The sequence below is a fragment of the Notolabrus celidotus genome, chromosome 21 (assembly GCF_009762535.1).
Source record: "Notolabrus celidotus isolate fNotCel1 chromosome 21, fNotCel1.pri, whole genome shotgun sequence".
NCBI classification, from domain to species: Eukaryota; Metazoa; Chordata; class Actinopteri; order Labriformes; family Labridae; genus Notolabrus; species Notolabrus celidotus.
The window spans coordinates 13,647,003-13,791,181 of NC_048292.1; the positions used below are offsets into that span (position 1 = coordinate 13,647,003).

Sequence of the window (144,179 nt, forward strand, 5' to 3'; positions counted from 1 at the left end):
AAACCCACCCCACAATCCTAAGGTTAAGAACACAATATGCAACAATAGTAATAAAACAATAAAAATAAAATATATAAATAAAACATAAAAAGAAGTTGCTGAAGAAACTGAGGAAACGCTCTCATGATATCTTAATGAGGAAACACTGGAGGTTAAATAAGATGTTAAAACTCAACATAGGAAATTAAAATCACCAAAGTAAAATACATTTCTAAGATAAGAAAAGACTAAAATATTAAACCATTAAAAGAACTTAAGATGCTAGACTTAAAAAAAAAAAATAAGTACATAAATAAATAAAGTAGAATAAAAGTGACTAAATTTGAAATAGATAATAAATAAATGAATAAATAAATAAATAGAACTATTAAGAATAAAAATAAAACTTAGTTAAAAGTGAGACTAAAAAGGTAGGTCTTGAGTTTGCCTTTAAAAATATTTATGCTCTGTGCAGCCCTCAGATCCTCAGGCAGGGTGTTCCACAGGCGTGGGCCATGATAATAAAAAGCTGCCTCTTATTTTTTTACGTTTGGTACAATTAAAAGTCCACTACCTGAAGACCTGAGGGCTCTCACTGGCTCATATGATAAAAGCAAATCTGATAAATAAGAAGGGCCAAGACCATTAAGAGATTTAAAAACCAATAAAATAATCTTAAAATCTATTCTAAAAGATACTGGAAGCCAATGCAGAGACTATTAAAGCTTTCAATGGCTCATTTGCATAATGCAGATGTACTTACAACATTTGTGTGGGGTTGGTTTGGTGGGGAGGCCCAGAAATCCTTGTGTGCCCCTTATAGCTGAAACCACAAGACATATGCTATAGTGCTACTCTCATTAAAGTGCTAACTCCTTTGCTAATTAACCATTAGCAAAGGAACTAAGACCAATTAATATTTGATGCAGCCTGGAAACTAGAAAAATCTGTTTGCTCATATCTTCATAGCTTTGGTAGCTGCTTCCGTTCGTCTTCCTATAGGCAGCCTGTTTCAGGCTAATCACAACCATTTATCTATATATGGGACGGGTTTAATTTAGTAAACAACCAAGATGGCCGCCGAGAATGTGAAACTTTCTGTCCTAAAGGTCAGTACATTACAAACGGGATGATTCCTGTCAAATTTTTATGTTGATAAGTGGAGATGAATTCAGCTGACTAAGACTTATGTTTAACCTCCCTCTCATGGAGAGAGTGTGGTTGGAAGAATATCATGAGGTACTTCATTACGCCATCACAACAAAAGTATAAAGACACGAGGTGCTGGAGGAAGTATGGAGAAGGGAGGGCCAATCACTTTCATATCTTTTGGGGATGTCCTTTAGTTAAATCTTACTGGCTGGAGCTTCAGAAAAGTATGGAGATCATTCTGAGAACTACACTTCCACTTACCTTTGAACTATTATATCTTGGAAAAATGACAGTAGAACTTACAGGCTTTGCAGACAAATATATGTTTAGGGTAATGTTAATTTTAAAGGTGACATATCATGCAAAATTGACTTTTTAATGGTTCTCTACCTGAAATATGTTTCCCTGGCATGTCTACAAACCCCCCGAGAATGAAAAAAATCCATTCTGCCCCTGTTTTGATTTCTACACCTTTCTGTAAATGTGTGTGAAACGAGCCGTTTCAGACTTCCGTGTTTTTGTTACGTAACAACAATATCCGGTCTGTCACGGAGTCAGAGCTCGGAGCTTGTTCAGCCCATAGACTGTATAAAATAATACTGAATCCCCCCTCCGTTTTTCATTACCTGCACAAATGTGTGCTAACAAGGAGCTTAGGAGGGAGGCATGCTAGTTGCAGGCTGTCTTAATAAACACAAAGGTCGGTTTTACTCCCCACGTCTGCAGATTTGAAGATCTAGTGGATGATTTTTATTTGTCATGGATAAGTGCTAGCGCTAATTAGCATAGCCACATAGCTACATGTTCATAGCTGTAGCTGTGTACCAAGACACACGTCGACATACTGACAAATAAAACAACAAGAAACACTAAATCTGTGACCAATCCTTCAGAAAGGTCCTGCTGCCTTTCTAGTAGAGGTCGGTTTTACTCCCCACGTCTGCAGATTTGAAGATCTAGTGGATGATTTTTATTTATCATGGATAAGTGTTAGCGCTAGTTAGCATAGCCACATAGCTACATGTTCGTAGCTGTGTACCAAGACACACGTCGACATACTGATAAATAAAACAACAAGAAACACTAAATCTATGACCAATCCTTCAGAAAGGTCCTGCTACAGGCGCCTCTCCGTCAGGATCAGATTCTGGATCAGATTCAGAGGGTTGAAGTGACGTGATCTCTGAGCAGCCGTGTATATTCAGCCAACATGTAAACATTAGATCAACGTGCTGGACAGCCGAGGCACATCCACTTCCGGAGGGGGCGTGGTCAGAGGGAAAACAGAGTGTTCTGAGGAGGACTGAAGAAGAGGGCTTTTCAGACATGCCAAAATCTGATTTCGAAGTGTTTTTTTGAGCATAAACTTCAAAGACATGTTTTGGGGACCTCTTAGACCAATATATATTGATGAAAAAAGCTTGATATGTCACCTTTAAGTAAAAAAGCCATAACACAGAAATGGCTTACGACAAAGATACCTAAGGTCAAGGATTGGGCTGAAGTGATGCAAAGAGTTTACACTATGGAAAAACTGACTTATTTGACCAGGTTAGAGATGGATAAATTCAAAGGACTTTGGCGAAAATGGATAGAGTACAGAACGCTAGATTAAAATTTACAAGATAAATGCAAACTACCATCCCCTTGGTTTATTGCTACAGATTTCTAAATGTTAATGTATGTTATATAGTCAGTATTGTGAATGTTATTATCACCGTCATTATTATCACAATTCTTATTTCATTATATTAATGTTGTTGTATTTTATTTTACTTTAGTTATTTTACTTATATTATTTATTTACTTTTCTTCTGGTCCTATCTCTTGGCTTATATGGCTGTTCCCGAAAGTGCAATTTTAAAGAAGGGCTAGTTGAGTTATACGACTGGAAAAAGAAAAGTGATTTTAGAATTGAGATATTTGGATATATTTTTTCCTAAAAGTAAATTCTCACTAGATGTGTCAACGACACCTTATTATCAGGTTGTTATTTTGTTTTTGTTTGTTTTTGTTATTACTTCATACGCATTTTGCTTTATTAAAAAAGAAAGAAAATGTCATATCTTTAAGATGTATTGAAACATGCTATAATGTCAATATATCTAAATAAAAAGAGAATTAAAAAAAAAAGACTTATGTTTAACATTAAATAGGTCAAGTTCATTAAGATAATATTTCAGATTTTTTATAAGTTTTTCCACTGTAGATAATTTGACTTGTCATGGCAGGAACAGCATAGGTGTTCATAATTAACATAATTAACGATGGCTTATTTTAAAAACAGCGTCCCTGTTCAATATGGAAGTGTTCCATTGAACTAGAAACACAATGTAGCTGCTAAATTAACTTCAGCATGCTCAATAATAATGGTAATACAAATGTATGATTTGGTTTTAACAATGTTATTGACTTTCTGTTAGTTAGTAATATTAGAAAGTGTTTTATTCTGTGACAAGTCCAAAAACACCAAACATCTGTCATGAAAAATACATGAAACTCAACTGTGGCCTAGCAAAGAATACTGTCTAACAAACACCCACCAGAGGTCACTGCTGTCAAACTGCCTTTGTACCCAGCTCCTCACATCCCCTCTGAGGCTGGTGCTGAGGTCTGATTAAAAGCTGTTACATCTTAACATGTTGTGACACTTGTACAGAAATGGCTTCCTTTTCACAGTCACACACAATCACCCTTGTTCAAAAACTTTGAGTGTGTGCGCGCGCAGCTGGTGTGTGTGTGTGTATGTGTGTATGTGCAGTTCAGCTGAAGTGATTAGAAGCCTGCAATCATGTTCACTGTCCTCAAGCTTCACACAAATGTTATGAATCCGCTGGTCCTGTTACCATGGCGACTGTCCTTGGATGTCCTGAGTGTCTGTGTGTGTGTGTGTGTGTGTGTATGTGTGTGTGTGTGTGTGTGTGTGTGTGTGTGTGTGTGTGTGTGTGTGTGTGTGTGTGTGTGTGTGTGTGTGTGTGAGTCTGAATCTTGAAATACACATCCTCTGCTGTAGGAAGGGCTTGTCTTGACCATTATGTTGGAGGGTTTTATTACTGTTTGCCTTGCTTCAGGGGAGCTTCTTCACTGTCTCTCATCCTTTTTTTTTCTCCTTTCATTGTTCCCTTTCATATCTGCTCCTCAGAGCTATTTTTCTGTTTGGTGCAACATTTAGTTTTTAGCAGCAGAGTGACTTCAGCATCAGCACATCCCCCTCCCCTTAACATTTTCTGCCTCAATATACAGTACATACAGCTATTTAAATGTGTTATCCCATAAAGCATTACATCGACTCAATAAAACATAACTGTGTTTTAGATTGATCTCTTTCACCCTTTATTTTCATTTGGATGTGTACTGTAATTTAGAATATGTTATATATGAATATTGTTAAAATGAGCATATACTGTAGTTTTCGTAAAACAATAACATGTTTCAGTTTCTTTTTTTAAACCAAATTTTATTCATTTTAACATTTAAAAACTGCAGTAAGACAAACAAAGACAACCAAATGAATACATTTCATGTTTCAGTTTCAACATTTAATGTGCTGTCTTTGGTCAGTTTTCAAGTAATATAGGCTTTAACCCCTTGAATGGGGTCAATTGGACCCCATTCAATGTTTAACGTCTCTAAATGAATGACTAACATCATTTTTTTGGCTTCATAGTTCATGACTTTTCCGAATTTTATGGGGACAACTGGGAAAACGTAAAATTAAAATGTTGATATTTTCCAATTTCCTGTGAAAAAATATTACGCATCAGTGTTCCTTGGGGTCAATTTGACCCCAGGCTGTTTTTGCTGTATAAAACGTGAAATTTCTACATTTTCATACATCTGTTTTAGTTGTTTTGGATGATATTGAGATCGCTATAACATACATTTCTATAACCTCAAATAAACATAAAGTACCTGAAACATAAACCTGGGTAACATCAGTTTCTGGATGTTTAAATTTCTGGGGTCAAATTGACCCCAAGTATAAAAGATGTTAGTAAATTTCAGGGTAACTGGAGGGTTAAATAAATTGCAAACCATCAAATTCTGTTTGTACCAACATTTTACACAGTGTCCCAATTCGTATGGAATTGGGGTTGTAGAAACGGAGATACAGTTGTATGTTGCCAAATCCACACGTGTGCTTATTTTTGAAAACTGAGTTTTTTCTCTCGCTTTTGCCTTATGTCAACATCTAAATGGCATTTTAGGTCACTGAAAACAGAAGTTTTCAAAAGGTTTGTATGCATTGAGCATGCGCCAGAATGGCAGGCTACTTGTTTGTTTACGTCTGCTTGGTACTGTTAATTTTAACTGAAGGAAACCTTGCTGTTCTTTATTATTATACCGTGGCATGAGGGTGAATAAATGAATCTTTCTTTATAGTTTTATATGTGCCACTTTGTACACAGTTTAAAGAACACTGTTTTCAATTAACACTCACTCAAGAAGACGCTCAACACTCATGCACACAATGTTCTTTTATGGCGTTAAACATGACAGAGTGAATATGCCGTGTCCACTGCTGCAATTTTTGTGCTCTCAGCACCCACGACCTCAATTTCAGAGCGCTTCTCACCAGCATTTAATGTTGCTTCTGGGTACCGAAAGTCGTCCCGTGACACTTCCACGTCCCTAAGTAATGACTGTTGGGTCCGTTTTAAAAACTGTTGATAGAAATTGTGTCAGAGCACAGCAGCAGTTCCAAACTCAAAAATTGTACCTTGAAAAAATGAGTTTGATAACTTTTCTCGGTACGGCCCTCCACCATTGTGATGACAAAGTTGATATCAAAAGTCGTGCCCCTACTTGATTCTGGTGGTCATAGTCTACAGGTAGCTGTTTACATCCCCCCTTTTATAATCCAACTACATTGTCCAACGTTCTCAAAGCTGCCATAGCCAGACTCCAGACAGACCACCAGAGTGCCCTCTTCCTGATCTCCGGGGACGTCAACCATTTATTTTCTACATAGCTTATTCTGTCTTCTGTGTATACTTTTGTTATCATTATTTTCATTGTATTTATATTTATACCTTATTAAGTACTTCTTCTATTAATATTATTTGATATTCTTAATTATTGTGTATAGGAGCAACTTTAATGACTGAATTTCCCCCCCGGGATAAGTAAAGTATTTCTGATTCTGATCAAGAAGAGACATTGATGAGTGTGGCAGTGTTCCAAAAGTTGAACTTTTTGAGGGCGATTTTTTGCGCTGAGGGTTCTGAGCGCTGACAACGCTGAATCACATAGAGTTTGAATAGAAAACAGACACTGCCAGCGAAAAAAACGTCAGCAGTGGACACGCCACCTAAACATTCTTACTACTTACTGGCTTGACATGCTTTATGCAGTCGTTTTCAACTGTTCTGCGTTGTTGTGTAGACAGAAATATTCAGACACACTTCTGGTGTGGATGGGATCTGTCTTGAAATGAGAAAAAAAATTGTCTTTAGAAATATCTGTACATATGTGGATGTAGCCACAATAGCCCCACATTGGCAATGGTAACCAGTACAGGAATGTGGATGTTAACTGGCTAAGAGGACCAAAGGATGGTGGTGCTAGCTCTGCTATTGGTAACAACACTCAGTAAATCTATTTACCTTCTTCCTGCAGACTCTGTGATCCTGTGTTTAGCCATGTTGCAATGAAGTGTGCTCAGTTTTGTCTGTTTTCTGAGCATTTTCAAACCTTCATATGGTTTGGCTAACTGGAAGCTTAAACAGTTGCTTTGGAACATCCCCAGTAATAACATGCTGATCAGAGGATTTGATGCTATGATTTATTTCTGTTTACAGTATGGCCATGTGTGTATAAATGTGTGAATGTGTGTGCTAGTGCAGCCTGCAGACATCAAACAGAAGCTGATATTTAATATTCAGCTGAACACACATGATTTGACCGTGTTTGTGTGTGAGTGAGTGAAATATATATGTGTGTTTACATATCCGGAGCTCCTCACGACTCTTGAAAGTCGGCTCTGTGCAGAAGCTCTGACTCACTGCTTCTTGCCCAGGAGCTAGCCCAAAGGATTGTGGGAAATAAAATCAGTGGGCAAGGAAGAAGAGGAGGAGATTTAGGTCACTGGCAGGACGACACACACCAGCACGCTGCTGCTGCTGAACTCGCTCACTCCCCCCGCCCTCTCACTACTGCACAGTTCAGTAAATGTGCAGGTTTTAATTTAGATTCTTGAAGGATTTCTGCCTAAATTTGACTGTTTTCCTCATTCACATTCAGCTGCAGGCTCTGTAAGTGTGCTTACTGTACTCCTCATCTGGTTACTCTGAACTCTGCAGGTGAGTGGCAGCTTCCTGGAAACCATGGCAACTGTGGGTGGGACCTGGTACAGAAGAGCACTCCTGGATGATGGATGACATTAAGACTGCTCTCTGAGTGAGCTTCAGATGTGTTCTCCAGGTGCTGCTTTCTTTGAATACCTCCTCACTGACCGTATCACTTAGTTACTGTAAACTATACGTATGCTTTGAAAATGTTAACATATTCTGGCACTGATCCCTAGTTAAATATCACCTGGGAGAAGATCCACATTTGTTTATATAGCCTACATGAGAGACATGTCTTCCTGGATGGCATTTAACAATCGCTGACATAGTTTCTTTATTATTTTCTTCTGAGCGCTCTGAGATGATAATCAGACTTATCAATCAATCAGACTTTATTTATAAAGCATACAATTATATTGTAACACAAAGTGCTGTACAAAAAAACCAAAAAGACCTAACCCAGCCCCGACCCCAAAACCCATCCACAATCCTAAGATGAAGAACACAATATATGCAACAATAATAATAAAAACAATAAAATAAATAAATACAAATAAAAAAGAAGTTGCTGAACGAACTGAGGAAACGCTCTCATGATATCTTAATGAGGAAACACTGGAGGTAAAATAAGATGTTAAAACTCAACACAAGAAATTAAAATCACCAAAATAAAATACATTTCTAAGATAATAAAACACTAAAATACTAAACCATTAAAAGAAAATAAGATGCTTTACTTAAAATTAATAAATACATATAATAAAATAAATTACTAAGATAATAAAACACTAAAATATTAAACCATAAAAGGAAAATAAGATACTATACTTAAAAAAAAATACAATAGAATACAAAGTGACTAAAATTTGAACTAGATGATAAATAAATAAATAAAACGGTTATAAGAATGAAACTCAGTTAAAAAATGTTTGATAATAACAATTCATCTTCCATTACATTCAACACTATCTCTTTTTTTGCCATATGTCCCTATTAAGCTCCTAATTAGAGCTATATTTTTTGATGATTAAACAGAGAGATACATATTCACTCAGAAAAGGAGGGCTATTAAAGTTTCTTTCTAGGACTATGGGAAGTTACTCAAAAATAATAGAAAAATTTGATGATTAGTTGATGAATTAAGTGTTCCCACAGTCCAAAAACATGCTCATCAGGTGGACTGGTGACCCTAAATTGCCTGTAAGTGTGATTGTGTGTGCAAAAGGTTGTTTGTCTCTACATGTTATCTCTGTGATCGACTGGCAACCTGTCCAATGGAACGGGATATGCGATTGAGATAATGGATTAATATATATACACTACCTAGTCTAGCCATATACGTTCAAACATGTACATTTACATTTGGACTAACAAGAATGACATCGTAGATATGTGAAATACTAATTTTGGGTAGGGAGAATGTCATGGTTGATATTTAATTTTGACTAGGAGAGATTAAACTACAGATATCTGTAATTGTTACCCAGCTCTCTTACTGATCTTCCGGCTGTGTAAGATGCTTGACTCTTATTGGTCACAACCCCTTGACAACCCCTTGACAACGGTTATTAACTTTCACTAACATGAGCAACACCAGAGGCAAGCTGATCACACTTTATGTCAAATCAATCCACTGAAAAGAGTTCCGGCACATCTTGCCTCTGCTTGTTAACACCATAGACTGTAAGGTGAAGTAAAACCAGTAAAATCAGTCTGCTATTCCTCAATAGCAGACTGATGCTATGGATTATCTACCAATTAGAATCCAGTATTTAACACATTTCAACACAAGCTCATTTGGAATTACATAAAAGCTACTCATCCATGGTTTCCCTCAGTTTTCTCATATTAATCACACAATCTAGTACTTACAGTGCCCTCTGGGGGTGCTGTTCCCCTGTCTGTCTTTATGAGGCTCTGCTGATTTATGTCTGTGATCCCACCTCCTAAACACTGAGCTACAAGGTTGGGAGTCATAAAAGCAGACGCCTCACACAGCAGCACAACCTGACACGCGTGTGCACGGAGACAGATTTAGAGTGCCTCCCAGCCGTTTGACCTCTTACTCTCTCCATTCACTGATTGCTGGGGATTGATGAGGTGATCAATGACCTATTCCTGTCTGTCTCTGGAGAGCATACTGATTCACTCCAAGCTGCAGGGTTACGTTCAAGGACTGCCAAAGCTTTCATGGCCCAAACGTTACTTTTAGCAACATAACGAGCCAAGAAAATAAAGATTTAATTAAAGCTGAAGCTGTATTTGGATTATTTCCCTGAGGCTTAAAGAGACAGTTGGCTTTGGAGTATTTATATAACCCCCTTGTTAGCTTCATATTGTGTATTTGTATGTAGGTGAAGACATATAAACTTACCTTCTGTATGACTCATCCGTGTAAAGTCGACAAACTCAGGGGACAAACCCCCTGGTTGCAAAGCAATGACGTCACCGCCAGTGACGCACTACCTTGACAACAGGTGTGTGATGTTGAATGATTCATGAAGTGAGGGGGTGTGCACCACTTGATTGGCATTTTAAACTCACATGCCTCTGTCATTATATCTTAACCCAGCTCTGAATAGAAATATTTCATTTCTTCTGAAGGACTCATCCCAGTCATGCTCGGCTATTGATGAATCAGTCCATCAGACCCTGGAGGAGTGTGAGTTAAGATCTTGGCTGTTGTCAATTCACAAAGAAAAATGAAAGTGGGATGTGGAGAGAGAGCGAGTGGGAGATGAAGAGGCAACACAATGCTGTTGAAGGATTTTCTTAAATGTCATATTTCTCCATAGATAATTACATGAATAAAGAAATGTCAGGCAGGAGTCAGTTATGAGTGCAGTGTTGCAACAAACCCTGTACAGTGTACACGCCAACGCACAGCAAAAATACATTCTGTTAGGATCTTTTAATTAAGTAACGATAAATCCAATCAAACTCATAATAGAAAAATGTATTTTGATGACACAGCATTATTTAATCGCTCTATTTAAAATGGTTAGCTTACCTTTGTAGTAGCCTAGCTTAACATCCATCTACTGTGCAAGCATTGAAATCTAACCTGTACAAACTCTGCCATGTTCAAACCCCAAAACGTGGCTGTACGTGGGAGATGTGTGTGGGACTTTTTTCTTGGCCTGTAGTTTGAAGTCTCTGCTGGTTGCCTGGCAGATTTACTTGTCTAGACTCCAAGTTGGAATAGAAAGATCTTGGCTTATGGTCTGACACTGCTGGGTTTTTGTTTCAGGCGGTATTTGCTTTCACGAGCTGCAATAAGGACTATAGCCTCAGTGCATGGGGCGCGCGCCTAAACCGTAACGCCAACCAGTGCCCCAGTCTGACACTGTTCTACTATTTTAATGCAAATCAGTCAACTACTTCAGTTAAAAACTGAACTGAAGAGTATAAAAACAGAAGGGAAGAGTTCATTTGCAAACAGATAACTCACTTTTATTTTATTTTTTAAATGTTTCAAAAAACATATTTTTTCTATTACTAGCTTTAGATATTATCAATGAACTGAAGTTGGGTGGCTTTGACTAATTCAAAGAGACATTACTAATTAGAGGTATCTTAAAAATGTAACTTTATTAAATATGTATATTGAAAAGAAATTTTAATTTATAAAATGTATAAATAGTCATTTGTAACATTTGTCTGTTTTTGCAAATAAACTCTTCAGTTGTATCTGCTCAAATATACTCAAAAACCTTACAAATCTACGACAGCTTAACTCAGATTGTTGTTACAAATAAACTCATTTGAAAATTACATACTTCTTTTATTTTAAGGATTAAAAAATAAAAGCCACCATTTTCAATATGGTGTCTGCCATTGTTTTGCTTTAAAACTAAGTGGCAACCTCCAGCCGTGAGAATTAAAGCCAACACGGAAGTGTTAAAAACTGCAGTTTCTACAGTGTACCCTTGAGGCTGGCTCAGGATGTACCGGAAACCACATACACACCAATTCAAAAATGGCGATATTTTCTCGATCGGCACACAATGTACGGGGGCGAATTTTTTCATCATGCAACAGTTTCCAAAATATTAAGTTTACGAGTTTCCCACTATGAGAGGCACAGCTGAATTGATTGACAGGCAGGAACACTGTAGCTGTTGGCTAGGAGGCTCAAAGCCCGCCTCTTTACCTCACACTAGCTTGACAGCATTTAGGTTGAGTTCAGCATTTCAAATATGGCTCCCGCAGACGATTGGCTTCAAAACAGCGCTTCAGAAACAGATGGGTGACGTCACAGATGCTACGTCCATTAATTATACAGTCTATGTCTAAAACGCCTCCTCACAAATCTGTGGTGAAGTTGCTGAGACAACGTCCATGTCTTATACAGTCTATGGTCATACCACTAAATCACTAAGTCACTCATCTACTGAAATCAGCTGCAAGTTTTATTCATCATTTCAGTCAAATCTTGGCCAGAAATCAGAGAAGACCAACTTCCAAATATGTTGATCATTCAAATGTAGATGCTAATTCACTCAGTAACTCATGATCATTCATCAAGACATTTTGCTGTTTTAAACTCAGTTCTATTTTCCACAGAGTCTTTCTCCACAAATATCCTCCAGCCATGTGTTTTCCTCTCTGGCAACAGCTTGTGCTGAGTACATTGTAGAAAACCTTTCTAATTAGCAGGAGCAGCCTCCATTGAACAAAGAATAGCAGTGGTATCCTCACAGGAATTCGAACTTCTGAGGAACAAGACATCAGAGAGCTGTCACACAGTCAGGGAAGTGCTGAGAGAAAAAGTACCAACTGAGAAAAGTGTGAAGAGCTCAAATCAGGTGGCTCCTTTCTGCATGAATAAGTCAAGTTGTGTCGTATTTGCTCATCAATAAATCTACCTTGTTGGGCCTTACTGTTACTATAATTAAGGGTATAAAGATTTACTGATACAATTGGATACAAATTTTAAAGGGATGGTTATTTCTGGACTGGGGTTGTATGAGGTACTTGTCAAAAGTAAGTGTATTACCCACAGGGAATCCTAATCAGATCAGCTTGTCTGTTGAGAAACTGGGCAGAGAATCAGCAAAGAAGCTAGGCTATCAACCGCTGACAATTTCTAACAAGCAATTTGGCTTATACATGTTACATCTGGAGAACAGTGCTACAACAAATGGGCTGTCCGATGGCAAAGTGCTGAAAATGCCCTACATTGGGCGTACGGTTACACCAACAGCCATTTTTGGGTCACACTGTTTTAAAATAAGATAAATGACAGTAACATTGACTCCATCTGTTGCAGTGAGTAGCTTAGCTTTCGGGTCAGTTCTCCAGCCGGTTTCTCAACAAGAGGCCAAGCTGACTGGGACTCCCAAGGGTTATTCAGCTATAGCTTTTAAATAAAATTAAAGACAAAACAGCAGTGGTCTGCAGCTCTTGATCGGTAAGAATGTAATATGAAAGGTATGAATATGAATCGGTATGAATGAACATGGTGATAGCCCAATTTCTACAGTTATGGTTCAGTTTACTGAGGTTTTGTAGCTTTCTTTACACGTCATAAATTGTGTCTTGAACATTACAAGACTCTAAAAATTGCCTTTTTATCGGAGTGACGTTAGCGTTAGCTTGCCAGGAGAAAAGAACGACAAAAGAAAAGCCCACAGAAGCAAGACGTTTTACAAAAAAATTAAAAGGTGAAGTTGTATGAATTTGTCAACTGTAAGTGTATTACCCACAGGGGACGCCAAACCGCTTATCGCCTTTATTGAGAAACCAGGGAGGGAACCGGCATGTATTTCAGGCCATCAACCCCCGGCAAAGACGGTCAGTTTGAACACGAAATTTAGCTTATTTTAAGAAAGTACATGCCAAACGTTACAATTCATGTAAATGTAAGCTCTATTTAGAAATGCTTTCAGCTTTTGACTTTGCCATCAGAAAGCCCATTTGTTTTAGTACTATTCACAGATCTGACACACCTGCACTCCTCCGTGTGCAGCTCAGTGATCAGATCCGACAGGTCTGAGTAACCCTGGATCAGCAAGAATGTAATCTGAACAGAATGAATATAGATCTATATGAATGAATATAGTCAATAGACCAATTTCTAAAGTTATGTCTCAATTAAATGTGTTTTTTGCTGCTTTTTCAGCTCTGATATTGACGAAAAGCTACTATAGAAGCTTAGTCCAGTACTAAAGCTGCCGATGTGCTTTTAACTCCCAGGAGTGACTTGGCTGACGTGCTGTACTGTCATAAGTCAATACGATACTGTTTGCTGTAGGTTTTCAATAACGTGCTGCAGATATGTCTTTGGTTTGCAGCACAATACAACCCATTTATTGCAGCACCATGCAAAGTGATAACAGCATCCATCAGTTTCCATTCATTAGACAAACAAACAATTCAGCCGTGGTTTCTCCTTGCCGCCTGCCGTCACAGCGGTCAAAAACCATGTGCCCTTCCAGGTCAAGACATACATCTGATACCTTGGCAGTGCCCTACGCAACAAGACAGCGACACCCAGTGGCACAACAATGAATGTGTTTCACAGCTTGACCTAAAAACATGAATATGGCTCTTACAGCTACGTTAGCATTATCTTGCAAGGAGAAAACAACCTGTCTGAAATCACAGAAGCTGTTTATAGTTCTCCACTTCAGAAATTATGTCACATGTACTCAAAATGAAAGGGAACAGGAAGGAAAGAAGACTCTCCTCAACTGTCAGTCTGTATCTGTCATTGGTTTGTTAGCGCAAAGGTCAAGATATGCTTTCGTGGAGAATTTTAGAGCAACTCTGCAATGTAAGCTTCATGAAAAAAAGCAGGTAAATACAGTGAAAGCAAGACAAAATCCCTGTTGAGACAGCCCTGTGAAACACTATCACTATATAAATTCAGTTTATCAATTTGCACCGGATAAGAGCAGATCCAGTGGAACTCAAAGTGCACTATATCGTCTTGTATTTGTATTCGGAGATTTGGGATCAGATCATCTTGTAAAGCAGAGATGCACACCCCTACTGTGAGGTCATGCTGCTTTTACATCAACCAGGTACCGGACTTGTGGCTTTGGAGATCTAGACATTGGCCAGTAAATCCTATTAACAGTCATGTTACCTGTTAAAGTCTCTTCCCACGCCCTTCGCCCACGCACCAAAACAACCTCCTACAGAGTAAATCCTGTGAACACTTATTTCAGAACTCTTTCACTTTCCAAAATTATTACTTTAACCTCGGAAAGATTGATTCTCAGGACTTCCTAGCCGTTACCACTGTGATTTCTTTGTGAACTCTACTAAATTTACGTCACACATGAAAAAGAGATACACATGAGGACAAGTGACGTACAAGCCTCTAGACAACCAAACCACGCAATTGACTTAGCTATTACCCCATGCCAGCCAGTTTTTACACCCTTCGTTTTGAGAATTTTATAAAATCCTGGCTTTTTGTCACTTCAGTGCATAAATAAGTGTCCTTGACTTTTCTTTCTCGTGGCTTTGTATTAGCTGCTGTGTATTAATACAAAATGAAAAGGGACTTGTATAACTGCGGCATTGTGTCAAGTCTCTGAATCAGACGCCTTTTGTGTGTCCCCAGGGAGCGAGGAGTATTACTCACAGTCAGAGGAGGGAGCTGTGAGAAAGAAATACAGCCTATTTCTCACACTGCAGAAAGATCATATATGTTTTCTGTGACATTTTAAGGCTTTTTATCCACTTGTGTTGTTCGTGTTTGCTGGTTTTAACAGATGGTGGTGTTACCAGGCTTCGCTGTTCAGCTTTAGGGATTTTTCTGAGGGTAGAATGTAGTTTGGCAAGGCATGAATAATTGATTTTGGCCGTTTTTTCTGCTTGTTTGTCATGTTTTTTCACTTGATTGCCAGAATTAACTGTCTAATATAGCAGATATTTACAACAGGACGTCATGCACTGTGTGTAAAGAAAACAGCTTACAGTGTGGAGCAGTGTGTGATTGGCCTATCTCTCAGAAGTAAAGAGGATTAGAGGGACCTCTTAGGTTAGTGTATTAGTTTGTGCCAGGGCTTCTCTGTGTGTGTGTGTGTGTTAGCAGCAGGTGCACTCAAACACGCCTACCAGCTTGCCCTTGCGCGTACGACTAGATACCCGATAGTAAGTTAGAGTAAGGAAAGGAAGCTGTGACTTTAAAGATATTATTAGTCCTCAGCGTCTCGCTGGTCAGGAGAAACTTGCGTTGAGGGGGGAATTAGACGCGTGCCAGGTTGCTAATAGGGATGAGAAAAGCTCAGTCCTGATGGAAATTAAACTTCACTTGCAAGAACAGCGTCACTTGGAAGCTACCACAACAGACTTCAAGGATACACAAGATACCCATTCTTGCACATTACCACCTGAAAATAAAGGTATGTAACTCTTTTTTTTGTTTGTCTTTTGGAGGAGTAAGCACCTCCATTCTACAAAGAAGAGGGACTTATAGGTTAATTATGTCTTAGGAAGGTTCTAGAAATGTTTTTGGATCAGTTCTGAGTGTGTTTTATACATGTCACAAGTTTCATAAGTCTATCTTATGGTGTAAACCCACGACTTTCATGTTCAGGATGATCATTTTAGTACTTTAAAGGTGACTTTCGGGTTTATCTGCTACCTTTGCCCTCAGCAAAATAAATGCCTTTGTTAAGTGCCTTTGCCCCTAACCCCAGCCTTGTATTCAAATTTAATGAACACAGAGCGGAGTGTGTTATCTGGTTACCTGACTCAGGTTACCTTGGCAGGGCTACACAGAGACATCTCACAGAAACAGTAAAAGTCCAGGAGAGAGGCTGAGCAACATGTGAATTGAATGGTGGATGGTAACAGAGTACTTCCTAGCTTCTACCTTACTCGTGTCCAGTTTTATAGTTATCTGCCAGAGTATTCCTATTAACACTTTGATACCTCCTTTTCTCTGTATCTTTTTCTCTATTACCTATAAAGGATAACATTTGTATTTGTATTTCATCTAAATTCATAGAGGTAAATGGCACACAAAACAGCTGTATGAATACCATTCATGACTGAAATTCAAACTGTAGACTGTATAAAACATGGACACCGTCTAGATTTTGTCACCCACTGGTTTCTGAAGCCCAATGATAGTGGTCACCATATTGGAAATGCTGACCCAACCTAACTTTACCTAACCGAATGGTCAGCCTAGAAAAGGCAAAGAGTTGGAGCTGAAGCATGTCTTTAGTTTTCTTGCAAACAACTTCAACATGCTAGCTTATCAAGCAAGCTGTTCATGCCCCCTAACTCCCCCAAGACCAAACCAAAACCAAAACCAAAACCAAGACCAAAACTGTACAAAGCTATAAACATGTGTTACAAAAAGGGATCTTTTAACATGGGCTCTTATGGGGATTCCTTCACTTTTGGAGCCAGCCTCAAGTGGACAATCAAGGAACTGCAGTTTTTTGCACTTAAGCGTTGGCGTCATTTTTCAACATAGACAGTCCCCATTTGGTTCAAAGTTGCAGTTCCTAACCATTTTGGATTTTTTTAAGGGTTCTTGCTACATTTCAGAAGCCTTTGTGGATTATATATTCCACAGTTGAGTTTTCTCCTTCCCTAAACGTCTCAGATGTTTCATTCAATTATAAACGCTCAAAACCCGGGGAGGTAAAACTCTCAAGTATTGAAAAAAACAACAAAAGGAGAACTAAAAATACATTTCTGGTGCATAGATTTACTCTTCTTCCTGTATACATCATTTCAGGACTCATCTATTTGGACCTGTCATAACTTTTGAATACTAACTACACACAAAGTAAAAACTGGTCAAAGTTTTGAATGCGTCCTTATTTAGGATCTGATCATTTTGTACAACATAACACATTTTAATAACAGAAACACGATATTTTTCTAAGTTTATAACATAAATATGCTTAAGGGGTCCTGACAGCATTTTGCGAGTGTATATTATGATACACTGTATATAGGTGTGTGTGGTTGTGTTTGTGTGTGTGTGCTAAACTGCGAGGTTGGCGCATGCCTCAGAGAAATCTTGTCCCCAGGCATGTATTTGAAGCATGTTTACACCTGTGTGTGTCTGTATGACAGTCTGTCGGTGTGTCTGTCTGTCTGTCTGTCTGGGTGAATGCGTTTGCTTTGCATGACTGGATGCTTCAGTCAGTGTGTTGATTTGACTGTGTGGGTGACATACAGAAAGGGAGAGAGAGAGAGAGAGAGAGAGAGAGAGAGAGAGAGCATGCATGTGCGGCTGCTTCCGGCTCACAGCGTAGAGACAATCAGGCCATGCTTCGGCGCTCAGTGTGAAGAAGAGGAGGAGCAGAGCAATGGCAACACTACCATCATTTATAACTGTAGACAGAGACCAAGAGTCACGTCATCTTACTTATACACGTACACTAAGGTGAAGAGGAGAAGGAGGAGGAGGGAGGGAGGCTGCAAGAAAAGAGCGAGACAGCTATAAGCAGATATTGAAATCTACACCGTACTAAACTGTAGAAAAAAAGGGTCTGAGGTAGGGATTAAGAAAATATGATTTAAAATGTTCAGATAAAGAAGCCAGCTGTAAAGCTAATGCTAAACTTAATTCAAGCTAAAGCCAGGATACAGTTAGCTTATCTGAACTTGACATAAGGAAAGGAAAAAGGGGGAATAGCTACTCTGACTCCATCCAAACGACAATAAAAAAAATAATTTACAACCACCCCTAGCTAGCAATATAAGCTGACCTGTCATACATTACTTATTTTGTTCATCTTTTTTTTAATATACGTTTGAGTGGGGTCCTGTTCATGGCCAGATAGTAACAGCATTTCATTTATAAATTATTTCAGCTGCTAGCAGCACTGACTCACATAATCCCCAATATTGATATAGACAGGTAATAGTTAGCTTAGCCTAGCATAAAGACAGAAAACAAGGGCTAATTTAATGGTGTAGGTACCAGGCTAATTTCTGGTACAATGACTTCCTGGGTTTTTTAGCAGGAAAAAGTCCAGCACATAACAACATATAAATCATAAATGGTTATTTTATAAGACTTTGGTTGATACAGTTTGAACAAACAAGATGTTAATTCACTGAGTTCTTATCTTTGGGTAAAGCTAAGCTAGCTTTCCCACCCAAATTGCCCTCTTGATATTAAGCTAAGCTAATTGAAGCTCCATATTTACCAAGTATACAGGAAATGGTTTCAAATCTACAAATTTGACGCTCTGCAAGAAACTGATAATTTTCTGATAATAATGTTGAAATCATTACTCTGATGAAATAACAGCATTTAGTTGCAACGCATGCCCTCTTTTAAATACAATCTGCTATTTTTGTTAGCCCTTTTGATGATTTTGGTGGATGATTTTATGATTTAATGGTAGCAACTAAAACACACAGCAGCAAAGGCACACAGATAACAGATGGGTATCTAACAGCCCGCAAGCAGGAACTGTCATCACATCAAATTTGGTTTAAATGATGACCTGTAGTGTGTTGCATGGTCCAAAAATGCTTTTATTCACAATATTTCCCATGGAGTAAGACAAAAAAAAGTAAGTTAGTAAAAGGGGATGGGATTGTCTTGGGTCAAAAATTATCCAGTTCTTCTCAACAGCCCTACCCAGGTACTGGGAGTTGTTAGCTAGATGCATACAGGACACATCTGCCCCAGAGCTCCGCAGACAACACGAGCACACACTGTCATATTGCAACACATCTGCTTGACGTACAGCTGAGCTGACGTATTTTAATATCCTACAAGCTGGGTCTGGTGACTGATTGTGCATATTCTGAGTACAGTGCAGATGAAGATACTGTAAGCTAGTTTTGCAATAGCAGCATGGGGGCTGATGTAATGCAGTAATGATATTTCATTTTGTTTCATTGGTGGGTGTGAGGTTGAATTGCATTGAAGATGCAACATACTGCAGCCTCTGTGCTGTCTATTCATTAGTTAGCATCTATATCACACTCATTTGATCCTGTGCAACGTTTCCGCCATTATTCAACAGCAATCTTTTCTTCACAAGAGGAGGGTAGACACAGAATTCATTGTGATTTTTAAGACTGCAAACGACCTGATTTTCCCAAATGCACGGCACATCAACATATTTGGAAATACTAAGGATGTATGAAATGGGACATCATCATCAACTGCCAAGTGAAAAAACAAAGCATATACCAGGAGGTATTATCTATGTCATGAGTCATATGAAGGCTCTGCAGATGCTTATCTGTGTTTCTGAATATTTTACACTTGCAGTTTCCATGTAAATAGAATCTATGTCATTCTGGAATAATTCTGCTATATTGTTTTTATGTTGCCATGTGAAGTGCTTGGCTGTTAGTAAACACACACATTTCTCTGATTCTAGAAATCAAACTCAGACTTTGTGTGTAAGCTAGACAGCTGTAGGGTGGGTTCATACATTATATATGAACATCCACAAGCCTTTACTGGAGCCCTAAAGACTTGACCCACAAGCAGTATTTTAGATTTTGCCCTTTTGAATTTTCTTTTAAAAATACAACAATAATAAAAATAAAATAAATAAATAAATAATAACACTAACAATAATAATAAAAACAATGATAAAGCATTCAGAAACTAATTACACTGCAAAAACTCAAAATCTTACCAAGTGAAATTGTCTCATTTTTAGTCAAAATGTCTTATCCCACTTGATTTAAGATACATTTACTCAACAAGTAACATTTGAGCAAGATAGAGGGACGTGTTTTAAGACAATGCATCTTGAATATCTGAAGTCAAACAATCTTAAAATTATCTTGTTTTGAGTTGTAATTTAGAAGAAACAAGGTTAATTTAAAATTTCATACATTTTTAAAGCTGAGATCTTATTTGCAGAAGATGGATAATCTTGAATTAAGACAAACACTTTACTTGATTTAAGTAAATGCAGTTAATTGGAGGATCTATCAGAAAACAGCTCCATTGATAAAAGAAAGAAAGAAAAAACAAAAGAAAGAAAGAAAGAAAGAAGGGTGGGTTACAGTTTTCAGGCACTGTTTCTTCTAAATCAGATAAAAATATACATCCTCAAACTACATGCACACAATGAAACGCCTACTTTTGAGCATAGCTGGCTTATCCTAAAAAACAACATGACTGAATATTAGTATATCCAGCTCACTATGAGAAGACATTATATCTTAAAATGCTCAAATTAAACTTTGTAATCTTATTTCAAGTACAAGATAGTCTTAAACCTAGAGAAGTGCTGCTATAATACAACTCAAATCAAGGTGAATATATCTCAAATTAAGAAAGTGACATGAAATGTATTAGTGCAAAAATCTTTTATTGAGTGAAAAAATACTAATTGTAGCATCTCTGTCTTATTCTGAGTCACTAAGCTTTGAAATACTGATAAAATATTGCTTAAAATAAGTTTTCCCTGCTAATTCTAAGATCACACTCTTCTAAATATTACATCTTATTTTAAGAAATCTTAACAAGCAAATTTTCACCTGTTCTATTTGCAGATTTGTTTGCTTTTTCAAGGTAAAAGTACATCAAGATACGTTTTTTTTTTTCCAGTGTAAAGACTTCAAAAAATTAGCAAAATCTTCTCCTGACATTTCATCATACTCTCGACCTTTAAAGAAAAATCTCACAGAAACATTCAGCTTAGTTAGTCCCCTTTAAAAACATGTATTCCTCTGCTGATGTCTTCTGATCACCTGTCAGGGGCGGAGCATGCGCAGTGAGGAGGAGGAGAAAACGGCAAGGATGCTGGATAACCTGCGTCAAGATAACCAAGTTTTATGAAGACAAAAACGGAAGTAATGGAAGTTAGGTTCGGATACACAAGCCGGAAAATAATATGAAGTCTTTATTTAATGTTACAGCGTCGAAGTTTTTAAAGTGAAGCCTTAAAAATAGCCTAATTCGTCCGTTGTGCGACCTACATGACGTATTTCCCTTTTTTTTTAGATGACGCTGATTTAAAGTGTAGTAGTGTCGACGGTTAGTACGTTGGTATGAAGCAGTCATACGCCATGGATGCTAATTAGAGTGTACTTGTGATTTAATGTCGGCTAATAGGGTGTTTTATTTTTGAAATACACCGGAAACCGTCTTCAGTGACTGTGAGTAATAGTAAGACAGAGACCCCCTCACGGAAAACTGTGGTAACTGTGGTGTACAGCTGCAGAGATGCGCGACACAGAAAAACAAGGAGGACGGAGGGAAATGGAGAGACAGCACCGGGAAGGGAAGTAACCTGTCAACAATCCGCCGTCTGAGATGCTTCGAGACACCCAGGAACACCGTGTTCGCTCCGCACTTTGGACATAAACCCCCTCGAAGACGTCTCGGATCGTGAATTGATCCGAACACAAGGGGGGAACGGGAGGGGTCGATCATGGGGAACGAAGCGAGCCTGGAAGGAGGCGAAGGGCCGCCGTCTGGGCTGCCGGAGGGGCTGGCACCGGATGGGAAGGGGGGCTTCGTGCGGGTCTCCGACGGGACTCCAGTCAACCTGGATGAGCTCAGCGAGGAGCAGAGGAAGCAGCTCGCAGCAGCGATGTCAAGGGCGCAAGGCAGGCAGCCTGGAGGCGCAGCAGCTGCACGAAGGCAGGGGCTATTTAACCAGCTTTTTTTTGTATTTACCAGTGCACTTGAAACACCCACATAAAAAAAGGCAGTGATACGTGAGTGGGGGACTAGATGGATGGTGTTGTGGTTGTGTTGGAGTAGCATTTGAAAGATGCTCTAAGGTAGATCGTTCACGCCCATTTTTTAATCCTGCCAACCGCATCAGGACGCGGGTCCATTCTTAGAGCTCTCTGTAATGGATTATCATTAATAGATGTGATGATCTGCACGACAGAAAGAGATTGTAATCGTTCTAATGCAGCTCTATTATTAGCTTTGTGCCTTGAATTGATAAGCAGCAGCCTTGATGGTTGTGGATCTGCTCTTTTCCATGGGTGCCTGCTTTGATTGTTGGTTTTCTAACATGAAATGCCTGAAATTGGACAGATTTGGGAGTCTTGGTGTGAGATCAGAGCGTAAGAGACACACCTCCAGTATTTGTGCGAAATTTTCGAAATGCCTGCTGGGTAAGAAAATCTGTCATGCCCAGTGTTTTTTTTCTCTCTTTGAACGACGCCTCAACACCCAGCTCAATAGATACCAGTCCTTACCCAATCTCTTGCTCTTATTATGCTAATTTTAACTTCTGAAGTCCCCAGATTTGGATGGGTTGTGTGGGAAATCCAAGGTGTTATGGAGGGTGCCAGTAAAAACAGTATCATCCGACCCTAGAAGCTCCAGATTTTAAAATTGTATTCGTATAATCGTGCAAGAATCCCTCAAGATGTGGTTTTAAAAAATGATGTGATGTGCCGACAATTGGCTCCATTTGGGGTAGAATTGTTATTTATATCTGAGCAGGAGGAGGGGGGAGGGGTGCATCAATATTAATACGACTAAAAATAGAACAGCAGCGTTAATGTCATCACACATAGACTTCCCCTTCTGCTGCTTTCTTTTTAAAAAAATGTAAAAGTCAGATTTCATCCTCTGCTGCTGTCGTCTTCTGTCTAGTCGCTGTCCGTGGTGCTGAAATCAAGCTGCAGTGAATTGGCACTCCACCGCTTCTACTTATTGGGCTCTTATTACCCAGAATTCACTGTAAAGACATAATCAGATGTAGTATTCTTTGCTGCATTAAACTTAATTGCTCAGGAATGTAATTTATATCAGACAAATAGATCTGCAAGAACTCAATATTATCCAATCAGCCCATTAGTCCCATGATGCATTTCCCCAAGGAGCCCCTTGACTTTTTTTTACTGTGTGCAGGTTGTTTGTCCGCTCTCAGCCTGAGCTAACAAAGATGTCTCAGCTTACCCCCACTGAGCTGAGCGTTTCCCTCTCAATCTCAATGATCTACACTCCATGTCATTCAGCGGTATTCACTCTCCTGTCAGCTTGACCCGAGGGCGGCTGGCCTCACATTTTGTGCTCACTGATGTGTTGAAAAGGGCCCCAGATTACAAAGCGCTAATGCCATGGTCTTTGCTTTTATTATTAGCTGGGTGAAACTAGGCAGAAGAGAGAGGAAATATTCTTAGTGATAGCTGCAAGATTGAAAAATGCAGGATTGATGCTCCACATTAAGTACATATACAAAGACAGCTGAATCATGTCCACACTTATGTAAACACAATTTGAATAGATTCCTCACTTGTATTTTCATTCTTGATGATCCCTATGCTTATCATAATCTTAATGGGTTTATACTAGATACTGTCAGTCAAATGTTAATGTTATTCCAGAAAACATGAGTGTTTGTGTTTGATTATAGGCTTCAGGTTTTGTACATCTACCGAGAGGTCTACCTTAGTTATATTTTTATGGTTTTAATCTCACTTTATTTCATAAAATTTATTTGACGAATGAAAGGATATAGGCTAAAGACAAAGAAGCTAACGTATTGTAAATAAATGTTACTGAACACTATTGAGAAACAACAGGGCTAACAAAAATATCTGTTTTCCTCTTTTTTCTTTTCCAGACCATCAGAATCTGATGCTCAGCGGAGTCCCAAGCAGGTAGGGGCCTCCAGGGGCCCAGCAGGTCTCAGTAAGAGTCGGACTGTAGACGCCTTCAACCAGGGTCCACCAGGCAGGCCCACACCGGGCCGCAGCCCCTCCTCCCTCAGCCTTTTTGAATCCAGATTCCGGCAAGAGCCTAAAGACCCAGAGACCAAGTCCGGTATGTTTGGCTCAAGCTTCCTCAGTGGGGCTAACCCCCTCAGCGCTGTGTCCTCCATGACCTCCTCTATGTCCTCCTCCATTTCCTCAATGGGGGACACTGTCAACATACCCAAGTTTGGACTCTTTGGGGACGAGGAGGAGGAAGGAGCACCAGCAGCACCTGATTCTAAACAGGGGGGTAAGCCACCGGGAAAGGGCCCTCAGCAAGGGCCAGGACCAAAAGGACCACAACAAGGGCCGCCTCAGAGACAGGGTCAGGGTCCTCCTGGACAAGGGCCAAAGCCAGGGCAGGGACCGCCTGGGCAGGGACCACCTGGGCAGGGACCCAGGCAAGGTCAGGGTCCTCCTGGCCAAGGGCCCCCAGGACAGGGTCCAAAACAAGGCCAGGGACCACCAGGCCAAGGTCCGCCTGGGCAAGGACCGCCTGGGCAGGGACCCAGGCAAGGTCAGGGTCCTCCTGGCCAGGGGCCCCCAGGACAGGGTCCAAGGCAAGGCCAGGGACCACCAGGCCAAGGTCCCCCTGGGCAAGGACCTCCTGGGCAAGGACCTCCTGGGCAGGGACCCAGGCAAGGTCAGGGTCCACCAGGCCAAGGACCCAAAGGGCAACAGGGTCCCAAACCAGGTCAAGGGCCCCCAGGCCAAGGACCCCCAGGTCAACAGGGCCCCAAACCAGGCCAAGGGCCTCCAGGCCAGGGACCCCCAGGGCAACAGGGTCCCAAACCAGGTCAAGGGCCACCAGGCCAAGGACCCCCAGGGCAACAGGGCCCAAAACCAGGTCAAGGACCACCAGTTCAAGGCCCAAAACAGGGTGGACCTCCCCAGCAAAAAGGTGGACCCCCCCAACAAGGGGGACCAAAACAACAGGGGCCACCAGGGGCTCATCCTGGAGAGCCAGCAAAGAGTGGAGGGCCTCCTGGTCAGCAGGGGCCTGGAAAGCCTGGAGGCTGTTTATGTCCGCTGTGTAAGACCACCCAGCTGAACATTGGGTCCAAGGATCCGCCTAATTACAACAACTGTACGGAGTGTAAGAACCAGGTCTGCAGCCTCTGCGGGTTCAGCCCCCCAGACTCAGCGGTAAGAGAGTATTGTTATTTCTTCAAGTCCTTAAGAGTTATTATTATTACTTCCAGAAGGTCGTTGAATGAATTAAATTGATGTTAGCATTTTGTATAGCCATCTGTTTCTGAGTGATTGATGTCCAGTAGTCAGATGAAATTCTACTCTCTTGTCAAGTATACTGACATTTACCTAACAATACTCGAGACCGTCAACATTTAAGGTCACATATTATTCAGATGTCAGTTTACTCAGTCCAAAAAAACAATTAGTTAATCAGCTTCTGGGATACAAAGTGTTAATATCAAAAATGTGTTTAAAAAAAGAGTGTACTCTAGATTGTAACATTTCTCCTGGAAACCCTGGAAGAAAAACATTCAACAGAATAGGATAAAATGGAAATGACTGAGGGTAAAACAGTGATATTTCAATAATCATACCCAATATATTTATTAAGAATGAATCCAGTATTTGTATTTGAATTCATAATACCCTGTTAGGAACATATTGCTGTGCTCCGAGGCTGACAGAGGGAGTAGATCTCACAGAAGTGGCACATGATTTGAGGAACAGGGGGACCATATGGACCTAGGGAATGTGGTGATCAAGGTGACTCATGTCATGGCCACAGGAAGATACTGTGCCAGCCAGTCAGGACACTCCGTCACACATGGAATATAAACGCCGGTGGGCCTCGCTAACAGCACAGCAGAGTGACTGGTTCCTTCTGCTTGCCATTTCTTTTGGGATTTGTTACTGTGCAGACGAAGGTCAATGGTCGTTTTTTTTTAGCAGATTGATATTTAATTCATGAATTAGATCTTCAAAATAAACACTGGTTTCTGATACAGTTACGTCTGCTTCAGTGTAGGTTTGTATGCCAGTCACTGGACCTTATCTTAGTCAGGGTCCCATTGAATACAAAAATAGTCATTGTTCTGATCTAGATAGAGATCAAATTGTCAACATTGGCCTTTTACACTGTCGTTTGAACACTTGAGAACCAAGGAGATGACCTATACAGTAAAAAAAGACCATTGTTGTGTAGCAAAGTTTGTGGGGAAAGCATGTCAAAGCATTGGAATCTGGCATAGCATAACGTCTTCTCTGCTAACTGCCATTAAGAAGTATGGGCCTTACCAGGAAATTGGTGCCTTTTGCATGACATAACTTTCAAAAATTAACTTTATTTTAACACTGAACCTATTAACACATACTGAAGTATGTTCTTTCTGAAGTAGGAATGACAAATGGGTATCTACAGTTATATAGTGATTGTGTATAAGCTATGAAGTAGTACTTTCTTACAGTAAAGACAATATGATTTCAGTCCTCAGATGTCTGAACTGACTTATACCTACTATCAGCTTAGCAAAAGGCGTATTTGTCTCAAAAACTCTAAATATTTTGCATAAATTACATCAAAATAGTGGTTTGTCACAACGACAAACTTGCCTGACCTTGTCCAAGACATTTTAGAAACTTTCTTTGAAACTGTAGAAAAAGGTAGAACTTTTTTTTGGGACCAAGATTCCCTTAATCCTGCTACTTTTACTCAGTCTTGTTAGTCTTAGTCCTGTTACTAAAACAGGCCTGAACAATAGGACTGAGTTTTTATCATAAAGTGGGAAATACTGAAAATTAGCCACATGGTGTCCAAGCTAATAGCATGTGGACGGTTAGCATATTCTAATAATTCAACCCCTAAAAAATACATAAACACTGAAATCTTAAAAAGATTGAGGTAGGACAGAGGGCTGAGAGTGACCTTCTCAATTTAAGTCACAATATTATGAACAGAAAATAAAATAAGATGCTCACTGGGGATCTTCTTGTGGCCTTCAAGGTGATGAACCTATTTTCTTGAAATGTGACTTCTGATAGGTTCCTAAATCTAAAAATAATTAGACTTACTTTCACAAATTTATTTCTTAGAAATATCCTAGAGGTGTATAAGGAATAGCCCATTTCCTTTTGTCCCACACTTTGCTTTACAGCTGAGATTAAACAATCATGTTTAGAGGAACAGTTTGTCTACTTTGAATTATTATTATTTTTTATAAATCTTTTTATTTGGGACACAATCAGAGCAAAATACAGTGATGTCAATTCAAAATATACAATGTCTGTCTTTTTTTTCCCCTAACAAAACAATGAACATTGTCTCTGCATTCAAAGAAAGTTAGAATAAATCCATTTCCCTCTGCAAAATTATCAGATACATTGTTTTAAATAGAGTAGTCATCAAATAGATAAATCGCAATGGAGCTGATGCAATTAACAAACAAAAATGTATTAAAGGTGACATATCACGCTTTTTTCATCAATATATATTGGTCTTTGAGGTCCCCAAAACATGTCTTTAAAGTTTATGCTCAAAAAAACACTTTGAAATCAGATTTTGGCATGCCTGAAAAGCCCTCTTCTTCAGTCCTCCTCAGAACACTCTGTTTTCCCTCTGACCACGCCCCCTCCGGAAGTGCCTCGGCTCTCCAGCACGTTGATCTAATGTTTACATGTTGGCTGAATATACACGGCTGCTCAGAGATCGCGTTACTTCAACCCTCTGAATCTGATCCAGAATCTGATCCTGACGGAGAGGGGCCTGCAGCAGGACCTTTCTGAACGATTGGTCATAGATTTAGTGTTTCTTGTTGTTTTATTTATCAGTATGTAGACGTGTGTCTTGGTACACAGCTACAAACATGTAGCTATGTGGCTATGCTAACTAGTGCTAGCACTTATCCATGATAAATAAAAATCATCCACTAGATCTTCAAATCTGCAGACGTGGGGGGTAAAACCGACCTCTGCCAGAAAGGCAGCAGGACCTTTCTGAAGGATTGGTCACAGATTTTGTGTTTCTTGTTGTTTTATTTGTCAGTATGTCGACGTGTGTCTTGGTACACAGCTACAGCTACAGCTACAGCTATGAACATGTAGCTATGTGGCTATGCTAACTAGCGCTAGCACTTATCCATGACAAATAAAAATCATCCACTAGATCTTCAGATCTGCAGACGTGGGGAGTAAAACCGACCTTTGTGTTTATTAAGACAGCCTACAACTAGCATGCCTCCCTCCTAAGCTCCTTGTTACCACACATTTGTGCAGGTAATGAAAAACGGAGGAGGGATTCAGTATTATTTTATACAGTCTATGGGCTGAACAAGCTCCGAGCTCTGACTCCGTGACAGACCGGATATTGTTGTTACGTAACAAAAACACGGAAGTCTGAAACGGCTTGTTTCACACACATTTACAGAAAGGTGGAGAAATCAGAACAGGGGCAGAATGGATTTTTTTCATTCTCGGGGGGTTTGTAGACATGCCAGGGACACATATTTCAGGTAAAGAACCATTAAAAAGTCAATTTTGCATGATATGTCACCTTTAAAGTAAAAAAAAAATAGTAATAAAAAGAAAGAAAGAGAGAAGATAAGTTGGGGGGGTCTAGGTTAGAGGAAAGACTGGCAATGAGTGAAAATAATCAAGACAACAATTCCATCCATCCATCCATCCATTATCTTGACCGCTTATCCCGTTGGGGGTCACGGGGGGCTGGAGCCTATCCCAGCTGACTGTGGGCGGAAGGCAGGGTACACCCTGGACAGGTCGCCAACCTATCACAGGGCGACAACAATTCAATTTTTTTTTAAATTTCTTGACTACCCTTCATTGTTAGACTTATCTTTTCCAATTTGAGAAATGACATAATGTCATTAAGTCACAATGATAAAGAAGGAGGTTTGGAGGATTTCCAGAGGAGTAGGATTCAACGCCTTGCTAAAAGAGAAGTCTACTTTAAATTTTGAGGAAATAGACATTTAATCATTAAAAAAACCCACAAAATGCCTTTATTATTGGTAAACAAATGCTGTATCCTTGCTCAACTGATCAACTAATTGCTGTGTTTGAATTTTCTAATGTAGTAAGGAGGCAATTTCTTTGGGAAGAACAGGATTCAGCTTATTTGAAACACTTATTCATGTACATGTCTCTGAATTTGTTTGTATTTACACCAAACAAAAAGAAAATGCTCATTGCAGAGGTTTAATTGGTTCTGCATGCCTGGCTGTGTTTAAACTGTAATTACACATGGTACTGATGTCTCTGCTCATAACAGTCTAGAAATTTGTTCCAGTCAAACCTAACCCATCTCTTGTTTCCTGCACAGGGTAAAGAGTGGCTGTGTCTGAACTGCCAGATGCAGCGAGCGATGGGAGGTATGGATCCCCCCGGCATGACTAAACCCAAACAAGGCTCAGCACCACCCTCCCCCCAGAGACAGGCGCCCGGGAAGCCTGGCAAGTTGCTGATAAAGCAGCAGAGCACCAGCGACCAAGGGTTGACACCGCCAACCACGCCAAGGCAGAAATCGCCAGGTTCTACCTCTCCTGGACCCTCATCCCCAGGTTCCTCGATGGGAGGATCCCCGAAAATTGACCCAAAGACCGGCCGACCAATACAGCAGAAGTCCACTCCCCAGCAGTCTCCGGCTAAAGCCAAACAGGAGTCCAGCTTCTTTGGGGGGTTAGGAGGTATCAGTCTTGGAGGTTTAACGGATGTGGCCAAACCTCCTGCGGCCGCAACCCAAGCTGCCGGAGGGTTCTTTGGTGGGTTTGGCGGTTTGATGGAATCATCGAAACCTCAAGCGCAGGCGGCGTCAAAACAGGAGGAGTCAGTTGCTGGGAAGCTGTTTGGAGGTTTTGGGGGGTTGACGGAAGCTGCGAAACCTCCTGCAGCTGCTTCTCAAATGTTCAGCTTTGGATCATCGCTCTTGTCTTCAGCCACTAACATCGTCACCGGAGAGGAGGATAAGGCAGCGGATTCTGGACCCGGCTCCCCTCCAGATTCTGACCCTGGATCACCACCTGACTCGCCCTTCTCTGCTCCTGGGTCTCCTCCTGATTCGGACTCTGCTCCTGACACCCCACCGGCTAAGTCGAAAAAACCTCCCAGAACGCTGTCAGTGGAGAAGGGGGACAAAGAGCCAGCAGCCAAATCTGAACCTGCACCTGCACCTGCACCTGCACCAGCTCCAACCACCAAGGAAAATTGCCCTCTCTGTAACGTGGCTCTGAACGTTGGTTCTGCAGACACGCCCAACTTCAGCCTTTGCACCGAGTGCAAGAAGACAGTCTGCAACCAGTGTGGATTTAACCCAACTCCCCATTTAGGAGAGGTAAGAAACCATATCATACCTACCACTGCCTTTACCCTCTCAGCTTCCTGTTCTTTAAACACACTGCACCTACCAGCAATTTATGCATTCTGTCGCATATAAATAGAACGCACACCTCCTAGATGTTTTCTTGAAATGGGTCACAGTAAAGACACCATCAGCAGTGCCAGTCTTTTAGCAGCAACATTTTGCACAGTCCCCCGAAGAGACGATATAATGCTCTACATTTAAGCATGTACATTAAATTCCCTTACATAGACATGTGCACATGTTGGACCACTGAATGAATGGATGTGGTCAGCTTCTGCTGCGTTGTAAAATGTCAGTCTCATTACGATCCGGCCCTCTTTAGTGGAGAGGGCAGCCAGGAATGTAAGGATAAATCAGGTTGTTTGAATGGATGTCTCATCATTGAAAAGCACTTCAAACAATTGACACTTGACTCTGAAACTTGATAGTCTGCGTGTGTTCGGTTGTGTGTGTGTATACTTGTTTCATGCACAGAAAGCCCAACTTTTTTATATTGAAAGTACTCCTTTATTGCACGATTTTATGGTTCATATTTTGATGTTCATTTTTTTGTTTGCGAGTGCTCTTGTTTATGAGAGTAAGTCCATTCATGGTCTCATAACGACGTGGTAAACAAACTCCTCTGGGTTGCTTTCCCCCCTGGGTTGTGGAGACTAGTTTCTGGCACTACTGTGGTGTCTTGTCTCATATTGAAGCATCACTACATAACTGCGTCCAGATCCCCAGAGCAGATGGTACACTATAGAGTAGAGAGAAAGGCCAACAAGTCCTTTCAGCTGAGTGGTTTCTCAGCATGTTGGCAAACCTACTCTTTTTGCTTTCCATACATAAAATTCCACGTGAAGTATCCAAGGTATTATCTGTATGGCATTTTTATCAACAGTCCTATTCAAGTCCTCTGTGTTGAAAATCAAAGCCATACCTGTTCAAATTGGCTGAAGTCATAAGTCACCTACATTGCAAAGTGTTTGGCTGCATCCTGTTTACATGGTCAGGCGATTCAGGGCACGTGTTTGTCACTCTACAGTCTATTTAGGCTTCACGTGTTAGCTACTTTGTTAGCAGGTGGTTTAAGTGAGTCTTAAGTAATTGCTGTGTATTTCTGGCTCACCGATGAGCCCTCTGTGACAGCGAGAGTAAAGCTGTTACAGGAAATGTAGAAATCTCATGTGAAAATCAACTTTGGAGACAGTTTTTTACTTTATACTAGGGATGGGAATTTACAGTAGTACTCGATTATTCAAATTACCTAATGAACGGCTACTCGAGTACTCACAATTATAATTTGTTGTACTCCGGCTCGACAAACGCGATCAGCTCTTTGAAGCCTTCTCCTTCCACAAAACTTAATGGGAGCATACCTCCAGTTACCATTTTGGTTATTATCGGGCTAATGTTCTCTGCTTTGGTTTTGTCACAATGACATGTGATAACAGGGCGAGCAAAAGACGTGATGCATGATGTAACGAAGCATTTGCAGTTAGAGAAAAATAAAATTCACCCTGAGAGGAAAGATAAATATGTTTTACTCAATTTGGCGGCCGTTTATAGACCACTATAACAAAAACAACCCCATGAAAAAATTATTACTTAGCAAAATCTAGCGCACCTGACATCCTCCAAGTTGTATTGTTGTAATATTATTACTATTTAAATCATATTTTGATGTCATTGTTTTGGTATTTACTTTATTTTACTTGTGTTTTGTATATCCTTTGGCTTTCATTTATACATTTTTGTGTTAGTTTGAGGCATAGATAATAATGTCTCAGACTTTTGCAATTTGTATTTGGAAAAAAGGAAAAACCCCAATAAAGAGATTACATTTTTTTTAAAAAGTAATGCAAAAAAATTAACTATATTTCATAATTAGTAAATGAATGATAGCTGTTAGCTGTCTCTGCTGCTTTCTCCTTGTGCTTTAAGCGCATGTGGTTAAGCATCAAACTAGTATTTCTATGGTATGTAAGTTTAACGCCACATATCTTGCACTGCACAGTAACTTCATCGTGTTTTTAGTACTTCCAGACATTACTTTTTTTAACTGACATGTCGCAGAGAGTTCTGCATTTGTTGTGCTTTTGCTTTCGGTGGAATAATATGTTCCTGGAGAGTTGCCGTAGCTGCCGTAAAACAACTACCGTTGTTTTTATGTACAGCACTTTGTGTTACAATGTCATTGTATGAAAAGCGCTCTATAAATAAAGTCTGATTGATTAATTGATAGTATTTGCGCTCTCCTATAATATACAGTACTACTGCAAATCAGACGTTATTAGTGTTATTGTCCCCTGCCACAGTAGCATTCAAGATGGCTGCCATTTGTTTACAACAGTGAGAGCACAGTTCAGGACTCATAGTCTTGTAAGATGTCCAACTTTGAATTAAAAATGTAATCATGTTGAAAGAGATGTACACTGAAGCCACAAATCTTCTAATTTAACATCTTTAAAATCACATTTTGTCTTAAAGCCAGAAGAGTCAGCTCAGTTTTGTTTTACAGCATGATTCAGCTAAAAATTGCTACTGAAAAGATTAATCATTTTTGACTCATGTGGTACTGAATACAACTAGAAGTCTTCATTTGCAGTGGAATATGAGTTCAATCTTAAACAGTGGTACCTTGTGGAATAGAAGACACGAACAACACCTGGGTTGAGTCATCTACCCCCCACGTACTGTGCCTCACTTCTGTGTCGTTGGCTGTTCTAACGTCCGCTGTCTGTAGGGGTTCACTTGCTGACGTACAAAAAGGGTCAGAGTATGTATACCTGGGGAATGTGTATGTGTGTGTGTGTGTGTGTGTGTGTGTGTGTGTGTGTGTGTGTGTGTTTGAGCTGAGCAGCATGTTTTATAAGCAATGAGTAAGGTATGATGCAGACAGTCTGGTGTAAGCTTTTATACTGAAAGGGTGTTGCTTATAAATGTCTTTTGAGCACTTTGTGTAGACTTTATTTTTTTTAGGATCAAGAAGTTCTGCATGTCGTTCCACTTAGATACAAGAGAGACACTGTTTCTCCACGTGTGTGAAAGTAGACCTAATCTCTTCTTCCTAAAAGGATTAAAAGGGCAACAGGAAGCCAGTCATTTCTATCTAGGCTTGATCCTAGACTCAGGTGTCTCAGGTGACTCGGATTCATGGTTTCCCCTTTCTCTCTCCATTCCCTTCCGTCACGGCCTTCCATCTTTTTTTGCCACTCTTTCCCAGTGTGTCTCTTTCATTTCCTTCATTTTTCTGTCTTCTTTTCCTCTATCCTTTAATCTTTTTCTGTATTTATCAGGCCCAGAGGGGACTCACTTAATGCCGGTGGTTTTTTGTTGCTTATCCTCCTTTTAAACACAGTCCTCTCTCCGTGCCAGACTCTCCCTCAGTGGTGCCATCCCTTTGCTTTTTTCAGTGTCGTTTCCCCTTTGATGTAGGGAAAGTCTGTAAATGTGTGTCTGTGTCTAGTGCTGCTCAGCAATGTTACTGTAGCTCAGGCTCCATGTCATGTTGGCCTTATCAGTAATGAGTGTGCTTGCCGGAGAAGTCTTACGTAAAATGGGAGAAGCACCACTTTCCTAACAAGTACAACTCAAAGAATTCAAGCTGAGAGAAGAGGTAGCGAGCTGCATTCTATAAAAATTCTCACAAAATAAAAACTAAACCTTATGTTGCTAACCAATATCCCTGGCATATTCTGCATCACTGCAGAATACTTCCCAATTTGAGTAACAATATGCTGTCCAATGAATAGCCTTTAGGCTAAGATCCTATCAGGTACAATGGTGTTGTATAAAAAGACCAAAAACAGAGGAAAACAAGTTGAGCTTATGGTAAATGTGCTCATTTGTTTTCCAGATGAGTTATATGAGATAATAAATACCAAGCTAGCTTACATTTAGCACAATGTCTGGATCCTTGCTGAGTAATGCTAGCTGTTATACCCTGAATTTAATATAACATCTATCTATCTATCTATCTATCTATCTATCTATCTATCTATCTATCTATCTATCTATCTATCTATCTATCTATCTATCTATCTATCTATCTATTGTCGCTAGCTGCTAGCTGTTTATATATCTATCTATTAAGCTATAAGTTTGTTTATTGGGCCTTCAGATGTAAGTAGAAAAAAAACTTTAAATACCAAGCTAACTCTGTTAGCTAACATTTAGCTTAATAGCTGGAACCTTTACATATATATATATATATATATATACTTTATTGTGTTAATATGAAACAGGATTTCTTACAGGTGCGAACCTTTTTGACACAACATGTTGTTTGAAATTTTGTGACCCTCCACCATACAAAATTAGAAAGTAAATAATATAGAAATATAAAATAGAAAGAAAAAGATAATATTAATAATACTTTAAACATAAATAGAAAAGAAGGGTATCTAAAAATAATCAAAACTCCAATTTAAAAATATATAAATTCATATATAACCAAAAAGAATAAAATAAATATACACATATTTATGTATACAGTATATATATACAGAATATATATACATACATATTTATACATATACATACATGCAAATACACACATATGCATATACAGTGGCTGGAACCTTGCTTCACAAGACGAGCTGCCGAATGTTATATAACATTCCATCAATGTAAAGTCTATCTATCTATCTATCTATCTATCTATCTATCTATCTATCTATCTATCTATCTATCTATCTATCTATCTATCTATCTATCTATCTATCTATCTATCTATGTTAGCTAGCTTTCTATATATCTAGCTAGCTAGCAAGCTATACGTTTTTTTGTACTGTTATCAGGTTGCTAATGCAGGACTGAGCGTGGATCAGTAAAGTCAATTTCTTAAACTAGCTTGTCCCATGTGTCTGAGGCTAAAATGTGTTAGCATTGCTGCATTGTGCGGACTTGAAGCTGAAATAAGTGAAGGAGAAGGGTTTGTAATGGTAATAGTTATTTTTTGAGTGTGAAGCAATTCATGCTCTTGCACCTGACAAAGACAGATGTGGCTACATGTATCTGTGCCGCCATGTTTTTGTCGGTAGGCCTGAGTCCTGCACATCCTCACGTCTGGGAGGCTCAATATGCTAACACATGCTCACTTCATGGTGTTTCCTGTGTCCGCCTGCCTCATTGTTATTCCTTGGTCGTGCCCACGGAATAACAATACCCACCCACTGTCTAAACCCTCCAGAGTCTGCACTGGCAGATAAAGCCTTGCTCTTTGGCCATTTGTACAAAACACACATGTACATGACAAGTACAAACACAGCAGTTGGTTTAATCTGGGAAAATATTAGCCTGTTTGCTTTCATCTTTGGAAAATCCTTCCCATCCTTCACCTAGTTCTGATGCCTGTTTGGTGCTACTCAGGTTAGTCTGTTACTGGCCCACTCAGTCCAGTTGCCTCACAGCTTTGACATCACTCGCCCAGGAGGCTGAAGTGTACAAAAATAGCCCCATGCACAAAGGGGAGAACACAAGAAACTGCAGGGCAGCTCTCTCTCCGTCACTCTCTCCCTTTCTCGTCTCTTTTGTGTTCTCCCTTTCATATTTTCTGCTTTTTAAAAAGGGTATTTCTGCTGCCGTACCAGGCAACCCACAGAGTCCCCCTCACGGCCACCTCAGAAGGCTTGAAATGGATGCTATTTTTAGACATTTAGGTGTTGTTGTTTGCAGAGCTTAGCCTGCCTGTTGGGAAGTATTCATTTGATTTGGCAGGGAAAATACCTGAGCATACATAGGAATAAACTGCACTTTTAAAAGTCATGTTTTGCCTGAGTGATTGCACACACGGCTGTAAGGGTTACAATCTTGTTTGCACGTCCTGGACCTTGCTAAAGTGCTTTGTCATTGTTTCAGAAATTGTCAGGATTGAAATGAGCTGTCCTCAGGTTCTGTAAACAGCCATGTCTCTTCCTTTTTTTTTACTCAGCTCACCCCTCCGGCCCCACTCCAGAATGATTTCCAATTATCCCCTTTCTAATTTACTGGTGCTCCAATGCTTAGCGAGGGCCACATTTTAGCCACAGAGCCAAGCTAGTGCCCAGAAGGTCCGAGGAAGAAAGCCAAGAGCGTTGTGTGTGCCAGCTTCAAGGCCTGGTGAGACGGAGAGGCAAGGACACACAGACACTCGTAAACACACACATTCTGGCACCGGCCTCATCTTGTTAGCACAGGCTGTTGTATTTACATCCTGACTGTGGCGGCTCTCTTTCCTGTTTGACACAGGCTTTACTGCGCTGACAGGAGAGTCAGTGATGTGAGTTGAAAAAGCAAGTTCACGTGACCTCCCTGAAGATCGATATTCAATAGGTAAGGCTATCTGTAGAGCCTGGATTAGGAAATGGGTTCACCTCAAGAAAAGAAAGCTCAGACTTGGAGACAATATCTGCCTCTTTTTATTTACACATACACTCTCTATCCTACAGGGATGTACGGAAAAAGCTATAAAGAACTATGAACAGAAGGAACCAAATCCTCTGATACAAAACAGAAGTCTCATAGTGGAGTCTCAAGGAGGAGGGGGGTGGAGGGAGGGTGTCACAAAGGATATGGGTGCCAGCCCTTGCTGCCCAAAGCAGTGCAGACGATGACAACCTGACTGTTGTGGTTTGTTTTAGCACTTGTGAGTCACGCCTCTGAGTCACATTAACAGCACCTATAGGCACAGTTTACTGTCAGGCGCACACGCCTGATGCAACTAAACACGTACAAGATTTTTGGAGAGGGTATAGAAAGCGGCCTACATTTGAACTCAGCATTGTCTGAGTTCTATCATGTGGCTGTGTTTATCTCTTTGAAGTCTGTGAGGCTGAAAATGATTTCTGTGACTGCTTTTCTCTCCAGAGTAGAGATCAAGTTTGTAACTTGAGTTGGACAACAAGGAATTGAAAAAGTGTCTTTATTTCACAACAGTTTGAAAACAGTAAACTTTAAAGTTTACTTGACGAATTCTCTGTATGAATGTTGCCTCAGTACAGCACACAAACACTGTATCATCAGTATAACAATACAGCATCAACAAAATATCATAATGAGATGTAAACATGGCATTACATTTACATAACCCTCCTGTTATGTTCCGGGTCAAATTGACCCTTTTAAAAGTCTATTTTAGGCATTATATGCCTTCCAAACCAGATAAATGCAGCATAAAAATCTGGGCAGCATGTGACAGAATGGGTGTCGTGTTAAATCATCAAAATTTAAAATATAGTAAAAAAAAATCTGTCCTGTTAAACTACTGTATTTATATTTAGGGCTTTCCAATGTACATTAAAAACAGTTTTAACATGGATTTGAATGAAAAGCGGTTGAGTTATCCTCATTGAGCCATGATCTGTGAGAATTAAAGAACACCAATGGACCAAATCTTGATTTAAATGGTTAGTTATATGGAGTAAAAAATTTGATTAAAACAAATGTGTATTGGGAACATTATTACTGTTCCAGAGAAACGAACATAAAAGGAGGGTTAAAGTGCTACATTTGTTCAACTCACCTTATATTCTGGATTGTGTTCAGAGAGGTGGTGAGGGGTACGCATGGGCCCCTCTTCAAATATGATCAGAAACCCCTGGTCCCCCTTAAAATTCCAAGGAACAAGAGTCCTAGCCAACAATGTCTTTTAATGGAAAAATGGTACAATCATCTCATTTTCAATCAGCAGACACTTTTGATACTTCATGACCATGCACAGATGATGGAAAGCATTTTTTAATCCTTAAAACTCTACTTACCCAAACATGAAAGACATAAAAACAGATTATGTAGAGGTCTGTAGACAAACATGGATACGGTCAGAAAATACCCTGAAACGAACGTCTCTCGCTCCTTAATCCCTTGGCGCAGAGCACATATAGCCGCTGTCTCACACCTGTTCCTCTGTGTCACATCCAATTTAAAAACACAGACTTGTACACGCACATAAATACACACCTTTTCTTTTCCCTCTGGCATTTTTCCACTAACGTGACCAGGGAATATCAATCCACAACGGAGCTACATTGCCTGACACTTGTCAAGGGACTACAGGAACATTTATCTACGGAATTGGAACATCCACATTTATTCAACCTTGTTTATCCAGTGTTTTTATACACCATTCACTCATTCTTGTCAATGATCTAACCAGTACAGTCCTCTGGTTACTAAGCAGCCAAGGGTTAAACTTACTCTTCTCAGTGGCTTTTTGAAAGCACAATTCGATTTATTCAACTCCTTTGCTCAAACGTTGCTGCCTATTTTGGGATCAAAGCCAACAATCTCCTGGTCTGAAGCCCAGTTTTCTAACCTTACGGCAATCAAGGCTCACGTAACATTTAGTTTCATGATTCAAATGAGAGTTACATCAACACATGAACATGGATCACTTGAAAAGAGTGCACGCAGCGCATTGAACCTTGAGATGGCAACATCTACAACAGCGGGACATTTATTAGGACAAAGATCTTTTTTGGCTTGCAGAGGAGCCGAGGCCGTTACGTTGTTCTTGCAGTCAAGTGCATTATAATTAAGTTGGCCACTCAGCAATGCTCATCAATGAGAAAAGGGCAATGACTGCCTCACTTTAGTTTTAGCAAGAGCTTTAGCACAGAAGGGTGACTTGAGCAGTGCTGCAGAAAGGACGCCAGTCGTCCAATAGCTCTGCTGTTAAAAGACTTTTAATAGGTCTTATAATGTATTATTATCGACTTACATGGACCTGGGTGCATAAAAAGAACTTCTTCACCACTGAATTGCACTGATTTTAAATATCATTAATTTATCTTTGCTTTGCAGGATAAACGTTAACTTCAATTTGCATGGGATTTATCATATAATGCCTCAGTTAAATGCATAGTTTTCTCACACATCAAAGGTGCTTTTCGACCGCAGGAACAATCCCCAGGAACAACGGACCTTTTGAGGAACTATGCACATTCTGACAGCAGGAACCAGTGTCTAAATTTAGTTCTGGGTAGTTAATCTCCCTCCTGAAAAGCCCCTGCTCGAGGGAAGGTACTTTCTAAAGGTCAAGGACCTTTGGCGGGCAGGTCTGTAATGCTGAACGTTTCTGTTCGGGAGAATAAATGCAGTGTTTTTATTTCACCCACTGTTCACAATGACATTACACATAACTGTGATTCACAAGGGTTTATTTAGTGTAACCGTCGTCTTCTGCGTCACTGTCACCTCCTGGTGTTACAGTATTAAGAGCGACCCTGCAAACTGCTAGTTGTCGAGATTATAACAGCTGTTGAAACACGGGAGGAGTCCTTAGGAATGCATCCTAGTTTAGTTACCTATTTAATGCTAATCTAAATATGTCTGTGAGGGATTGCATGTGGCTGAAAGTCGCCAATTAACAGGGTCGCACTTTAAACCCAAACACCAGTCGATCTCTGCCATGGCTTTTAAAACTGCTTTAAGTTGAGCGAAAATGGCTTTGCTTTATTTGTGAGGTCAATCTCTTGTGACAGCCTGACTGCTAATAAATACTTATTCACAGTCAACACAAATTCAAGGCTCCAAAATAAATGTTAAAAAAAACCAATGGTGACAATGGCTAGCATGGTTGTAGCCTCATCAAATATCAACAAGACTTCTGGGAAGGAATGGCTTGCAAAAAAAGTTACATTATTTGACTCTTCCTTTCATTCTTTATTGAATGTTTGAAGAAAACCTCTTTGGGAACCTCCTTGTGTAATAAAGGTAAGGTGTACTGAAGTTAAAGTGGACATAATGCGGCTCCACCACTCGATTCTAAATGTAACATCTTTAAGTCATTCTTGGCAGCCAACAGGAACTGCAGCTTTTCCTGAGTTCCTGGCACTTGGTTCTCAGGGTGATAATGTTAAGCTCGTTGGCAAGAGCAGGTGTTGAGTCACCTTCAATGACCATTAAGCTCTGCAACTTCTGCTGCTTCACCCATTCCCACGATACATCATTCCCCTTCTTTTTTACCTCCTGCCTTTTGTTTTGTCCCCCTTCCCCCATCTTCCTTTTTTCCTTTTGCCTCACACAACATAATCGCCCTCAAACCCCGTCCACCTGTCTCATCTCCATCCTTTCATGTGTTTCATCCATCTGTCCTATCCTCTAGATCATCTTCTCCTCCCACTCTCAGTGCCAGGCACTCCAACTAAATTTAGGCGAGTAAAAAAACCTCACAGGATCCCTTGTCTTAATTAAAGAATTGCAGCGACCTTCACAATGCTCTAACTCCCTGTAGGAAACAATAACCAACATGGTTACAATATCCGGTTGTCTATGGGTTTCAGTTTGTCTTCCTTACGTGTCCTTGGAGGTAGTTTGAAGAGGATGGAAAGTTGAGAGATGAAAGATGAATCGTAAAAACGCTCGATGTGTCTTTAATCATTCACGTTGGGTTTGTACTTGTCGGAGAAATATTATGTGGGAGGAGAGAGCAAGTTGACATTTCTTTCCTAGGTATTTCATGCTTTTCATCTAAGTGTGTGTATGTCATCAACATCGTCACAAACTCATCTCTGTGGGTGTTGATATGTGTCACCTGTTTGGTATCTGTGCACATGTGCTGGTAGAAAACGTCCTTGTAAGATGGTGATGTGAGCGAGCGACTCCCCCTTGCTTTTATGAATCATCCACACTCCTGTTCCCAGAACTCATCATAGCAGACAGAAATGCACACGGGCACGTTGCAGTGATTTGAAGGCTTGTAGCAGTAGTTTTGATATAAAAATATACCTGTCTTGTTAGTGTTCATTACAAGAAAATACAGCTAGGGAAGAGTTGGCCCTGATGAGTCACTTTATAAATGAGATTCCTATGATATCCCCTTCAAGGGATCAGTTCTCTCAAAGAACAGGGCGATGAATAATGCTTACCATTACCAATTTATTTGTTTATTCATTTTAGCAAAGCCATTAGTGCAGCTTTATATATGTTAATGTAACTCGGTTGGCAGTTTAATCCATCCCTTTTGTGCAGAAGGACATTCATCAACATATATTTGATGGATTGTCATTCAATGTAGTACAGAAACACTTGAACCAGAACACAGCGCCACATGAATTGCACACCATGAGATTAAAAGATATCCATCTTAGCTAGATATGGTGACAACTACCATTTGGTTTGTTGGGGGAATGAATTTGTCCTTTTGTGGAAACTAGTTGGATGCATCTGGAGCTGGTTTTTATGTCACATTGTTTGGTTGTAGAAGTGTTTCCTTCTTTTTTTCAGGAATTAATTGTCATGCCATTTGGCACAGATATCAATCCACTGCATTGAAGACCAATTCTTACCCCCTATTAAGCCCACTTACCTTACCGTCACCATGAGACTGACTTTTTCATGTCTGAACTGTTCACTTGCTCCCAAATACATCAAGGAATGTTTAAAAACAACTTTGGTGAGCCCCGAAGTTTTAATTTACAGCCATCAAAAAGTGAAAAGCAGAACATGCGTACTATTTGACAGCTTTTTTTTTAAGTTATATTTTTGCCTTTTTGCCTTTATTTTACAGGACAGCTGAAGAGAGACAGGAAATGTGGGGAGTAGCGAGTGGGGGAAGACATGCAGGAAATGGTTGACTGGCCGGGAATCGAACCAGCAACCCCTGCGACGAGGACTGTAGCCTCTGTATGTGGGGCGCTTAGACCGCTAGGCCACCAGTGCCCAACAATTTGACAGCTTTGACTGTCCTTTGTTTTTATAGTTTATGAAATTGTTAACCCTCCCTGTTTTGGCGTCCTGACTAAGCAACAACCTTCGATGTTGAATAAAGAAGCCAATGTGGAGGTGCAAAAATTGCAGTTCCTCAAGTGTCCACTTGAGGCTAGCTATAAAAGCCCAGGAAGCCCCATTAACATTTATATTAAAATGCCTATATTTACATCTATTTTAGAGGCTAAGCATGATGCACAATAAGGCATAATAAGGGGCACGGCTGATTCAACTGACTTGAGCGTGAAGTAGCTGTTTGACAGTGTCAAGGTTATGAGCTCAACTCTGCCTCGTGGTTGTTTTCTAGCTTAGCCAAAAGTTAATTGGAGAAGGTATTTATTTTTTATAAACATATGTTTTATTGATTTTCACATTTTTAAGGGTATTTACAGAATTTATCAAAATTTACAGAAAACACATAACATCAGCTTAAGGCTGGCTGCAGAAACACCGGAAACCACATACACACCAATTCAAAATAGACGATCTTTGCAGCATTAATAAACATGTTTACAGCCTGGTTCAAAAAACGTTTTGGCTCTACGTAGCTAATTACACTGTACGGGGGTGAATATTTTTCTCACGCGACGGTTCAGAAGATATGAAGATTACGAGTCTTTGCCCAAATAAGGACATGACTGACTTGACTCCCGGACGGGAACACATAGCTGTAAGCTAAGAGCCTCAAACTCCGCCCCTTTACGTCCCACTCTGCCTGGTTGAGTTCCGCATTTCCAATATGGCTGCCACCGCCGATTGGCTTCAAAACAGCTCTCAGGAACAGATCGGTGGCGTCACAGATACTCTGTCCATTATTTATACAGTCTATGTTTGCAACTCAATTCCCTTGACCTGTGGAAGTATGAAGTGACTGACTGGAAGTTTACAGAGAAATTCAGACACATTTTGATGCTGCAAGCGACAAACTTGTTGACAGTAATTGATTGATAGTCAACAGAATCACTCATCAAGGAGCCATGTAAAACAATGCTTAACAGCAATGACAGAGAGAACATGCTGTATCAACTGGCACAACATCTTTGGCTTCAGCTTTTTTGCTGAGGCATACAACACTCCAGGCTACCTGGGGAGATAAACACAAGCTCATTGTGTACAGACTTCTGATATTAGTTTCTGGCTGTTGATGTCAGAGCTGGCAAAGATGCCCTGTGCAGCTAAATTAACAGCTCAAATTAACATGTCTACCTAAACTCATCAGAATGACTTAAAAAGTGAGAATTTCTTCTCTCAGAAACACACTGCTCAAGTGCTTTAGATGGGGTGGTAAAAGCTTTAAATGAGTGTGTTTGATGTGTCGATAATGTTGGCGATGACTGGCCCTGAAGTGGCTGAGGCTGACTGACTGTCTGATTGAGTGTGTTTGCAGCTTTTGGTATCAGCGGCCATCTCCTCAGCACTCTCAGTGCCTGCTCTTTCTGGTTTAACTGATGAAGCCGTCATGCTGGTGGAACCCCTATCTCAAGTCCCTCCTAGCACGGATGAATGAATGGGAGGGGTCATGTAGATAGCGCGTGCCTGTCCTTGTGTGCACGTAAACACACACACAATTTTCTGGCATCTGTACTCTGTCCATCATCGTGTCTGAGGATTAACTGGATTTCTGTCAAGCTGGAAACGTAGCTCACTAACGTCAGCCAACCTGCACTACTGAAGGAAACCTGGCATCTCAGTGTGTTCCCTTCTCTCCCTTAAGTGTACTCAAATCTTCTGCTTCGTCATTTTTTCTTTTGTCTCGTGAGTCTTTAAATTTATAAACACAATAAAATATTCATCCTATCAAAACATTCCCCCTGTCTTTTTATGGTTGGGTACATGCCACGGAGATATGTGTGCAGGTCTGTCATTCTCTCTAAAAGTAGGCCCCCTCTGTTTTGGCCCAGTCTGAAACAGGCCAGCTCATGCCTTATTTACCCTGACTTTGCTGCTACTGCTGCGACATTCCCTCAGTCGCCATCTACCATCCTCCTCCTGTCTCCTTCTTTTTTTCTTTGTGCTTGAAGAGAAGTGGCTTGTCTGCTGCATGGCTTAATATGCAGGCTGCGATCTTCTCTGAAAAACCAGATTTTAGCATAAACCCTGCTACTAAGCCGGGCGGAGACACTCACAAAAAAGGGGTCACAGAGGAATGTTAGAGCACTCGGTGTGATCTGGAATAAGGCTTTTACATCAGAGTGGAGTTGGGTTCAAAACATGCTGACTCTCACCTCTTCTGACAGTCGCTGTATTTGTGTTCCTGCCAGGGGTGTGTGAACAAGATGAACGTTTGTGTTTGTTTGGCTAGTCGTCCATAAATTGGATGTGTGGGTGTATTAATAGAGATTATAGCTTCCTTTTTTCCCTTGAAATCCTAACTTATTGGTTTATTATCGCTCCTGTTTTGACCTTAAGCAATGAAGTGCTAGATACTTAACTCAAATAATAGCTGCAGCTCTTAAAATATCCCTCCAGCACCCCACAGGGCCTTCAGCCGGAGTATGTTCCACCATGGTCCCTGCTAAGAGAGTAACTGGAATACAAAACAAAGGCAGAATGGCTCCAACAAGACACATTTTGAGGCTTTTCTATGATAAATTGAAACAGCTAGGTCTGCAGCACATTTGTTGCTTAGACTAACATTTGGGTAAGGGCAGCCCCTTGTGGTTTTAAGGAAGAAGTAATGGTAAACGAATGGTACTCAAAGAAAAACGGCAACAAAACATTATTCAGATAGACCTTGATGGGTTTTAACTAAGGATGCACCAAAATGAAAATTCTAGTCCGAAATCCGAAAATGAGGAAACCAAGGCCGAAAACCGAAACACCAAAATAAATTATTATGCCAACTATTAATAGGAAGACCGGGGACAGTTGTAACATTTCACTCCTTGGATTTGAGATTAAGCCATGCATTTTCTGTTTGTGTTGCACAGACATTTTCTAGGCCATTTATTAGCAGACACTTGAAGCTAGTTTGAATAGCAGTTTGAACACACTGGGTTAAAAGAGCTCAAAGTTACAGACAGAAATGTCAAAAATGTTACAACTGTCCCCAGACTCCCCTACCATTGCATTTATGGCTATGATTGTGTACTAACCTCATTAAAATCAAGGGTCTCATTGAACATATCAGACAACAAGGGTGCATGCCCCTCATCTGGTTCAGAGAGACGAGTTCTTTTTTCTGCGCTGTGTTCTCCTTCTCCTGCGCCGTGCGCTTCTCCGTCTCCAAGCGGGTTCTCTGCATCCATCGCGGCCTGGATCATTTCTCTTGCGCGCCGCTTTATTCCCACATCCAAGTAATGATCTTTATAACGCGGATCAAGTACAGTCGGGATGAAGTGCAGAGGATCTGAATAGATCTCAGTGAAACGTGTGCTGACAGACTCTGAGAGTGTACTTTTCATTGTTTTCACTCCGTGGTCCGTCTCAACCTCTTTGCTTAGAAGACGCTTTAGTGCTGCAATTAAAGGAAGAACGGATGCAGACATGTTGGCCCTTATCCAGACAAGCGCGAACTGGCTGCATTTTTTGTTTGCGTCATCACAGCATTCTGTTTCAGCCGTGTTGTTTCGGTGATAAATGTCTTTCGGCTGTAAACCTAAAATGCACTTTCGGCCATCTTCGGCCAAACATTTTCAGTGGCCGAATTTTCGGTGCATCCCTAATTGTTTTATTGATGTTGGATTGTATGAGCCAATAGTAAGTGTATTAACCACAGGAGATACTGGTCAGCTCAGCCCAGTTATTTAGAAACCAGATGGTAAACCGACATGGGGGCTAAGCTAGTCATTTTTAAGCATTAAATAGCTGGAGAATTTGTTTGTTTTTTAGCACGGGCTTCTCCTTTAATGCCTAATACAGTATATTTTGATAAGGTAAACATAATGTGGACCATGGGTTGTCTCTACATTAAAAAAAGACAGTAAGATACAAAAGCTTACTTTGAAGACACCTCTTCATTCAGCTTTTCAGATTTTACGGTGGAACTTCTAAAAGTTGAAGAAAGTCTGAAAGGTTCTGGAAATACTGTTAAAACCAAGTTCCAACTTGTGACACCAGCAACTCTCTCTGTCAATGAGCTCACAGTTTACACACCTTTACCACCAGGTAACTTAGGATCCCTCCTGTTTTGCAGTTAGCACAGTAGTTTCTCCCGTTTCTCTTCTGATCCGCTCAAACTGATTCTTCTTCTCTGTGCTCTGGTCATAGAGGTGTTCTCTCGTGTCCATAGTAAATGGCATGCTGTCAGAATCACTCATTTATTACTTTGGTTGCAGAAGTGTTTCCTTCAGAGCCCAGGCTCCAACAGCTGATTGGTGCACTTCAGATAGAGGAACTTTCTGTCGGCAAAGCAATACTCTGTAAATCTAAGTAAAGCATATTAACATTGGTGTTAATGTTTGGGTTCGACTTACTTGAATTTGCTTAATTATGTTGTACACAAGGCCCTGTCTGCAGTGCTGCAGAGTCTAGCTTCCATGCTGGTTCTCTGGCTGCTTCCTTCATAAAGGGGCCTGGCTGACTAGAGTCTCCTGAGGGTAATACACTTACTGTTGAGAGGTGCCTCATACAACCCTGCGTATTAATAATAACAATCTATCCCTTTGGAGCGTAGTTAAACTGCAATAAGATGTTCAAATAGCCCAAATTCTTTAGAAAAACATACACTGTCACACTCTGACTTTTGAAATTGTCATGGATTAAGTATCATTCTTTGCTTCAAGGGGCATTAAAAATATGTAAGGCATGTGTACATTCTGCTGTCATGTTCAAAGCATGCACAAAACACATTCAGACACAGTCTCTCTATGAAATCTTCTTCATGAAAAGTCTGCCCCGGCCACCTAACCCTCTCTGACATGCATTTGAAAACCCCTGTCCCATTACCATACATTATTCATGGCGCCATGTCTTAAGTCCTGTAAATGCAAAAGCTTCCTTGAAATGGAAAAATCTACACCGATGCCTCGTCACAGTGACATTTTAACCATGGAAAATCATGTTGTATCACATGACTTTGTTTGAATTCAGACATATTTCATATTCTCATTATTTGTTTGGGTTTTCTGGCAGAGTGGTCATATAGTTTTGTGCAATTCAAACCATGCTTGCTACTGTATAACTGATCTGTGATGGAAATACTTAGGCAGCCAGTTGCTCTATATTGATAACTAACAATTCTTGTTGTCCTTGTCTTGCAGAAAGAATGGCTTTGCCTCAACTGCCAGACCAACAGAGCCATGTCGGATCAGCTGGGACAGATGCCACCACCAGCTATGGCATCCCCAAAGAAGCAGACACCTGCTCCCTCCCCAACCTCTGCCCCTGCTGCTGTAGATAGCAAACCTGTAGTAGAAGCAGCTGACCCAGCCCCACCTGCTCCTGAGACCAAGGTAGAGCCTGCAACCGCCCCCACACCTGATAGTGCGCTTTCACCAGATTATGCTGCCCCTCCTCCGGAAACACCCCCTCAGGAAACACCACAGTCAGACGAACAAACACAGCCAGCAGCAGCTGAAGCAGAGTCAGAGCCTGTTATTCATCCTGAACAAGCTCCGATTTCAGAAAGTGTAGCTGAGGGTGTCCCTGCAGTTGAGCAACAACAGAACAGCTCTGAGAAAATAGGAGAGGATGGTCCTCCACCTGAGACAGATCAATTTGATGCTGATCAACAAACACAAAGTGAAATCCCAGCAGACGAGCAACAGCAAAGTAACTCTGAGAAAGGGGCAGAGGATCATCCTCTCCCTGAGACAGAGCAATCTAATGTCAAGCAACAAGCACAGAATTCACCTGTCACTGAAATCCCAGCAGATCAAGAGCAGCAGAGCAGTTCTGAGAATGTGACACAGGACCTTTCTCTCCCTGTGAATACTGAGAAAGAAAATCTACCAACTAATACAGGTTTAGACGAGACAGCAGCCCCTGCTGAGGTAGGCTTGGAGCCAAATCTACAAATTTCCCAAAGTGAGGCTGCAGCTCCCCAAACAGATAATGAGAAAGTGGAGCCAGCTCCAGAAAAGCCTCCAGAAGTGACAACAAATTCAATTGAGCAAGAGCCTACTAAGAGCCCAGAATCATTATCACAGGAGGTCCCTGTTGCACCTGATCAAAAGACAGATGCAGATGTAAAGGAGGAAAAAATAACAGAGGTAGAACTTGGTGAGCAAAGTGAGCCACCCCAGATAGATGAACCTCAAGCTACACCAGCAGATCAGACTCAAATATCAAATACAGAGGATAAAGCTCTGAATGAGGAGCAAACAAATAGTACAAAACCAAATAGTGTAGAACCTGATGTCAAGGATGAAGTTACAGAAGAGGTAAAGGTAGAACAAGGACCAAAAACAGAGGAGCAAGGAGGCATTCCTCCTCCTCCTTCTTCAGAGGAGGTTGCAGAAAATGTTCCTCCTGTAGTTCCTGCTGACAACACAGAGGTCCCTAAACCTGACGATAAGAAACAAGAATTGAAACCAGACCAGGAAAAATGTGTTGAATCTGTAAATTTCTCAGAAGCATCAGAGAACAAACTTCCTGTCTTGGCCTCAGAGGAGAAAAGTCAGGTTAATAAAGTCGAGGAAAAAGAGGCGGAGTCTACTCCTCTAGAAGAGAAAAGTCAGGTTAATAAAGTCGAGGAAAAAGAGGCAGAGTCTACTCCTCTAGAAGAGAAAAGTCAGGGTAATAAAGTCGAGGAAAAAGAGGCAGCGTCTACTCCAGAGGAGAAAAGTCAGATGGATGCAGTTGAAGTAAAAGAGGCAGAACCTACTCCTTCAGAAGATAGAAGTCAGGTTAATAAGGTAGAGGAAAAAGAGGCGGAGTCTACTCCTCTTGAAGAGAAAAGTCAGGGTAATAAAGTCAAGGAAAAAGAGGTGGAGTCTACTCCTTCAGAGGAGAAAAGTCAGATGGATGCAGTTGAAGTAAAAGAGGCAGAACCTACTCCTTCAGATGATAGAAGTCAGGTTTATAAAGTTCAGGAAAAAGAGGCAGGGCCAACTCCTCATGACCAATCTGATAAGTCCCTTCCTCCTGCTCCTGTTGAAGAGGAAACTAAAGAGAAAAGTGTTGTTGTGAATAAAGTAACTGAAGAAGTTATTCTTGAAGGGCAAAAGGTTAAGCAGGAAGTACCTGAGAGAGTTGAAGGGGAAAAAACAGATGAGCTAAAAACAGATAAGGACACAACTGAAGACAAGCATGTAGAGGAGAAAGCTCTTGAAAAGGAAACGGTTGAGGAAAAGGCAGGAACTGAGAATATATCATTGAATGGTAAAGCTGCTGAAAAGGATGTAGTTCAGGGGACTACAGATGCAGAGAAGCCCATTGAGGTAAAAGCTGAAAAAGAAGGAGCTCTTGAAGAAGAGACAACTGAACAGAAAACAGCTGAGAAGGCAAACGACCAGAAACCTCTGGAGGAGGAGGTTAATCAAGCAGATTCAAGTGCAGCCCCTACCTCTACTGAGACCGAGACTGTTTGTCCTGTGATAGAGGAAAAAGAAATGCAAGCAGCCGGAGAGCCAGCTGTCGCTGATGAAATCCCAAAAGAAGTGATACAGATACAAAAAGAAAAAACAGAAACACCTACTCAGGAAAGCATTGTTGAGGCAGCATCATTGTCAAAAATGTCAGAGGAGACAGAAAAGCCTATTGTAGCACAGAGTGTAGCCCCAGAAGAGGAAAAGGAGACACCAGTCGATGCAAAACTAAAAGCAGATGATGATGAATCCGAGAAAACAGCTTCTCCTGATTCAGAGGAAAAAGGAAAGGTCAGTGCCAAGGAGTCAATGCAAAGTGCAGCCATGATTTCATCCTCAGAAATCATTAGTGAGACACAAGTCGGAGATAAAGCCTGTGAGGGAGAAATCATTAAGAACGAGGAGGAAGCTAGTTCACAAAAGACAAGCATTATAGCTGAAAATCAACCAGATATAAAGGAAGAGACGTCAGCTCTGACAGGCAGTAATGAGAAGCAACAGGAGAAAGTCACAGAGAGCAAAGAACAAGAAATACCTGAGAAAAAAGAGGCTGAGCCCCAACCTGTTACTGACAAAAACCAAGATCCTATCTCAGTATCAGAGACTAGCACATTCTGTGACAAAAATGACACCACACACATTGATGTAGAGAAGAACCCAGCACCAGGTACAGATGAAATGTCAGAAACAACTCCTGAAAATGAAGGTTTGTCTGTTTCTGTAGCTTCTGCTCCTATAGAAAAACCTGAAACCCTAGTCTCTGTAGTAGGCGAGCAGGATAATGGCAGAAAGCAAGAAACCCTTAATGTGGAGGGGGAAGAGGAGGCTAAAGCTCAGCCTTTGGAAAAGCCCAGTGATGATGATGCAGCTGCTGAGGTGACCGTAGAACATAGCTTAAGTAGTACTGGACCATGTTTTTTTGTTTTTTTTGCATTTCACAAAGCACTGAAATGTATGTGGAGATCAGTTTGATGCAAGTTCCTAAAAAAATAAAATGTTTGATTGCAGATAATGATTCCCTGAATTGTTGAACTTGCAAAAAAGCTGGTAAATCATTACAAAAGTAATGGTTAATTTGGTATATGTCAGGAATACAATATAGGGAATGTAAGACTGTCTTTGGGATCAGCTTTGTCTGGTACCATTTGTTATTGCCTTGCTGCCAGCCACCTGTATGGCAATTAATAGTTAAATTTGATTAATTGCTATTAACTGCAGAAATTCAGCTATTAATCATGTTGAGAAAATGAATTGTTTGACAGCCCTAGTAACCGCTTGAATCTTTTCAGCTTCAGCAGTAATCTATAAAGCATTTAAAAGTACCTGAAGTCTTTAATACAGCTCTGAGAAATTGGTGCTTGAACTAAATACAACAAAATGATACCCTCACTCATGGTTGAGAGACTTATTTCATTATCCTTGCTTAATCTCTGAATGTATTAGAATCTAGACTGCGTCCATGTTTTTTGTTGGAGTTCCAGAGCTTACTGTCTCATTTTAATCCCACAGGTGAAAGTGATGGAGACCTTGAAAGACACTGAAAAGGCCGCCATGGAGGGCAGTCCCACCAGCCCATCAGACCTAGCAAAGCTGGAAAGCACAGTCCTTCCGATCCTCGAGGCCCAAGCAAGCATGCGACCAAAGGAAGATGAGGAGAAACTAACAGACACTCTTAAAACCAGGCGCAAATTAGAGGTGCTACCTCTCTCACCTGACACACCTAGCTCTGAAGATGACAGGGAACTCTCTGAAAAGAATACCAAAGTTACCACAAAGAAAAAGCTCCTTGTGCCCATGGACGCCAGAGCAGATTCACTGGATGAAAGCAGTGAGAGCATTGGGAAAGACAGCCCTATGTCAGGGGATGATGAGGAATTTATCCGAAAACAAATAATGGAAATGAGTGAGAATGAGGATGCTTCCCCGTCTGATGAGGAAAATGTAATCCGGCGAAAGATTAGAGAGAATGAGAAGAAACATACGGAACAGAAAAAATCTGAGAGTATAGAGAGGAGCACATCAGGAAAAGCCAGGAGACTTACCAAGAAGAGCACTATAAGTCCAGATGATGAAGAACATAAGCAAATCTGTGGCTCATTGGATAAAACTGATGTAGAAAAAGAGGGGCCAGATACAAAAGTAGAAGAGCAACAGACTGGTAATGCAACACGGAAATTTCAAACTATGGAGCTGAATGCTGTAAGCAGCCCAATACAGATACCTAATGTTGATGGAGATCCAGAAATGGAATGCCTTACAGACTCTCCTGATGATCGGTCTAGAGGTGAGGGGTCATCAAGTCTTCATGCATCAAGCTTCACTCCAGGGACATCCCCAACATCCCTCTCATCGCTTGATGAAGACAGCGACAGTAGTAGTCCCAGCCATATCCGTTCTGGTGAGGGTAAACAACACAGGAAAGCCAAGCACAGACAACCTGGTCAGACGCTTCCAACTATTGAAGACTCTTCTGAGGAAGATGAGTTACGGGAAGAAGAGGAGCTCCTAAGGGAGCAAGAAAAACAGAGAGGCTCTGGTAAAAAATCTAAGAAAGACAAAGATGAGATCCGAGCCCAGAGAAGGCGAGAGCACCAAAAGACACCGCCAAGCAACCTGTCCCCCATTGAAGATGCTTCACCAACTGAAGAACTGAGGCAAGAAGCTGAAATGGAGGAGATCAGACGATCATCCTGCTCTGATTTCTCTCCGAGCATTGAATCAGATCCTGAAGGGTTTGAAATTCATGCTTCTAAGATAGCAGCAGTTCAGAAAACATATCAACTGCCTACATCAGTTTCTCTCCACTCCCCAACAGATGATCAAAACAATGATAATTCACAGAAAAAGACTCTAAAATCAGCTGATGAGGCTTATGAGGAAATCATGCTCAGAGCTACATCTCCAACAGTTGAAAAGGGGGAGATTCAACCTGGAAAAGAGTCCCTTTATGGAGGCATGCTAATTGAAGACTATGCCTATACATCTCTAATTGACAACTCAACAGCTGATCCGGGGGACCCAGAAAAGATTGTTGTTCCTGCTCAGCCAAAAAAGCTGAGATCCCCAGATGAAGTTTATGAAGACATGATAAAGAAAAGAAAAGAATTCATGAAGCTTGAGCAGGAATATCAAAATATGCAGCCCAAAACGGAAAACACCAACCCAGAAATAGTGTTGCTACCTGCTGAGAAAACCATCTCAGAGAGAATTACAATAACATTAGATACAGATGGGAAGCCACTGTTGGATGCCGAAACTGCATATGAAGAGCTAATGAAAAGGGTGCTGACTCCTGGAACAAGTCCAACTCAGCTCGAGCCAGAAGTGGATGCAGCTGCATCTAGGCGGGCACTCCACCCCATCCCAGATTTAAGGGTGACACAGTGCTCTTCAGGAGAGTTGTCTTCTGATGATGAGAGTGTTTTTAGAAAAGAAGAAGGGATAACTGAAGCATCAGACATGACAGTGGCCTCAGAAACTGAGCCTGTGGCCTTGATTTACGAGACTCCTCCATTGAACATATCAGATCAGCCACCCAAGATCACAACTGAAGCATCCCAGCCAGATGTTGTTGACTTATCTGGCGAACCTTCTAAGACATCAGCCCATGTGATATCCAGTGTTTCACCCTTACCCACAGTCCCCCAGTACACACCCAGCATTCCCAGCGTAGTGTCAACTGCCCCACCTGTACCCCCCAAGCCAAGCGTCCTACGAAGGGCTAATTCTCAGGAACAATCAGAAGTATCTAATGCACCACCACTGCCTCCTCCCACCCCACCAAAGCCAACTGTTTTTCCCAGGAAACCCCCAGTTCCTCTTCCACCTCAGGCTTCAGCAACTCCAGTAAGGCCAGAGACAGTGGCAGTGACCACAGCCCAAGGACCACCTACAAGACAAGTAGTCACACCAATGTATAAACCTCATGTTCCCCCTCCTGTTCCTCCAAAGCCTACCATCCCTGCTGGAGTAGGGGACAGCCACAGACAGGGACATGTCAAACCACCAATTGCTCCAAAGCCTGGCTCACAGCCTCCTTCACCTGCCCATGCCCCACATCTGACAAGACCCACTGCACTTCCCACTGGCCCTTCTGATGTAGCGCTAAATTTGAGCCCTTCTTCTGAGACCAAGCAATTTCAACCCTCGCCAAAGTCTCCGTCTTCTCCAAGATATGCCAGCAATCTTCGTGACACATATGTGGTGATCACACTGCCATCTCAGCCCAGCTCTCCAGTAGACAGCATCTCAACTCAAGCGCCATCAAGCCCTAGCCCAGCATCTCATGCACATCATGCTCAGCCACAAAGCTATCAACAACCACAGCCTCAGCCTCAGCCTCAATCATACCCACAGCAGCATCCACAAACAACCCCTCCTCAAACAACCCCTCCTCAAACAACCAGGGTGCCTCTGGCATACACACGTGTCACAGAATCCATTGAAAGTCAAGAGATTTGTGGTCCAGAGAAACATGTGTCCAGTTCTTGTCACATAATTGAAGCTGTATCTGCCTCAGCACAGCCTACTGGGGTTACGCCTAACCTCATCTCTCAGGTGGTCACCACAGAAGTTCAAAGAACCACTGTCTCTGTTGTTCACGAAAGGACACCACCACCAGTGCCCGCTCCAAGGGCAAATGGTGTCCCAATCTCACTGGAAAAACCCAAACCCCAGCCATCAGCACCGAATGGACAGACTATCCAACCATCTGAGGTGGTAGATCTTAGGACTATGAAGGCAAGCCCAGAGTCAGACATGAAAGGTGTTGACCTGACTGCTGGTCCAGACTCAAGACGTCAGTCCTTGGCTGCTGATGTCAGCCGTCAGAACAGTGCTGTGCAGTCATCTGTGGTCAATCTCAGTGCAGAATCATCCACTGTCTCTATAATGACCGATAGCATCACCATTGTGACCTGTTCTGCCACAATCCAGCAATGTGATAATGTAGACACCTCTCAGGTTTCTTCAGTGCCCCTGCAGCTAACTAAAAACAAAGCATTTGAGCCTGTCTCTCAAATTGTTTATCGGCCAATTGATTCCCAGCCTTTAACTAATGCTTCTACAGAGATCCCTATTAATCTCTCAGTTGGATCGAGCACAGGTGGAGGGACTTTCCAGCCAACTCCTGTGACCATCGCCCCTACTCCCATTGCAGCCTGTGCAGCCAATGGATTAAATGCAGGTACACCCACGGGGGCAGGAGCTGTTGACCTTAGCACCGCAAAACCATTCAACACTATGGTGTCCGTGGATGCTTCTTCTTCAGAAGTGGCAACAGCTGTTGTAACAGATGACGATGGCAAACCAGTGGATCTGACTGCAGGAAAACGAGCGGTGTGTTGTGATGTTGTGTATAAGCTGCCATTTGCAGGAAGCTGCACCACTCAACAACCAACCACACCTCTGCCGGAAGACCGTTTTGGATATCGTGATGATCATTACCAGTACGACAGATCCCCTTACGGCATGAGAGGGTTTGGTGGGATTAAGCCATCAATGTCAGACACTAACCTAGCAGAAGCTGGACTGTTCTTTTACAAGAGTAAGAACAGCTATAATTTCAGTGGCACTACAGACGGTGCAGTAGATCTTACATCTGCAAAGATTTCTGATGCAGGTCAGTGGAGTGACATCGCAGACCTGTCACTTAAATGTCACTTTGAAATGCCACCACTCATTCATGGCTAACTTTGTATATTTTTTTGGCGTTGGTTTTGCTTTTTTGTTTGCATGGACGGTTCATTTTTGTATCACTTTTTTTTTTGCATGTGTCTGCATGCTGTTACTGTACAACTTGTGTATGCTTGTTACATTTCTCAACATTGAAGATTTTTTTTCCCCTTTTCTACCTTTTTTCATGATTTGGATAAGGCATGGCTTACTTCAACTCTAATAAGTCTGAATTACTTGGACTCAAATTATATTTTTGACTTTTTACAGGTGAAGCTGTTGACTACTCCAAGAAAGGGAATTACGCTGGAATGACAATCCCACCCTATTCCCAAGCCAGAGTCACAAGTGCTGGTGGTACACTTTTTGGTACAAACAGTGTCTTGAGATCATCAAATGGGGTGGTCTATTCCTCTGTAGTGGCACCAATACCCTCTACGTATGCTATTACTACCCAACCTGGATCAATCTTTAGCACATCATACAACACACTGTCAGGTATGCACACCAGCGACACCATGCCATCTCTGTCAAATCTCCAGAACTTGCCACTTACACGGTCCCACAGTTTCTTGTCCACCAGCTCTATGACTGAAACAGAGGAGATGGGAGATGCCCCACTAAATCTGGAGATATCCAGAGGGGGTACTACTGCTGCTCCTGCTCCAACAACATCTTTATCCCTTGATAGCTACACTGATGCATCTCTAGAGGCTATAGCTGCTTCACTAGAGGCTCTGTCCTCTCCCATGGTTCCTGGGGACGGCCAGTATATGGCAGAGCGTGAAAGGCTAGAGATGGAGAAACTCAAACAGCAGCGTCTAGCTGAGGAATTAGAGTGGGAGCGTCATGAGATTCAACGGTTCCGTGAACAAGAACAGCTCCTAGTACAGAAGGAACTAGAAGAACTGCAGGCCATGAAGCAGCACATCCTGTCCCAACAGGAAGAGGAAAGACAGGCTCACCTGATGATGCAGAAAGAAACTTTTGCCCAGCAACAGCAGCAGCTCGAGCAGATTCAGAGACTCCAAGAACAGCTGCGCCTTCAATTGGAAGAGCAAAAGCTACGTCAAATGTACCCAGGCGGGGACATTCCAGGGCACGGTGTGCAGGAGGCAATTGTCTTAGGACCTGATGGCACAGTGCTTTCCAGAAAGATCACTGATAGCGGTTGCCAGACAGATGAAGAGGATGAAGCAGTCAGTAAAGCTTACACAGCAGGGAGAAAAAAGCGTAGTGCCAAAAAGAGCGTCGACAGTTGTGTGCAGACTGATGATGAGGATCAAGACGAATGGGAGGCTCAAACAAGAAGTCGACAAAGCCGGCCACGCACAGCCAGGGGTGACAGGGGTGGGCAGTCAGAGATGTCTCTTCAAGCCCACACTGAGATATCGATACAAACAGATTCAGAGGGGAACATACTAATGGACTCAAGGATGGAGTTGTCTGACTCTGAAAGGACTTCACCAAAGAAACGACCTAACCCTCTAGACATAGGCCAGTCTCCCAATCTTAAAGTTGATTCCTCCACACTCCAAGCCCCTCCAAAGTCTCCCAAAGTGCTTTATTCCCCCATATCCCCCTGTATATCCCCGAGCAAATCCATGGAGTTTGTGTCCTATGACAAATCACTTGGCGATACAAGCCCACAAAAGCTAAGAGGAAGTATGGATACATCTCATGCATCCCCATCAAGTCCCAGGGGACCAAAAGCAATGCAAAGATCCATGTCTGACCCCAAGCCCATGAGTCCAACAGGGGAAGAAAGAGCATCAGCTGGCACCCAGTTTGGTGATGGTTATACTGTGAGTAGTTCATATTATTACTTTAGCTCACATAATTCTAAGGAAGAACATAGGCAGTGACTACAAATGGCTAATAAGTATGTTAAAGAAAGAGTGAGTCCCTTTAAAGGAAATATATGTCATTAAAAAGAAAAAATGGAGGATATTAACGAACTGTAAAGCCTAAATATACATTTGGCCTATACATTTTGGGTTCAAGAAAACTGTTTGAATTCTTATTAAATTAATGATTTTTAACTTGCTTTTACCACAGGGGAAAGGGTCAGGAAGCACACCAACAGGAACTCAAAAGAAGGTGAAGAGGACTCTACCCAATCCACCATCAGAGGATGAGTCAACCACCAGTGGCCAAACAGCCTACCCCACTGGTTCTGCCCGCCGAAGAATGTGCCGCAATTCCAACATGGCACGTGCCAAGATCCTACAAGACATTGATCGTGAGCTAGATCTGGTGGAGCGGGAGTCTTCTAAGCTCCGCAAAAGACAAGCAGAGTTAGATGAGGAGGAGAAAGAGATTGATGCCAAGCTTAGGTACTTGGAGATGGGTATAAATCGTAGAAAAGATGCCCTCCTGAAGGAGCGAGAGAAGAGGGAAAGGGCCTACTTACAGAGTGTTGCAGAGGACAGAGACTACATGTCAGACAGTGAGGTTAGTAATATCCGAGAGACTAGAAGTGGGCTTGGAGATGGTGAAGATGAAGATATTGAAGAACATAGTCTTGAACGTCCTAGGACAGCACCTCAGTCTGAACTCGATGATTTTGTCCCACCTCAAACCAAGCATGAATACGGAAAATACTCCCAGTACCAATACTCTCAAACCCAATACCAGCAGTCTCTCTACCAGACTCCCCAGTCGTACCAATCTCATTCTCTCTATTCCTCTGTCCCTTCACTCACAAGCGCCCAGCAGCAGAGTTACCACCAGATGCTCCTGTTGCAGCAGAAGGCTGCTAGACAAGCAGCTCTCCTGTCAGAGCTGGATGCAACTAAGTATGAAGTCATTAGTCGCCAGCCTGATCCCACATCATCAGCCTATCTGGGAGTCAAGTATGACAAATATGGCAACCACCTTGATCTCAGAGCCTTGGATGTTGGAAGTATGGCTCGTAGCCCCATGTCGGCTGTTTCTGATTCCTACTACACGGATGTCGATCACCATACACCTCGGAGTTACATGTTGCTGGAAGATGCTGCAGAGCTGGCTAAGGGCTCTACAGGTCTTTCTTCATCGTATAGTCTGGCTGAGAGGGAACTAGCCAAGGCAGAGAAGCTGCTGCGCCGGAGTGCCGCAGATCTGGGGTCTACTGACTATCTGGGATCCACCTCAAGACTCCATACTTATGGAAAGACCCCCGATGAAGAGGATACAATGGAGGAGCCTTATGAATTGAAACTTCTGAAGCAGCAGCTAAAGCAGGAGTTTAGGAGAAGCACAGGTGGGACTGAAAACTTGGAACAACTGACAGGTCTGTCCCAGCACTACTATACCCCTAGCTCTGGCATCTCAAGTTACTCCCAAAGACACTATCCAAAGACAGACAAGTACAGCATCAGCCGTCTTACTTTAGAGAAGCAGGCAGCTAAACAACTTCCAGCTTCAATGTTGTACCAAAAACATAAAGCTCCATTGGTAGATCCGAAGATCTCTTCAAAGTATTCTTCTATGCCAGACAACAGAGGTTTGGATACAGACTATACAAGCTATCTTGGGTCTACAAGTGCATCCACAAGATCCAGCCGGCTCATGCAGGATGAGATTACCTTTGGCCTCCGTAAGAATATTGCAGAGCAACAAAAATATCTGGGGTCTACCTTGGGTGCCAATTTGGCTGGGTCACTAAATTTGGGTCAGAGTTTGGGGTTAGACTCCGCCTATCCTAGTGGTAGTCGCTCAAGACCTTCATCAAGACCCACATCTTGCTATGGTCTGGACCTATCCATCAAAAGAGACCCTTCCAGCTCTTCCCTTCGGCTTAAAGGGGATGGTGAAGCATCTGCAGATGGAACAAGCTATCAAACCCCATCTGGTCGCACCAAACCAACAAGCCTTCCCATTGTCCAAAGTGGGCGTGGCAGATTACCAATAGTGGCCCAGAACTCAGAAGAAGAGAGTCCATTGAGCCCTGTTGGGCAACCTATGGGCATGGCCCGTGCATCTGCAGGTCCTCTGCCGCCAATCTCAGCTGATTCAAGGGACCAGTTTGGTTCCTGCCTGTCCTTGCAGGATTCCCAGCAACAGCAACATATCATGGAAGAGCCAACCAGGGGTAGGGGTTATGTGCTTCTGGATGACCTTCAGGGCACCATGTCAGATAGTGAAGGTAAAAAACAGACTTGGCACATTTCCTCTCTTTTCCTACTTTCAGTTTCAACCTCAAGGGTGTCTGGTCATGGATTTTCTTGCTTGGATCCTGTGTGTTTTTTGAATGTCTGCATGTATCTGTTGTCACTTCATGGTCTTATTTTAACCTTCGTGAATGTATCTCATTTGTTTCTTGGTGACAGTAAATGTAATAAATTAGTTGAGATAGAGTGCATGCATACCTTTTATGCATTTTAATCTTCGCTCACAAGGTGTGCTTGAATATATATGTATGCATGCTTCCTATTTCTTTTTCTGTTTCTGTCTGCACTCCAAGTCTTGTATAACATTCGACTATATTAGTTCCCTGCATGATATCGTGCTGTCTAACTCCCCCATTACAGCCAGTATGTAGGAAGTTTCCCCACATAAATAGCAAATGCTTATTTGTGGCAGTCTGCTTTTTATTTAGGGCATGTTGTCTTTTGACTTCTCCTCCCTTCAAGATTTTTATAGTCCGTCAGATCCTGCCTCTTAAGCATTCAAGGCTTGGTCCCATGTAGTAGGATAATCCCTTTGAATTTAGCTCTGATTTAGAACATTGAATGACACACTGTAAAAGTGCCTCATCCACTTGCAAAATTCTTGTTCAATACTATTTCTATGTGTAGTATTGTCACATTATTTGAATTCTACAGTTGTAGATGTGTAATGTGGATAGTGGATAATCATATATTTAAGTGTATACATATTTTTGTGGTTATACTTATTACAGTACGATTTAAATCAAAATGAAACTAATAGAAAAAAGCATGTAGGCAGACCTTGATTGTACATTTCAAAATACATGATATTTGGTGAAGACAATCATTGTGTTAAATAAATATAAAACTTGAACTTGCATGTCTTGTCATGAATACTTGCTTGTATGTTTTGTGCTGCATGTGTGACTTTATGTTGCATGTCATATATTCATGTCTATTAATTCTTCTGCACAGTGTCTTTATACTGCTATACTAATGTCCTAGAGCTATACTGCCTTGATTTATTCGACATGAACACACTATCAGTAGAGCACACTTTTTGCTGAGCATTTATCAGGATTTCACTTATTATTTTTTGCACTCTTCTTTTACTGAAAGCATACTAAAGAGCTGTCATCAACGATGACAATGCTTTTGTAATTTGTTCTTAACAGTGTCTAATCGCTGCATGAAAAATAGATTTTTTTAAGCAAGTTTAAAAAATCTGACAGAATCTCGGTTGAGTGCAATTAACTCTATTGAAGCTTTTGGATGTGTTTTGATTGGTAACAGCCAGTTGCCATTAATTCAATTTGCAGCAATATATCTTGAGTTTATTCTTTTTAAGTCATAACCAAAGTTTAATATTGTTTAAATCCAGGTGTTTCAGTTGAATGCTTTCTTTAAGTAATCAGTTTAATCCAGGCAGGGAACAGTGTTTCATGAATAGAGACGGCAAAATGACACTTTTACTTAGCTCACGTTTCAATAGAGGTATCATTGTTGATCTTTGTGCTTTAAACCTGTGACGATCCCTGCATAAATACTCGATGAAAAATGTATATGGAACCGATCATTTTGAAATGTAAATCCATGTGCCTTGATTCTAGCTCTAAGTGATTCCCTGATGGCTCTGAACAGAGACGATGCAACCAATGGTAGAGTATTAGTTCAGTTCTCTAGCTATCCATAAGCTAACATATTAACCTGCACCACTAGTGAAATTGACATCACCATAAAACATGAAAGCAAAATGTTGGGGCAATTTGAGATTTGCATAAAAATTCCAACTATAATCCCATGAATTTCCAATCACCTCATACTTAAAAAATGGTTAATGATATTGCATTTTGTTGTGTAAGTTTAAAAAGAAACACATTCAATTTTCTCACAATTTCATTTAAAGACTAGTGTGAAATACACATACCCAACATTTACATTCATATAGATTAAAGCGCTACTGGTTTACCCCCTGCTTCTATGAATAGTGTACTATTTTTATTTTTATTAACCCTCAAACTGCATTTTTATGTTACGCAATACATGTGAAAACATGCTGCTTGGCATCCTCTCTGATTTCACTACAAATTGAAGCATTTAATAATTCTCTTGGCGCTTGCTTTTCTCATATTCTAGTCCCTATTACTTACAAGTATAGGCTTTTTCTTGAATATAGTTTTTATTTACGATAACCTGCATCATATGAACTGAAAGAACCCCACTCCTTTATGGTAAGAGGAAAGGGTCCAGGTTCCCGTACTGGTTCTGAAGTAGTACCTGTTTTTGTCCTTAAAGCCTACCACCTTCGACGAGAAGAGACAGATTGGTTTGACAAACCTAGAGACGGACGGTCAGAGAACGGACACGAGAAGAGACAGGTGAAACATGAAAGAAATCAACACACACATACACGGTACTGTAAATGCAGACACTAGCAAACTACTCACCATGCAGTAATGAAATGCATGCACCCACTGTCAATCACCTGGACATTTATGTGGTATGTATGCCCACATGTTAACGCAGTACACTTAAATCTCTCATATATGTCCTTGTTGCAAAGAATCCATGCTTAACCTTTTCCCATTTACCTTGAACATACATGACATCTCACCATTGTGTATGGGCCACAGGGAAAAGGCCCATATTACCCCTTCCCTCACCTCAGGGTCAAACTGCAGCGGGATCTCAAAGACCGCAGTGTCTCAGGTAAGTTCCACAGTTTAATGCAGCTTTTCCATTCAACAACATCAGCAGCATGCTGTAGGGGAGGAAATTATATGCTTTGAAAGAGGCATGTATTAAAAGCTAATGTGTTATTGACTGTGATGCATGCATTAGATTTATCGACCTCGTTGCTTACTGACTGCATCTAATATGCACTGTTTACAGCTTAGACATTGTTTTCCTTTAATGGACTGTAAAAAAAATCTTACAATAGATTCAAATTAATTTAAAAAGGAAGAAGGAAGTAAGTACAACTAAATTGTACACATAAATACTCATCAGAATGTCTCATTGGGTTAACAGAGCATGACTTTTCTGCTTCATGCATGTTATTTACTTTATATTCATGCCAGATCTCAAGAAACTCGCAAGTCACTTCCCGTGCCTTTACGTTCCATCACACCATTCCTCCAGGCTCAAAGCAGGCAGACATTTCATTTCCTGGCTCCCGCCTTTTGATTTGGCTCTTCTCCACGCTCATCAGTCATCGCCATGCTCAAAATGGCGTATCCCTCACACTCAGGATGATCTTATGTAATTAACAAACAGCCCACAAAGGAAGCCTTTTGTTGATTAGGACCTAGTTCTGAGCCTAATCTTTCTGCCTCAGTCATTTTGTTCTCTCATTTGTAACCATTGTCATGTATTAGAGTGGGGGTTGTGGTCAGGGTGAAGTCCTTTTATGTGTGACCAATAGATTTATATATGAAATGTGGATTATCAGTTAACAAGTTTGCATGTATGATGTTGTCTTATAATCTTGTAATAACAAAGGCAGAGCGCGGTAGCTGAAGAAACACTGAAATTCAGCTTTTAAGCTGGACAGTAAACTCAGGAACAGAAAATGATTACTCATGTCTGTTTAGACAAAGTACCTCCTTAAAGCTGGGGTTGGTAGTCAGATTTTGATACACTTTTTGTTATACTGGTTAAAATGATCTTTATGGCAATCAATACATAATGTGTTCTTAAAAAAAAAGAGTGAAAAAAAGCAGCTATCTACAGCCGGAGTAAACCTGGGACAACACCAACTAATCGCTGCCATCAGGAGACAAAATATGAAACCAATCAAATCCCGTCCTGCCGTTCTGCCCGCCTCCTGCGCGTACATTTCATGTTTGTTTGTGTTTTTAACTTTCACCACTTTTACACGGAGTCCTGAGGAAATGCTACATTCAAAATTCATGCTAGTTTTCCATGACTACCAACCCTGGCTTTAAATGCCATAAAACCATCAAACAATTACCTTTCAACAAACATGTTACTGTCCATAGACAAAGGAGTTTGACACAAGCTAGAATTGTCATGCTAATGCCTCTCTGTCTGCTGTTCATATGAATTTAAACCAATATGTATACAGTTGAAAAATTATGTTAGGAAGCTTTAAACTTAATAAGTTTCACCGGGGCTGAAACAAAGTCACAATATGGCTGCTCTATTAAGCTAGCTACCTTTAGCGGAGCATGATTCTTACATCAAAGATTTATCTATTTCTTCATTTGGATATGACAAATTACAAAATAACCAAGATACTGGTTCAACATAGTGTATATATTTTTTTTAATAAAGGTTGCGGGTAGAGAAGAATCTGCAATTTAATACCTTTGAAGCTTAGGTTTGCTAACTTTAACTTGATGAATCTCTCCTGCTTTAGCCTCAGTGGGACATATTTATTGGCTAAGTGTCGCACAGAAATAATTTAATTTTGGAATGATTATTATCCTATAAAAAATTCTAAATGTGGTTCCAAACATTTAAATAATCTTTGAGCCAATTTTTGTCAAGTATCAAGTAACTGCAGTTGTACTGCCATATTTTTTTCCTTTCTGTTCACCTTTTCCGTGTCTGTGAATTTACCTCAGGGTTAAATTTCCAAGAGTTGATTAATAATGAATGAGACAGTAAAGTTATACATAAAGCCACTCACTGGTCTTTGTTTGTGGTCCCAAACAGGAAATGGTCTGGGTATCCGCGTAGTTGGAGGGAAAGAGGTCCCTGGGAGTAATGGAGACATTGGAGCATATGTTGCTAAAGTCTTGCCTGGTGGAGCTGCAGAACAAACCGGAAAGATTCTTGAAGGTAAGGTCATTGAAATACTATTTTTTGAAAAACAATAACATCAACAACATGTTGAGAAGGAAAACATATTTGAAAAGACAACCTGAGGAATGTGTCATAAAAATGCTTTGCAAGGTTTTGGTGGAATTTCGCTGTACTTGCTAACAAAACCGTCTTTTACTCACAAAGCCTGCCGATAAGCATGTTTTATGTTTATGTGTTTATGTTTATTTATTTGCACAAGAGAGCAAAGGTAGGGGCACTGGTGGCCTAGCGGTCTAAGGGCCCCACATACAGAGGCTACAGTCGCCGGTTCGATTCTCGCCCGGTCGACCATTTCCTGCATGTCTTTCCCCCACTTTCTACTCCCCACATTTCCTGTTTCTCTTCAGCTGTCCTATCAAATAAAGGCAAAAAGGCTAAAAAATATAACTTAAAAAGAAAAAGAGCAAAGATAAATAATATACTGTGAGGAAGAGGCAGAAAACTCAGAAGCTTATTTGAAGCCTCCACCCAAATAATGTTCTAATATCCCAATAATAATTAAAAAATATTAAATTGACACACAAAGACAATGGTTGATACTAAAATTAAATAACATTAGAATATACAAAATTAACAATTAATATAAATACAGTTATTACATCAACAGAATTCAAAAGTACAAAATATGAATATGATGTGTATGGATACCTGTCTATGAGTATGTGGTTGAGCATGATGAGTATAATTAAGTAAGATAAACATAATTTCGCCACATTGGAATAAATATTCCAGAATTTGCTGCCCCCTTATCTGTTTCTTGTATTCTTCAATTCATTAGTTGTGTATTTACACAAGACATATTCACATTAACATGAAGCTGTCTGTAGATTAATTTAATTTCTCTGGACCAAACAGAGCTAGCTGTTTCAGTGCCAACGGTCAGGGCGCTGAGCTAACGGGCTGCTGATTGTAGCTTCCTTTTTCCTGCAGACATTAAAGTGTCATCATTTGTTTCATCTGATACATGGCAAAAAAATGAAAAGGAGCTTGTTGTCAAAAAATACATTCTATTTTATTATTTCTACATTTTTAAAATATTGTAATGGTTGTGTTAAAGCTGCTGTTGGTAGTCACATAGTAAACATCTGTTCAGAGAGAGGGACTTCGAATGTCAACACTATCCCTCCCAACCAGATTTCCTCTGAGCCCCCCAACACAGATCGGCTTGTGCAGTCATGATAGTGCCGGACTCATAAGCAATTGGAGGGGCCGCCCCTTAACCAATCAGGACAGAGGATTGGAGGTTAGCTATGATTGGTCCGTCATAACGGGAACAAGGGAAATAATAACATTGCTTGATACAAAGGCATTGGAAAACACAGAGATTTCACAATAGTCTCAAATTACTCCACTTACTGATGAGTACCGATGGGCATTATGACCTTTTCTCAAAACCCAGCAGAAAAGAAGTAACGTTTTTTACACCATTCCTACCAACAGCAGCTTTAAATGTTCTTGTCAAGCATTTACAGCCATGTTTCACCTACTGTAGCCTGTACCAGAATTAGCTAGTTCTTTCACCACAACACCAAGCTTACATTTTGCACTAACCTTAGGATATATGACCTCTGGTTTCACTCTTACACACCTCTCACTGACACAAGCTCAGGATAAATTGCTGCGTGGTGTATTAACAGGAACACATTTCATGAGGTGTTATTGATTTCACATGGGGGAGTCTGGGAACAGTTAACCCTCTCACCCCTCCCTGTCCATCTGTCTGCTCATGGTCCCTTTTAATCTCTGTGTTGAGCCACATTGAGGGTGTCCGGCATTTGGTACAGCCGTGGCCCTGAGACCCTTTTGAAGCTGATGATGGTGAAACAAGGAGAGAAATACTGATCAGTTTAGATCTGTGCAGTGTGTTATCCATCTGTCCGTGCTGAGAGATGTGTGTCGGGGGAGCGTTGGCGATTCTTTCAGTACTCTCTGTTCTCGCTGGTGTCTCCTTGTATTTTCTTTTTTCATCCTTTTACACTGCTGCCAGTTGTGTGATTTCCCTTTTCCTCTCCCAAGAAGCATTCAAGTGAAAATTAGCCCAACCATTTAAAATAAAAACAAATATGTGAAACAGTTTTGGGAAAATTGCAGGTTATATTTTGAGTACTTATTTACTACTACTTATTTGTCCAAAGCCATTAGAGCTAACAGAATGTTATTTTGATACCAGAATCATTATATTGTATCAAGAAGCAGGAGGATACTACAGAGGCCCTGAAGACCCCTAAAGCTGATCACTTTGATTTTCTGTGGACAAGTTCTGTGAGCACTTTTTCCAGACATTTAGGATCAGTGCAATTATTTTTTAACAAATGCTACTTTGCTTTTAGCTAATCCCTCTAGTATCCCCATGTCAGTTTCAGGCACTTTCAAGCCCCACTGAGATAAGTCTGTGTTCTAGGCTGGAGCTGCTGATGATTGCTAAAGTCATCGTGTCAAAATGCATCTCTGGTGTTGTTAGTCCGGAGGAAAACACACCCATGATAACACCCATAACTCCGTCATCAACACTTAACAGAACGGCAGAGTGGTGCTCCGGTCTTTGCACTGGGAACACAGTGTCTTAGCCTCTGTGGTGTGAATATGAACGGATGTTGTCAGATTCAACAGGCTTGGCGTCACAAATCGACAAGTCTGCTCAACGTTTTTTCTTTTGATTGTGCTCAAAATTCAACATTCTTATAAATCGTTCAGTGTGAAACATGGGATGAATAACACCAGCATGAAAATACAGTAGCTTCCCTTTCGCCCGCACATGCAGCACGAGAGCATCGTCGCAAACAGAGGACCCTCCTGATGAGCTGTTTCCATCGGTGTAAGTCTTGCCAGTGTGCAGGGTGTCTTCTGGAGATTGCAGTGTTGTTGTTTTTTTTGCAGTGCTGTGTCGGAGCTTTTAATGCATCATTCAACATCAACACAAGCTTTTCTTTTTGCTTTGAGATGTTCTATTCGATCTTTTATTCTTCCTGATTCTTGTTCAAAACGTCCTCCAAATAATAGACGTGTGGGAGAAACAACACGACACTATTTGTGAGTTAATATCAGCCCAGTTCTGTGCCGGATTTCTTAACAAGCAGCTTTGTCACACAGCTGTTGTTGAGGCTGTCACAAACGTTCATGTCGCTAGTTTTGGCTTTTGGTCTGATTCTCTTTGAGTGCGGGAATCAGAACGTGTTTTTCCAGAGTTTGGGTCAAAATGAATTCCCTTAAATCCCTTAAATCAGAGCAACTCACTTTCATTTGGTTTGTGGTTTGATGTGAGATGCCTGTGCTCTCTTTTTGGAAAAAAAAAAATTGCATTACAAGACACTTTGTACCTTAATTTTGATCATTTTCCTTGGTTGTGCTTGTTTACAAATCTGTCTCTGTGTAGGAATGCAAGTCCTGGAGTGGAACGGTGTTCTTCTGACGGGGAAAACCTACGAAGAAGTGCAAGGACTTGTCGGACAGCCGTGTAATGAAGCAGAAGTGTGTGTCAGACTGTGAGTATAACCTTTTCTCTTTCTCTCTCTCTTCTGTTCTACTATTAGAATGCTGTTATCATCCCTGCGATTTCTCTTATTTTATCCCTCAACACTCTCAAATGTATCCTCCTAATCACATCAATGCTATTCAACTTTTCTGTGCCTCATCATCACACGACTTTCCATCTATTTTCCTCCTTTGACACGTTGTCTTCCTCTCTTTCAGTGATCTCAACATGCTGGCTGAGTCTGACGGCACAGAGCACCTGGATTTCCAAGAGCACAGCAAAGGTAAGCGACATTATTCAATGACTCCAACGCCTGTCCTCACTTCCCCGCCACCGTCTCTTCTCTGCCGTCACATTTTCCAAATTAACTCTCCTCCTCATACTTTCTTGCAATTATTTTTTTTGCTATCTAATATCGCTTTCATCTACAATTCTCTTTTTTCTCTCGGCCCCGCCTGTGTATCACTGGTGGCCTATTTTCCCCTTTCTATCTGAAAAACACTGGGAACATTCGATTGTTCTCCAAAGAGGCACTGCTCTTTAAAGCCTTGGTATAAGTGCTCCATAGTACAAGGTTCTTTGTATGTGTGCATACATTTATTGAGTGGATGCTTTTGTTCAATGATGCTCTTCAGAATATGAATCGCAAAGTGTCTATACAAAGACAGATGGAGATTTGAATCACGTACATGATGAATTTATTTTGGTTGGTTGTTGGATTGTAGGGCTTACAACAAGGACAAAAGGCCAAACTTTGATAGCAACAGACAAAACCATAGCAAGTATATCCATACAAGTGGCTAACAGCTAAGTGATCAAACAATGTAAATGTATATAAGTAAGGGATAATGTATGGTGAGCAGGTAGTTATGGGTAATAGAATCCTGACAGGGTGAGACAAGAAAAGTGTGAGTCTTGTCCACCCTGAAGGGATTCTGTTTCTAATAATACCTGCTAACCATATATTATCTCACTCATTACCCGGCTGCTGACCTAAAATACAAACACCTTGGCAAAAACCTTGATTAAAAAATATTTTTATTGATCCAAAATGATTTATGTATACAGTCTTTAAAGAATAGTCCCAGCAATTCTGCGGCAGTTAGAGTTCCATGGTGATGGATTCTTATCTCCCTGTTGCAGTCGATTTAACATTAACCTGTGGCAAATGTCACAACTTTGAACCCTGCTGCAATCATCACCACTGCTCATGGTTTAAGTTTCTTTTTTAGTGATCAGTAACTTAAAGTTGCTTTCACCTGCTCCGCTGCCGTTACTAGTATTGCTGGACAGGGTCCAATACGAAAATGTCCATAGCCTGCCGATTAATGATGCTAGCTGAAACTAGCGTTTTAGCCACATTGTTTTGATGCTAACGGACTCTAGCAGTTTAACCTTGCTTTACCATCTATGGTGTCAACAAGCAGAAGCAAAATGTGCCAGAACTCCTTTCCGCGGTTTGATTTGACGTGATGTTTGATCAGTTTGCCTCTAGCATTGTGCACGTTAAGGCATTTTTCAACCAGAGGAACTTTACCCTGGAACTTAATGCGTTTTCGACCGGTGGACCCAGGGTCTAAATTTAGTTCAGGGGTAGATAATCTCCAACCTAAAAAGCCCCTGCTATAGGGCAGTACTTTTCAAAGGTCCCGGGGCTTTTGGGTGGCAGGGCCTGCAATGCTGAACTTGTCTGATTGGTAGATTACCTGCAGTGTTCTTATTCCGCCCGCCGTCCACGATAACATCACACACATCTGTGATTCACTGGATTTCTCTTTCTTTACTTTGTTCTATCAGTTATGTATCTGTGTGTACTTTTTAAAAATAAGAAGCTGTGATTCCCTTGATTTAGCAGCTTGTAACAGTACTCTTTTCTCAGCCCACCGTGAATACATCTCTCTCTGTGTTACGGTTTTCAATGTGACCCTGTAAACTGTAGACCTTCAGCTGAACGTAACAGTGTTTGTGGAGTTTACACAACTATTGAAAACAGCTATTTATTAAGATTCAAAATATCTTCATCAGATATTGATGATTGTCTAAAGACGTTTATGAGGGACGCATCCAACTGAAAGTCAGCAGCTAACAGGGTTGCGGTTTAAACCAAAACACCAGCCGATCTCTGCCACGGCTTGTTGAGTTAAAAGGATTTTAAAGTCGTGTTGAAACGTCTTTTCTACTCGCGCTTCTCACCTGTCAAGTGTTGATTCAGTGAATGCATCTGTTATGAAATATAGCACGACCTAAAACAGTGCAAGCTGAGTCTCTTCATGCTAACAGGCTAACTCTTGTGTTGCTCATAATGATACCTGCCTGTCCGCCTGCTTCTATGGTGTCATCTGTAATGAATACCATCCGTCTTTATTTTACTGCCCTCTAATGGTCAGGTGGTGTAGTGCATTTACCTTTTTTTCCCCTCCATTAGCCACTGGCCTGATTTGCACAATCTACCCGCGGGCGAAACACAGATAACCATGCGGGGCACAGAACCTTTTAGTTCAGGGTAAAGTAGTTCTAGGGGCTAAAAGACCCCGAAACTCTTGCTCAAAATGCACCTTTAGTGAAAGTTAATAACTGTTGTCAATGGGTATTGACCAATCAGAATCAAGCATCTCACACAACTGGAAGATTAGTAAGAAAGCTGGGTAATATAAAGGAAGTAATGACCGTGTTGTGACTCTTCTGCCGTAGGTGACAGACCTCCCAGGTCTCCAGGTGTTGACCCCAAGCAGCTGGCGGCTGAGCTGCAGAAAGTGTCTCAGCAGCAGGCCCCTCATCCACCTCCTCCGGCCTCCCCCCTTCCACCTCAGCCACCTCCAGCCCCGGACAGCCAGGATCGCCCTCTGTCAGCAAGAAACGCCACAGCAGCAAGGCAAGTTTAGAGGTTGTTACTTCTCAGCTTGTAGTCATTTGTAAAAACTGAGTAGAAGGCACATCCCTGAAGTGTATTATCAATATGAGCTGCATTGTAGAAATAGTCTCTGGAGACTTGTTGAAAGTTAAAGCCCATTTTTGCAGTTTGAACATCAAATAAGTGGAACATTTGTCTGAAGTTTTTGTAAGCCAACCACATTAAGGAGCTTTCCTAAGCTTATCAATTGTATATTTAAGCAAAGAATAGTGAAAATGTAACCCAGGCAGAATGTTTCCATAAGCACTGCTTTGAATTTTCTGAGCTTCATATTCAAACGGATGCACTGATGCATAAGTTCAGAGAGTTTGTATTTTTTTAGCCTCATCTATATAAAGCAGAGCTCCAAACAGTACATACTGTGCAGCATGAACACCCACCAGTTAACCCACCTACAGATTTCACCAGCATGAACATGTTGCTTTTATTTCTTTACAGACTGCAGAGGGAACCAAGACCCCGTCCCATCCCATCTCTGGAGAGATACAGGTCTGAGAACAGGCTCACTCTTGGTTTTTTACTGTTTTGTATAGCTTTACAGGATTATTAGATCGGGTAAATGGAAGACAATACGAGGTGAATTCTGGTTTGTGTTCTGAGAATCACTCGTAAGGGATGTAACAGTACCTCATTTGAGGGTAGTAAATCAGTAAAGGGAGATTAGACAGAAACACATTTATTATTGAAACAGGAAGGTTTTGAACAAATTGTGGAAAATTGTGTCATGAAGCCAGCAATGCAACTCATGTCGTATTGTTTGTATTTTAGATGGCATTGTATTGTATCTTTTTGAATTGTATCGGTTCATATCGTATCTTTTTCTATCTTGATGGTTTTTTTTTTTGTATTTTATTGCATTGTATTGTAACATGTGATATCATACCCCATCGTATTACAATGTATTATATTGTATTATATCATTTGGACCCTTAATTGCATCGTATCGTATCATACTGTATCGAATCGTAACGTATCGTAACTTAACATACCGTATTGTATTGTATTGTATAATATTGTATCATTTCATATCGTATTGTATCTTATCATACCTTATCGTTTTTTATCATACCGTAACATATCGTATCATAGTGTATTGTATCGTATCGTAGCACAATGTATCGTATTTTATCATATCGTAACGTATTGTATTATATCGTATCATATCGTACTCTATCATATCGTACCATATTGTATTGTGTCGTAGCATAACGTATCGTATTTTATCATATCGTAACATATTGTTTCATATCGTATCATATTATATTCCTTCGTATTGTATCGTATTGTGTCATATTGTATCATATCGTGTCAAGTCGTATCGTACTTTATCATATCGTATCATATCATAACATATCGTAAAAATATTTTATCATATCGTATCATATCGTATCATATCGTAACATATCGTATCATATCGTATGTTCTATCGTATTGTGTCGTAGCATATCGTATCATATCGTAACATATCGTATCATATCGTATCATATCGTAACATATCGTAACATATCTTAGCATATCTTATCATATCGTATGTTCTATCGTATTGTGTCGTATCATATCGTATCATATCGTATCATATCGTATCATATCGTATCATATCGTATCATATCGTATCATATCGTATCATATCGTATCATATCGTATGTTCTATCGTATTGTGTCGTAGCATATCGTAACATATCATATCATATCGTAAAAATATCGTATCATATCGTAAAAATACTGTATCATATCGTATCATGTTGTATGTTCTATCGTATTGTGTCGTAGCATATCGTAGCATATCGTATCATATCGTAACATATCGTATCATATCGTAACATATCGTATCATATCGTATCATATCGTATCATATCGTAACATATTGTATCATATCGTATCATATCGCAACATATCGTATCATATCGTAGCATATCGTATCATATCGTATCATATCGTATCATATCGTATCATATCGTATCATATCGTAACATATTGTATCATATCGTATCATATCGTAACATATCGTATCATATCGTATCATATCGTAACATATCGTAACATATCGTAACATATCGTAGCATATCGTATCATATCGTATCATATCGTATCATATCGTATCGTAACATATCGTATCATATCGTAAAAATATTGTATCATATCGTATCATATCGTATCATATCGTATCATGTCGTATGTTCTATCGTATTGTGTCGTAGCATATCGTATCATATCGTATCATATCGTAACATGTCGTATCATATCGTAAAAATAACGATCATATCGTATCATATTGTATCATATTGTATCATATCGTATCATATCGTTTCATATCGTATCATAGAGTAACATATCGTATCATATCGTAACATATCGTATCATATCGTAAAAATATCGTATCATATCGTAACATATTGTATCATATCATAACATATCGTATCATATCGTATCATATCGTATCATATCGTAACATATCGTATCATGTCGTATCATATCGTATCATGTCGTATCATATCGTATCATATCATATCGTATCATATCGTATCATATCGTAACATATCGTATCATGTCGTAACATATCGTATCATGTCGTATCATATCGTAACATATCGTATCATATCGTAACATATCGTAACATATTGTATCATATCATAACATATCGTATCATATCGTAACATATCGTATCATGTCGTAACATATCGTATCATATCATATCATATCGTAACATATCGTATCATATCGTAACATATCGTATCATGTCGTATCATATCGTAACATATCGTATCATGTCGTATCATATCGTAACATATCGTATCATATCGTATCATATCATATCGTATCATATCGTATCATATCGTAACATATCGTATCATGTCGTAACATATCGTATCATGTCGTATCATATCGTAACATATCGTATCATATCGTAACATATCGTAACATATCGTATCATGTCGTAACATATCGTATCATATCGTAACATATCGTATCATGTCGTAACATATCGTATCATATCATATCATATCGTAACATATCGTATCATATCGTAACATATCGTATCATGTCGTATCATATCGTAACATATCGTATCATGTCGTATCATATCGTAACATATCGTATCATATCGTAACATATCGTAACATATAGTATCATATCGTATCATATTGTCTTGAATTGTATCGTATTATCATCATTTTGTCTACATTGTATCTCATCCTATCATATCTTTTTTTATCTTGACGTTTTTTCCGCATTGTATTTTTGAATCACAGCATATTGGATCCTATTCCACTGTATTGTTAGTTAAGCGTACTGTTACATCCCTACCACTAATCTTTGCAACAATGTACGTTTTCTTACATTGTTTCTCCCAAACTGACTTTGAAAACATCATAATTAAATGTTTCTTTATTTTCTTTACAGCTTCAAATCCATTACGACAAGCAGCTTGGCAACCTGATTGTTCACGTGCTGCAGGCCAGAAACCTTGCCCCGCGTGACAACAACGGTTACTCTGACCCATTTGTTAAGGTGTATCTCCTGCCTGGGAGAGGGTGAGTCAAGGGTGTGCAAACTGGGGGCACATCTTAAATAGCTCAGGAACAAAATGAGTACAAAATGTGATTATTCAGGGAGGGATGTGTCAGACTTATAGTTTTCGTGAGGGTTTGTTTTTGCCACTTTTAGAGACAAATTTAAAGGGATGTACCTGCTCAGTTTTCCCATTGACATCCAAACAAAAAGGCAGCCACTCCTGTGAGCTCAAACCTTACTTTCCTACATTTTAAAATTGATTTATAATTGATTTTGGCTTACTGTAACATCTCTCAATGTGCAACACATGGCCTTTCTTTAGAATTAACTCCACGGCACTTGCATCAGATGTTATAAAATGTATCTCCAGGCTCTGTAGACGCCCATTATTGCTCCTGAACAGTGTAAACATTATGTAAATGATATGAAGTTGCTCATGTAATTGTTGTGTTGCTATTGCCCCTGCTGATGGGTGTTTTACCGTATGTGTGAGTGCAGTCAAAATCAATAGCTCTCACATTTACTTGCAATACAATCTACATTCCCTCGTAAGTCTAGGGCTCCCTTCTCACTGTGATTGTGCTGTAATGTAATTGACTCTCCCACCTTCACCGCTGTATGAGCTCCCTCGTGAGAGCGAGGGGTTTTTCTTTCCTGGGATCGTTGAAGATAAAAGCAATAAAATGCGGCTGTGGGCTTTTCCAGCAGCCACTCTCACAGGCCTTCAGTTTAACACATGAATCAAACTGCTCTGTGGGTTTTTACTCAGCGTTAAGAGGGAATTTATTTAACAAAGCAGGCACACAGGAACATGTGAGCAAATACTCGTGTATATGCTACATGTGTGTAAACCGACATGCTAACAGCTACCAGAGCACCGACTGCGCTCTATGCAGAGGCTTTTCAGATGCATCACAGATCTAATGGCAACCGCAACGTGGAGCTCCTGCTGTGAATGTTGATGTAGATTCAAGTTTAATGCACAGCAGCAGAAAAAGATAGACATCAAGCAATGAGCGTTTACATGCAGATATGTAAACTTTTGGAGGCATGCTTCTCCTGGCTCCATCAAACTGTTCTTACTAGCATGACAAAAGATGGTTAAGAAACATTATTGGATGGGTTGTTGATGTAAAAGGCATTTTTAAAGTAATATCAGGAAATAGCAGGGGGAAAAAGACCAGGAATTGGATCAACCAAAATGCTTGCTTGATTTAGATCATGAGGGACCATACCAGCTCTTCTGTACCCATAACACCCTTCTCTAAATAGGCATTTTCACCTGTCTCTCAAGTGGAATATTACCAGCTTCAGTTTGAAGTGCAAACTTTTATATATTTCCCCAATTTTTGTCCATATTTGGGTTTTTGTTCTGCCAACCAGAGCTCTTCAACTTGTAGTTTAGCTCAACCAATGCACTTTCTCCACTGATAACACTGATGCTAACGAAAGTAGTGATGATTTGCTAGCTAACAACCAATGCCAACACAACCAAGGTCAGGTTTTGGGGATGAGGTCCTAGCATTTATAAACCCATCTAAGGAATTTATACCAGTTTAACTCAGTTGTTCAAAAATAATCTGAGCGGATTTAACCAGATCTTTAAATCAGGTTGTTCAAAAGAGAAAATGTTTTAGAAAATCAAAAAGATTTGGTTATTCAATCATGTTTTCTTACAGGGAAAAACATCCGTTTTTCATTGTTAAAACTTTTGAGTAGAATTAGAATGACTTTAATCCCAAAAAGCAGTGTAATCCTAATCCAGGAAGAGAGCTGGATTTACAGGAATTATAGTAGTAAGACTCTTAAATTGGCCAAACAAAACAATTTTTAGAAAAGATGTTAATACCTAACCCTTCTTTTACTGTTTTATTTTAAATCAGTTATCTCTTGAATTGCTGAATCACTTCTGTGATAGAGGAGAGGAAGTTATGGAAAGAGGGTTAAGGCCACTAAAAAATAAATAATTTAGATCGCAGGCGAGCAAATAAATACATTTTCAGGTGGGACTTTTTTTTTTAATTCTGAGATTAAAGTCAGAATTTTGAGCTTTTTCTCAGGATTCTGAATTTTGAGATTTAAGTCAAAATTCAGATTTTTTGAAAAAGTCAGACTTTTGAGAAAATAATAAGAATTCTTACTTTATCTCAGAATTTTTTCCAAAAAAATTGCACCTTAAAAAAAACGTATTTTTCCCCCAAAAAAATGTATATGTAAACTTTAAGGCTCCATGTTATACAGGAACAGAACAGCCTCAATCTCAAACTTGACATATTTAAGTGAAAAGAACTGGTAATCTGGATTTGGTAATCTTTAAAAGTCTGTATCTTGGTTAGGTTGATCCATCCAGTTTTTCTCTGAAAACCAGGAAAAAGGTAAACTGGATTACCTAATCCTGGATAGCATAATAACTGGATCTCCAAATCTCAATCCCTCTTATCCAGAATAAGGCCTTGGTCACTCCCATCTCCACTATGGTTGCCAAAGGATGCATTACATCACCTGAAAGCCCTCTCAGCACATATACATGCTATTCATGAGACACTACAACACGGCTCAATTCACCGCTGCAGCACACCACAGTCCTGACTCCGGCCCCTTTACTGACCACACAACAGATAAACCCCATACCAAACCTTTATCAACAGTGAACCCCCCCTCCCCACACACACACTCACAGTCCACAGACTCTCTCTTTGACCCCCCCACCCCCCCTCTGACTATTGTTTCTGTATGTTGTTCTTTATATTTAATGCATGCTGGACCCCCTCAGTCAGGTCATGGTTGTCCAGAATGCCAGGTATGTGACTTGCCCACGTCGGCACTTTGTTTTGGTTTAAATTTGGTTGGTGAAGGTGTCAAAACGTCCAGGCTGTTTTTAAATCGGTGGTTTCTTGTAAAGTCAAATCCACTAACCCCCTTAAACTGTGCATTCCCCCTGGTTCCCATACTCTCATGATGTTCCACTCACCCTAAGGCGTAATCTCGTCGCATTGCATTTTAGCAAGTCGAATCCCTAAATATTAACATCTTCCATCTCTTCCCATATAAACATGTAGTCCCCTGTGCTGACAGTTAACATTTCCCCAGCTAACTGTTGTGTTTCTTTGGTAGATGGTCTGTTTTTGTTCTAAACCATTGTAATTTGAAATCTTAACATTAAGCCCGGCATCCTTTGGTTCGTCCCTGTTTTGTGATTAAAATCCCTCAGTGATGTGCGATATCGTGCCCTGACATCTCAATGTACTCCTGATTTCCCACCACTTTCAGTACACACTCATTATCCGCTCTGCAGGCCAAACCCATTCCATCATACAGTATTGTCTTTACAAAAATAACTCTTAAATACTAACTTTCAGCCTACAGTCTTAAATCTAATGAGGCAAAAAACATCCATTTTGTCTATTCCATTGGGTCCACCATAACTTTAAAAATTTTTCCTCTTGAAACAAGTGAAATACCAAGCCAGTAAAGTCGGATCATGCTAATTGTGCCAAGTGAAAGGTGGCTTAATTACGATTTTTTACACTGAAATTTTCTCCTTCTGCATTAAATGATCATAATTTGATCAGAAACCTCTCTTTTATTACTGGCTTACTTTTTCATCTGTTTTTTGGACCTCAAAATTGAATTAGCCGTAATGACACAATGGCAACAAAAATGGACTTTTCTGCAGCACACCCTGACATCGCACCCTGCCACCCATGCACGAAGGCCAGTACATTGTTACTACCAAACAATGTGCGTCACGTACATCCTCTTCCCTCGTTGTGCCTTATACTCCACCATATTGTGTTCGCCACATTATGGTGTTCCACCAAGGCTTTTGTATTCCAGTAACCAAATATGTTGTAATGATTTCCCCACAGTGCTGAAAACAAGAGGAGGTCCAAACACGCCGGCAAGAGCCTCAACCCAGAGTGGAACCAGACTGTCATCTATAAAAACATCCTCCTGGAGCAGGTATGTAGTGTTACCCACAGTTTTTACAGGCCTAGCGAATGAAGCTTACCTGTTTGATGGTTAAAAGTAGGGGTAGGAATTGCAGGATAGTTCACAATACGATACATGAGTACATTAAGAGACGATCAACATAATATGCTATGATTCAATACAATACGAATATGTCACAGTACGTTGGGATACGATACCTTACATTAAAATACGATATGTTACATTAGACATGATTCAATGCAAACAATGTGTTACGTTAAGTTATGTTACTTTATGTAACTGTTGTTATGATATGTAATGTTAAGATACGTTATGTTAAGATATGTTATATCACAATACGTTATGTTACGATACTTAACGTTGCAATATTTTACGATAGGTTGCGATACTTTAAGATATGCTAAAATACGTTATGAAATTTTAAAAAATATTATGTTACGTTATGCTACGCTACATTACACATGATTCAATGCAAACAATGTGTTACGTTAAGTTACATTACTTTGTTACGTTACTTTACGTAACTTTTGTATGATACGTTATGTAAAGATACGTTATATAACAATAAGTTATGTTACGATACTTAATGATGCAATATTTTACGATATGTTGCGATACTTTAAGAAATGCTAAAATACATTACAAAACTTTACAAAACATTATGATATGTTACATTATGCTATGTTACATTACACATGATACAATGTGAAACAATGTGTTACGTTAAGTTACATTACTTTATGTTATGTTCCATTACTTTATGTTACGTTACTTGATGTAACTGTTGTTATATGTTATGTTAAGATACGTTATATCACAATACGTTATGTTACGATACTTAACGTTGCAATATTTTACGATATGTTACGTTATGCTACATTACATTACACATGACACATTGTGAAACAATGCGTTCCGTTAAGTTACATTACTTTATGTTACATTACATTAAACACGATTCAATTCAAACAATGCGTTACTCTAACTTACATTACTTTATTTTTACGTTACTTTATGTAACTGTTGTTAAGATACGTTATGTTAAGATACGTTATATCACAATACGTTATGTTACGATACTTAACGTTGCAATATTTTACAATATGTTGCAATACTTTAAGATATGCTAAAATACGTTACGAAACTTTACAAAACATTACGATATGTTACGTTATGCTACATTACATTACACATGACACAATGTGAAACAATGCTCTCCGTTAAGTTACATTACTTTATGCTACGTTACCTATATGTAACTGTTGTTATGATATGTATTGTTAAGATACATTACGTTACGTTAAGGTATGTTATTTCACAATACGTTATGTTACGATACTTAATGTTACAATACTTTAAGATATGTTGCGATACTTTAAGATATGCTAAAATATGTTTCAAAACGCTACAATACATTACAATATGTTACATTGTGTTACGTTACATTATATGTGATACAATGTGAAACAATGCGTTATGTTAAGTTCCGTTCCCTTACTTTTTGTTACGTTACAATACATCACGTGGATATGGTAAAATATGATATAATGCATTACGTCAGGTCACGTCATGTTACAGTACATTAATTACGATACAAAGTGAAACTAATGAAATAGGACACAAAACAACTTAATACAATCTGAAATAAAACTTTTAACAAATTAAATTATACATAACAGTAAGATGTGGGGCCATATGACAAAAAACAAAGCAATTAATTTATGCAATAAGAGTGATATTATACAGAACAATGCAATGTGATAAGATAGGATACAAACAAAGCAATATGATACCTTATAAAACCATATATGATAAGACACAATACAATATGGTTAGATGCATTATGATAAGATAGCTGATACATTCCCTCCTGTAAGGATAATACAGAGATTCTGCCGTTATCGATACATTTCAAGAAAGTCATATAATAATGCATCATGATATTTGAAAAACTGAAGACTACAAGATCCCCCTATGGTAAAGTGCAGGGTTAATAGAGTAGTGCCACTCTGTCAACATTCTGTCTCACCCCTAGTTTACAGTATGCACTGAAGCAGCATTTGAACCAGTGCCATAAAACTAAATGAATCAGTCTATTGAAGACAGGAAGTAGAAAACTAACAGTGTACTATGTTCAAATGGTGCAATATTTCATGAAAGAAAATATTGCCTTTCTGTGCTGGCAGCTGACAAGCTTCCGTCCATTGGTTTGAACGGAGCAGATGGGATATGCCATTGGGATTTAATTATATCATTTTAGATCCTAATTTAGATTCATTGGCCCTGAATCATTCATAACCAATTTCTGGACTTCTGTTGTCTTCTCTTTAAGCTGTCTGTTTCCATTTGTTTCTTTCTTGGCCATTTTATTGCACACTTCAATGAAATAGGTCACTGTGAGGATGCATTGATTCTTTACCTGTGTTATTTTAGCTGAGGAAGAAGACGCTGGAAGTGAGTGTGTGGGACTACGATAAGTGCTCGTCCAATGATTTCTTAGGAGAGGTAAACCTATCAGAAACATAATTTTCAAGATGTGAATACCTGTGTTTTTAAATTCACTTGCATGTTAACCTGCTGTGTTATTCCCTCAGGTCCTCATAGACCTGTCCAACACAGCCCAGCTGGACAACATCCCACGCTGGCTCCCTCTGAAGGAGCAGAGCGAAGGCGACCACCACCGGCGCTCCCACACGAGCCAAGGTCGACACACCTCCTCCAAACCTTCCTCCCAGCACTCCTCCCCGAAAACGACAGCTGCCTCACACGACAATCAGGACTCCCCGAAATCTTCTGTCATCAAGAGCCGCAGCCACGGGATCTTTCCTGATCCCGCCAAGGGTAGGACACGATAAAAAACCCTCACCTGCTTGATTTTCACCCCCCTAACAAACGTCTGCCGCTTCGGCCATTTCTGTTTTTCTTCTTTTCTTCCTGTCTCTGCTTCTCTCGTCTCTTTCTTCTGTCCACCTGTTTTTCTTTCTGCAGTCTTTTCTCTAACCCAGCACCGACCTTTTCCCATTTTTTGCGCACCAGTCACAGCTTAAGCTTCATGCTTTTTTGCTTTCCCATGGTCTGTTTTCTTGGTTGCCATGTTGTCACCCAGCTCAGAGGCCTAGCCTTAGCTTCCCTCTACCTGTCCCCTAACACACAGGGCAACATGGCCGTGGAAGGCTTTGAATGCTCCCCTAACTTAGAGTAATAACTATCAAATTAATAAATATAATACTTTTATAAGGCAGTTACCATGCCAGCTAAAAAAAAAAGCCTAAAAGGTAACAGCTTGTTAGAGCACGTAAGCTAGCTTAATTAGCTTTTTTTTCTTGTAATTTGGTGAATTTGGTTGTTTTAGACACACAGGTCCCCACTCTCGAGAAATCTCACAGTAGTCCCGGCACATCGAAGCCTTCCCCGTCCGAGGGCCAGAGCCAAAGCCACAGCCACGGACACAGCCAACACTCTCGCTCGCACGGCGCTTCACGCACCAGCAAAAGCGCAGCACGCCAACAGCACCATCAGCAGGACGGCGGCACTGGAAGTGGCCGCGGCACTGCAGTAGCGGCGGGCGAAGCCCCGCAGCAGGCGCAGCAGCCGCAGGCGCAGCAGCCGCAGCCGCCGCAACGCCTCCAGCCAAGTAAACCAAGACGCAAATAAAGCCCACGCAGCATGGCCTCCTCACTCTCATCTGTTCTACCTTCTGTTCAGTTATTTTTTCTTTATGTTCCTTCAGTTTCCTTTTCTATTCCTGGTTCCCCCTCGCCTGCTGTAACCTCTCAGTCCTCTCCCTTTATGTTCTCACAGTGCGTCAACCTCTCACCGCTTCTCTTCTGTATGTAGTCAATAATGTGAGATCCAGCATCCCACCTGTACTGCAGCACATTGTCTTTGACCCTCCCTCACTTTGACCCTTTTTTCAATAAACCCAAAGAAGCTAATGGTTGCTTTTTAAAAGCCAATTCCGACAAACAAAAACCCTTAATCAGCTAGAAAAAAATTACTCACAGGACATAAAAAATCAGTCAAATAAAATAAAACAAATAACAGACTTTGACTTTGGTTACATTGAGGTGATGCTGTTTTATGTGGTAGTTTAATTTAAGTACAATTGCAGATGAATGACGGGGTACGAAAAAAGGACACTGAAACAAAATAACAGATTTTATTCTGAAGGAAGAACTGTTCTCAAACACACTAACATTTCCAACTCTCTTACATCTTAAAAAAAGGTTACAAAAATATCAACTGTCTCAATAAAATGAACCATGAAGAGGAGACTTTTCTGCCTCCTACTGGCAGTTATTATGGATTGATTGATCCAAGCAGTAACAGAAGAAAGTTGCAATCCCATCCCCTCCCTTCAAAATCATTAACCTCTTTTGGTATTTTCTTTTCTTTCTTTTTTCTTTCTTTATTATAACAAAACAACTACCAGCTAAACTGAAGCTCCTTCACTGAGCTGGCTGTGCATGCAGTCCACTAACCCTCCCCTCCCCTTTTTTTTTTTTGAAAAACTACCAGACCCACAATGCACCTCAGTAGATGCTGCACCCCAATGTGCACTGCACACTGTGGCTGCATGTGATTGACAGTCAAGCTGGTTGCCATCGTGAAGATAAACCGCTCTCTGAATCTCCATCTTGCTCCTCCCCTCCCTCCCTTCATCTTTTAAAACTCCCCCCCTGACATGCGACCTGCGCCTGCGACAAAACAAACAAACACATCCCCCACCCCCTTCAGGCCAAAGAGGCCGCCTCTCTCTGAGGCACCAGAGACACAGCGTAGTGGGCGTGCTCACCATTCAGAGAGCGCAGTCCGATTGGCTGCCGGCCCTGCCATCATCGTCGCTCGTGTCGGCCAAAGGGAGCAGAGCAGACGGCAGACACCTGACCCTCAGGAAAGCCGTGTCGGAAGAGAGGCCGCAGAGCATCGGAGGTGAGAGAGTCCCCTCTCTGTCGTGTGACTGAAGCACAGATGGAGCGAGGAGAGAAAGAGAGAGAGTGAGAGAAAGAGAGGATGCGCTCCTACTAACGCACACCTGCAAGAAAAAGAAAGAGAGGAGTCTTACAAGCTTTAAAAAAACAAAAACAAAGCAGGAGAGAAAGTTGCACCCACATCACCAGAGATCCATGCAGCAAAGACACGTTTTTCTCAAGGGCCAACCAACACAGCTCACTAATACCAGGAAGTGACTGCCTCAAGGTTTCATGTGATGCACTTCTGCTGTGTCATGACGCCCGTGTGGCTTCATCAGACTGGTACTAGTGAGCTTCGGCAAAACCTTGGACGTGTTGAGAGGCCTGAAAAGAAAAACGTGTTGACATGGATCCTGTTTCTGCACCACATCAACGCATCTCAACATCATTCATACTCTATCACACTTCCTGATCAGCTGTTTGGGAATTAAATGTTGATATGTAATTTTTTTAATTAGGAAAAATCTGAAAAGAAAGCTGCATTAAACCACCTTTAAAAACATTTCTCTAAATTACTACACTAAAAACATCCTCTAAACTCGTCCTGATTAGAGACTACATAAATTAACAATGTGTGACTAAACTGATGACTAAACTGAAATATGTTTAAACTTAACAGGTCATCTAGGTAACTAACTGTGTCTCCGTGCCTCTTGTTAAGTTTGCATCAACATATATATGTGATATATCTCTGGATTTGTCTGTCTCGTGTTAAAAGCTTTACATGTGTGTGTTATATATGTTGTGTCTTTGTCTGAGAGAAAGTCTATCACGTGCTCCTTGCTACTGTTTCTGTGCCGTTCATTGTAAACCAGTCTTGTGTGCTTTCAATAGTCTCTCCTTTTTATCTGTGACATGACTTATTCTAAGTTGATTATGATGGATTATAGTTGCCGCAGATATGAATGATGGCTTCTTGGCTCTAGTTGTTGTTGTTTTTGGACCGGGCAGTGGTGCAATTTCTCTTCCTGTCTCTTTGTCATGATGGGTGTGGTCGTGTCTCTGCGCAGCGCGGTCCAGCTATAGATCCGGAGACGCCCCGGTCACTGCCGCCTCTCTGGACAGCGGCCTGAGCGGCAGCGCCTACAGCCTGTTGGATGAAGAAGGAGAGATGAACGAGGTGGACAGTGCTATCTTCCAAGTGCCACGATTGTGAGTCAGCGTATTAAGTACCTTACCTCAATTTGATCTAAGTTAACGCACCCCTTCAAAAACCATAAAATACACATGAAATATATAAAGCTGTAGTTTAGTTCTGTGCTAAAGGGTTTTGTTTTCTGTTTTTGCAGTGGAAAGATCCCAAACGGCACAGACGTGAAATCATCAATGGGCCACGGTGACATGGAAGGTTAGAGAGACATTTGGAGTTGTTTCTTAAATCATCATTTTGTTTCTTTACAATTATTAGTAATACATTTTAAAAGTTCATAAGTCTTCTTTTTTACATTATGAGAGACTAAAAAAGTTAGCTTTTGTCAAAACTTTAAGGTTTAACTCTTCAAACAGCTCTTTCCAATTGTGTTGCTTACTACCAGTATTAAGTAGTTTGTCAACATGAATGCACCAGTATGTTAATACTAGGTATTAATACTAGGTATTAACCAAGCGGCAACCTCTGGTCTCAAAATATGAAGCCCATGCGGAAGTGTTATAAACTGCAGTTCATCGAGAAGCCGCTTGAGGCTGGCTGCAGAAACACCAGAAACCACATAGACACCAATTCAAAAAAGACGATCTTTGCAGCAGAAATAAACATGTTTACAGCCTGGTTCAAAAATCGTCTTGGCTCTAAGTAGCTAATTTCTCTATCGGCACACACTGTACGGGGGTGAATTTTTTTCTAACGCGACGGTTCAGAAGATATTAAGATTATGAGTTTTTGCCCAAATAAGGACATGACTGACTTGACCCCCGGATGGGAACATAGCTGTTGGCTAGAAGGCTGAAACTCCGCCTCTTTACGTCACACTCTGCCTGGTTGGGTTCCGCATTTCCAATATGGCTCCCGCCATCGATTGGCTTCAAAACAGCGTTCAGGAACAGATGGGTGACATCATACTACGTTGATTATTTATACAGTCTATGGTATTAACATACTAGAGTTAGCAATTCAGTTCGATTTTTTTTTTGTATCTATTTATTTTCTATATTTTTTTGCATTGGGAATTTCTTATTAATTCTAGCTTGTTTTTATCCTTTTAAGCTAGTTTCTTAATGTAGCTATTCAAATGTTTCAATGAGTCAATCACATGGTATGTAGAAAGACCTACACAGCAGCCATTTTCTGGTGACATAACAGGGTGGGATGTTTGAGCAGTGTCTGATGAAGAATGACTAAATGTAATATAATCCTCAAATGAGCTGATAAACTTTCTAGGATTCCTCAGTGGGATTAAAAACACAATGTATTGTTGGTTAGATGCAGTGCAGATAAGAGGACTGGATGTACTGTAAACGGTATTTTTGGCTAACTAGCTAGTGCAAAGTAAAAATTAATAAAATCAGTTAAAGTACTCAGCTGATAAAATAATCCACTTTATGTACAATGTTACTTTGTTGGTGTTAATATGACAAAGAATCTAGTGATGCTTGAAGAAAGGGCTACACAGCTGACATTACCATGTTAGCGTAATTACATCCTGTGAATTTTACCATGAGCTGATGTAAATAATATTCAAAATTAGTTTTAATAATAAGTAGAGTTTAAGTACCCCTTTTAATTTCCATACGTGATTCTGAACCATGAATGTTAGCTAGAAAGCAAATCAATACTTGCAGCTGATGTTCTTTCAGGCTTGAAATATGGCCCCGTGTCCCAGCAGACTTTCACTGTCCATGATCTCGATTGTTGCTTCTGAATCAGGAAAAGCTGAAATACTAACACTCTGACTTAGCAGAGTGAAATGATAAAATGTTAACTTCCCACCTTTAGCATGATGCTGCAGGAAAATAGTCCCTGTGTGAATATGTTCTATTGAGATTTTTTTTTCATGGTTATATTTATCAGTCTTCCCCTTCTTGTTTTCCTCATTTCTTCCTCCTGCTTGTGAAGTTATGAGTCATAAGTGACGATGACTAATGCAAGGTGCAAAAATTAGCATATAATGCTAAAAGGAACTGCAGTTTGGAATCACTTTCAAAGTGTGAGACTGAAGCTCAGTACACACACAGATGAACATTTTAACACATTTATTCTTACCCGTGTGTTATCTAACTCTCTTTATCATCTGCTCACTTTTAACTCAGTCTTCTTTGTTTCAACGTGCCTCTCTCTTTGAGTCATAGTCAGACACTCACATGAACCACCAAGGTGTCGTTGACCCAGCTTTCCAATACTGTCATTTACACTCAGTCGCTGAGGAAACCAGAAGCCAGGCAGAGCTCCTCAAATTCTCAATTTCCCCTTGTGATTGCGTGCAGGCCCCATTTAAAAAATAAATTACCATGGGGTTAAAAGGATCCTCAGAGGGGAGGAATGGTGTTACCTTTCTACCTTTAGCGTCCAGCAGAGGGCAGTGATATGCCAGAGATCCCTTATTACAAACCTGAAGTGACAGACAGAGATACTTGAATAAAATTAATAGAAGTCCAGTACTTCGGTGTTTTATTTGACTCTGATTTTAATTTTAAACCACATGTTCTTTTTATCACTTAAACAGCTTTTTATAGAACATTATTTAAAGAACATTTCTAGAGTGAGGCCGTTTCTCTCTCTGAGCAACACAGAGAGACTAACGCACGCTTTTATAACCAGCAGGCTAGACTACTGTAATGCTCTCCTTTCTGATCTTCCAAAGAGCACAATAAACAAACTACAATTAATACAAAATGCAGCAGCAAGAGTTTTAACGAAGACCAGAAGGAGAGCACACATTATGCCTGTTTTAAAATCTTTACATTGGCAGCCTGTTTCTATTCGTATTGATTTTAAAATGATTTTACTCGTTTATAAGGCACTGCATGGCCTCGCACCAGACTACATCTTGGAGATACTTTGTATAAACCAGGAAGGTCTCTCAGATCCCCTGGCTCCTTTCTTTTAGCTGTTCCTAAGAGGAGAACAAAAACATTTGGTGACGCTGCTTTCAGCCACTACACTCCTAAACTATGGAACAGCCTGCCGGAGGATCTGAGAGGAGCTGATAGAGATATTGAGACTTTTAAACGTAAACTAAAAGCGTATTTATTCAGTCTGGCTTTTATGTAGGATTTAACAATTTTATTACTTATTTTTTACTGTTACATTGATTTAAATGTTGCTTTATTATTTTACTAATTTTAAATTTTTATGTTTTTATTTATTTATTTATTCATTCATTTATTTACTTTATTTATCAACTCAGTTTTATTGATATTTTTAGCCTTGACTTTATTTTCAACTCTTATCCTTACCCTTTTTAAATGTATTTATTTTAACTATTCATATTCTTTGATATCAATGTTATCAATTTGATGCTTTAACTTATTTGAATTACACATATTTTATTGTTGTTGGTGTGCATCAGTCTCTATTTTAACATCCTTTTTTGTTTTCTAATATGTCTTGCCACAATTTTATTTCTGCTACTTTCTTGTTTTCAATCGCTACAAAGCACTTTGGGTTGCATTTGACTTGTATGAAAGGTGCTATGTAAATAAAGCTTGATTGATTGATTGATATTCCACCATTTAGCCTAAACATGGAACCCTCACAGGCTTAGACTGCATCAGATAGGCAGGGTGAGTATGTGAAGGCTTGAGATGAAGGACTGGGACACCTTATTAAGACATCACAATGTCTGAAAACTAAATGCACCTTCAACTAATAAAGAAAAGTGCCTACCTCCAGTATATTTATGTGTTTCTGACATTGTATAGTACATATTGTCACTCACAGATAAACTTGCTTTTGCTCCCCATACTTGTGTGATCAAGTCCCAATGAAAAGTCTGCAGATGCTAACCATAGACTGTATAAAATATGGACGTAGTATCCGTGACATCACCCATCTGTTTCTGAAGCGCTGTTTTGAGGCCAATCATCGGCGGCAGCTGTATTGCTGCTGTGGAGCCAGTGTGACGTAAAGAGGCGGGCTTTGAGCCTCCTAGCCAACAGCTACAGTGTTCCTGCCTGTCAGCTGTGCCTCTTATTGGAAAACTCGTAATCTCAATATCTTCGAAATTGCTGCGTTGGAAAAATAAATCACCCCCCTTACAGTGTGAGCCGATAGAGAAATGAGCTATCCAGACTACACTTGTCTTTTGTACCAGGCTGTAAACATGTTTATTTCTGCTGTAAAAATCGCCTTTTTTGGAATTGGAGTGTATGTGGTTTCTGGAGCCAGCCTCAAGCGGATCCTTGATGAACTGCAGTTTTTATCACTTCCGCATTGGACTCATATTTTTAGACCGGAGGTTGCCGCTTGATGCTAACCCATATAAAGTGTTCAGTTTTGAGTTGTTAGGTCCACATTAGGGCTCCCTCAGTGACAGAGCAGGCACACACTAACTCATAATGTACCTCAGTCCATGAGCTCATGAGTGTGAACATTAGGATTAATCCAGAGAAGCCTTTGTAGTTTTGTCGCTGTGAAACAACCCAAGCCCTGTATTCAATTAAATGTGCTTAAATTACTTAATGTGGCTTTTCAGGTAAGTCCCAGGTAATGGGGGAGATAAAGATCGCTCTGAAGAAGGAGATGAAGACAGAGGGCGAGCAGCTGGTCCTTGAGATTCTTCAGTGTCGCAACATCACCTACAAGTTCAAGTCTCCGGACCACCTGCCAGGTATTTATGACGGGTGTCGGGATTGTTTTTTTTTTTATCAGCCAATAGTCCCTCGGAGAGCAGCTTTATTACACTTGGTCTCCAAGTATGTTTTGTAATACAGACCTGTGTTAAAAATGAGTGCAAAGAGAGGAGAGAGAAGAAGAAATTAACATATATATTAAATGTATACAGCTAAAAGTAAGCAGATTACTTGTTCACTCTTCAGTCGTGTCACATATACACAGCAGAATTTCCTTCCCTTGGTGGAACACACATTGCCGCCCACCTCGCCTCACCTCTCGTAATATTTACACCCTCATACTCAAGCTGCCTGCCTCTTGTGGGATTTGCATTTCCTCTCCAGATGGGCTCTGCACACAAAGCTTTCTCTCCAAGGACAGTGTACAGCTGCTCTATAATGTAGCTGTGAATCATAGCTTTAGCTATTGGTTTTGTGCATCCGTGTCTGTTTCTCAACCTGTTTTTGGTGTCTGCGTGTATCTTTAGATCTTTCTCACATGTCCAGAGGCCTTGGTTTTCTAAAAAGTCCTTGGAGTTAAAGCTCAGTGATCGTGCCCTCTAGTGGCTGAGTAGAGAAAATAACCCAAAAATCCACCCATCTTCTTCAGCCTCACTCACAGACAAGAACAGCTGAAATGACATATTTATAGCAGCGTGATGTCAGCTTTACATAAATATGTGTGTTCTTACAGATCTCTATGTGAAGCTCTACGTGGTGAACATTGCCACTCAGAAGAGGATCATCAAGAAGAAGACCAGAGTGTGTCGCCATGACCGAGAGCCGTCTTTTAACGAAACCTTCCGCTTCTGTATGAACCCCACAGGACACGCTATCCAGGTTAATGACATATTTTAAGAACAAAGATATGACCATAGAAAGGCCTATTATTAAGCTGCGTTGAATAGTTGCTTCTGATTGGTCAATTCTCCATAGTAGTGGTCTGTTATTGTATGATAGCTCACTGTTGCTCTGAAGAATGTCAACAGGCAGGTGGAATGTAGCAGATTCCTTTCTAGGGATGAATTAGATAAGGTGTATGCCAGGGGTGTTCAAACTTCTTTCAAAGAGGGCCACATATGATGTTGTCAGAATACCTCAGGGCCAGTGGCCCCTACTGAGACATAGGAATCATACAAGTTATATATGAAATATCTAATAGTAATAATTATTTTTAAAAATTCTCAATGAAACAGTAACTAGGAAATCCTCAGTTCTCCACAAGCCACTTATATATTAGCAAACTTTATCTTCTTCTGGAGGAAAATGTTTTTCATTAGGGTCCGGCAATGTGGGAAAAATATTGTATCATTATTTTCCTATGGCAGAATCACGATCTGGATTTCATCACACTTCTTTTTCATGTTGTTTTTAAGACTTTTCAGACCAGCAGACAACATTTTAAGAACTAAATAATTATTTTCCTGAGTTCTGAACCATTTTAATGCACCAAATTTTGCCTTTTCTGCACAATTTCATAATTTTGATCTTGTCTTGTGTCCATCTTTGTGTCTTCTGAACTTTTAGTGTTCATCAAGAACATTTGAAGAGTTCATTTGCAAAAACAGATAACTCCGTTTTTATACATTTTCAAAAAACATATTTCTTTTTGATATAGATTCCTAATAAAGTTACATTTTCAAGATATCTCTTATTAGTGAAGTCATTTTGACTTAGTCAAAGCCACCCAACCATAGTTGATGTATCGTACCAAAAGCTAGTATTAAAAAAATATGTTTTTTGAAACATTTTTTTTATTTTTCAAAAGTGAGTTAACTGTTTTTGCAAATGAACTCTTCATTTTCACATCATGATAAAAACATTAATTTGAAAACCTGTCAGTTTTAAGAGTTCTTGTGTTTCTTCTTTAATGCTGTCTTGCAGAATTCCCAGAGCTTTGGCTTTACACAAGTAGTCCATATGAAACTTTTTGAGACGTTTCTGGATTGACTTAAGTTTTGTTTGTGCGCTTGAAAGAAACTGCACATGAACAGATGATTCAGAAGATGATTAATTTATTTGCTATAAATAACACAATTTAAGATGGAAGCTTGGGGCCTTAAATAAATGGACCTTCGGCCTCGATTGGCCCCTGGGCCGTACTTTGGACATGCCTATCGATGCAATCAGGTTGTCTCTGGCATTGCTTTGCCGTATTTAATAAATGCTGTTATGAGGTTTTGACCAATCAGAATCAAGTATTTAACACAGCAATCTCTATCACAGCATTTTTGATTTTCTTTAAAATCGTATTTCCTTCTGTTCTTTTTCTCGTCAGCTGTTCCTCGTGTCCAACGGTGGCAAGTTCATGAAGAAGACCCTGATCGGGGAGGCCTACGTGTGGCTGGACAAAGTCGACTTACGCAAGCGAGTGGTGAGCTGGCACAAGCTGCTTGCCAGCACTGCCCAGATCCACTCGTAGGATAAGAGACTTAATCAAAAACAAGAGAGGTTTCTGAAATCTGGGGGACGCTTTGGTTCAACATCTGTAACACCGATCCACTCTAACGGGCAAAAATATCCCTTTCTTCAATCTTTATTTCAGGGCTTGGATAGAGTGAGATTCTGGAGGGTGCTTTTATTTTGAAAGGGCAGGTCTGATAATGATTTCTGTCATGCAGAAAAGTTCCGGGAGAAGTAGGTCTGTGTTTACAGGAAACGAACACAAGTTTACAGGACGTACAGTGTACAGAGGCGCGGCCAGAGCTGAGGGGGGAAACACAGGTGCTGATTTCAGAGATGAAGCGCGGAATCAACCAGGTATTACACACTTTGTTCACACACAAACACACAAACACAAACACGGTTATCCACACAAAAGAAAACATTTAAACCCTACAGGGAAAGGACACACTTTGTAGATTCTTATTTATTTAGATGTTTATCCATGACAGATCTGAATCATCAGTTTAACAACCTCAGAGTTTTATCAGTTCGCAAAGCATTTTGGGAGAGAAATTTTGAAGACCTCTTATTTATTTTTATATTTAGAAAAAGAAAAGAACTCTATCATTTGAATCCTCCTTTATTATTTACATACATGAAATCAAACCTGAAGCAAACATAGTATATTTTATTAAAAAAAAAAAACACTACCTACCATTCACCTTCAAGGGAGAGACATCATTCACTCTGGACTCCACTTTTCTTTACATAACTTTAACCATAGTTCTATGAAATGATAAAGATTATATTACTATATGAATATAAAATCAGACACTATTTATGGTGCGCATGACTTTATCTATTTGGAATGCAGTGCCACATGTTCTGCACAGAAAAAAAAAGAATCACCTCTAAGGTTCACTTTGTGTATAGTGAAGTGTCATAGCTGGATATTAATGATTATATAGAGATTAATATATAGATATCTTTATCACTGACAATCGAGTCTTGATGATTGTGACATAGAGTTTTTATTTACCCACAATGCCCCTTTAGAATGTGACATGTTTACCATAAGAGATGTTTATTTCTTTAAGAGATTAGAGCACGTCATTTTGTACGTACGTCCTGTTTTTGTCCCAACAACGCAAGCTTTTGTGGTATTTTGCACCTTTTTTCTGCTTAGAATGTAAACCTGCCATTAAAATGAGAGATTCAGAGAGATAAAATAGAGGGGGGGGGGCGATATCTGGAGATAGCAGAGCAAGCAAAAATGACAAATACACTGGAAATTATCTAAATTTAAAGATGCAAGAGTGCTACTAAGCTAGCTGCTTTTCTTTCCTTCATATCTGTGTTGTCATAATTGTACCACCTTTTATTCAAGTTTGTTTCCTTTTAAAACCTGTTATGTCTTAAGTGAGGACATCCTGTGAGCTTGTATGGGGGTCAAAGGGCAGGAAGGCTGTTTAACTCAACTCATGAGTGAAACTACACTTAACATCTGAGGGACTTCTATGCAACATCTACCGAACAACATTGGTAACTGCATTATCGCTCGCCAGATATCAGACACTTCGGCACAGAAGAAATTTATATATCTGTTTCTTTGCACTGCTTTTTTTTTTTTTTTTTCGAGTCCCTCGTAAGACCTTATTTTGTACTGCTTTATTAATCTTAATTTATTGCCTGTGAGACTATTTCATATGTTGTATTATATTTGTTTACAGTACATATCAGTTGTACATAAAAAGAAAAAGCTAAAAGTTTTGTTTTTATACACAAAGTAGTGCTTGTTTACAACGTTTAGAGGGCCTGAAACTCAGAGAACCAACTTCTTCGCCCTTGCACGAACATACACGAAAATAAAAAATCAACACATCCCCGATGTCACGTAGTTTCGAATATATTAAAAAAATACACTTTCCTGTTCCATCCTTTTATGCACCCCATGTTTCTGTGATGAAAAGACCAAAATAGACAACATTGTACTCAATGGATGTTACCTGAAATGATCGTAGTTTAAACTCAGTGTGTGACTTTAAGTTGCTTCAGTTTTATTCCCATGTGCTCGTGCGTGAAGCATCCTCATACGAAGTCCATGCATGTCATTAGCTCCGATGCATATCTCTTCTTTTAAGTGTCGTCTGTCTAGAAATGTCGACTTTAAATTACACACACTATAACACACACACACACAGACACACACACACACACACTAAAAACACACACAGATGCCATCTCTCTATTTCCAACCTTGTAAATACATAGCTTTTTTATACTGGGGAGTGGGAGCAATAGGTCTTCTAGCAGACATAAAAAGAAGGTGTCATAGAAGTAACAGGACGTTTTTTTTTTCCTCTCGATCAATGTACAGTGGATAGACTGAGGAACAAGCTTACGTCTGTCTCTAGGGACCCACATTTACCTGACCCTTTACACCAAACACTAAAGGTTTACCAGAGTCTAACTACACTGAACGTCTATCTTAACAACTCGAGCAGTTACAGGAGAATTTAAATGTGCTCACACTGGATGTTGCATGTTTCGTTGGTGGTTCATACTATTTTTGTGTCCAGATATTATTAAAGAAAAAATACGAGTGAGGTAGAGAAAGATATAGAACAAAATGTTATAGAGGGAAAATAAAATTATTAAAGATGTATGCTGACTGTACAAAGATTATGCTTGTAAAACCTGTCTGGTTTTTCACTTGTAAGTAAACAGAAAAAATCTACTGTCATGGTTTCGTGATTGTATACAGGAGGTATTGATAAATTATGCAAATTGTGCTGTAAAAATGGCTGTTGCCCCATGTCTAAATATTAAATATAAGTACAAATGAGGTGTTGTGTGTTGAATTTTCTTAAAAATTCATACTTCATTAGAGCACTTGTTTGTTTCAAAAGAAGATGCGTCATTTTTGGGTTACCTTCATGATTTTTATTTAGCCGGGCCCAGTTGTTTTAAAATCAATAACACCAATCAGAATAAGGAAGCCCCCTCTGTTTCTTTGCAGTATCAACTTATCCATCTTACTCTTGTAACATCAATCAAAGCAACATTACATTAAAAACACATGATACAAAAATTTACCAAATCTGTAGGGCTGTGTCCAGACTTTTTTGGGACCAGGGTGGCCCAGCCCAACATACACAGGGGTGGTAGCGGTATAAATGAGCACACACCATTAAAACCATTGAACCTCTCTGTCTTAGTATCATACAATAGGTATATTCCTGTGATTAATATTTCAACTTTGAAGAGAAACAGAACAGAGTTGCAACACACAAATCTTCTCAGCTTCATTGTTAGGGGGCTCAAAAAGAAAGTGTTTATCCAAAGTCATAAATGAAGGCATTTAAAAAAGGGAATGTGACACACTGAAAGGGAAAGAAACATACTACCCCCCTGGTACAATAAAGTCTGAATAGGAATAGTTGGTTTAAGATAAGCCTGTGTCAAATATTTCGGGGTTGCCAATCAGATTTCAAAGGGGGCCCTGTGCCATCCCTCTGGACACACCCCTTCTGATGTAATGCAGTTCATAAGTTTTCTCAATTAGACTGTATTGCATTATAAGCAGACAGATATTTATGAATTCAAAAATAAAGTCATGTGACATTTATTTTTCATTTTTTTTAAATGCTTTATTTATAGTTTTTCATTTTACAAACAAGAACATTTATTCCCTACATCCACCCATATTACCCACCCACCCTAAACCTAGAGACAAGAGTGACAAGAATGAAAAAATAAATAAATAAACAACACAAAAATAAAAGAATAAGAATAATAAAAGTAAATGCAAACAATAATAGCTAGTAGAAAAGACTGTAGACTAACAAGCAAATACTTACATAATAAACATTGTAAATAAAAAAATAAAAGTGAAAACATAAAATAACAAATTCTCCTTTACATTCATAGAAATGACAATGAAACATGAAGAATGACATGGCAAAAATAAAAAGAGTTTCCTGATGGACCTGATGGACCTTTTTTCAATGAAAGGTGACCAAATGGCATTCTATTTTTCAGGGCAGTTGGCTCGATTGAATCTTAGTTTTTCTAGTTGCAGCATGGAGAGCGTTTCCCCAATCCAGGTGTTGAATGAGGGAGGTTTATCAGATTTCCACTGTAGAAGAATGAGTATTAGGGCTATTAATGAGGTAAAAGCTATAGCCTTTGCTTGTACCTTTGGGATAGGGATCTCTGGGGGAGGGACCCCAAAGATAGAAATGTTTGGGGAAGGTGTTATTGTCACACCACACATATATGAAAGGACCTCAAAAAATGTTTTTCCAGAAACTCTTCAAAGAACGACAATGCCAAAACCTATGCCCCGTAGTGGCTGGACTTTAATGACATCTTAAACATGCTGGACTGACATTAGGGTATATTTTTGCAAGTCTGTCATTTGAATAATGAAGGCGATGTAGTACTTTAAATTGAATCAGGCATTGTCTAATACAAACAGAAGAGGTATAAATGTATCCTAGGCAAAGACTTTTTTTTTTTAGCTGTTTATAATAACTTTATACATACTGTTACATGCCATGGTGTTTTTCTCCCTATTTCCTCTGTACTTTCTACAGATGCAGCTCTGAGTCTAACTGCACAGCAGGTGATTGGGCACACCTGTACCTGGTTAGCAATCAAGAGCACAGTCTATAACAAGAAAGAGGAACCAGCCAGTGCATCTCCCTGAGAATGATGCTTCGTCTTCAGTGGAAGGAGTGTGCTTTCTTCGTTTCCTCAGGTTTCATTTTAATGTTATGTCCCCAAAGTTAGTTAGTTATTGGATGAAGGGGAGTAGCAATATAATTAAATGTCAAAACCCACATGCAGCCAAAGGCCCACCGGCACTGACTGGATCCTCTCTCCTGCTTAATCACCCTGCTCCTGATTGCCAATCAGGTCCACGTGTGCCCAATCACCTGCTGCTGCAGGGAGGCTAAAATCAAACCTTCAAAATATATGCAATATATTAATGAGCACAGAAGACCTGCAGTTATTCAACATTGCCCCAGTTTTGGACCTCTGTCAAAGTCATTTCTACAGTCCTCAGGTTCAGGTAGACTCACGGAAAAGCACTTTGCCATAAGAGTTGGACTTGTTGGACATTTATTCTAACTGCATCATTATTATCCATAGAATATATTCATGGGAATAAAATCCTGTATTCCTTCTTTCTTCCTACATTATCATAATGTAAGGCTAACCATGGAGGAAAGCAAATAGTTTTTAATCTGACCAATTAAAAAACTAATTATAATCTTCATATCATCTAATCCTCTTTTTCCTTTAATTATAACTCTCTTTTAAAGATTTAATCTAGTTCAACAAATCTGATTGGTTACATTTTTAACAACTCGTCCCCAGGTACTCCCATAAAGTGCCAGCAAAGAGCTGAAGTAACAGCCTATAACCACAAGATAGAGCCAAGTGCTTTAATTTGAGCCACGCTTGTATTCTGTTTGCGCTTCCACAGCAGTGTTACACCCACAGGCATTGTAATCAGGGAAGGTACCAGGGCCCCATTGGAGAAAGGGAGTCCTTGCTGGGCCTCCAATATAAACATCGGGCTTTTTTTGCCCTATTTATACATATCACTCGCCAATGAAGTATGAAACCTCTTTGAAATGCCTGTCATGTTTGTTTTGGTCGTTCCCTGTTCTTTCTTCCTGTTTCTCTAGTCTCCCTCCTCTTTCTGCCTGAAGCCTTCCTGAGTACAATTAGTGCTAAGTGAGTGGCAAGGAGGAGGTATGGCTCACACAAACTGGACTTTACACTGGAGATGAGTTGAGTGATCAGTTTTGTTTCCTCTTAATGCTTTGTCATCCTATCCTGCAGCTCCCACCCCCCAAAATCAGTTTCTTGAATAGATTAGTTTCTGTTTTAGGTAATTCACAGGGAGGTTATAAGTCCTCAGGTCTTATATGTTTAACATTGCCGAATCCACTTTGAGCCTAATTTTCCCTTTTTGTTATGGAAGCCACAACACCATCTTGTGCCCATGTTGATGTGTGAAATTGTAGGTATTTTACAGAAATATGTTGATAAAGAAATGTCAAGCTTTCTCATGTTAACATTGATCCCAAATTTTCAGAGTGTAACTTTAAGCTTCAGCGAGTTAGTGTAGTTATTTAACATGTGACTTTTAAGGTGTGGTTCTTGCAATTGCTTGCTTGGGCTGTCCTGGAGCTCATAGTCTTCATTGTCACAATTTTTATTTGATTTACTCTAATAAGCAATATTTAAGTTAATAAGGATCCTATTAACCAACCAACCAACCTTGCCATTGAACAGGGCGACATAAATTTGGCATTACTTGAGGTTAAATGAGGAAACTACTTCCACAATTATCCAATTAAGTGTTATTAGTTTGTCAGTATCATAATTTTTATTTCCACATTGTGCAAGTTTAAAAACACTGACGATGTTGAACCAGGCATGAATTATTAACAGTTCTGCGTAACTTTGAAAAGCATGTGGACTTTATTATCAGTGCTCACTTTGATATAAGTAAGTGAAAGGCCCTCTCATGGTCAATTTGTATTTTCTACACACATTCACAGTCTTTGCACAGCCAGGTTATTCTGGGAGAATATGTAATCCTGTCTGCAGGGGGAGTCAGAGAGCCAAAATCCAAATTGTAGAGTTGCCCAATGATCTTTTGCCTTTTCAAGACTTCTTTCTATCTTTGAGTGAACATATTCACCCTCTGTCAAAAACATTAGAACCAAGTCCAAAAAAAGAGAGAGATTGGTTTGCTCAATGTAATTTATTAGTTGAAGGAATTTTACTTTCAGAAACAAATAAGAAAAGAAGTGTGTTTGTGTGTTTACGTAAAGCCTATGGATCGAGTATGTGTCCTTCAAGGCTGTGATCCTGCAGCTGCAACCACACCTGCTCCTGCTGAGTCACAATGATTCTGTAAGACACCAGCTTAACGCCTAACACCACCGAGATTGGTTGAATGTCATCTAAACTGAAATGAATTATATCTAAACTAATTAATTTAATCCTCTTTTGATGAGTGAAGCCTGATGATGACTATGATTGGGTCTCTTCATCATGGTTGGTGATCTGGTGTAATTATAATCTGCCTGGACACCTGTTGCAGATACCATAAACAGCTTCGATAACTGTATGACTTTGTAAGCTGTGATGACGCTCAGCTGCACTTTTAAATAGAGATTTTATTTTTAATATAGCAGAGTGCTGAGGTCTCACGTAGAGCTATATTCAGAAAGTCTGACTGCTAATTTGGTTATTCAGATATTCAACTCTCATAAGGTTGTGAAGATTTTTTTTCTGTACAATTCTTTAGTCTTGCCAAATCTTTCAGAAATTTTGGTTTGATATGTTTGATTTATGCAAAGATTAAAGGTAGTAACATTTACAATATACAATTCTGATTTCAGTATGCTGATTATGACACCACAGTTAGCAGATGCCCAGTATAGGGACTGTCCTTTTTGGGTATGTAATCTATTTGTGTCATGGTCTCTCTTTGAAAGACAAGAATAGTCTGAACAGCATTGTTAAAGTCTACTCCAGAATTATTGGTGTACAGCAGCAGGATCTGGGTTCCCTTTGGAGGAACCGCATCACTAAAAATGCAAGAGGGATAATTAGCCAACCTGGACACATCCTCGCCAAGGAGTTCTCTTTAATGCCCTCAGGGTGGCGCTATCTCGCTCCTCACAGGAAAACAAACATACGCAAATTATTTTATTCCTTCTGCCATCAGACTTCTGAATGCTGATAGCAGATTTTAACAGTTTGTTATAGATTGTCCTTGTGAAATTGTGAAGTTGTGTATTGATAAGGTGTTTTTTTAGTATTTATTCCTGGCTACTGTGCTTTAAAAAAAAGTCTATTTTAACATTATTTCACTCTTTATGACAAGCCCCATCCTGCACTGCTGTTGTCACTGACATGTTGAGTGTTGTTTGTCGGTTTGTTAGTGTTTGTGTTGTTTATCCACAAGCTGGTACACTGCAAACCAAATTGCCCTCTGGGATTATTAAAGTTCTCTGAATCTGAATCTAGAAAACAAGGCAAATTAGGTAGATTAGCATAAAGGGGAAGCTTGTACAAGGTTAGCTATCTCAGTGTTCCCTTTTAAGTTAAGCCAACCAAATGCTGAAGCTAGCTTCATAGTTAGGTTACATTTCTGCCAAGAAGAGCCAAAGTAAAATATCGCACCCACTCTGATGCCAGTTAGCTAAATCTAGAGCTACAACCAGCTAGCTCACCTTTGCATATGGGGACTAGAAAAGGAGGGAATTTACCACATTTACCAACTACTGATTTTAGCTTCAAATTCAACAGGTAGACGTGATTGTATTGGTTTCTGCTAGGAGTAAAAGTAAAACATTTAAACTACTCTGATGCCAGTTAGCTAAATCTAGAGCTATAACAAGCTACCAGCTTAGCTAAGCTTATCAGGACTTGAAATGGAGGCAAGCTACCATGTTATTTATTTATTTGACCTTATTTTATTTTATTTATTTATTTATTTGACCTTATTTTACAAGGTAAAAAATGTTCGAGAACCACTTCTCATTTACAAACATGACCTGGCCAAGAGGCGTCAACAGGAACACATACACACACACACACACACACACAGACATATAAACATGAAATAGAACAAGAGTGAACAAGTAAGGAGCAATGTGCGTGAGGTGTAAAAAAGAATGTGTGTATATAAGTATGCGTGTAAGTAAAGTCCGAAGTGATCAGCAGGAGCAACAGTCAACTAAAATCTGTTGAAGTTTTAGCTTGAAGGTTGTGAGTGGACTCAAAGTTGAAAGTTTGAGGGTGTTTTGTAAGTTATTCCAGTCGTTAGCTGCTGCAAAGCGAAAGGAATTACAGCCAAAAATAGTAGAAGTACTGGGGATGATGAGCTTGATGTATTCACTGGACCTAGTGCGATATGAAACATGGGCGACGTGAAGAAGAGAGGACAGGTAGGGAGGTGTCTTGCCCAGGATTTACTTATATACAAAATAAAGCCAGTGGTGAAGCCGCTGGGTATGAAGGGATGTTCCCCAAATGCTGATATTAGCTTTAAATGTAGCAGGTATAGGATAGTGTTGGTTTCCACAACAAAGAGCCAAGTAAATATTGAAACCACTCTGATATCCTCATGCTTACCAAAAGCTAACCAACAGCTATCTTTAGCTTTATGTTTAGCATCATACCTTTTAAAAAGTGTTTGTGAAAGAGGGAGGGAAAATGTTGAAAGACATGGTTTTGTTGACTTCACCTGTTCTTTTTGGGGTAAAGGGCCACAATTTGATGAAAGTATACCCTGCTCTTCTTGCCAGATTCGACTGTGTTATCTCCATTACACACGTTCTCTTCTCGTTTAATGTCTTTCATGTTCAACCTCTCGCAGCCCTCCTCTCAATAACTCCCGCCTGTTCTCTCCCTTTCTCTTTCTGATGCATCCCTCAGATCCTTCACTTCTAAAGATGTTTGTTCCCCTCTCTTGCCTTTCAAAGATGTGGCCTACGTCAGACAGGGGCCTGGAATATGCCCTGCGTCTGTGAACCACTGAGCAGTGAGGCTGATCAAACCGACAGAAATCTGGCGAGGCCACATCAGGCGACATTGCCGGGTGCATCAGCTTATCCACAGTCAAGTAGAGTTCACACGCCTATCAAACGTGGCGCTTCCTCCAAAGAGAAGTTGTCAACATGCGATTCTGTATTATGTTTTCATCTTTTTAGGCTTTTGTTCTTGTTGGAGGGATAAGTGCATTAAGTGAGAAATGTAGTGGACGCAGTGAAAATCAATTTGAGCATTCGTGAGCTTTAGGTCATAACCATGCTAGCAATATGGCTTAATAGATAGCAACATGTCTGTGTCTGATAGATATCTTAATGACTTTGAGAAGGCGTTTAATGAATCTTTGTACAGATGCTCATGTTTCCCTAGAAGATGAACCCTGTAGACTTTGGTGATCGCTTGACTTTTTCTCTGAAGCTGTAAGCAAGTTCAATCTGACCTATCCTGTGAAATATCCAAGCGGCAACCTCCGGTCTAAAAATATGAGTCCAATGCGGAAGTGCTAAAAACTGCAATTCATCGGGGGTCCGCCTGGGGCTGGCTCCGGAAGTACCGGAAACCACATACACACCAATTCAAAGAAGACGATCTTTACAGCAGAAATAAACATGTTTACAGCCTGGTTAAAAAAAATGGCTTGGCTCTATGTAGCTAATTTCTCTATCGGCACACACTGTACTGTTGGCTATACACTGTATATTTGTCTAACGCGATGGTTCAGAAGATATTAAGATTACAAGTTTTTGCCCAAATAAGGACTTGACTGTCTTGACTCACTGACAGGAACACATAGCTGTTGGCTAGGAGGCTCAAACTCCGCCTCTTTACGTCACTCTCTGCCTGGTTGAGTTCCGCATTTCCAATATGGCTGCCGCCGTCAATTGGCTTCAAAACAGCTCTCAGGAACAGATGGGTGACGTCACGGATACTACATCCATGTTTTATACAGTCTATGGTGGTAAACGCAATACCAAATAATGCTTTTAATGTTTGCATTGCTACCGGGAGTATGATAACATGCTAATATTATCATCTGGCTAAAAGCAGCCAAACAGAGCCAGTGATATGACAATAGACTCTTAAAGTTGACAATATTGAACTTGTTAGAATATAAAACTGGAACTGGTTAGTGGTCTTCAAAACTATTGTTATACTCCTGTATGCTGATGAACTACATACAAACCACCATAATACAATACAGACAGTCTTGTTCAATTATGGGAGAGTAGAAACCATCTGGACTTTGATTTAATGACCAGAGCCTTTTACCTGATGGGCTAAATTAGCTTTCCTTGCTCCGATGTGGACATCTGCAAAAGTACAGATGTCAAATGATACATGGACAGGGAAGTGCTGTCAGTATCGGTGAATAATGTTAGTGTCTTGATATTAGATGATGCCAGAATTTTTGAAACATTAATGTGAATTAAGCTTAGGCCTACAGGGCAGCCTGGTAAATGTCAAAGGATAAAGCTGTAGATCATGAAGCCTGGGCAGAGTTGATAAATGTGAGTCAGAAAGAACATTTTATAAGTTAGACAGCAGGATGAAACATTCATCAGGGACATCTGTTAGAGTGTAATGCTGCACATGTTGCAAAGCCGATATTTTCTGCCCTTTCTACACTGACCATGTTGGTGCAGCGGCTATTTCCCTCTGATGTCAGTCTCAGGGTTGGGAACTCAGATGCTGTTAATTTTGTTCTGCTGTGTGCCAGGTTGTAAAACACACAAGTGTTTGAAAATTCATAATTTCACCACTTCTCGACTGAAGATTCAGCTTTTACCAACTATTACCAGCATTTTAGCTTCCAACCTTAAATGTGATGTCAGGAAACACCTTTTCACATGTAACTAGGGTGAATTAATTCAACTGGGAATTAAAGTATCCATACAGTGACATGTAAAAACACCTTAATCTTGTAGATGGGAAACAAGATTTTACAAGTAAAACAAAATATTGAACAGCACAGCTAAAACCCTTCATGTCCAATCACCTTGGATACCCCCTGAAGCCTTCATCCTGTCATTGGATGCCTGTTTCACCCTGAGGTCTCCTTCGCTGGGCCATAACTTCTCCTCCTGACAGAATAGCTTTCACTAATAGTAATGTGATCAGTCAGTGCACAGAGAGGACTCAGGCTGCCCCTGTCCAGAGTGAGACATCATATCACACACATTCGACATCACTTCCCTCTCACTGAGTCAACAAGGCACAACCACGCCGACTGTCACCAAGGAGGAGACTGTGGCGCAAGGGGGCATATGGGGTTCTTTATGTGGTGACCTACAAAACTTTGTTTTATTAATGATGATTATTAGTTAAAGACAGAGGTATACAGAAGCAGCAGAGAGTACGCAGAACAGCACATCTAAAAAAGATGTTCTCATTCATATTGTAACAAGTTGAAAAGAAAAATTAACAGCTGTTACACCAGTAAGTAAAGCTAACAGGTGGTTAGCTTTACATTACAAAAGAACATTCTGCTTCTTTCGTGGACTATTAAATCTATAATTGGTTAACTTTTCAATGTTAAGTGGTACTTTTAGCCTAAAAATAGAGGATTTTGTTTCCTGAACTGAGCGGGGCTAGCTTCCCCTGCTCGTTACAACTTCACTAGCTTGCCAGTCAGTTAAGCTAATCAGCTGCGATAGCTCCTTGTTCCTTGCAGAAACATGAATAATAACTGAAAACTATATCTGTAAAGTATTACTTTAGTGTTTCTTTATTGCTACATGTTAAATGTCACGAAAAGCCAAACACCTAGCATAGCACAAGACTTCAAGGGGGACACATTTTGTGGGCGTGGCAGGTCATTTTGAATCTTCAATGTGTCTACTCTCTACTGAGCATCGTAGAACTCTATTCGGAAATGTTTTTTTAAGGCTCTTTTTAATAGGTACCCTGTGAATGGCAAAAATCAGCCAAAATCGGCCATCCAAAAAATATTTCTGCCCTTCCAGTTGGGATTTCACCACGACAACAAGAGGCTTTTTTGTAGGTCTTGGCCTGGTCGATATGGGAAAAAAATGTCGTCATATCATGTAAGTGAAAGTTGTGCGAGGGGCTTCACTTTAAAGTCACTAGAGGGCGCGATGGAGCAGGTATTGGCGCGAAACCAAAGAAATCTTAAAAATTTCACGAGCCTCTGAATTCAGACCTCCAAAATGGGGAAAGAAGTGTCAGGAGAAAGAAAAATAATCAGTACAGTTTCAGAAGGGCCTCAATGCCACTGCGTGTCAGTGCTCGAGCCCTAATCACAAACCTGAAGATGTTGAAGAAGAAGGTGGGGTGATGGATAAGAACCAAGCGGCAACCTCCAGTCTAAAAATATGAGTCTAATGCGGAAGTGCTTAAAAACTGCAGTTCATCGAGGATCCACTTGAGGCTGGCTCCGGAAGGTCCAGAAACCACATACACACCAATTCAAAGAAGACGATCTTTACAGCAGAAATAAACATGTTTACAGCCTGGGACAAAAGACGAGTGTAGTCTGGATAGCTCATTTTTTCGATCGGCACACACTGTACGCATTGCTGCATTTTTTTCTAACGCAGCAATTTGAGAGGCACAGCTGACTTGATTGACAGGCGGGAACACTGTAGCTGTTGGCTAGGAGGCTCAAAGCCCGCCTCTCTACGTCACAATCACTCGACAGCAGCAATATGGCTGCCGCCGCCGATTGGCCTCAAAACAGCGCTTCAGAAACAGATGGGTGACGTCACGGACACTACGTCCATATTTTATACAGTCTATGGTAAGAACGCTGCCTTGCAGTCTGATCGTTCGGGGTTCAAATCCCTCTAAGGGCTTCAAATGTAAGATGGAAATGAAACAGCAGTCGTTGACAGGCAGCTCGGTGGGGTGATGGATAAGAACGCTGCCTTGCAGTCTGATTGTTCGGGGTTTCCCTCCAGTTTGATAGCACTGATTAGTTCCACCTGTGTCACACCTGTGTTGATTATCCTGTGTAATTCGTTTCTCTGTTTCCCCTTTCCTGCTTCGGTGTCTTGTTGTTCGTCATGTTCTCCAGTGTTTCTTGTGTTTCTCATGGATTTTGATCTGAGTGCAGTTTTTAAATATCCAGTTTCTTCTATTAATTAAAACCTTTTATTTTAAATCTGCATTTCTGGGTCCTCTTCAACAATAACGACTCAATATAGGACCCTTACTCCAGCTGATTTCTGCTGCTCCACATCTCCAGAAAAGCTCTTTATTTCAACTTTTCATCCAACCGTTGGATTTGACATTGAAGAATGCAATGGTGTCAGCTTGTTCGGAAATAAAACACATTTCCTATTTCTGCCAAGAAGACTCTGAGCGGGAGAAGATGCTGATTAAACTTTAAACTTGGAAATAATTTGTTGCCAGGGCAACACACTCGCCTAGAAAGAATTGATAAATGAATTGTGCTTGGCAGCCTGTGAGAGGAGAGGAAGAGGGGGAAACACAGGATAATGGAGGATTTTTGCATAAATGCAGTTTTTTAAGAGTTTTAGGGCTCAGCATTAATTTGTTACTGAAAAATATGAGAGGATGTGACAGTGACATTTAAACTTCTCAGACACGAGACAGATTTGACAGATGCCGTATCGTATTGTATCATGTCACGTGGCTTCGGCTGCTCGCCAAATGCTTGCAACCTACATTTTTTACCACTGATGTCAGCATTAAGAACAGAGGGCACGAAAACCAAAGATGATGAAAAATGAAGGAGTTTGCTAAAAATGAGTAAACTCTGTGTTTTCTAGATTTTGAAGGAAATGAGATGCGAAGAAGAACCATGAAAAAAAATTGTATTAGCATTAAACGTAGGCGCCTTTGCCACACCAAATATGTTTCGGCAAGCTACAATGTTTTCAGAAATTATAAGTAGGGATGGGCAATATAATCGTCCCTCCGATATTATCGGCTGATATTGACTTAAAAATGTAATATCAGGAATTATCGGTATCAGGTTTTTATGACTGATGTTTGTTCGGTAGGCTTTAGCAATTCTGAGCCTGCATGAACACAGCATGGGACGTTTACAGGCGTGCTTGATGACATATAACAACAACAACAACAACAACAACAATACGCTAGACTCGTGGGTTGTGAACGGTGGCTAACCAGCTTGCTCGCCCGGTGCATGAGATATCCGTGGTTTGGAACTATTTCCAAGTGTCACCTACAAATCATAAATTTGCAATTTGCAATGACTGCAAAGCGTTGGTTATGCGAAGAGGAAACAAGGCGTCTTCCTTAAATACATCAAATTTGATCTCCTATCTCAAGAAGAATCTTTCTTGTTTTTATTTGCACTATTTTGAGAGAGCAGGGCGATGGAGCCCAGTTTATAATTTAATGATTGTATTATTTGCCAAGTTATGGCCGCATAGAGCACTATGTTTGTTCACTACTCTGGACTGAAGATATGCATCTTCCTTGTTTTGATATTGTCTGTAGTGTTGTTTGAGGCAAAATGTTTCTCTCTCTAAAATCTCTAAAAAAGTGCCAATATGGCAGTGCCATATTGGCACTTTTTTTCCATAGCTTAAGTTGAAGTTGTTCTCTTATTTTGCACAAACAGTGTGTACATTTGGAAAGCCATGTTGCATTTATGTATGCATTCAGAGGGGCATAACAAAACAATTAGGCATAATGTGTTAATTCCACAATAGGAGATATGTTATGTCATTACCAAACAGTTTTGGTGTAAAAAGCCTGAGTATATCGGTATCGGGTGATATCTGTATCAGAAATTAAGGGTTGGACAATATCGTATATTGGCAGAAAAGCCAATATCGAGCATCCTTAATTATAAGTTCTCAGTTCTCAGTTCTGTTCTGCATAAGAATAATGAGTTAGGAGCACTAATTAGGGATAAGGTAAGAACTTTAAAAGGATAATTTCACAGTGTTTTAAAGCATAATCACTATTAAAATCTGTGTTTTTGTCTGTTGACGAGAATCAAAAGTCATTAAATACACGTTTTAAATTTTAAATACTCACCTGTGAGCTCATCCAAACTTTCACAGAAGCTACTTTTCCCTCTGTCATCATACCAGGTATTCATCTCTCTTCTATGCCCTCTCCATGCTGCTCCCTTTGTGAACACACACTCAGAACATGTGCACTCACTGGTTGGCAAAACAACAGCCTCGCGGGCTCGGTCGTGAAGAGCCTGCGTGGAGACAGCGAAGGGGGTTGCTATGCGACGGCAGCCGGGCAATTCCCTGGACAGGTGGGTGGGGTCAGGAGCTAGAGTGATAGAGGCCACACCTGCTGCCTCTGCCAGGCATACACACACACACACACACACACACACACACACACACACACACACACACACACACACACATTCCTAATTCACTCAGAAACACAACCTTTACATCAGCCCCCTTGTCGCTCTCTGTTACACACACACTTGCACTCTTGATTTTGCCTCTTTTTGTTGCTGTTTTCTGGAAACATGACCTGAAGCTAACTCTACCTTCATGGTCATCAGGTTCAAATAAAAGAGCAGCCAACCACAAAACTTACAACCTTTACAAAAGTTGAATAGAATATGCCAAACAAAGCCAATATTTTGGAGTATGGAGCCAACTGTAGCCAGGTTTTTTAACCCAGTTTACTTGACTTATTGTGCTTTTTTTCACAGGTGCTACACATGATAACAAAGCTAAAAAAATAAGTTGCATTACACTAATAATTTTTGAGCATTCAATTATTGACGATGGATGTTGCATCATGGTTTTAAAAGTGAAGCCAAAGAATAAGAGCCTTTAAGCTGCATTCTGTCTAATGGCCAGAAGGGGGGGACTCTAAAAGAGACTGCAATAGTTTCATACCACAGCTGTTTCCAAATTCAGGGTTGCATCTCTCAAAGAACACATTTAAAAAGTAGTTGCGGGGGGCTGGTGGCCTAGCGGTCTAAGCGCCCCACATACAGAGGCTATAATCCTCGTCGCAGAGGTCGCTTGTTCGACTCCTGTCCGCGACCATGTCCTGCATGTCTTCCCCCGCTCTGTACTCCCCACATTTCCTGTATCTCTTCAGCTGTCCTATCATAAAGGCACAAAAGCCCCCAAAAATATAACTTTAAAAAACCTGTTGCATCACAGAAGTTGAAAAAACTGTCCAATTTCCAAGCTACTTTTGTGCCCCCCTTCTATCAGAAGCGCCCGACACTTCTTGTGAATAATTACCTTAAATTATAAGTTACGGTATTTTCAAGCGGGTTAGCCAGCTAGCTACCTTTTTCCAGGGCACAAGATTGGACCTGTGATTTAAGGGTAAGGGCAGGACAGCTGGTGGGAATCCTTCGTATATCAGTCCGAGTTACTGTTTGGCCTTAGCTGCAGGGGCGTCGTAGTGGGGGGGAAAGGTGGGACTGACTACCTAGGGCCCAAGTGGGGAGGGGGACCCTTAATGGGCCTGAAATAAAATGTGTTCTCGACTACGCTTTTCTTTTGTTTTGTCATAACTGCAATAAGATAACTAAAATTGTCTGAATAAATAAACAAACATTCAGAATTCCTTTCTGGAATTTATTTCCGGCTCTGTGAGATGTGCATCTCATGCCTAAAGTCTTGACTTGTGTGTTTTTATGATCTGTCTGTTTTATCTTGCTGCCCATGTAAAGCACTTTGTAACCTGGTTTTGAAAGGTGCTCTACAAATAAAATTATTATTATTATTATTAAAGTGGGGAATTGTCATATTTTCACAGCATCTAGTGTGGCTGAATCAGATTGAGAGTAAACTGTAGGTTTTTAGAGTTTTATTTGACTTCATGAGGTTAGATTATACCAAATAATGCCCCCTTGTTGTTATTCAACAAGTCACTTGGCTTCAAATAATCTTGTTTAAAGAAGCGGACAGTCTGAAGGTCAAAATTGTGCAGTTATATTTGGAGAAATTATAAAAAATAATAATATTGATATGTAGCTTAGATTTGAGTCAGTTAAAAGGATAGTTTTAAGCATATATTTATATATTTTTAATGCAAATAAACCAGTATTAGAGCAGCAATGTTATATTTTGTCGGGTTGGCTGTGGTGATGGGGACCAATGAGATATCTTTTCAGGGGGTCCAGAATTCCTGGAGACGCCTCTGCTTAGCTGTCTACGAAAGTCAAGTCCCTCTTCAATAATGTTATTTGAAGGTGTTTCACCTTTTGCTTCTTTTGCTATAACAATATATTGTATGAGAAAATTGTTATCCATTAACACATCGAGTTGATACAAAGTGATATCAGCCCTCACTTAAAGTCAAGCTTTCTGGATGGTCACTGTAAATCTGAATTGAATCTTCTTTTAGCTCTGTTTTGTTCTCCCCAACTTTTTTTTTTTAACTAATATAAGCTCTGTGTTCATCACTTTGTTGCTTACACAGCCTTCCTACTGTTTCTTCCAACGTGTTTGCTGAAGAGGAGAGTAACTGTGAACCAAAACATGAACATGGCAGATGTAAAACCAAAACAATGAGCCAAAAGATACAAAAATGCTCCACGAAGGGGAACTGCACAGCTAGGCTAAAATCTTCTTTATATTTCAAAGCATTGATAAGAACCCTACATGGGGTCTGTAATCCAATCATATTTAAGAAATGGATGTATTTAGTCAGACTAAATTTTCAGGATTTGAAGAGCTGTTGTAAAACACACTAATCCCTGTGAAAATCCCTGATAATCCTATTTAAGAGAGTGTTGTATTTGCTTGGCTGGTTGGAAAACAGAAGCAGCATGACAGATTTGTGTTGGATTAATTCATTTATATATTACTTTTTTTTTTTGCAAGGTATTTGTGGATCCTTTTTTTGTGCATATTAATGTCTTAAGAGGTTATAGTTTTTTAAAAGCAGGTTTATGTAACTGTTTCTTCCCATTTCTCCTTAAACGCACCCTTCTTTCTAACCTCCTAGCCCTGCCCGGTAAAAGGTCTCAGAGGAGCATCTTCGGTATGAGTGATAGTGAAACCTGAGTGATGGGAAGCACATTAAATCTATTTGTGTGATTCATTTAGTCGCAGGTCAGCAACACTCAGGCTTGTTTGCCTGCTGTGACCCTTGATGGAGACAAAGTGAACTCAGAACTCCCGCACACATCTTTAAGAAAAACTGCACACAAACAAGTAGACAAAAATTAAATTCAGGAATAATAACTTTAGGGTTCCATATTAAGTGAAGTGCTCAGAGGAAATTAGTCAGAGATTAGTTTTGTATCAGACAAGGCTCTCTGGAGATAAACTCATTAGAGAGTACAGTATATTCTTCTGGTATTTACCATGATGATTGTCCCAGCAAAGGGAAATGTCACTTCATATTGCGTTTGCCACAGCCCCTTGGAGCATGTGAAATTTTATTATCACATTTCTGCATAAGCGGATGCCCTTACTGCACTGTTGCAAATTAAATGAAGGCTTATAATGATATAAATAATAAATCAGAGGACCTTTATTGAATGGCAATTTTCTTTGAGTTTTCCGAGAGATGTTTGCTAAATCCGACATATAAAGCAGTCAGGTTGATGTCGGACAGTTGAGTATCTTAACAAGCACTGTAGTTTGTTGTGTATTCTTGTTATTTGGCATGGAGAAAGGAGATGTCAAAGGTTGAAATTCTTCTCTGAATGGTGTTCAGTCATTAACTGCTCTTAAAAAGTGGTGATTAGCTCCAGAGACTCAGAAGTGAAGCCAATGCAGAAGTGTTATAAACCTGGTTTTAGCTTGAGTAGCTAACACAGTAACCTAAACACTCAACTGAAAAGAGACAGTCTGAATCAGTGTAAGGAAGATTTCTTGTTCGTCTCCACCTGTTTCAGCTCTTACCGTTGCACTGCAAAAACTCAAAATCTTACCAAGTGAAATTGTCTAATTTTTAGTCAAAATGTCTTATCCCACTTTGATTTAAGATAAATTTACTTAACAAGTAACATTTGAGCAAGATAGAGGGACTTGTTTTAAGACAATGCATCTTAAATATCTTGTTGAGTCAAACAATCTTAAAATGATCTTGTTTTGAGTTGTAATTTAGAAAAAACAAGGCGAATAATCTTGATTTAAGACAAACCCTTAACTTGATTTAAGTAAATGCATTTTATTGAAGAATCTATCAGAAAACAGCTCCATTGATAAAAGAAAGAAAGAAAGAAAAGTTGTTGTTTTTAAGGGTGGGTTACAGTTTTCAGGCACTGTTTCTTCTAAATCAGATAAAAATATACATCCTCAAACTACATGCACTCAATGAAACACCTACTCTGAGCATAGCTGGCTTATCCTAAAAAACAACATGACTGAATATTAGTATATCCAGTTCACTATGAGAAGACATTATATCTCCAAATGCTCAAATTAAACTTTGTAATCTTATATCAAGTACAAGATGGTCTTAAACCTAGAGAAGTGTCACTATGATAAAACTCAAATTAAGGTGAATATATCTCAAATGAAGAAGTTGACATGAAATGTATTTGTACAAAACATTTTTTGAGTGAAAAAATACTAATTGTTAGCATTCCTGGCTTATCCTGAGACACTAAGCTTTAAAATACTGGTAACATATTGATTAAACTAAGTTTTCCCTGCTAATTTTAAGATCACAGTTTTCTAAATATTACGTCTTATTTTAAGAAATCTCACCAAGTTAATTTTCACTTGTTCTATTGGCAGATTTTTTTGAAAGGTAAAAAGAAAGGTAAAAGTACCTTGAAATAATTTTTTTTTCTTGTTTTTGGAAGGACATTTTTTCCAGTGTGTGCCATATATTGGTGCCTAGCTAACAAGCTAGCTAACAAGCTAGTATGACTAATGTCACGTGACTTATCCCATCATTTTAAATACATTTTCAGGTCCCATATGATTTTTCTTTTTTTTTTACAATTGTATTGCTACTAATTCTGTTAATGTTAAAACCAAAAAAAATGTAAAAGTATACCCAGCTGTTTCAGAGTCTGCAATCTCTCATGAACAGGCATGCAATTAATCTCAAGACAGGTTAGACCACGAATGAAGGATGCTTGTGGGTGAGCCTTTGTGGTTCCAGAACAGAAGGGCGCACTTGTTGGCTGCATTTGAAACAGCTTTCAAAGTGGGAAAATCTTCCATGGACGACACAATCAAATGAAAGATACGGCCCCTGAGACACAGCTAATGCCGCTTATGTCACATAAAAAATGGAAAAAGCCAAAATGCCTGACTCAATCTTTAAAACCTGAAGTTTCCTCTCTCATGGGTGAACTCACTGCGGCTGACACTTCAACAGTCCATTAGTTTGGAGGCAATTTTGTACCCTATGGTTAGAAAAATCCCTATGAGGATGGAGACTTTTGTTGAATACAGGCAAAAACAAACTACACTTCACCACAACAAATCAAAATGTCACTCTGTTTTTGTTGTTGCTTGTCCTGTGAAGATAATTGGTTGAGGTCATGTAAGCCTGTTCAAAGGAAGGCCTGTCCATTACTCTAATTGAAAAGTCCAGACAGCAGCCTCACAGAGATGGCTGCTGTATGGTGTTTAGCAGCAGAGAGGCCGTTCTGGTGCCAAGTGTCCAGTGCTTGATCAGACTTCAACAGGGACAGAGCCATGTGTAATTGTTGCAGCTTGTGGTTGTGGGTGCACTCAAAAAAGAAACATGGGTGTCTGTTTTATCAGCATAAGTATAACATGTAGCTTCTATTGTAACCTAATGGGTTTAGGAAGGAATCCCATCTGCAATACCTCTCCAGAGCAGAAGGTGGCAGTAATGTGCGACATCTACGGTCGAGAAATGTCTTAATCAGTAACACTTATTTTAAAGGCTACCAAGTCAAGATCCATATTTTTTGTTTGTCATTGTTTGCCTTCTCTATCTATCTATTCCATCAAATCCAGTCTGTTTTGTGGTCTTTCTCAAAACTTGACACCAGCTTGGGGTAAGCTAAGTTGGCACATTTAAACTGCTAAATGTAAACATTCTTGATATGTCATAAAATGTCTTATTTCCTCAATAATTACAATTTTTGAGTTTATTTTGAAATGATAAAAAGGTTTGTCTCAAAGTTCAAATCATTTCTGATGATTGAACATGAGTTCTATTTTTTTTTTAAACAAAATTTATTTCTGAATTTTTCAATACAACAGTAATAATTCACAGTGATGACATATACTGATTAATAGAAACCCCCACCACCCCCACCCATGGTAACATTAAGAGGGAATACAACTTAATATCAAAACATTACAATAGAATGAAATAAAAACAAATGAATACATAATAATAATAAAATAAATGATATGAAATACAATAAATAAATTGTAATAAATACAAAAATTAATAAAGTGAAATGTTATGGGTTAAAACAGTACACCATTTTCTAGGGCATACACAAGCCAAGAAACACACAAAAGAGGGGAGCAGCAGCATGAGCCAAAGGGGACGAGTTCTATTTCAAAGGTTTGTTTTCAAGTTTAGTTACTATTTTTGACGATATTTTTTTACTATAATGGGTCAAATTTACTATATATATTTTTTTTACATTTTTTCAGTATTTCATTGTTCACCACAAGTTAAAAAATATATATATAAGTAATACAAAACCAACAAAGAGAAGAAAAAATACATAAATACAAAAAACACAAACATGATAATGATAATAAAGGAATAATCAAATTAAAAGTATAAACAAAAAGGAAGATAAACATAAGAAAACAAGGTAAATAAACTAAAATAAATAATAATAATAAATATTTTTAGATAACTTAAACTTTTTTTTCCCCCGGGGGGGAAATTCAGTTGTTACAGCAACCCAGACGTAAGTACAATCAAGAAGAAGTTTCAATAAGCAAAATAAAATAAAATAACATAAAAAGATAAGTAAAAATAGATAAATAAAGCTAGAATACAATTTAGATATATACAATGTTACAATGACATTTTGATTAAATAGAAATAAGGAAGTACAAACAAAAAGGAAGATAAACATAAGAAAACAAGGTAAATAAACTAAAATAAATAATAATAATAAATATTTTTAGATTACTTAAACTTTTTTCAGTTGTTACAGCAACCCAGACATAAGTACAATCAAGAAGTTTCAATAAGTAAAATAAAATAAAATAAAATAAAATAAAATAAAATAAAATAAAAAGATAAGTAAAAATAGAAATAGATAAATAAAGCTAGAATACAATTTAGATATATACGATGTTACAATGGAATTTAGATTACATAGAAATAAGGAAGTACAAACAAAAAGGAAGATAAACATAAGAAAATAAGGTAAATAAACTAAAATAAATATAATAACACATATTTTTAGATAACTTAAAAAAAAAAAACATTCTGGAAGACATCTCACTACCCCCCCATTTGTGTCTTGCGACCCCCCAGGGGGTCCCGCCCGACCCACACTCTGGGAACCCCTGCTCTGCTTGATGGCCGTCAGGATATTTTTTACAGTGTGCGGAGTGGCACCGCTCTGCCGGCCAAGCTGAGGATCTAAACACGCCCTCCCCTTTCCTCCTTTTATTTTTTGACACACGCCGTAGACGTGCTCTAATAGCCCATTGCAGTTTGAGACACACACTTTACAGTCACACACACACACACACACACACACACATTAGCACGCACGATTGAACTAACAAAAAAAAAAAAGAAGCACTCACTCCTCAACTCCACCGGTGGGGGGACATAGACACCAGATGAGATTTGTTTCCAAACGCGCACCGATGGCGGTGTGAGGCGTTTGGCTGAGAAGTACGCGGCTCTGTGGATTTGTGAACCATTCTTTTTTTTTTTTGGCGTTTCCTCTCCAGCTCCGGATCTTGGTTAAGTGGACATAAACAAAGCTATGGATTACTCAGTTTTCCTACTTTTACTCCTGTCAACCATTTCGTCTGTGTCGACCGGACTATTCCCATCAGAGCAGATGTGAGTACAGCTTCAAAAACAGCCTGTTGGCTTCCCCTGCGCCTCGGATATTATGTGCTCTGTCGCTTTTATTTCTCACAGTCGGGAGGTGTTTTCTGATAGTGGAAAGTGCAACGATCGAGTCAAAGTGCTGTTTAGTTGTATGTGGTTGTATCAGTGGAACATTATCCTTGAAGCAGCAGAAACAGAAAGCCCTTCCTCCTTCTTTTCCTCAGTGATGATGACTGCACATTACTTCGGATACAACTTTACCTCGTGAAACTTGATATTTAAAGCTGCCATCTACTTGCAGCACTTTGACATGTGGCTGGCTGTCAGATAAATCATTCCAGGAGGTAGTCTGAGGTCTGAATGTGGGAACAGGGGCACTCAAACTTTTCTTGTAGCATCTCCAAACACTTGCAGTAGATTGCTATTTGGTGTGTAGTTCATGGATCCACATCTTGGATTTGTTTGGCCTACAAACATGGACAAATATTACAACAAATATCCTATAATAAGGAAGGTTTGTCAACGAATTAAACAAACACAAATATGGTAAATGATTGACAGAATAAAAATAAAACTCAACAATGTTGTTTTTAAGGCAGAATTCCAAATAAGTCACTTCCAGCTTCCTATTATTTTTTCTATCAGAAATAAAAGATCTTTGTATTTTGTATTGTTGTACGGAAGCCCAAAGCAGACATGCAACAGCACATTTTATTGCAATGTTAACAATAAATTTGTGGTTTTACTTTAATGAAAAGTTCATTTTAGTTATTTTTAATTATCTTTTTAATTATTTTGGGGTATAAAATCTGGTTTTCCCAATAATAGATTCATTTATCTCACTATATCATAGCAAAGGTTATTTTAATGCCATAGCTGGTTGATTTTAGTTAAATTTTGTTTATTGATTTTCACATACAAAAACAGTCACATCCAAAATCAGAGGTTGGTACATTTTCCTTTTTTTGGAACAAAGAAACACACAGATGACATACGAAATACAAAACAACAAATAACCCCCCCACCCCAACACATACTCCCTCCAGATTAACTATATAGAATTTTAAAAAATGGAAAACATAAGACAAAAAGCAAGTATAATACAGATAAACAGATGAAAGCAATTATCTAAACATAGTAAGATACACCATGGTGATGCTCAGTCTAAAGACACACAGCAAGCTGAGCTGTAATGCATTCACTTTTTTATTGAAAGGTAACAAAGTTTGTTTTCTTGTAATAACAGGATACATTTCTTTTGATCTAGAGCAGTGGTTCCCAAAGTAAGTGGGGGTTAGAACACTGAGGGGTCGCAAGATTTCTTCAAAAAACAATAAAAACAATTTGCATGGGGCGCTGTTGGCCTAGCGGTCTAAGCGTCCCACGTATAGAGGCTATAGTCCTCGTCCCAGAGGTCACTGGAATCGACTGCATGTCTTCCCCCACTCTCTACTCCCCACATTTCCTGTCTCTCTTCAGCTTTCCTATCCAATAAAGGTGAAAAAGCCCAAAAATATATCTTTAAAAAAAACAACAATTTGCATATTTCATTCAATTTTGTAAAACTATATACTAAAACTGTAGCTAAAATGTCAATAAAACCATGTAAATAAACGTCCATAATTTCCCTCTATACTTTGTTGCCACATGACCCTTGAGACAATTCTGTTGCCTTAAGCCTTTTTAAAATTGCCAAGAAATATGTCGCTTTTTGGATTAACCTACCAGCTCTTGCATGCGGTTTTGAGCAACATTTTTTTATAAGTTATATATTTTTTGGCCTTTTGGCCTTTATATGACAGGACAGCTGAAGAGAGACAGGAAATGTGGGGAGTAGTGAGCAGGGGAAGACATGCAGGAAATGGTCGACCGTCCGGGAGTTGAATTGACGACCCCTGCGACAAGGACTGTAGCCTCTGTATTTGGGGCGCTTTGACCATTAGGCCACCATTGCCCCTTGAGCAACATTTTAACCAGCTTACGACAGTTGGGGTCTCCAGTCTCTGGCAATGTTATTTTTGGGGTTGCGTACTAAAAGGTTTGGGAACCACTGATCTATAAAATCAAACAATAGGCACTCACTGGCCAAACCATGACATGTGATGAGGCCTCAAAAGTTTAGCATTTTCTGGGAAGAAATGAGATATGAGTTTGTTAAGATCTCAAAAAAACAACTGTGTTGAACTCATCATCATGGGAAACAGAGTGAATTAAATGTATGGACATATGGCTGCTTTAGGCTTCCGTACTTTTTGGTTGGTAGCTTTGATGGAGGTGTTTTGCTATTTTCAGACACCAAGTTGAGCTTTTAATGAATTGTTTAGTGGAGAAAGTTGTCAAAGAAGAAAAGAGGGAAGACTGTAATCTTAAGCTGTGACCCTGAAGTCAAACAAAAGGGGACATAAAGGAGTGTTTCCCTTTTTCTGTGAAACTGTCATGCTTGACTCACACTCAAACTTCACCTCCTGCTTCTAAAGGTAGTCATCCAATTTGCAGCACTCTGCCTGATGTATAGACTCAAACACTGAAAGCATCACCTCCTCATGGATGTATAGATGCACATATTTCATACATGTCGTCTACCACTCTAGCTTTAGGCCCTGTATGTCTGCTGAAAGCTGTCCTCACGCCCTACAGGATGGCATCATGATCTTGATATAAAGCTGCTCTATAACTCACACTGTCTGAACCTGACTCCCATCCTCTCCATCTATATCCAGCGCTGCATGAATAGAAGCAACAGATGATATATCACCGACCTCAGGACTATACAGCTCTCCAATTAAACAAACATGTAGGTGGGTGACGCTGCACCTTGTGCTCCGTCAACAGGTTGAAGACATTCACGGTGGTTCTTCGCTTCTCTGGTTTGTGAATGTGGTCGCCCTTCTGGAGAGATGGCGAGGTGTGATGGCACTCAGCCTAATGGCGGCGTGCGATGATGTCAGACTTGCAGAGTGGCCTGCCCACTCCCTATATTTCATGGGCACTAAGTGGATTGATCCGTGGGCTGTGTACATGATATTCACACAGGCTTGGCTGGCTGCAGACCCGGCTCTGCATTGACACGGTTGACTTAACTGAGTTGAATTTGCAAATTGGGCTGGAAGAAAAACAACATTAAAATTCAGAACAAGATTGGCAGGAGCTCTTGGTTTCAATTAGGGAAGTTAATTTATTAGAATGCCAGAATAAAAAACACAACAGCACTCCTTTGCGGTCTGGATTTAGACTTCTGCACAGACTTTTTCTTTTGCTGTGAAGGTTGCAAAAAAAACGTATCTCCTGATCTGCAGCAGATTTTAATTTCCTCTTGTGCTGAGGATGATCTTGAATGACAAGCTTTTCATTGACTCCTCAAGGAGGAAGTTCTAGAGAGAAGGAGACAAGAAGAGAAGGTCGGAGATTGAGGGTGTTTTTTTCTTCAGGTCTTCCTTCAGCAGCTCAGTGTTTGTGACTAACATCCAACATTTACTCACAGGATGTGTATACTGGCATCTCCATGTTCTTCCTGTCTGTCTCTCCATCCATCTGTGTATCTGTCTATCTATCTGTCGTTCTCACCTCGCTGTCTCATGCCTTGAAGTGTGACTGTATCTGCAGGCTTCATCTCTAACCTCACATGCCAGCATCTGTCTGCTTCAGATCTACACGTCCCCTCTCCTCCCTCCTTCCTTTCCACCTCTTTCACTCCCCTGTCCATCTTCTTCTTCTTCTTCTTCCTCTTCTTCTTTTCCTCAGTATTATGTTTCTGTTCCAGCTACTCTATGCATCTCTTTAACTCTCTCTCCTCTCCGCTTTCCTTCGTCGCCTGAGGGCAGATGATGAATATCATCGAATCTGAAATGTAAAAAAGTCCGATGTCATAGACGGCGCCCTAGAGATCCCGGCGCCGACTAGCACATTGTGAGATCAGGGGAGATAAAAAGAAGAGGTGAGGTTGGACGAAAAGAAGCAACAAGAAAATCAAGCCTGTTTGGCTTTACACGACTGAATCTCAAAGCCAGAAATAAACGTCCACCAAATTCATCCGTCCAAACCCTCATCATATGTTTCTCTCTCCGCCTTAGTCACCAACGAGGCATATTCAATCTCTGTCCTCCATTTTTGTCCAGTTCCTGTTACCCCTCTGTCTCATTTCTTCCAATCTCACTCGCTTCTTTTTTCTTTCGAAAGCTAACGAGATTTCACGCTCGACCAGCTAAAGAACCATGCTTCTCTTGTTTGCGGCCTCGTCTCCGCCGATCAGCTGGCTTAATGCAAGGAGGCACTTCATCCAAATAGAGAGCAACATGAGCAATTTAGAGCAGGATAAGTAAATAGATAGAAGAAAATATGCTGCTCTGTCAATTCTAAGCAGGGTCCAGAGTTTGAAGAAGGGCAATCATCTACAGGAGAGTAAAAATAAGTGTAGGGCTGGGACTATTACCTTCTGCGTAGTGATGTTTAGCCTGCCTAATTTTGCTCACTTTACAAAAGAGCAGTGGCCTTTTGCAACAGGTCTGCATAAGTTGTGTCCTAAGTCGGGGTGTTAAGTCCTCACTAAACCATACGTGGAGGATGATCTTCAGTGACAAGCTTTGCATTGACACCTCAAGGAGGAAGTTTTAGAGAGAAGGAGTTCGATTGTAACTTAAGTTATGTCGTTGTTTGGATACAGCACGGAGATGTAAGTTCATCTTAACAAGTAGACTGTAACTTCCAAACTAGCCAAGATATTAAAGCAGACATGAAGTTTTTCATTTGGCCAATCAACGCACAGCTCCAAACCATAACAATAACTCCTGTTGTTCGACAAGTAGCAATATAAAGGTGTGTAAAATATGACGGGGTATTTTGATATGGTGATAATTAAAGTGTGAAATAACAACAGTGACATTGAGTGGTGAATTAGTCAACTACAACATGTTGTTTGTTAATATAATGGTACTCTAATATTGTGCAGATGTACGGTAATATCTTCTAATATAATAATCCCATCTTTAACATCAGTGCGCCTTGACAACTGGTCTTTCAAGAAGGATTTCGCAACTACTCAGAGCTAGGTTTAAAATTCAAGATGTAACTTACGCCTATGATGGAACTATCTTAGCTTGTGCAATGCCCAAAATATTTGTTGAGTGTAAACCCTCCTAAATTAGAACAAGTGAGCAAGAACCTGCTAACATCCATTCATCAGTTATCCATCTATACTGCTTATCCTGTCTTTGGTCTCAAGGGGTGGAGCCCAGTCCAGCTGTCCAGCTGGGGGAGAGTCGGGGCATACCCTGAACAGGTCCCCAGTCAATTACATGATTGACACCAAAACAAATGATCAATCTAAATCTGACACACATCATGTGTCTTTGGACTGGTAGGTTGGGGCGCTGGTTTAGCCCGGTTGGTATATCAGGCACCCCATGTACAGAAGCTATAGTCCTTATAGGATTGATTCCCGGTCCAAAGCATTATTTGGTGTATGTCTTCCCTTGATGAAAGCCCCCCCTCTCAAAAAAAAAAAAGTGTTGGTAGGTTGATTTTATATCCTGAGGATATCCTTGTTTTCATTTTAATGCTAAGCTAGGCTAGCCACATTGTTGTACATGTGCCAAATTAACCAATGAGAGTCTGCACTGATCAAATCAGTCGATTGCCCCAAATGTCCCACAATGAGAAAAATGAGAAAAACTGACTTAACATCAATATTTGTACCTTTCAAAGCTACACTTGAGACAGTAAAGTTTTGGCAGTTAAGTTTTCTGACTTACTTTGTCTTTCATAATGTCTTTGTTGCAGTCAAGTTAGAACAGGTTTAAGTTGACACACAAGGCCAGCTTTATGCACCGTATTTCATATCCATACTCCTCGTGGACCCCAGAGGCTTGTTTTTCATGTTGGTCATAACATGTGATATAGTCTACTGCAAAAATACAAACCATAAGATAACTTTAATCTGCATTGCTGTGATCAGAGTCACAGTCTCAAAGTTGGCTTGCGGCAAGGAACACTTGTGCGTGCTTTAGCATCCACACTTTGCATCATCATCTCTGCGATGATAGAAGATTTGAACCGGAAAATGTGCCTGTATCCCTGGAAAATCATGCTGGCTATCGTCACAATGCCTAACACAATGGTCTTTATTGTAATTTCAAGAGTTTCTGTTTTATTTTTTTCAATGGAAAAGGCTCCAGGCTTTCATTTTGATTGATTCATAGAGCTTCTCTTCCTTCAGGAGAGTTAAGGAGATTCAAAATGTCTTATCTAATGCGATTGAGGGATAAAAAGAGGAAACAAAAGACTTGATATAATTAGATTTCCCTTCCATTTTTTAACGTAGTGTCAAATCTAACCTAGAGTATGACTCTGATAACACAGGGAGGTTTGAGGAGGATGAATCAGATGTGTTGAGCAGATGGAAAGAAGTTGCTCGGGCCCGGCTCGGGTTACCTTGCCTGTGATTTGCACCTCAGTCGCCATGAGGGAGTTGGTGCTAGCAGGTATATTTCAGGACATGCTCCCGCTTTGAGTCAAGCAGCTGGCGGGCTATATCTGTTACACACACATACAAGGGTGCAAAACCTGTGCCCAGGCATACTGTTTGTTCTTTTCACTCATTATACTTCCACAAACCTTCTCTTAACTTCTTTGCTTTGCACTGTGATCCCACATTTTTTTTTCTAGCTTGTTTTTTCTGCTTTCTTTCCTCCATTCTCTTCATCTCACTTTCATTTACCCTCATCTAACCCCGGACTAAATATAGAGAAAGCTAAGGGATGGTACATGGGAAGCCAGTTCCTGTTGCAAGGTCCAAGGGCTCCCCTGACCTCAGAGTACCACACTGTTTACAAGTCTTTTTACACTTTAACCCTCCTATTTGAACAATTTCAAGATGCTTTACAAACAGAGCAGGTCAAGACCATACTCTATGTTAAATGATCAACAATGACCCAACATCAACACAGGATAAGATCCAGTCCCATTTTACTGATAGGACTCAATCTGATCTCATCTTAATCCACAATGAACCACCACTCTGCAATATTTAGCTAGTTACATTGGCCAGGAAAAACTCATTTTAACAGGCAGAAACCTCGAGCAGAACAAGACTTATGTTAGACAGCTATCTGCCAACTTCTTTTTAATAGGCAGAATCCTAGAACAGAACCAGACTCATGTTAGACGGCCGTCTGCCAACGTCCTTTTAACAGGCAGAAACCTTGAGCAGAACCAGATTCATGTTAGACAGCCATCTGCCTTGACCGATTTGGGATTGGAAAAGAGGGATAGAGGGAGATGAAGAGAGAACGTTTGCGGCAACGATTACAGACATGAGATCTTACAGAAGCTCATCAGACTTTACTAAAGTCAAATTCCTTGTGTGTTCAAGCATACCTGGCAAATAAAGCTGATTCTGATTCTGATTCTGATTCTGACTTCAGGAGGAGATAAACAAACACGGAGGGCGATTGATAGTTTGATTTTTCTCCAAGATTTGATGACTTACTGACATCTGCTGGGAAAGTTAGACTGTTCTTTGATGTTGTGAACTGCTCAGATGTGAAACAAATAAATTGATGCAGGTCTGAGGGGAGCACAGTAAAGCGGCTTCCCGTTAATCTCTGCCTGTTCCTGGATGTGGATTTCTAGAGAGTTATTTTAGGGTCCAGTCCAAGCTTCTCAACCTGAGTTCTCCCCAAAAACTTGTTCTCCCTGCCCTGTTTCTGAACAGAAAATTAGGAACCCAGTGCTCTGTAACTTCCCCACAATCCTTTGCCACATGGAGGTTCTCAAAAATTTTCCATTGCAGTGTTTCCTGGGCAACGCTGCGAATCGCTAACAGCTGTTTGGTTTGGAGGCCTGTCCGGCACAGGAAGCACATGTGTGTAAAACAAGAGGAGTGTGGTTTAAAAGCTGTGTTGTAAATCAGGCATGTGTCGCTACTTCCTTGTATGGTTTATTTATTTATAAGCCTTTTATGTGTCTCCAGAGCCGACCAAGCTAATCAATAGTCAGTGAAGAAAAACAGTAGAACACTGTAATGTACGAAGAGGTGAAGCAGAGCATAGATACAGGACAGCAAGTCCCTGGAGGTGTGTGAGGAGAGAAAGCAGTAAGAAAAGGTTGTGTGTGACTCAGGGTTTAAAAGCTAACATTGAGGGTTAGCTTACTCCAAACTTCTTTTTGCTTCTGCATCTTATTTGCCTTTATATGGATAAGTTCTACTGCTGGGGCTTTAAAAATAAATCATAGGACCTGTTGAATACACCAGAATGCATTGTAGGGCCTAATTAAAGGCTCACAAAAACAACCATCAACGAAGCGGCAACCTCCGGTCTCAAACTATGAAGCTCATGCGGAAGTGTTATAAACTGCAGTACATCGAGAATCCGCTTGAGGCTGGCTGCAGAAACACCGGAAACCACATAGACATGAATGGGAAAAAGACGATCTTTGCAGCATTAATAAACATGTTTACAGCCTGGTTCAAAAAACGGCTTGGCTCTACGTAGCTAATTTCTCTATCGGCACACACTGTACGGGGGTGTGACATTTTTTTTTTCTAACACAACAGTTCAGAAGATATAAAGATTATGAGTTTTTGCCCAAATAAGGACATGACTGACTTGACTCCCAGGCGGGAACACATAGCTGTTGGCTAGGAGGTTCAAACCCCGCCTCTTTACGTCACACTCTGCCTGCTTGAGTTCCGCATTTCCAATATGGCTGCCACCGTTGACTGGCTTCAAAACAGCGTTCAGGAACAGATGGGTGACGTCACGGATACTACGTCCATATTTTATACAGTCTATGCCATCAACATGTAAAAAACATGCTAGTTATGCTATTAGAAGCTATTCATGCCAACAAACTTAAGTGCTTCCCATCTTAATACCGTCTAAATAAATGTCTAAAGTAGGAATTATTTTATTAATGTTTAGGTTGAGAGTTGGATACAAATAAGATTAATGTCACTCTTTTATCTACTAGCCAAAAATCAGGAAACGGCTAGCACTGGTGAGCTTGTAGCTAAGCTTTGCTGAACTTTAAGGTTAGTAACAGGGTCAAAGCTAGCAGGTGGTCTTTCTAACTTAGAAAATAACATGTCATAGATATATTTTTAATTAAGAATAATGTTTTATTTTAGTGAAAGTAACAGTGTGTGGGCTAACTCTTCCTTCAGCCTTTAAGCTAACCTAGCTAAATATGTCCTGTTTTTAGCTTCATGTTTAGTGTTGGGATATGAGAGTGCTATATAGCTTGTCTTTTCTAATTGCTGACAGGAGAGCTAATATAATACATTCCTCAAATATTTTCCCAGAAATGTTGTTTCAATTGTTCTGTTCTGTGTTAAAAGATAACGTTAAAACAAAGAGTTTCAGCTAGCTAACTATGGTGTAGATGTTTCTCATTGATCTCCAGATATGTGGCAAAGTTCCTAATAAGCCCCTTCATCCTGATCACACAATGGAGGCTTGAAGTGCTTGAAATATCTCTTGTGAATCACCATGAGCCCATCTGATGTAATATTTTGAGAGAGACGCAGAGAAAAGTGGACCCATGATGGCCCATGATGGCTTCTCTCGAGCCCCTTAATGGAGCAGTATTGCCACATAAGAGCTGTTATTGCCTGACTAGACTACACTGCAGTACTACACTGCTGGACAGTGTGTGTGTGTGTGTAGCCATCAAGGAGACCCAGCGCAGCACTAAGAGTAGTCTGCTTGTGTAGGCGTGTAGATTGACGCTAATTGGGCATTTTTGGCCAAAGGGGGTTCTCTAATCTCTCTATTTATACACATTGTCTGATATTGTATGTGTGTGTGAAGTGGTGCAGTAGTTGAGGGTTGATGTTTGGGTGGTTGGGTAGAGAGTTTGCTTAAAAAGTGTGAAGGTGACAGAGATTTGGAGGTTTAGTCATTTCAGCAGAGTTCAAAATGACATGGAGTAGAGAGGAAGACAGCTGGAGGGATGAAGATGAGCAAGAGGAAGGAAAACGGTCAGACTTAATAACACAAAAACATTTTGTTATGAGTTCTAGAGCACAGAATAGTGCAAGAGTGCCATTGAAATAGCTGTTGTTATTGTGTTTACATAGATAAATAGCATTTTTTGAGGGCCTAAAGGCTAAAAACAAGGCATGGAAATTTGCACTTACATCAGAGAGGCTATTTTTAGAATTTCAGACATGTTCAATAGTGCCCCCTATTTAAGTTAAAAAATTGCTGTCCCCACCAAATTTTTGACATTGAATTTAACATTACAGTTTTTCTATATAAGCCAATTTCCAGGATGTTGATGGCAGCAATAAAACACAAAGACTTATCTTAGTCCTTTTAATTTAAAATTACAACAATCACATTTTCAAAAATGTCTTCCTCAAATTGCATTTTGTTCACAATTTGACACACATTTCCTAAACCAAACCCTTTGAATAAGAATTGTATGCATGCATAATGAAAATGCATCACTAATTAAGCTGTCGTGTTTGAGTCTACTATCCTGCTGGACTCTCACCAGCAGGTGTGAATGCTGCAAACACTTCCAGTTGTCACAACAACTCTGTTCCCTGCAATTTAACATGACTGGACACCTGCTGCTAGAGGTGATATAATGGGAGCTGTTAGTTCTGTCAGGACGTATATACCTCCTGACATAGAGGGTGTGGATGAGACAGACTGGGCGGAGAGGGGACTGCAAGTCAGTCGCGGCTAGCTGTGGTCCAGGGTGTGAGGTCAAACGTGGTCAAGGGGAGGAGGAGAGTCAGAACACCCCCTCACCCCCTTTTGTGACAGTCTCATGTTGCCTGTGGGCAGACTGTAGAGAACAGGGCTGGGATCACTAAATGGCTTAGTCTGACTTATGAGACATTTCTTGACAAAGAAATGAGTGAATGAATGAAATTTTTTTCAGTCAATGGTCATGGATGAAAAATAATTGCGGTAATCTGAAATCAACAGACTTTACTGGAAATAATTTCCTGAATAAAACAAAACAAAAAGAACATTTTATAAATTCCCTAGAGCCTCTGTACTCCATATTAGGCATGGTCTGATCTCAATAAGTGGTTGTTCTCTTCTCTAATTGGAAATATAGTAGAAGGCTGTTCTACAGTTAGTTATACTGGTTGTAAAAGAAATAGCTAATTCAGTTCAAATTTATGTGTGCATTAATAATTTTCCAATTCTGCTGCATTACCTTCTATAATCAAGCTTATTCAATGTGCTTTCATGCCTTAGGTGACTTGTTTTTTAAGGTCCAACCACCTGTCCAAATCTAAGCCATTAATATATGATTGTTAAGTATAAAAAAACTCAGAAAACCAGTTTTAAGAGACTTGAAGTACCAAATGTTTGGCATTTTCAATTTACCAGTTAAAGCTCCTGTATGCATTTTTTTATTGGTTATGAAACATCCTATAATTGATACTGGTGCCTCTTTAAGACTGACAGACTCAAACAAGACCTTAGTCAACAACATTTATAATTTCTAAAATTGAGTTTTTAATGCCCGAAACCTCTGCTGCAGGGTAGGTGTCAAAGACGGTGACCAACTGCATGCTGCTGAATTAGCATAGTTAAAATTTCCACAGTAAACATACTACTTAACACACTGTAAGGCAGGGGTTCCCAAAGTGTGGGTCGCGAGACACCAATAGGGGGTCGTGAGTTGTCTTCCAATTTTTCTTTAAAAAAAAAAAAAAAATGTAATCGTCCTTATTTTACCCATTATTGTGAAAATGTAGACAAAAATAGTAGTTACCTTTGAAATAAAACCCTGCAAATAAGTACGTCTCATTGGTTTTCTGCCTTTCTTTGTTGCCAGATGACTCCTAATGTTAGGGTCAGCGTTAGCTAACAGTTGATTAACAAAAGGATCAGTAGCAGCAGGTGAATTCACAGCAGCACAGGAAACACAGCCACACATGCATGTAGGTCTTTGGCACCTATATTTTGGGGGTCGTGGGCTGAAAAGTTTGGGAACCCCTGCTGTAAGGGACAAAACTGAAAAGAGATAAGAGGTACTAGGGTTCGCCAAAATTGACACAAACTAAAAGTTACCTACTGGAGCTTTATTCAACTAATGATTACAGAGCTGATTAATGTTATTTATTTTATGTATTTATTTGCAAACATTAGATTGCATAATATCTGATGATAAAATAAATAAGAAGGGTGTGTTAGAAGAGGTTAGAAGCCACAAGGCTTATATAAAAAGGACCTCACCCCAACTGCAATCACAACACACACACACACACACGCAACAATAAACATACACAGGAATATAACATCCAAATGACACTTCAATTTTGGTAAATGTAGGTATGATTAGTGGAGACAGAAATATTGAATATATGATGAACATCTAGGTGTGTGTGCATACTTAATGCCGCCCCAGCATGAGTTATTGCCAGGGTTGGGGCACCCCTGTCAAAAAATGTGTGACACGCCCCTGCAGGACGGACCTAAACAAAGGCTTACTGATTTTTCTCAAAGATGTGAATTCAAAGGTTGAAAAATTGTTTTAATATTTGTTTGTAATGTAAAGGGATGAGAGGAAAATAAGTGGATTTAGTCTATAGTTCCTCGACACACTTGGTGTAAAATGTAGGCTACCAGCATCTTTAGCTAACTATGTCAGACAAATAGAAACAGAACATCTCGCCTCACTGTACTTCACTGAAATATTTCTGTCACTTTGTCTGATGCTTGTCAGAGAAAGAAAATATGGATAGACTTTTAAATAATAAATGTAGTATGGCTTGAAAGTGAAAACAAATCAATACAAAGCTGTTTGTTTTGCCATAAGTCCACATGTTAAATCAGTCCCACTGGAACCAGCTTCCATTAACCCACACCTGCTCCACCAGCATGTGATCACCCACCATCACCACCCTATCATTAGGTAATGATATCAAAGTCCTGTCAGCACTTCACCAGCTGTAACACACCCTAAGTGGCTGATAGAGCACACAAAATACTGTTGTCAAGGCTTCACTTAAACACGGCTTTTCAGATCGAGGCCGGGGTTGGGATGGTAGCAGAGAGGCAGAAACATCGATTACATCTTTCAATACAAGATAATGAGGCCGTGAGGTATTTACAAAGCCTGCAATTAGGGTGTTATTGACCTCAATAAAGAGGGTGATATCATCACTTGTCACGCTTTGTGCTCCGTAGTGAGGATGACTTATGGACGTTTTGAGGGAAAATAGGAAACAAAATAGGAAGCAAGTGGAAGCTTTAAGAGGGGAAGAGAACATACACAAGAAATGAAGTGGGGAAAAAACAGTCAGAAATAGAAAGAGGGTCCAAAGCAGTGAAAGGAAAGATGCATAGATGAAGAGATAGGTAACAGATTGACACATGAATGTAACGGAAAGAAAGGCTTGTCTCTTTTTACACGCCTTTGCTTCATAGTCAGAGCTCTTATTAGCGATCCCCCTGTGGCTCAATTACATCCAAACCATCCTCTAACATCCCTTTGCTGTTTTTTCCTCCTCTACTTCCTGTAATGATGTCAGACTTGTCTCTCTAAGAACACATTAGAAGTCCAAATTACTACTATCAGAGGAGGATTTAAGGTTTCAAGCTGCATGACTACCAGTAGACATGAGTGCTTCCTCCTTGATGGTTTCCATGAAACTCTGAGATTGAATGTAGTACACAGACAGACCTGGTTTTGTGTTTAAAACATGCAGATGTTTACAAGGCAAGGAGGCGCCCGAGTGGAAACTCCCAAGATTGGATATTGAGCCTTGGATTTTTGTGGTTGCAGAGGGGCTAAAGGAAGATTTTTCTGTGATAGAGTCGGGATGATGTGGAGTCCAAATTTTAGGGATCAATTTTCAGATTTAGCCTGAAAATGAATTTGTAAAGCTCAGGGCCACACATGCAAACTTCTTCCGCTGAATGACAAATAAAGACGTTAGGGTCGTATAATAGACATGCCTCTCCTTGGTTGCTATCCTGTTGATCAAAGATATGCCTGAAGAACGATCACACCATGAGTTTCACTGGAGAGAAGACAAAGTGTTCCATGACAAGCTGCTCCAGTACTCTGACAGCCCAAAGCATACAGTCTACCGGGTATTTTTTGTTAAAGCTCCCTTGCTGCTTTCTTCCAACTCAGACATAAGTTTGGTATGAAAGGAAAGACGGGACTTCACATAAGGTACAATCTTCCTAATCTTCCCTCCACAAACTCCATCAGGGAACCTTCTTTTAAAGTTGGATTGCAAACTCTGGCAAACCTCTTATGGCAGCCGAAATGTGAGCTTTTTTATTTAAATCTTGAATGGAGTAGAAAGTGTAAGTCAAGGAAAGATTGAGGCCAGTTTGAATCTTTAATACAAAAAAGTCATCGCAGTTTCAAAACTTTGGTAGTTTTATTAGTTTTGGAAGCAGTTTGAAGGGACTGATCCAAGTTATTAATTACACAAACATGATGACATTTAGTCTGGCAGGAACAAGCTCCTGAGACTCAGATAGGTTGTGAAGAAGCCAACAGTTTGGCTAGATTATCTAAACCACCTCCTTTTAGGAGAGCAATTGACCCTCCAACTGTAAACAGATCCTGAATTAAATACCTTAATAAAAAGTTAAAAAGACTTTCCTTTTATTTAATCAAATTATTAACTTGACTCAATATACTCTTCCTGTTAAAGTTGTTTTGATGCCAATACATGTATCTGTAATGATATCGGTATTGATACAATTGTCTGTATGGGTATCAGTAATGATACAAGTATCTGTATCAATGTTGGTACTGGAATCAGTGCATGTAATGATATTGGTGCTGAGACCAGTATCTGTATCAACATTAGTACTGATACCAGTATCTGTGTCGATATCGATACTGATACCAGTATCTGTATTAATATCGGTACCCAGCAGACTGAGGCACAGTTTTATCCACCAGGCAGTCAGGATGCTGAACTCTCTCCCTGTTTTGCCCCCTCTTCCCATAGTGCCCCCTTCACAGACTGAACCCAGTCACTGACCCCCCCGCAAATCCACGCTGAGGTCTGTCATCCTCAGGACTGAAATGCACACACTTACTTTGATTTTAAATTGCACTATAGCAAAGTTTTTGCACTGTTTTAAACTTTAATTTATTATTTTTATTAGCTTATCTTTTTCTAGCTTTGCTATGTTTATCTGTTGTTGTCGTTGCTAGGCTCTGAGAGAGAAACCCAATTTCAAATCCTCAGTATGTGTAGTGCATACTCCAGTTTATTTGACAATAAAGAAGACTTTGACTTTGACTTTGATACCAGTATCTGTATCACGACGGTGCCAATACCAGTGTCTGTATTGACATTGGTACTAATACCATCATCTGTATTGGCGTCGGTACTTATTCAAGTACCTGTATCAATGTTGGTACTGAAACCAATGCCTGTATTCGTATTGATAATGATATTGGTACCAATACCAGTGTCAATATTGATATCACTACTGTTACCACTACCAGTATCTGTATTAACATCAGTTCCCATACCAGTATCTGTATTGATATCGGTACAGTTACCATTATCTTTAATAACATCAGTTCCAATACCAGTATCTGTATTGACATTGGTCCTGATACCATTATCTGTTCTGGTATCAGAACTGAAACAAACACCTAGATCAATGTTGGTACTGAAACCAGTGTTTGTATTGATATTGATACTGATACCAGTATCTCTATTGATATCATTAGTAGGAATGTTCACAACTAATCAAGTATCGGCAGTATTCAGGCGAGTGATACACAACAGCTACCGCCAATCATGGCCTGTACATGGCCTGTACATGGGCACAAAGTTTGGCATATCTTACAGGTCATTACCTCACCTTTTGTTTCAAAGCTGACAGACAGGAAGTCAATGCAGAGAGATTTTCTTAACTTGCAAAGCTGGCACGCCGGTTAATCTGCAGACCAGTAACTGAAGTGCCATCTGAGCAAATGTTGCTGACCCGCTTACTCTTCTGGTTGACGCCTAACAATGTGCACATGCTTATTTTTCTCATTCAGAACAAGCAGGCAGAAAACTAGACGCTGTGGGTCTGGGATATTTTTCTTTTCAGTTCTCTTGTTGCAGCAAATCCACATTTAATAGTTTCAGCCTGGCTCTTTATGACTGTCTGTAGAGGTTACTTTTATAAGCCTTGTTAATATTCAGCATTTTAAATACTGAATAATTTGTTTGCCTCTTTATGTAACTGGAAAAAATGTAGAATTGTTTTTGTCGTAGGAAGAATCTAAGGTTGTTTAAACAAGTATTGGATAATTGAGATCAGTAAACCAATTTTGGTTCTCATACCTGTGCTTTTATTGATCTTAGAAGTATTACCAGTATCTGTATTATCCAAGGAAGGAAAAAAATGTATCAGAATGCCTCTTCTTACTTAGATAAACTTGAATTACCTTTGACCCTGAAAAGTTTCACCAGAATTTGTCGCCGAAAGACGTACTTATTTTTAGTCTTGAAGAGATGGCGAGTGTAACTTATGGACTTTACTGTCCTTCATGTGTGTTGTTGCTAAAAGTACATTAAACAGCTGCACTACAGCCCAAGGCCACAGGCTTTGGTTCTGAAAAGAGAAGAGACAAAGCTGAAGGGGTTAATGTGGTGAGGAGTAAGACAGTAGTTCTTCAATGCTGAGTCATGCTCTCTATTTTGGGATTGTGACCATTTGTTTTTGCACCCCTGCTGCTAAAAGCTCTGTTCAGTTTACGAGGTTGTCACCTACCATATCTGTTTACAGTGTGTTGCCTGGCAGGTTTAACATAATAGTAAGTCATTGCCCTTGAAACCAAAATAACAAGCTAAAGATGCTTAAATAAAAAAATGAATAGCTAAGCTGAGTCATGCTCTCTATTCTGCCCCACAACTGCCGAAAGCTTTGCTACCTTTAAAAGCGAACTGCTAACCATGTATGTATTCTACGTTATCATGCCTCTGTATTCTTGCCCACTGAATAATGTATAGTTAGTTTCTAGCCAACTATTTATGCCGATTGTGTGTGTGAATGGACAGATATTATCAATCAGTCAATCAATCAATCAATCAATCAATCAATCAATCAATCAATCAATCAATCAATAAAGCGCTTATCATACAATGGTATTGTAACACAAAGTGCTGTACATAAAAACAACTTAAAATAGAATAAATTAAGAAAAAGATCCCACCCTCAGCCCCGACCCCAAACCCACCCCACAATCCTAAGGTTAAGAACACAATATATGCAACAATAGGAATAAAAACAATAAAAAATAAAATAAATAAATAAATAAATAAAAAAAGAAGTTGCTGAACGAACTGAGGAAACGCTCTTATGATATCTTAATGAGGAAATTGAGAATTGCTGAGTCATGCTCTCTGTTCTTCGGTTGCTGTACCATCTCTTTGTGCTCAACGCTTGTAGCTAACCTTATTTATCTGCTGTGTGTTGATGGGGAGATATTGTTAGTTGCGAGTTGTAGGAAGAAAAAACAAAGAACAACACCCAAAAACGGTTAAAAAAATGTTAAAATGAAAAGAACTGCTGAGTCATTCTTTCTGTTTAAGACTTGTCACCACTTCTCTGTATAACTTTCTGCTCCTGATTTTTAGCCATGCTTACAAGCTAGCTGCTTGCCTTATTTGTCTGCTGTATGATGCTAGGCAGATCAGGCCATGACGCCAAAACAACAAGCTAAAAGATGCCAAAATGTATCCCAGAACTGCTGGGTCATGCTCTCTAAAGGTGCATTTCGACCAAGAGTTCCAGGGTCTTTTAGCCCCCAGAACTACTTTCCCCGGAACTAAAAGGCCCCCATTGTTTTCTGCGTTTCAACCGCGAGCTGAAGTCCCGGGTAGATTGTGCAAATCAGGCCGGTGACATATGGGGAAAAAAAATTAATTAAATAATATTTGGAAATCTTAATATGAAAAGCTAAACTAGTATACATCCCCAGGAACTCCCTCTGTGTTTCAACAACTGTGTAAACTCCACAAACACCGTTACGATCAACCAAAAGTCCAAGGACCTTTGAAAAGTACTACCCCCAAAGCAGGGGCTTTTCAGGGGGGAGATTAGCTACCCCTGAGCTAAATTTAGACCCTGGTTCCTCATGTTGAAATGCATGTAGTTCAGGGTTAAAGTCCTTAGTTCTGGGGTAAAGTTCCTGCGGTCGAAAAACGCCTTATTCTTTTTTTGAGACCATTTCATTTAATGCATCTCTGCTGCTAAAAGCACTGCAATGCTAGCCAGCTAGTCACTAACCCTTTCTGTTAGCTTTGGTTGCTAGGCAGACATTGTAAAGTTGTAAATGTGGACCTTCAATCCAAAACAACAAGCTAAAAGATGCTAAAATTACAACAACAGCTGAGTCATTTGTAATTTCCTGATGGGTTTTGTTTCAGTTGCTCATCTTAATTGATGGGTTATACAACACACTTGCACAAATGGGTCACACCCACTTCATTACATTAAAAGCTTTAACAGTAGACCTGCACCTGTCCTGGTGACCCTTGACCCCAGCAACCCTTTTACTGCCCTCTGAAAGACCTGCGGCTCTGGTTACATTCAGGCATAGACACACATGTAAACCCACACACACGTACATGTGACAGCTGTTATAACACAGACCGCTTCTCCTCTAGTCATTAGAGGGATGGAGGCCAACAGAGAGGAGGGGCGGAGGGTCTTTTGCCCACCCAACCCATAGTTCGCCACACATGGGTAATGCAGAAATTCAGACACATGCTCACTGGTCTAGTCCAGGAACTTATTTAGCCGTGAGAAGAGCTCACATGCCCTTGGACTTACAGTGTTTTGCATAGTGTGTTTAATTTCTTAAATAAGTCTACAAATGTGGTGTGGTAGCCCACATACACATACTGGATGTGCTCATAACTTAAGATAGAGATAACTAAGTGTAATTATAATGCAATTTTTCAGCAATAGAGTCCTCATTTTAGATTATGCTTGTCTAAATGAGATCAAGTGTGTCTCTCTGATCTAAAAAACATGTATTCATACTGCTGCAACAAGCAATAGTAGTTTGTTGTTTCTTGGGGCATCAGACCTGGAGAGAAAGTAAACTGAGAACCAAAGGTCCTCATGTAAGAAGGGCCTCCAAAGATGCAAGGATTAGGCACAGAATTTTGTGCGACGCCCCCTTTGAATCCTGTGGAAGGGATAATTTACTGTATCTAAAATCAGGACAGTAGCTCAGAGTTGCACAGCAGTCTAAACAGTTGTGTGCTAACAAAGAACAATACTCGGAAAATTTAGGGAACATGTATGGTTTGTTTGGTTTGTTAGCAGGAGGGCATTACCAAAGCACCAAAGTGCATGGTGTATTTGTGTAATGTCAGAAATTCATCTTGATTTATACTGAAAATATCATCCAACTTCACAAAACCTGAGTCATATGGTAGACCCAGTGTGCCATTGTATATACAAAAAGAAGTAGTAATAGCCTTTGTAGTAGGAGTCATTTTAATGATTATTATAAGAAGTACCATAACTTAGTAAAAAATGTGCAATAGCCTTATTGGCCATGGCTGGTTTCAATATTTTGGAGGACATAGAAAATTTGAAAAAGTTATTTTAATTGAAGCATCCCTAAAACACTTGATCCAAACTTTCCCACACTGCAACTCAGTAAGGACCAAGTGGCAACCCCCATTGTGTTAAATACAAGTGGCAACCTCCGGTCTCAAACTATGAAGCCCAAGTGGAAGTGCTATAAACTGCAATTCATCGAGAATCCACTTGAGGCTGGCTGCAGAAACACCTGAAACCACATACACCAATTTTAAAAAGACGATCTTTGCAGCATTAATAAACATGTTTACAGCCTGGTTCAAAAAACAGCTTGGCTCTACGTAGCTAATCTCTCTATCTGCACACACTGTACGGGGAATTTTTTTCTAACACAACAGTTCAGAAGATATTAAGATTACGAGTTTTTGCCCAAATAAGGACATGACTGACTTGACTCCCGGACGGGAACACATAGCTGTTGGTTAGGAGGCTCAAACTCCACCCCTTTACGTCACACTATGCCTGGTTGAGTTCTGCATTTCCAATATGGCTGCTGCCGTCGATTGGCTTCAAACCAGCGCTCAGGAACAGATGGGTGACGTCACGGATACTACGTCCATATTTTATACAGTCTATGGTTAAAAATGAAGCCAATGAAGAGTTGCAAAAAACTGCAGTTCCTTGAGTGTCCACCAGAGGGTGGTTGCAAAAGCCAGGGAATCCCTATTAAAGCTCATGTTACAATGCTTACTTTTACAGCAAAATTAAACATGTCTACATCCTGGTTTAATGGGCGGTTTAGGAATTTAGGTCACTTGCACCATGTATGTGATGAGATACAAATGGTAAGATTTATACATACATTTACATAATTACAAGCAAGGCAAGGTTGTGACAGGAGGGGGCGCTGTAGTTGAAATATTTTATTAGGAATAACCCCTTGAGATATATCATCTCGTAGTTATTTGCAAGGACGCTAGAAGCCAACCCTAGCCCACACTTCCTCTTTGCCTTGGTTAATCAAAGGCCACCATTTCCAATATGGCGACCACCATAGTTGAGCTACCAAACATCTCTCTAGGGACCAGTGAATGATGCCATGGAGAGTATGTCCATGTTTTATACAGTCTACGGTAGCAACTCCACAGACCTCTCTCATTTGGTTATTGCTCATAAAGTGCTTGGTCCCTGCAGAGCCAAAGAAAACACTACAGTTGTTTTAGTGGACAGTTTAAGTAACATCAGTTGAGCCCATTACATTCTGACTTTACAGTGGGACAAGAATAGATTCTTGGATACAACACAGTGGTTGGGCAGTCTTATCTTATGATCTACTGTACATTGCTTACTCATCTGGGGTTTTTAGTGCGCTGAATTTTGGCCCTTTTGAAGCCTTTAAATAGGTTTTTGTCCAACAACACACCCAGACGTGTGTTAAACTGCATTCTCACTTTGGTGTATCTGTGACTGAAATACTGAACAAGTGAATGAGAGATTGACTGAACACAGCTGGCAAAAGAACAATAAAAAAGAAGAGAATAAAAAAGGAGGGCTTCAACAATTGCCCGAATGAAAAAATTAAACAGTCTGCTTTATAAGTGTGTGATATTAATGACTCACTGAGACAAGTGTGAAAGAACAAAAAAAAGGCTTGTTGTGCCAGCAGGTCTCACACTTGGCTGAGTTTCACATTATCTCATTTACGGCCCCGCAGTCGAACTGCTGTATAGCCGAGTGGCTCTGCATGGCTCACCAGCCATTTTGAAGGCTTCCTTCCTCTCCAAAAAACCTCCCTCCTCGATTCCCTGGAGGAGAGGTGGAGAGAGAGAGAGTGAGAGGGGGACGAATAGGAGCCAAGCGTGGGATGGGATAATTATGCTATCTAATTTTTCCTTGTCCTGCTCCAAGATATATTTGAATGTTTTACTTCAAGAAACTCTTCCTTACTTTGCTTCAGTACTTAAAGAAACAAACAGTAAACTCTTGAATCACTTAAGGAGCAGCACTTCCTGTTGTTTTGTTGGGAATGTATGCCCTTTTAAGGGGGGTTATTTCGTGAAAGCTGCTAATCAGAGCACAGCTTAACCTTTCTTTTTTTTTAAACCAAGATCAAGAACATAGTTTGGGACTTTCCCTGGATCATGTTTTGATTGTAGCTGTCCTCTCCTCTTTAAGGAACTTCTACAAACATGAGATAAGACTAAGAGTCAAGGCTGTCTATATCTAGACATGCAATACCAATCTTGGATCAGCATCTTGGGATGGGGGTTCTTGTGACTGAGGGAACGCCTCACACTCATAGTGGAAGGGGTTAGAAAATGCTGTAGCCTATGGAAGGCCGTTCTTGCCAATAAAAGAAAAACTACTAAAAATCTTCAACGATAAAAAAACAACTGATATTGAGACAAATTTATGGGTAAATTCATCAAAATTGTAAGATAAGTCAAAATTCTGAAATTATGAGTCATGGTTATGAGATCTGAAGTCAATTTCTGTCATATAAAAGTTGAAAATTATGAAGAAAAATGTTAAAGTTAAAGTTGCTGTTGGTAGGAATGGTGTAAAAAATGTTACTTTTTTTCTGCTGGGTTTGGAGAAACGGTCATAATGCCCATCGGTGCTCATCGATAAGTGAAGTAATTTGAGACTATTGCGAAATCTCTGCGTTTTCCAACGCCTTTGTATCAAGCAATGTTATTATTCCCATTGTTCCCGTTATGTCAGACCAATCATAGCTAATCGCTAGCATTGGTTATGAGTCCGGCACTATCATGACTGCACACGCTGATCTGTGTTGGGGGGCTAAGAGGAAATCTGGTTTTGAGGGATAGTGTTAACATTCGAAATCCCTCTCTCTGAACAGATGTTTACTCTGTGACGACCGACAGCAGCTTTAATAACTTTAAAAAAACGACTTCTATTTTTAAATACTGACCTATTCTCTCAATATTTTGACATCTCATAAATTCAACCATTTTTTATCTCACAATCATTACTTTCTATCTTATAATTTTGATTGTTTTATCTCTGGATTGTTACTCTATATCTCATAATTATGACTTATCTTTTAATAAGAAGTTTGTTGTATGTCAAAATCATGTATTCTTAATGATAATAATCCCTACCCTCTCATTATTCAATCTTTTTCTGTATTATCTCTTGTATATTTAGCCCAGAACTTCAACTTTTTAATCCTAAAATTTGAACTTTTTCACATTTCACACTTATTTTTCATACCATAATAATCCCTTTTTAGTTTATAATTTGATTTCAAATTAACAAGTAAGACTTTAATTTTACACTCATAACTTATTTTCTCATTATTTGACTTGAATCTCTTTAAAATGACTTATAATCAGGATGTACTTGTTGTATGCTTGATATTCTTGTTGATGTTTTTAACCTACATTTAATGGAAGTAATGGGCTTCCATAGTTGGAATGATCAGGGCATATAGTAAATGAAAAAAAAGGTTTGAGTTTATGAAAAATTGATCAACTCTTCTTTGATGTGGTGTAAAAACTCAATCCTACACACTTACAGTTTCCTGCATTAGACAACTGTTGTACTGCCCCACCATTATTGCTTGAGGCCATCTGGGGTTACTTAGAAAAGTCACATGCATATCAGCCCCAATTCACACCTGTTACCATGACTAGTAGACCTCATCTTGACCCTGGAGTTGGCTCCATGTATCCTCCAGTAGTCAGCATGAACTCTTGCTCTAGAACATGAATTCACTTTGCAGTCATTTATAAGAGATTATTCAATGTGAATAATAACTGTACGGGCGGTAGAAAGAGCTATGTGCTGACAGTCGAGCCATTCTATATCTGCCCTCAGCAGTCTCTCAGAGGGCTAAATATACAACAAGGCTGCTATGTTAAACATTTCCAGCCTGAGCCAACCCTGCTCACATTACACTGTATTTTTTAAATAAGATAACACAGACAGGGTTCATGTGTCAAAGGCCCCACGGCAGCGTGGGAGGTGAGGAGGTTAACTCACACTGTGGGGGAGAAACGGTAATTTTCTTTATGGATTATGTCATGTATTTTTTATTGGCTGTGGTAAAGGAGCCGGGGAGATGGGTTGGGTGTGCTCACAGAGTGCTGTTTCCAAAGAGAGTGGAATATGTAATGTGCAGTTGAGCAACACGAGGTTGACAAATGTAATGTTGTTGGGTTGGATTAACCCTTTAACCCAGAACATGTTATCAGCTGAAAGACCTCTACATCAGCAGGTTATGAAATTCTTGCTCTGAAGAAATAACTTTAATATAGATAGATAAGTCAGTAAAAGCTGGGGTAGGTAGTCAGATTTAGATACACTTTTAGTTATACTGGTTAAAATGATCTTTATGTCCCGATGGCAATCAATACATAATGTGTTCTTAAAAAAAAGAAGCTATCTACAGCTGGAGTAAACCTGGGAAAACACCAACCAATCCCTGTCATTAGGGTCCAATTTATGGAACCAATCAAATCCTGCTGTCCTGCTGTTCTGCCCGCCTCCTGCACGTACATTTCCCCGGCGTTCACTCACTGTCCCCTGCCTCTGCTTCCCCTGACTTTACTGACTGCCCCTCTTGCTCGACCTCGGGCCTGTCCCCTCTGACCTGATGAGGTGCTTTGCTCAGGACTGTAGTCCGGATCAGAGTCTAAAAAGCTCTCACCACAGGGGCTCTGACAAGCAAAAGAATTAATGACATTTAGTAAGTCCTACAGAAATGTAGATGTATTATTATTATAACTTTTCTCCTGATATTGTGTCAACAGTACATCTGGATAATGCTAGCATGACAGTTGTGAGTACTAACAGCAGCCATGTTTGTTTGATGTTTTTAACTTTCATTATGATAATGTTTTGGTGTTTTCTTACCGCTGAGTGAGACATGAGTTGACGTAGTGCATAACACAAACGATGTGGGGAGGACCGGTTTTGAAGCAGTCACGATCATATGGTTGCGAATCAGTTGCGCTCGTTCATGTGAGCGAGGGCGTCGTTTTGGAGGAGCTCCAAGGGGAGGGGGGGGAGGGGTTAGATGGAGTCCTGAGGAAATGCTACATTCAAATTCATGCTAGCTTTCCGTGACTAACAACCCTAGTTTTAATATAAAAATATAACTCAGTTAATTTGCTTAGTTTCGTTGACAGGTTTGTGGAGTAGACAGATTTTTTGCATAGGGAGAGAGGAAAAGATTAATACCACTCTCATGTCTGTCAGGTACACAGACGCGAGGATACTTGCCTGCTAGCTTAACGTAGCTAATTCAACAGAAAAAACTAGCTTAAATCAAGGTGCAACAAACTAGGCACAGACCATTATATACACCCACATTCTGATGCTTTTACACTTTGGTTTGTGCTTGAGTTTATTATTATATTCGGTGAGCTTTTGACACCAAGCTAGCTTGTTTGATACTATCTGTACACAGAGTGTTATCAATCCTATCATTTGAGTTTAGGTTAAAGAAACAAGCATATATTTTAACATGATGTCTTAATATTTCTTAATAGAAAATCAATATGCTTTGAGGGGTTCTGTCGAAGTTCAGTCGGTGACATGCTAAATTTATTAGAACTACTTTGTACATTTACATTTAAACGTTTAAAATTTTTGCAGTGCATGTGGGTCATGAAGCCATGTCAGGTCGTAGGCTGCTTGCCAAGTAAAGAGAGTCATGAGAGTGTTTTGACAGTTAGGGGGTATACTGGATAGGGTCTCATATAGACACCGTATATGCTCACACACACATATTGACGAACTGAACTAAAAGTCAAGGGAGTCCATGGAAGGGACTGGTGTCCTTAAATCCCTTGTGGCCAAGTTAGAGTGCTGAAAGTTCAGTTATTAGAGCTTGGACATGTTGATTCATTAATGTTTAGATTTGTTAATGGACACACACAGACAGATGGTGCTTGTACTGAAAGCACTGGCAAAGCTTCTTGGATTCCTACAGCTGCTGAGAGATATTTTTACTGAAGTACTTGAACGTAAAAGAAAGATGTAAAAACTAGTCCATGTTTTTTTTTACTTTGCTCTCTCTATTTATTCAGTTTCTTTCCCCCCTTTCTGTGCTCTTTCTTTTAAGAGGAATACATTAACCAGCACCTCACCCCTGAGGAGGTGACACACTCATGCTGACAATCTATGAATAGCTCTCACTTTAACGCACAGCTCATGTGGAGTAGACTAATGTACTTGGTTAAACATTATTATGTCCCCTCTGTCAGCCGTTACTTTGATTGAATATTGTGATTGGAAGAATTAAAGCTTAATGAAGGTCATATGATCTCTTAGGATAAAATTAAAATTAAATGTGATTGAGGTCGATCAGACGGTTTCGATCTTCAATAAGAATTTGCAAGCTAACTGATTGTTTATTTTGTGTTTTTGTAGGGTAAAGGAATGGACGGAACAGATACAAAAAGATTTGGTCGCATTAACAGACTCAGCCACTGGAATAGACGACCTAACACAGGTAAGCATAACTATTGTAAGACATGTGTGCTTAAAAATGTCCTTAAATTTATCTTATAAACACATTGTGGATCAACTTTTTGTTAAAATCTGTTTTTTTAAACAACATTATATAAGTTAAGCCTACATTTGATTTGTACTTTTCATTGGATTAAATAAGAAATGTCTGAAAAATACTTTCATGCTACATGCTCCCCCCTTTTGGGCCTTTTACTGTTACACGTAAGCAGCCAATTGACATTTAAAGCTTTATATAACTCATCAGATTAAATAATACCAACCTAACGTTTACTTTAAGTAAGGGCATAGCAGCTTTGATTGACAGGTTGAGGCCGCTAGCTGTCTGCTAGGTGTCACCTCAGATCATTCAAGTCACTCAGCTTAACCTCTCGGCCGTGTCAGTGGCATTTCTCTGCTTTTCATGCAAATACCGGGCTACTAATGTGCGATGCTGTGCTGTTAATTGTATGAAGAGATGGTCTAAAAATAATGCTTCAGTTCTCTAGTGAGTGGAATTCTCAGCATATCTTAAAACGAATTATCAGGTATCAGAGTTTGTGCTCAACTGTTACCTTGCTAACTAGCTTATTATCCAGCCAATGAAAGCCTTAGGCACAATCTGCACAACTGTCTTGCTTTGGTAATTTAGTATTTTCTAATTCCTTGCACCTCCCACATATGGTCACATCTGGCTCAAAAGAAAATAAATGAATAAATAGGCAAAACCTTGCTTCAAGTACTGGAATTAGCTTGGGTTAAGCATCATTTTTACTTTTACCTATACACTACTTCGAAGTAATTCAGTTTTTGAAAGGAAATGTAGTTGTTAGGATTGTTTTCCACTTGAGAACAATGAGGTTAGGAATAGGGATGCACTGATCCGATCCTAGTATCGGATATCGGCCAGATCAGACTAAAAAAGCTATATCTAAGAGGTTGTTGACCGAGCCTGCTAAGTAAAAATGATCACCTTAACATGCTATTTTTTGTGCTTATTTTATTGTCTACCTCGGCCGTTTTAAGGGTTTTACTCTCTTAATAATTATTTCTACATTTAGGAGACAGGAATGTAGGCTTGCTAATGTTTGCTATATCTCTTTTATGACCACACTGTTTAAAGCCCTGGCATGTTGCCTTTAAATCACGACAGGAAGTAAGTACGTAATGCTAAGGAGAGTCAAGAGAGTGATCATACAAACACATGTGGAACTCAACTGCTACTTAATAACAAGTGGCAAATCAGTCAAGTCAAGTCAAATTTATTTATGAAGCACATTTAAAAACACAGCAGAAGCTGACCAAAGTGCTGTACAATAAGACAAAAAGAGACAAACAGACAACAAGGAAAGCACATCATTGGGGATTGAAACCTATTTGGGGCTAGAGGACTCACATGCTGAAATATAAAAGTGCGTTTTGAGGCGAGTCTTAAAAGAGTCAACAGAGGGGGGCGGCCCTGATGAAGGTGAGGGGGCTGTTCCAAAGACGCGTGGCCTTTACACTAAAAGCACGGTCGCCCTTCAACTTATATTTTGACCTGGGAACTGCAAGGAGACCCATGTCAGAAGACCTCAGAGGCCTGGAGGTTTTGTAAGGGCTCAGGAGGTCAGTTAGATAAGGTTGGGCCAGACCAGCCAGAGCTAAATAAAGCTAATGTTGAAGCGCAAAATGTGCAGTTCCCCAAATGTCCACTTGGGGCTGGCTCCAAAAGCCAACGTAAGCCCACATGACCATTTTTACATCAGAACGAAACGCAGCCTGGTATTAAAACAGGTTGTGTTTGTGTGAATAATTCAATTGTTTTTAACAACTGTAAAGAAGGACATTTCTTACATAATCCATTTTTCTTACATAATCCATTTTTATTATATTTAGCCGTTGAGTAATAATTAAACTGGGGTCATGGTTGATTTGACTGACAGGTGGTCGTATTATAGCTGTAATGAGCTCAACCCCGCCTCTCTGCTGTTGAATGTTTTGTTCTACTTTAAATTAAAACTCATGAATCAGGTAGAGTCAAGGCTTTTACTGTCTTTACTGTATTTATTGCGCCTTCTTCCTCCTTGTTACCCTCCTTGAACAACCTCAGCTGTCACAATAAATCACCCATCTACATAAACCCATCTTCTCATTAAGCATAACGCCACATTGTTCCTTCCTGCCAGCACAGTGTACACGCTCAGATGAGATCAGCGTCACGACTATACTGTGGTGGCACACCCACACATGAGCCACATCTGACAAAAGGACAAGAAGCTTTTTAGAGCCTCATTGATTGACACAATGCATCTGGCGCTCATCTTGTCTTCTCCCTTTGAGAATAAGATCAGTCGGCTTTAAAGCGTCACTGATGTCATTACAAAACAGGCTTGATGCGATGATACGATTTTTCTCAAGACATTAAATGTCCCAGCGTTTTTTATCACTGACTCCTCTTAAATTGTTGTCTGCTTCAAGGCAGACTTTGTTTTAATGGAATGTACAGAACACAGGATGTAAAATGTTAAAAGAAGACAAGAATAGGATGAAGCACACAGGTAACACTTTTCTCAATGGGAATGGTAAATGGTATTTGTTTTCAATGAGGGATCCCCAAATCCAAAGCAAAACACGGGTAACTCCAATTCCACGAAATCTACGCTGAATTATTTGCAATATGATAATACAAATCTAAAAATCCTTACTTTGCATCACAGCAAAACCACTAGACGCCTAGAGCATGAAGACAAATTGCACGCGTCTCAACTCTTAGCTTTGAATGTCGGACAGTGAAATCCCCCCAGGCTGCTAAATAATTGGCTGTTTGGCATTTGTGTTTCTTTTTTCTTTTGCCCAAGCATATTCTCCAGCACAGTGAATGGTCCTGTTATGTAACCTGACATTGCAATTCAATCAGTGTTGCTCTGTTTTTTTCTTTTAAATCACTGTGCTTTGGTCAGAGAGGTTAGATGAATAATGGAAGATGGTCTTTTATACAGAGTTCACAGACTTGGATACAGTAAGTCAGTGGGTAGAGAGCACCTCAATGCTGAAAGAGCCGGTAGCAAAATCCTCATATACCGTACAGCTCTGTGTTGTCGCTCAATGTTGTATCTTCTAATCGTTCCTAGAAAGCTAACATTTTGTTCGCTATGTGGGCATGTCTGCTCGAAGGGACAGAACATCTCAATAAACTCAGTTTAGGCGTTCATCAGTTTAAATTGCTAAAGTGAAATGTGTCATTCGAAAGTACGGTAGGCTGCGGGAAGCAGAAAGACACTGCAGCAGCTTAGCTACGGTGTGCCAAAGAGGACAAAGGGATTGAAAGGAAATAAAGTGTTCATTTTAGAAATTGATCAAATTGCCATTAAAGCCCAGTTTATACTTCTTCTATCCTGCTTGGCTGTTTCTGGTTCCACTCCATATGCATTCAATTCCATATTTCAAGGCAATGTCAGCTGCATTTCTTGAATGAAAAGTGCTGCACTGAACAGTCTATCAATATTCCTATAAATAGTACAAACTTGCCATCAATTATTTTGCAGTATGTGTTTTCTTTTGGACTTATAGCTCCTTTGGGGAACTT

At 39.8% G+C, this 144,179-nt stretch overlaps 2 protein-coding genes across 2 annotated transcripts in view; both read left to right on the plus strand.

Moving 5' to 3' along the window:
* Positions 1 to 21,090: 21,090 nt before the first annotated feature.
* On the plus strand, positions 21,091 to 93,996 carry LOC117805000 (protein piccolo-like). The gene is given in 26 exon segments (XM_034673514.1): positions 21,091 to 21,978; positions 23,927 to 25,202; positions 29,362 to 30,369; positions 47,274 to 48,635; positions 48,693 to 50,417; positions 51,051 to 55,161; positions 55,485 to 57,019; positions 57,273 to 59,343; positions 60,958 to 61,005; positions 61,643 to 61,725; positions 61,981 to 62,056; positions 64,028 to 64,153; positions 67,551 to 67,659; positions 67,868 to 67,932; positions 70,341 to 70,444; positions 70,447 to 70,521; positions 70,999 to 71,049; positions 73,963 to 74,093; positions 77,943 to 78,036; positions 80,461 to 80,532; positions 80,622 to 80,868; positions 84,011 to 84,152; positions 84,290 to 84,348; positions 88,631 to 88,765; positions 89,461 to 89,606; positions 91,045 to 93,996. Coding segments are annotated over 26 exon segments (15,207 nt in total). The 5' UTR covers positions 21,091 to 21,766; the 3' UTR covers positions 91,189 to 93,996.
* Positions 93,997 to 114,218: 20,222 nt separating this feature from the next.
* Positions 114,219 to 144,179, plus strand: part of cacna2d1a (calcium channel, voltage-dependent, alpha 2/delta subunit 1a) — a 139,409-nt gene continuing 109,448 nt past the window's right edge. The window contains exons 1-2 of the mRNA XM_034673988.1: positions 114,219 to 114,635; positions 140,534 to 140,615. Of these exons, the coding sequence (XP_034529879.1) occupies positions 114,556 to 114,635; positions 140,534 to 140,615 (162 nt within the window). The 5' untranslated portion in view covers positions 114,219 to 114,555. The remainder of the gene's footprint in view (positions 114,636 to 140,533; positions 140,616 to 144,179) is intronic.